The sequence below is a fragment of the Lepidochelys kempii genome, chromosome 8 (assembly GCF_965140285.1).
Source record: "Lepidochelys kempii isolate rLepKem1 chromosome 8, rLepKem1.hap1, whole genome shotgun sequence".
Classification (NCBI taxonomy): domain Eukaryota; kingdom Metazoa; phylum Chordata; order Testudines; family Cheloniidae; genus Lepidochelys; species Lepidochelys kempii.
This window is the reverse complement of record NC_136387.1, coordinates 15,680,630-15,785,911: the sequence shown is the minus strand read 5'-3', so window position 1 is coordinate 15,785,911 and position 105,282 is coordinate 15,680,630. Positions and strand designations below refer to the sequence as shown.

Here is a 105,282-nt window from a genome sequence, read left to right as displayed (position 1 = left end):
ACATGGTATTGGGAACACTAACTAGTGCCTGGGTAATTAATATCTAGGGTTTAAAAAATTTGTTTACTAAGAAGGTAGGCATGAACTAACTGAGTCACCATATAAACTTGTTGATGGAATTCTGGCCTGCCCGCACCCATCTATTTTATAGATTGCAAACTCTTCCCTGTTTGTTTTGCAAGGTGCTTAACACACCCTTGAGCATGGTCCAAATGAATTATAATAATGACACAGAGGCTTTGTCTTCACTGCAAAAATAAAGCATGTTTTTTACACTGAACCAGCTAATTCAATGTAAAATCCTACACAAGGCACAGGTAGCTTTTACCTAGATGTAGATAGTCAAGGACAACTCTATAGCCTCCATGTGGGGTGCTTTGTCTCCACTTGGATTTTACATCAAGACAGCTATGTTGATGTAAAAAACACATACACCCTTTTCCCTTTTTTTCATTGAAGATATAGGCACAGTTTGTTGTTCTAAGAAACTCTTACTGCAAGTATGCTTTTTATCTGCAGGAGAACATGAAAGGACACTTTCTCAAAAACAGTATAAAAGATTCCAATATAAAATATGAACATGGATTGAGCGTATCCATATTTTATCACTTAGCCTCAGAATGATAAAGGGCTGAGTCACTCAAGTGATAGTTTTCATGCATATAGCTACTGAATATTTTTACTAGCTAACGTGCCATTCCTTTGCAACATGTCTGCAATATCTCAGGCTTTGCAGTGTGCCCATTTGGGCTGAAGGAACAGAACGAGGTGTTTACTGTCAGGTGGTCTATAAGGAATTCTTAAGAAATTCATATAGGGTTATGCTGTATTCATTGCATGGGTTTTTCTTCTGGAGCAATGGGGGTTTGATTTGCATTTGCACTGTATCTATCATATTGATCATGTTGACACCATCAGCTACAGAACCAATTGGCTATTTTTTTTTTTACTCTACCAATGCCAAACATAGAAATCATGAGGCACTTGGTCATTAACATTTGCTTACCCACTTGATTAGCTCAATATATGAGCAGGGCCCATGCAAAACAATCCATTATCTTCTGAGATAAACCGGGCCAAAGCTGTCCCTGGAATCAAGAGTTCCACTTGGCATGAATGTGGCACACTCCATGTAGTATTTTTAACGAGGGGAACAAAAGAAGGTGGGGAGGAGAGTAAGATGCCTTTTCCAGTCGGCACTAGTAGTGCAGTATGGCTTGTGGAATGTTTCAACAAAGCCTGTTGTTATGCAGACAGAAAGAGGAAGTCTTGGGTTTAATTCAAGGCTGAAATCAAAACATTCCAAAAGTTACTGACTTGCAAAGAATTTCAGAGCATGCAAGTAGTGTGGCACTGCAGAAACTTGACCACCTAATGGGGATTTAACAAGCAGAGCAAACATAATTATACTATCAGCTTTGTCCTCCTATGGTTGAACTGTATGCTGGTTTTTAAATAGCTTCCACTTTTAAAGAGAAAATTATTGTGGTCCAGTGGACTGGTCACAGGAGTCAGATCTGGATTCTGTTCCTAACTCTGCCCCTTAACTCTCTCTGGCCTTAGGCAAGTCAGCTGACCTCACTGTGCTTGTTACACTCGGCCAGCTCCGCAGCTGGTATGACTCCACATCACTCCAAAGTAAATGGACCTAAGCCCATTTACACCTGAATATCTGCCCCTCCATTTAGAATATAGGATAATATCTACCTACTGTAGCAAAGAGCCTTGAGATCTGCTGAGGAAAAAGTACTACATAAATACAGGTTTCAGAGTAACAGCCGTGTTAGTCTGTATTCGCAAAAAGAAAAGGAGGACTTGTGGCACCTTAGAGACTAACACATTTATTTGAGCATGAGCTTTCGTGAGCTACAGCTCACTTCATCGGATGCATCCGATGAAGTGAGCTGTAGCTCACGAAAGCTCATGCTCAAATAAATTGGTTAGTCTCTAAGGTGCCACAAGTACTCCTTTTCTTTTTACATAAATACAAATCATCAAAGGGACTTAACAGAGGGGACTAACTGGTCCCTTTAGGTTCACCATAAACTTTGAAACTAAGTCAAAATGCATGATTGTATACACAGAACCAGACACATTAAGAAATTTTATTTAGGTTAGTTTTACTTTAACCAACTTTATTACACTCATTGGAAATATCACATGGCACTAAACACAAAATTCACATGCTCTTTGGAATTATATGTTGAACTGTGTGAACATCCAGACAGAAGGAAGAGACACAAGGGAAAAAAATGGTTTAGGTCATTGATTCACACTGTTCAGATATAAATTGTTTTAGTAGAGGTCATGCAGGCATTTTGTTATGAAATACCTAACATAATTAAACCTTGGTTTTATAACTCTTTATTGTAATTGGTTCAAACACAACACTTAACATTTATAGGACAAGCAACACAAAAATAGTCACCTAAACTTGTATTTCCAGTTGGCTATCCATATATAAAAATCTATAGTCTGAGGAAAATTTCCCGTAGTTAGTTTTTCACCTGAATGTCCCACTATCATACATTTTAAAAGTCTATTAGATTCTTTTAAAGGTGCATTTGTTAAATTACCATCACACTTAAAAGTTCACAGTACTATCAAAATAGCTAGTTGGTAACATTTGTTTTGTGGTCAGAAAGTTCTAAAAAAAAAATACTAAAGCCAACAATGGTAATCTAGCATTTAAATTGAGGTAGACAGGTTAGTGTTTCAATTGGTAGGGTTGCTTTTTCTCATTGCATAAATGGTTTTGTATTCTACACATAGTAAAATACATTAGACAACAATTAGAATAGTTGCTAGTTAGCATTTCTAGCAGAGAAGTTTGTTTTTAAAAAGTTAGAGCACTAAATAATCTTTTAAAAACAAACAGATTTTCCTTGTCACTATCTATTTGTTACCAAATTAATTGTAAATGTCATACAGAATTATCCATCTTCCTTATTATGTACCTTGTTATTTAAACGTTTAGGATAAAAAGCCATTTTAAAGTAGGTTTGATCTATCTTAAAATCAAGGTGTAAATAAAATGTGCAACAATCCCTTACCCTAGTCCTACTTTCCACCTCAAAGAATTACAAACTCACTGGAGGAATTTGTACATTAAGAAGATTGTATGTTAAGCCTTGTAACCTGTCCACACTGCTTTTTTTTTTTTTTTTTTTAACACTATTTCAGACATTAGGCATAGAGTTAGGAAGTCTTTGTGGATTAAATTAATGCATCAGTACATAGGTAGGTATGGCATTTTTAAGAGAATCTTGTTTTCTGTGGGCCTGATCAAGCTTTGTTGAAATCAATGGAAAGACTGCCATTGACTTCAATGAGCTTTGAATTCAGACCCTACACAGTGGACTGTTAAACACCTTTGGGGGGGGAGGGGGGGTAGAAGACACAGACTGCTTCTGTGAAAGAAGACCAGGGCCTAGATCCTCAAAGCTCTTTAGGCACCTAACTCTCTTTCATTTCTATGGGAGTTAGGAGCCTAAATATCCATGAGGATCTGGGCCCAAGAAAACTTCTATACATTATTTGCATTACTTTGATTTCAAGAAGACAGAGACTAGTGACTGAAGAACAGCTCAGAAACTGGTCTGTGTTTCACTGTGGCCTCCTCCTCCTGCTCTTCCTCCACGGCTTCGACAAGAGAAGAATAAGACGGGAAAGTCCCCCTAGTCTTAGGCTTCTTCCTTGAGCCTGCAGATGCATTAAGGAGCTTATTTAAGGAAGAAGTCTTCTTCAGACCCCTGCTTAGATCATAGAAGGACATGTCCTCAGATAAGACTCCAAGGAAGGTGCTGGTGGAGCTCAAGATGGAGGCACCAATTTTTGGATTTTTCTTGATTGGAAAGGCATGTCCAACACTGTTGTGAAGGTCAGGATCACCCAGCAGATGCCTGACTGCGTAAGAGGACCCTTCCTTTAAGTAGTGGTGTGGCTTTTTCCCACTGTAGTCTCTCAGATGAACCTTGACACGGTATGTCTTGACCAATGTGGTAATGACTTCTTCTTGGCCATGTATGGCAGCGATGTGGAGGGGCGTGTAACCTCCATAGGACTTGGCATTCACATCAATTTCAGTGCCACCTTTCTTGGCCACCTCAATGACCTTCCCCACCATGTCACAGTTCCCACTCTTAGCTGCCCAGTGCAGAGCTGTAAACCCAGACATGAAGTCCCTTTTCCCTGCTAGATTGGCATCGCTCAGCAAGAGGCCATGAAGCCGCTGGGACCACTGGCCGGCGGTGGCTTTCACCAGCCATTCATGCTCCAGAGACTCCAGGGGAACGGCAGCAATGCACCCAGTTTCTTCACTCACCTTCTGAGTCTTTGACACCCTTCGCAGGTGAGGCGACCTGGCACCCGCCTCATCCACTTGCCTCCTCTTCATGTGCGGGGATCTGGGAGAGGCGGGCTCAGGGAGGTCCAGCAGGGTCCCCACCTGCAGCCTGGCTCTGTGCCCAGGCTGCTCCTGCTGCCTTGGCAGCTCCTCAGCCCCTACGGCCGGCTGCGGGCAGCGCACTGGCAACATGGAGGGCTTCTGGGGGGCCCCTCTCCTGGGGGCCCCGGGCATCCCCGGGGGGGCCCCAGGCGTCTCCCCGTCCTGGCTCTGGAACAGCCCCCTCAGCTCGGACACAGGCTTCAGGGACGGGCTCTCGGCGGCTGCAGGGGGCGGCCCCTGCCCGCCTGCCCCGCTCTGCCCGGCGCCCTCCGGAGGCGCCTCGGGGGGCTGCGCTCCCTCGCCCGGCTCCCCCCCAGCCTGGGCTCGGAGCTTCTTCCGCAGCACCACGAACTTGACCCCGTCCAGCTCCTTCACCACGGCCACGCTGTTCACCAGCGCCGTGAAGCGCTCGCGGCGGGCGGCTCGCTCCCCGGGCTCGCCGGCCTCCAGCAGCGGCTTGAAGCGGCCCCGCAGCTCCGCGCTCCGCACCTGCCCGCCATGCTCCCGCAGGAAGCCCAGCAGGGCCGCCCGGCTCGGCTCCGGCTCCGGCTCCGGCTCGGCCATGCCCCGCACCGGGCTGGGAGCGCGGCTCCGCTCGGCAGTCGCTCCCCGCTGGGGTGGGAGCCGAGCCCGGCCGGGGGTGGCGAAGGGACCGCGAGCGGAGGTGTCTGGGATTTGTAGGCGAGACGCACCTGAGTGTGACCCCTGCGGCTTCCCAGGCAGGGCCCGCGGCGCCCCCTGTGCCTGCCCCGGGGCGCGCTGGCTCCGGCCGGCGGGAGGGCGGGTCCTGCCCGCTGTTCAAGCCGCGCAGCAGAGGCCACCAGCCGCAGGGCTTGGCGCGGTCCCCAGCCCCCAGCCCCCAGGGCTGCGCTTGGCAGCGGAAGGGTTTGGCCGCAGCATGAGCAGAGCGCGTCGCACCGTGTGGGTGGCACCTTGCGGGGCTTGTGCAAACCCGCATCCTGAGCGGAGACTCCCCTGGGAGCCCCTGCCCCCGGATCTGCTCGGCGTATGGTTAAATGCGCCCATCACCGTCGTCTTTGGGCACCGCCTAACTGCGGCCAATCAGCAGCCGGTGCCGAGGATCAACAGCTTGACAGACAGCAGCGAATTCAGCCTGGTGACTCCCGTCCCACACCCTGTAGTGTCCGAAAAATATTGTCACTATCTCCTAGGTAGGGAAATCCAGGCATAGAGTAGGTACTGAACACTGGCAGCTCCCATTGACTCCTCCAGGATCAAGCCCTGAGTGACTCACCTAAAAACCCACAGTTGGGGCCAGTTCTGCAAGTGGCTCCACAAGGGCAGAGCTGTGGGCTGTTACCAGCACAGGAGCTGGGCCTAGATTTTAACTCTCTGTTCTGGGTTGCTTGTCGCTGAAAAAAATGAATCCTTTTTGGGCTGCCTCTTTACCTGTAGGGCCTGAACCCCCAAAGGGGGAATGTATCCTATTTTGGAAATTCTGAGCAATCAGTTCAGCTGCTTGAGTTACCCACATGTGTGTGCATGTGGGGAGGAGGGCACAGCAGAGAACCACTTTTCAGTATTTTTTTAAAAAAATGCTTCATTCCCCAGGGAAATGCAGCTACCTGAGGAATACAGTCCCACCCATTGTTTTACCAGTGCCTGTACCAGCTAAACTACCTAACAGTTCAGATAAAATGTAGAGCTTTTAGGGCTTTGTCCTGAGAGATGCTGAGCAGCTGGAATTCCCACTGTCTAATCTGTGTAAACACCACTCCAATTTCACTCACTCCATTAACTTTGGAAGGTAATTGAGCAAAGTTGTGTCTCATAGAACATTAGTTCCAGCCATGTGGAGATTGCTTGGACTGAGTTAACGGTTTCATTGATTTACTTCTGCCCCTACTTGCTAAAATAATGATTTTTGTCTAAGTTATTATCAAATCAATGACACAGCTTTACATATAATTACTTTGCTTCATAAAGCCAGATGTTTATATTTCAGAAGAAGCTTCCATTCTTCCATTCTTCCACGGAAGAATCCAATGCACCGCTACAGACTAGGGACCGAATGGCTAGGCAGCAGTTCTGCAGAGAAGGACCTAGGGGTGACAGTGGACGAGAAGCTGGATATGAGTCAACAGTGTGCCCTTGTTGCCAAGAAGGCCAATGGCATTTTGGGGTGTATAAGTAGGGGCATTGCCAGCAGATCGAGGGATGTGATCGTTCCCCTCTATTCGACATTGGTGAGGCCTCATCTGGAGTACTGTGTCCAGTTTTGGGCCCCACACTACAAGAAGGATGCGGAAAAATTGGAGAGAGTCCAGCGAAGGGCAACAAAAATGATTAGGGGTCTGGAACACATGAGTTATGAGGAGAGGCTGAGGGAACTGAGATTGTTTAGTCTACGGAAGAGAAGAATGAGGGGGGATTTGATAGCTGCTTTTAACTACCTGAAAGGTGGATCCAAAGGGGATGGATCTAGACTATTCTCAGTGATAGCAGATGACAGGACAAGGAGAAATGGTCTCAAGTTGCAGTGGGGGAGATTTAGGTTGGATATTAGGAAAAACTTTTTCACTAGGAGGGTGGTGAAACACTGGAATGCGTTACCTAGGGAGGTGGTGGAATCCCCTTCCTTAGAAGTTTTTAAGGTCAAGCTTGACAAAGCCCTGGCTCAGATGATTTAGTTGGGGATTGGTCCTGCTCTGGGCAGGGGGTTGGACTAGATCACCTCCAGAGGTCTCTTCCAACTCTGATATTCTATGATTTGATTCTATGATATTTGAACATCTGATCAATTGTGATCCTTTTGAGTTATACACCCTCTTCTCTGCAAACAAGATAAGAAAAAACATATGAATTAAACTATATTGTATAGCTAAACAATCTCCGTAACCCACTTTCATTAGTATTTCAGAAGGAAGTTTTATAAATACATTGCCACATCTGTTATTTCTAATTGCATTTTTTTAATATCTAAAATTATTAATTTTTTGTAAGTGGTTCAGAAAACTTCAAGCAACTTTCCCCTGACATCACTGGGTGCAGGATTGGGCCCAAAGGCCTTTTTGTTAGAAAAGAGTAAATAACACCCATTCCTTAAGGCTTATTTTCTTTTGATCACTTTGTTCCCAACCAGCTCATGAAATGGATTCTTGAATGACCCACCAGTTTGACTGGAAAACAACAAAGGAGCCTGAACATAAAATAAATGGAGTCAGCATGTTGGGAAGGCAGAGAGATAAAAGTAACTGTCTGTGCAAGAATGAATGGGAAAGGGAAAATAAATGTGTTTAACTTCCAGTGTCTTAAACTTGGAAACTATGTAGTATAAACCATTTCTAAGCCCTGCATATTATTACCATTCATGGTCCAGCCTTCCTCATGGTCTTCATCTTTCTCTGCTCCCCATCCCTCTACTCATCTGGCACTGTCTTCCTTTCTCTTCCTCCACCCATATTACTGTTGGTTCAAGAGCCTTCTTCTGAAACTCCCACTGGCTGCATGAAATATCCTTTTTGTATCTCTTCACCTTATCTCTCTATCTCTTCAAATCTCATCTGAAAACATATTTCATCCCTTGACAACAGCTGGCACTTTTCCTCAAAGTGTCTGTGCTGTGCTGTACTGTACTAATGTTCTCTCACTTAATTCCATGTTATTCTTAGCAGAGCCTGTAGCTCTGTAATGTTCCTACATTGATTACTTCAAGCCTAACATTGCCTCACCATGCCTGTCCTATTGTTTGCACAGTAACCATATACTTTGCTGGTGTTGTCTCTTGTGTATGGTATTTTACTAATGCCACCCCTGCATTAGCAATGCCTTTTTGTTTATAGCAATCCCACGATGCTGGCTGGCTTACCGCAGAGATCTAATAATAAATAAGCATCCAAAACTAATTGCTATGACTTGCTTTAAAGGTTGGTTATTAGAATCTAATACAGATATATGAAAGCCTAAGAATTCATTCTGTATCCTTTGTGTTGCAAACCTTTCCTCTCGCCTTGTGCCTATCCTTCACTTCTTATGTTCTGTCTCACAGAGCATGAACAAGAGGAATATGCTAAGGGAGAAGAACTAAGGACGATAGGGTTTTTGGAACCACTTGCCTTATTTTACAAACATTTGTGGAGAATTTGGTGGCATTCCAAGGAGACACTGTTGGCACTGGTTAAAGTCAAGCAGGGTGCATCTGTGCTTAGGCTGCCTCTACACTGAGAACTCTGAAAATCAATGCAGTTCACGGGTGCTGACGACTGCGTGAGCACGCCTGTGGGCTGGCCTGCTGTCTGGACAGCTCCCATGAAAGTGACAGCAGGTTGGATCTCAAAAGCCATGGATACCTAGAGGGCCACATGGATGCTGTTGTATCTTTGCCCATTGCCTCTGCATTGTTCCCCTCACCCAGCAAGTTGTTGTCCCCTGACCACCAGAACCCCATCTGCAGTAGCTTATGAAGGTTTACTACTCAGTTTAGGGGGACTCCACATATAACCAGCACTCTAGTCTCATCCCAGCCCATCCTCTCTCCACACAGAGACCTGTAATCTTGTGGGATGGGGAAAATGTGCTACAGAGGCAATACCCCTCCTTTCCATGTTCCTCAGCTGGGATCAGTGGATGCGGTGTCCCCTTCACCCACCAAAGTGGAGGGGAGCATAGGGCCATATGATGATAATAAAAGCACTGGAAAAATGTGCGGAAATGTGTCTTGCATTGTGATGGCGCTGAATAGGTTTCCCCACTTTAACTACTCTGTCCCATAAACTCTTTCCACAAGTTACTCTCTTCTGCGCTGTGGCTTGTCTACACTTACAGTGCTGACGTAGTGCTTAATGAAGAAGCTACCTACGCCAACAGGCGAGTGTCTCCTGTCAGAGTATGTGGCTGTGTCGATAGGAGAAGCTCTCCTGTGTACACTGGAGGTCAGGCTGGTATTACTACATTGCTTGGGGAGGGTGGATTTTCCACACCTCTAGCAATGCATAATACCAACATAAGTCGGTAGTGTAGACCAAGCGTCAGTTACACATGCTCGTTCCCCTCCCACCCCGGTTATCATTATGTTAATAAGTGTGTTTCCCTTCACAAACTCTCATTTATTGAGTGTCTGTTAGAAGGTTGGTACTTATGCCTTGCACCAATTAAAACAAAATACAATATATCTGACTAACTAAGCTGTACCATTTCAGACCCATGCTCATTTGTTTGTATGTTGTGTCCCTAGCCCTCAGCCTTTGTCTGGTTGTGTGTTTAGAGTCTTTAGACTTTAAACTCTTCAAGGCAGGACTTGCTTCATTTCTGTATTTGTACGTTCCCCAAGCATAATGGGGCCCCCAGCCCACTTGGAGGCCTCTGGGTACTACTATAATATAAATATTTAATAATAATAATAATTAGTAATCCTGGGGTGATGGGAAATTGTGTAGTCATGTGGGGAATCCTCACTACACTATTTTTGGGTTCATGCAGCTACTTCCAGTTTTAATTGGATTAAAAAAAAGAATGTCCATTTGTGGCTCGCTGGGTGATCCTGGGCTAGTCACTGCACAGCTCAGTGCCTCAGTTTCCCCATTTATAAAAGGGAGACTGATCTCTTTTCCAAAGCATTCTGAGGCCTACAGATGAAAACCTCTATATAAGAGCTGGGCATCATTAATTAATATTGTAGAATGGCAAAATCTTGTTCATTGATAAGTGGTTCAGACCTGGTAAAGGTTATCCATTTATAGACAAGTCCCCTGGGCTTTTCTATCTGTATGGTGTTTAGTTTATTTCTCCATAACTGATTAAGAAGTAGATTGAGTTACAAAAATGATGCTGATTGATGATGTCTTTGAATACCACCATAAATATATTCCGGCAAAATCTTTTAATACAGAGAATAATCAGCTGGAACTGTATTGGTGTTGTGGTACTTAACTCCTTTGAAAATTCCAGCCTTAAGGGAAATTTTGCCTCCCTCTTTTTCCTTTTGCCAAAAACCTAAAAAGTACGTATTTTTGGATTGGTTATTTATGGAACACTGCAGGCTGCCTCTCAGATGATTTCGAGCCAACTGTCATAGAATCATAGACTTTAAGGTCAGAAGGGACCATTAAGATAGTCTCGTCTGACCTCCTGCACAACGCAACATCTTGGTGTTTCCAGTTTACCAGCTAGGACAAAAGAAAAGTACAGAAAACAGAAAAAAATATTTTAATTTTCTGCTATTTATATTTTAAACCAAACTTTGCAGCTTTCTAACTTTATATCACAAACATTAGGGGATTGTCCCTCTTTTAATGTATTTGACTGGGAAGTGTTTGTGAAACATCGCAGCCCTAGGGACCCATCAATATTGCCATGTTAGCAAACACACCTAACTGTGGGCATTTTGCCATTATCCTCAGTAGAAGGAGGATAGTATTGCATGGTTGCAACAATTCAAATGATGCAACACCGGAAAATGAAGTGGAATATCCAGCATCCATATCCAGGCTCTGCAATCACAGTACTGTCTGTTTAATCTTCAGGGTTAAGGTGGAAGCCTTGCCAGTCCAGTGCTCCTGCTCCTTGGCACAGGAACTGTAAAGCTGTGTAACAAAGAAGCCACGTGACTTTGCTCTGAACTGTAAGAAAGGTGAGGCATCATATTGCAATACAGACGAGAAGAGGAAGGAAAAATGCAAGGATGAATGGGCAGGGAAAATTCCAATCTTCTTCCAGCATAAGGAGTGTTGGACAGGAGAATCCTGCTTTAGAGAATATTGTGGATTTCCCTTTGGGCTGTATGGCACTGGGCACTGATGAAATTTGTACCTTCAGTGAGGAAAGGTAGATTTTTCTCCTATATGAAATCCAACAAGAATGACCAAAGCCACAATTTTCCAGTTTCCTTGTTGATATTTCCCTGTGAAACAAAGGGTGAGTTATGTGAAGGCAAAGAGCTCTTCCTTTGTTCCAGAGAGAAATGCAGTAACTTTCAATGAATACACAATCAAACAAAAGTCTGGGAAGGAGGGAAAACATCTAGAGATAAAAGGCATTATCCGATGAAGGAGTAAGGCTCAACTGCAACTCAAGGGCCAATTCAAAAGAACATTACTAAATGGACAAGAGTAGACAGCATTTACATGATATTTGCCAGATAATTACTGCCTGCTGTTCCACACAGATGAATCTCCTTGGGGCTGACTCTGCCCCCCGCTCCCATTCCCACAGTAAATAGCCCCTTAGTTCTGAGTTCGACCCATTGAAATGGTTGGGATTACTCACAGCATCAGCTTCAGTGAGGGTGGGAGAATGTGGCCCTTTATGATTAGGAGTCAGGGGATTGGGTTCTGTTCCCCGCTATGCTGGTTACATGCTTTCAGACCTTGGGCAATTTGCTGGGACTGCTCCAAGGAGTAAAATACAACTCAGGGTGTGTGAGGAGGGAAGAATGGGCCTGATTTTCAGAGGAGCTGAGCACCTGCACCTCCCACTGACTTTAACTGGAGTTATGAGCGCTCAGCACCGCTGAACAATCAGGCCGTATAAACACAAAGTATTATCATGATTACTAATGATATTCAAAGACGCTCAGCTCCTCAGCAGTCTTGAAGCTAAAGCTATGACTGTGAAGCCCTCCAGTTTAAGGCATGTTGCAGTAAAACAAAGGCAGAAGGAATCATTTAAGGTCCACAGAATGTTTACTTGTTTGGCCTGTGTTGAATGATGTGGAAGAAATCAAATCCAGCCCCCATCTCGGCCAGTGCAGATGACATAGGAAGATCAAGGGTTTTATCCAGCCCTGAAAAATAGGTGACCGTGTACAAAAGGGCTGCATGTGGCTTTGGTATGGCATAAATGGGAAAGCTAGGAAATTAGGGGCAGGACAGTCACTTGCTCAATGTGCCTGCACAGGGGAGTAAAAGGCCATACAGTGCCTCCTTTTCTCTCCTGCATGGGCTACCTGCATCCTAGGTCACAATGTGAGGGGGCCGGAGGAGAAAACTGTCCCTCTTACTCTCAATGCCTCTGCCAGCACATCTGATTGGGGCAAAGAGGAAAGCTGCACCAAGGAAAGGGCTGGTGCAGATTCCTTCCCCCTCTCCCAGGGCAAGGAAGGAACTAGGGACCCAAATGTGAATCTTTGGCTCACTAGTGGCTCACTGTTCTGTTCATGAGGTAGCTAAGCTTACTCAGGGCTTGTGGCAAATCCACAATCTAGCCCTAAGTAAGCATTATGTTCAGTAGGCAGAAATACTCCACCAGAGTTAGAGATCCTGGCAGGAACGCCCACCCAACTCAATAATAATATAAATTTAATTCCTGAGTGCTTAAGAACAATCTGCAGAATGATAGATGTCTTGAAGCCTAATGGGTCTGAATCTCCTGTCTGTTACACCAGTTCTGCATCAACATAAAGCCATTGAAATTAACAGAGTTGCACTGCTGTAGAGCTTGTATACAGGAATAGAGAATCAGGCTCCCTATCCTTAGGAACAATGTGTTCTCTGAAATAATAAGGTGTTAAAAATAAAATCCTCATGCTGTCTATCTGTCTCTCTAGGCATTTATCCTGTGCTGATCATGGGGCTAAGCACCTCTCAACGACACCCCTTTTGGTGCAGCCAAAGAAAATGAGAAGAGACATCAACCTCAGAAAGGGAAAATGTTTCAACAATCAGGCACCATCTTCACTACAAATACAATCAGGTCACAGGATGCAGCTACAATAGAGTGGTCTCTTGACCCAGTTACCATGTCTCTGGATTTTTCCCCTGCCTGCCTCTCCATCTTTACTCTCTTCGGGAGTGAGCCAAAGCCCATTGAAGTCAATAGAGTCTATCCACTGGCTTTAATGGGCCTTGGACCCATTGGGCAGTTTTCCCAGTGGCAGCAGCCCCACTGGGGCAGTTTTCTTTTTACTGGGGGGAAAGAATCTTGATTTATTTACTAAGTGCATCCCTATCCAGCAAAGCACTTATGTATGTGCTTAACTTTAAGCACAGACATTGGCTTCAGTGGGAATTAAGCGTATACTTAAAGTTAAGCAAGTACTTTAAATGCTTTGGTAAATTGGAGCCTTAAAGATCACCTGCAAAGAAAAGGAAAAAAAAGTTTGCGGGTTTTTAATTAATTTATTTTTGCTTCTTTATGATGTAATAAAGAAGGTCTGCAAGGTTTTCTTTGCCTTTTAAGAAATCTGCCTTTTGTGCACATTAGAAGTATCAGGTCCTGACTTCCCTGTTTTTCCCTGAGGATTCCTTGGAGGACTGGAGAACCTGTGGGAACGAGACAAGCGGAGATGACAACCTGAGATCTGCGAGAGGAGGGGACTTTTAGTGGGATTTTTGCTGGTTTGTTCTAACATCTATTTAACTCAAACTCCATACAAACAAATGGGAGGGGAAAGCTTTGTTGGTGAAGGACTCAGCAAGCCTATGCCATTGGTCAAGGGCTGAGAAAGTTTCCACTCCAATTCTCAAAGGCTCTAGCAACACAGGGAAGATAATACTTTGTATCCTTGTAAGTTCAAAGGTACTAAAATTATAGAACAGAACTTTTTTTTTTTTGGAGAGGGGACAGGGAGGGGAGAGAAAATAAACTAAGCAGGCCTACTTTATACAGCACAAAAGAAGCAAAAAAGGGCATGGGCTTACATTTTTTCAGCTTACATTTAAAAATACAAATGAAGGCCCTGATCCTGTATGCAAGCAATTTTGGACTTAATCCAACACCTACTGAAATCAGTGGAATAACTCCCATTGACTACATTGGATCAGGCCCACAGTTAGTCCCGTTAAAGTCAGTGGGACTACTGACAAGCATAAAGTTATGAACCTGGTTGAGGGTATTCAAGATCAGGCCATAAATGTGTTTGATAAACCCTAGATTCAGGAAAGAACCCATAAAGATGACATCTTGGCAGCCTTGCTGTCAGAGTGCAGATTAACACAGGAAACAGCTTGGAAGTGAATGTACAAAGGGGAGATGGGCTCAGGAAAGACAAAGCAATATATCTGCCAAAGAGCAGTGGGCTTATCATACTTCTTTGATGTAATCCACAGTGCAACTCACTCAAATGATACCTAATTAGAAAATACCTCCAAATTGCTGCAGGGAAAATACATCCTAGCACTTTCATCATAGGACCTGGTTTCTGTAATAGAGACTAGAATGCTTATTTCTAATGACCCTTGCCCCCCTCACTCCAGTTATCTCAGCTACCTCTGATATTCATATCCTGTGGTTTTATTCCTCCAGTCACATGCTTGTCTGATCTCCTGCAAAATGATTTAGGAACAATGTGACGAATAAAGGATCATATTGATTAACACAAGATTTTATACACCTATTGTACCACAGCAAACCGGCTCATTACTGTATAATCTAACACTACTTCATTATTATTATTTATATTGTGGTAGTACCCATAGGCCCCAGTGAGGGATCAGATAACACATGTAAAACACACATAACACAAAGATGGTCACTCTCCAAAGAGCATACAATCTAAGTATAAGATGAGAGGTAACAGGTGCATACAACAAACAGACTGGGGGAGTACAAGATAACCATGAGATGGACAGCGATGGAACCAACAGTGGTCTCAGTTTTAATTTGTTCATTGAGTGCGCAGCTCTGTGAAAGTTTCACTAGTGGTGATATTTACATACTTAACTGTGGGAGGTGGAGAGGTTTAATTCAATAATGTTCGTAAAGCATTTTAGATCCTCTTATGGGAGGCACTAAAAAAGCTATTATTGTTTTAGCTTCTTTTAAAAGACATTGCTAATAGCAGTCGGCTTTTGTGGGTACATAATTATTTATTCTCAAATACCCAAAAGCATGCTAGGCATGCCACAGAAACAGGTAACAAAATACATGAAACAGAATGTTTAAAAAAATTAGGCATCAGCTGGGGAGGGGGAGAACTGTCTGATCTCTGCCTCCTTTGAGGCAGCAAGTGGGAAGTGAATGAGGAATGAAAAAATTCAGCCTCAATGGTTAAAGTTTGGCAAAGTTATAAGCAACTGAAAACAGGGTCTTATAATGGGATGTGCTGGGCAATCTTAATAACAGGTTGTGCTGCTGTAACCCACACACCTCCTGGGTGTGGTGTTCTGTCCCATCTAGTGGCACCAAGGCCACTTAAAGAGAGAGATTAATGAGTTTGTTCTACAGCCTTAGTTAGCAGCCAGTTGGCTTTTAGCTCATGTGGTAGAGGCTCATGCACTAAGGTCCAGAGGCCCCAGATTTGATCCCGACAACCGGGGTCTGTCAGCATTACAAGTGGGGGCTCGTCCAGGATTTCATCTGGGAAGTCTCTGAAGCTCAGGATGTGCTTCCTCAACTAGGGGAAGTATGTAACCCACATACATCCTGGGTGTGGTGTTCTGTCCCATCCAGTGGCAATGAGACCATTAGAGAGAGAGTTAAGTGAGTTTGCTTTACAGCCTTAGCTAAGAGCCAGCTGGCTTTTGGCTCATTCACTCAGCTCCAGAGGTCCCCAGTTCGATCCCGCAGCTGACAACCGGGGTCTGTCGGCATTACACTACCAGTCCTGCTGATAATATTATAGACTAACCAATTTATTTGAGCATAAGCTTTCGTGAGCTACAGCTCACTTCATTGGATGCGTAAAGTGGAAAATACTTTATGCATCCGATGAAGTGAGCTGTAGCTCAGGAAAGCTTATGCTCAAATAAATTGGTTAGTCTCTAAGGTGCCACAAGTCCTCCTTTTCTTTTTGCGAATACAGACTAACAGGGCTGCTACTCTGAAACCTGATAATATTACAATGCATTATTTGTTAAGTCTTAGCCCTGCGCAAGTCACCACTCTCCATGCTCCAAACAATTTACAGTCTAGCAAGACAAGATGCAACGGGAGACCCCCGCAGAAAGTCTTACTCTAGCGCACTTCCCCTCTCTGTGATGTGACTAGACTCCTTCACCTCCGGGTTCCTCACCTGTTTGCTTCACTGTTACAGCTCAGTTGCCAGAACCTCCTTCGCGCCTCCTGTGGCAGGAGCACGTTCTCTCCTGGCATGCCCGGGGAGAGCCAACCCGGCCCGCGCATCCCAGCAAGGAGGGAGGCGGGCCGGGCTCCCTCAGTTCTACTCAGGCTCGCTGGGATTCTCCGGGGCTCCCCAGGGGAAGGTGGCTCTGGGCCCTCGGAGCTCGTGACACGGGTGCCCCTGGCTGCGCCCTGAACCAAAATCCATCTGTCTCTGGCACAGGGTCCGCAAAGGCGCGGGACTACAACTCCCAGCATCCCCCCACGGGGCGGCACAGCAGCGGCGACCACCGCCCGGGTGCCCCCCCCCCGGCCCCTTTTGCGGGGGAGCCTCAGGCTGAAGGGGTGCGGGGGAGGGTGTCTTTGCGGTGGCCCTGAGCCCCCCTCCCTCGCTGACTCCCTCCCCCCGCAGGCTGGGGGGGGGGGGCTGAGGGCGGCTCCCCGTGGCCTCTCCAGCCTGCAAAGGGGAGTTTCCAGGAAGTGGCCATATTGGATTCATTCAGCCGCATCGGTCCGGGGAGAAGAGCGGGGCTCCGGCAAGGCAGTTTCCCGGCCAGAGACCCCCCCCCCCGCTCCCGCCATGGCGGCCACGGACCTGGAGCGCTTCTGTGTGAGTGCGAAGCCCCGCTCGGCGCTGCCCCCGGGCGCGGGGGCTCCGGGCAGCGCGCCCCCAGCGCGGGCTGCAGGCGGGGCGGGAGATGATGTGTCAGTCGCCGCTTTGTGCCGGGGCGCCCGGGAAGTTTGGGGAAGACGCGCTGGAGGCAGCTTCCCCCCTGGGGCCGCGCCGGCGGGCGCTGCCCGCCTCTGGCTCTCGAGGAGGGGAGCGCAGCCCGGAGCCGGGCTCAGCCTCCCCTGCAGCGCGCGTGCGGCCGGGGGTCCCGGCTCTCCGCCAGCCCCGGACCTCCCCTCTCTCCCCGGGGCGCCCAGCCCAGCGCGCGGGGACGGTCCCGCTCTCCCCGTGCCCAGCAGCGGTTCTCCCAGCGAGCCCCGGCCCTGCGGGCTGGAGGGTTGAGCCCCAGTTTGGGTGTAAAGCCCGGGCTGGGCTCTGCTGCAGGAGGATGCTCTGGGGCTCGGGTTGCGGGAGGGACAAGGGGAGGGGGCGGTGACAGCGGGGCTCCCGGCGTTGCTAGTACGCGGGGGTCAGGAGCTGATCTCCCGTTGGGCTTTCGCTGGGAGTGGGGAATGGCGAGCTGGAAGAGATGATCGGGGCGGGGAGGTGATCAGTCGAATGCCTTCAAGAAGAGGGCCTGTGTCTGTGGAGAGCTGGGTATTTGCAGACGTGTTGCAATGTTTAACTCTACAAACCCGAAAGGTTTTTTCCTCTGTTACGTTGCGCAAGTTGTGACACAACAAAGGGACAGTCCCGCTGAATTTAGGTGGAGCGTCTCCATCCAGTAATGAAAGAGCCAGAACAGCAAGCAGGAGGCTAGAAAGGCAGTCAGATCATTCTGGGCCCGATCCTGCCCGTTTACCCGGCGCACTCTCATGCTCTGGGGGGGAGTCCCTCTGATACAATCTCACCGGGCTGGAGATAGATAAATATCCTTTGTTTCTGTTATTCCACTCATGGTGTAAAGTACTGCTTGGCATGATTAAGGGCGGCTGAATCATGCCCTATTTGAACTTGTCCTGGGGTAAAAGATTTGTAAGTACTATATTCTGTAATTCACATTAAGTACCACACTGCTTCTTGAGCAGTTCCATTTAAATCAACCTAAGGAAGACAAAATCTGGCCCTTAACTTGTGTTGTATATTGTAGTGCTGATTCATTCTTGCTCTGTGTTACTTTTCATTTATCCCTATAAAAAAACATGTTAAATCTCTGTTTCCCCTGCCCCATGAGATGCTTCTGTTTTGTACAGCTATACCTCCTATTCATTGTTTTCTACAACAAATAATTGTTTTCTTCAGAATAAAAGAAAAAGCTGATTGTTGAACTCCTGTGCATGTCATTATCTTATCTAGAATATAGCAAACGTTTGTTTAGTTGGCAGATGTGTTTGGCCCTTGCAAATCCTTAATTGTGTAAATGTTGGCAACTAAACAAGAAAGAAGCAAAGGATATTTCTATAGCCAATCTTGTGGGTGCTTCTGGATGATAAAATTAATTTACAGTTTGACCTGCACTTTTATAAACAAAATCAGCTATGATTTAGTGTGTGTCTTAATGTTACGTTGGAAGTTTTAGAGAAACATTGCAACATTTCTACAAATACCACCTCAGTGTTTTGATATGCTTGTTTTGAAAGAATAGATTACAGACCTGTAGGGAACAGGTGGGATGTTACATACATAAAATCACAATATAAAGTGTGGGCATAGGTTCAGAGCCAAATGGCAGATGCTGGTATTGAAGCTTCATTCGATAGATGCAGAAATATGCTTCCAGCAAACAAATGGTCACTCTGCAATGGATTTAAGGATACAACCACTTCCAGAAGAAAATTTCCATCCAGCCTATTGTATAGTTTCAATGTGTGGCTTGATGCATAAATGATTCATAAAGAAGTTTATAGTTTGTGAATACCATTGTGATGCCAAAAATGCTTGCAAAGGAAGTTGAATACTCATGTGTTCATAGGTATGCATTTATATAGGGATGAGAAAAATAAATAAAGTGAGTTAAGGCCTTGTTTACAATAATAATAATTGTTTGGATACCAGTTTTATGTCAATGTCTTGAAACACTGCCAAAGGCTTGCTCTCCATAGCTAACAGTATATATTACCATAAAGAGTAATTGGCACAAAGAAAAATTGGCCTTGTGTTTGAAGGTATTTTTTTAAAGAGTACTTATGTTTTATCTTTGTTCTTGAGTCAATGTACAAAGAATATTGAATAATAAATCTGAAGCATGATTTAGGTGAGGAATAGAAGGGTGGCAATACATGTTGGATAAGTGCTACCAGAAGTTGATCTGACAGAAATCTGTTGGCTTAAAGCTGTTTTTTGTCAGGCTTAAAATTGTGTTGGAAGGGTACTCTAAATAAACAGGCTGATGATGGATCTTTCTACCTTTTGAGAACGGAAAATGTCTTCACCACATTAAATAGCATAGTTCCTTAAACTCACCATTTTGCATTTTGATGTTGCTAAATAAATGGGGCTGGAAGCAACGGTCATTTGAATGATAGACGTGTCAGTTGTGCTAAAACAGATAAGTTCCTTCTATAATAAATCCTTTCTACCAAGAGTCTTCAGCTCTGCTTCATTGCTCTGCAACCTGGCATAACATTTCTCAGCTGGAGAGTGAATTTTTAAAAGTGATACTTGGGGCACAGGGAGAGAAATCCCCTGTCAATGTAATTGAAAAACTGTAAATTGTTTAAAGTTCACATAATGCAAGTACAGCTTTGTTTTTTAAAATTAGATGTTTCAAGACTTTTTTTGCGGGGATGGGGTAGAAGCAGAGAATGGAAACAGAATCATTTACATGGAAAGGGGATGTAATTTTTTCCCATTTGATATTTATGTAAGAATTTCTAGAATGTTAGCTTGCTGCATATGTGTGACATTAACGCTGACCTGGTTTAAAGCGAATCAATAATAATTGAAGATGGGATCAAGCTGGAACACCAGATGCAGCACTCACTGAACTTCTGAGAAAATAGGGTTCATTCCTGCATCCTGTGGACTGAGCCTTTCTTTAATAATAAATAGTTGACCTTTAGGTAGAGCCAGATTTTCAAAAGAACTCAGCTCCCATTTAGGCACCTACATGAAGTGGCTGGATTTTCAGAACAATCAGTGCCCAGCAGCTGCCATTGAAAATCTATTCATTTTCTTTAGGTGCCTGAATGGTAACTGACCTCTTTTGAAAATCTGGCCCTATCTAAAGGCCAGGGATGCCAGGTCAGGTGGTCTCAGTATTGCCCAAGTAGCAGGAGAGAACATTTTATACTTGAAAGAAACAGGGAGGGGAGAACTAAATATCTCACTGGTGCAGTTTCTAATTTATATAGGAAGAGCCCCAACCCATTTCCTCCCCATGTTGACAGTGGACCTGCCTAGATGCTCTGTTACATGAGACAGCACCTATGGAAGAAGGGCGATTGTGTGATTAAAGTGTTGTGTTGTGAGAGCTGAGTCCTACTCCCAGCTCTGCTACAGATGTTGTCATCTTGGTCAAGACACCTAACCTCTCTATGGCACACTTCCTCAACTGTAAAGTACAGATGATAATAGTTCCCTATTGTCAAGGAGCAGTGAGGCTAATTTCTTTCAAAATGACTGTGATGCTCTAAGCTCAGAATCCAGAGTCCTTATTTACACAATTAGCATGTTCTCATATATACTGTGAGGAACATCATGGAAAAACCCTATATATATAACTTTCCAAAAAAAAATCTGATTAAATAGTCCTAGTGATTGTATAGTCTAATGGTGTCATCAGTTAGTTGACACTGACACCTCACAATGTTATGATTCTTCAAATTAAGAATCTGTATTTAAAAACTCTCCAAGTGCATACTTCTCCAGTATAGTTCTCCACCATGTCTTCACAGACCGCTCCAACACAATGAAGTTCCTTTGAAGTAGTAATATTAGAAACAATCAACAAAAACAAGTGAAAGGAAAATTCACCCACAGAAAGCTGCATTTAAGACTGCATTCATTCTAGGCTGCAGAATCACACCATCAGTGCTCAAGAGTGCTTTTGTTCTTGTAAATATAGTGCTTGTAAGATATGTTGGTTTCACAGCCCTGGAAACTGTAGTCCTCTGTTGAGCCACACAACAGCTACAGCACAGACATTGGCAGCACTGGCTTTCCATCAGTGGGCTCCAGCCCTGACCCAGAAGGACCTGCTCTACATAGGGGAGGATAGTTCAGCCTCTGAGCCCATTGCTACCCTAGAGTGTCTATTGACATGGTCAACAAATAAAAACCACCCAGCTGGTTTGTGATGTGGATATCTCTCCCCTGGGAATTGGACGGAGACCAGCAGTTCGTTTCATATAAATTACTAAATATCCATCCAATGTTACTGAGCTGGGATGCACTTGAACCAACATCCTATACATGAAAGGTATTAATTTCATTATCAGTCCCCCAAGCCATCCTGTGCTTAAGAGGTGACATGTGTTTGATTGTGTGCTGCCACAGCCACTGGCAGTAGTAAAAGGATGTCAGTATATCTGCTGTGCTGTGCAACAGCCAATCACCATGGGCAGAAAATGCGAGGAGCAAAGCAGAAGGAGGATAACAACGACAGGGAAATGCAATGGGCCTGGAAAGAGTTTAAACAGATGGGAGGGGAAGAAGTGGGAGAGCAGGCACTGAAGAAGAGGAGTAGAGTAAATGGAGCTCAAAATGGGACAAAATGTGGAGACCCACAATTAAAAATAGTCCCACTTTTTTCAAGGCCTTTGTAAGCCAAAAAGCCTGGCAAATTTCATTTCAACAAGTAGCATAGTGAAGGGTCCGATTAACCCACTAATACATTAATTGATAGGTGCAAATGCAGTAAGTCACTTTGACCTTAATTCAGGCAGTCATGTGCCCTCAGAATGGCGCATTAGTATGAGTTAGAGCGCAGGTGTCAGGCCTGATATTCAGCCTTAACACTGGATGTTCGGGCATCTGTTGTTTTGTCAGTCCCCTAGGCCCTGGATTTTGAGAATGTCATCCCTAATCTACATGTGCAAATACTGTGACTGCACAGATTGGAGATTTCTGTATGTTGGAGACCAGTTGGAATAATAACTGGGCATTTGCGCATAGGTAGACCTGAGTTGTATATGCAGTTTAATGGTTGCACAATCGTCCTGAAACTAATGTAGCTAGATTTTTTTTTTTTTAATTTTTTTGGTGGTTTGTGTAGAAACCAGTAATATCCTTCTTTTAAAATCTTGCCAGAGAAACTGTTACTTTTAAAGAGGAAAATGGAGTGTCTTCCCCAATGGTGACAGGATGGTGGAATTTTTGCCGCTAACCTCATGTGCCTGTTCGATTTTGGCAGACATTTAAGAGAGTCCAGCGATTGTTGCCTGTTGGAAAAACTATGAGCTTTGTTGTATTGTTGTCACCTGTTCATTTGTGTAGCTAATGACCTTGAGAAACCACCAGGAAAAACCTTTAAAGTATCTGTAAGGTTTCACCAGAATTGGATGAGTCTTGCAAAACTTTCTACATTGCCTTCACTGCTGGTTTTGTTTAAACAGGAGTTTTCTCCTTAACAGCTGGTATCCTCCTGCCTATTGCATGTAGTCACTTCACAGTCTGGTGTTTGAGATATCATAGTTCTTCCCCATGAAAAGGATTCTGCTGGCAAACACTGGCTCGTGTGGCCTCACAGAATGATGTGGGCATGAGGAACAGACTGAGCATAGAAGGGAGAAAGCTGCATGTATCCAGTTTAGGACTGAACAATTGCCAATGAAAAGGCCACTGGTGGGGCAATGCAGGCCCCAAACTTAGGTTGGATATTTTTAAAAATAACATTTCAGAAATATTCCCATGACTTAAACAATTCCAGCGAAAATAGTTTTTATTTGGATTCAGACATTCTCCTGCAGATTTTATAACCCTGCCCATTGCAGCATTTTGCTAGGACTTGGGAGCCCTAGAGAGAAACAGACTAGTCTGTTCTTATTATCCAACTTGAGTGTTTACCTTTGACCTTGTGCTCAGTTTGGAAGAGATTATTTAAATAGGAACTTCAGAAAGAAGTGAGTTTTAAAATTGTTAACAGATCAGGGAGCAAGTGCAGCTGCAGATCTGCTACTCTGAATTGGAATGTGCAGCGTATTCCGTTCCATGTGCTGGCTAGATCTTCTAACTGGGGTATGTACCTGCCTGAGGAGTGAGGATGGGAAATGATCTTCCTCACTGTTCTCCTCCCAGTGGGGCTGGCACTGCTGGCTGCACTTCTGACCCACAGTCTGTCCCCAAGTGGCCTGCACAAGCTCATCCTTCTTTGACCCACAATCTGTCAGGTTACAAAGAAGAGTGTTTTAACTGTATGTGCGGAACAAATGTCTGCTGGAAAAGTATCAGCTTTTCCAAATGTATTGCTGTTTCTGTCAGTGCAAATCCAATGTGTCTCTTCCTCCTGTAATACAGAAACAATATGTTACTCCAAGTGGGAGTTGGGAGCATCTTTTTAAATACGTGTGATCCCTGCGAGCTCTGAGGCAGTGGGAGTAAGAACACACGAACTGGAGAATCCTAGAACCATCTGAACCCTGCATGCCCTCTGGAGAAGCAATAACATATGCAAACCTGAAGAACAACTCTCTCTTTCTGGGATGCAGTGAGATGACAGGGCCCCTTTTTTGGTTTGTGGCTGTGAGATGTCAGCGAATCTCCAGCACTGTGAGGAGCGGTAACGTTTTGGGAGCTACATTATCTCTGGGAAGATTATACCAATGTTATTTCCAGCTAAAATCAGGAAAACTGGCTCTCTGTCTTTTCCTCCCAGTGTACCTGCTGTTCCTGTTTCCTTCATCTCAAGGTTTGATATACCCCAGTGGGAACTATGGGTGCCTACCACCTCTGAGGATCAGGTCATTAGTGTCTGTGGAACTTTCTCCATCATGCCTGTTCTTGTGCTCTTGCAATATTTCTTCCTGATAATCTCCCTATCCCTTTCCCATATGCCTCTTTGCTTGGAGTGGGAGAGGAGGAAATGGAACACAGTATGTGAAAAACCAGATTTATTCCTTCCAATTGTGCAATACATTGAAGGAATCGAGTCTCATGAAACAGGGAGAATAGTGCCCCATTCATTCAGGGCCAGGATATCTGCACCATATCACTTCCAACTTCATCAAGTGTGTAAAGGGGGAGTGAGAGAGTTTTGATTTGGGGGCTTTTAATTTGGACATTGGTCAAAGACATTTGTATTGATTTTTGACTGATAAAATGTGTACATGCATCCAGAACTTGAGCTGGGCCGATCTTAAATAAAACCAATAAAGTCTGAGGCAAAAGGACCCTGAAACAATGGGATGTTGGATAACAGGAGCGCCCCATGCTAACTTGTAGAACTGCTTGAGAGCTGAGGAACTTGAGCAATTCTGTTCTCCTGAACCTTCTCCTCAAGTCTTGGGTCTAGGCCTTGAAGTCTCCCTTTCAGAAGCTTGCCAGCTGGCATACATAGCTGTGTAGGCTCTGAAACATGACAGATGTTTTTGGGGTGGAGCAAAGGGTGAAGGGGTGGCAAATGTTCTCTGAAATGATGTTATAGGGAAACATTATTTTCTGAAAAAAATCTGTGTGCAGGCCCATCCCACAATGGGATCTGTAAAGTTTCTGCCAAATATATTCCCCGTTGTGCTATGAACTCTTATAAACTCCCAAGCTAACTAGGATCCGGGGGCGGGCGGATTTGTCAGTACTTGGATGGGTGACTTTGTTTAGAAGTTGAAATTCCTTATTGTAGCCAAAAAGCATGTCTCTCACATACATGAAATTTCAGGGATGTCAAACAGCTACAGTAGAAGTTCCCATGAACTGTCGTGCCTTAGAACCAGAAACATCACACCCCTGCTGTCTCCCACCCATCCGGCTCTGCACTAACTTACTTGGGAGCAGTTGGAGACGCAGGGAAAGATGAGAGAGTTTGTACAGAAGGTGCTCCTAGGTGCGTGGGCCTGTTCCCATCCAGTCTTGAGTTCTGACTGAACTATTACTAAATGACATGCCACAATAAGCCCCTGCTCCATTACCTCTGCATTATCTGACCCAGGAAACTTTAAACTGTGGATTCGGTGTGACATGTTCCTTGCAACTGAATTTCATTTGCCCTAGGGTGTGCAAGGAACTCGTATGCTGCCTTCGAAGTTTGTACTCAAGCTGAACCATTTAATAGTAATAGAAGAGGTAGATCAAATCAGTCCCTAGAAAAAGGGCCCTTTTAGGCAGGTTGTTAAATGATGTGAATTCCAACAAAATGCCCTGGTGAATGAGGGCAGAAAATTGTTGGACTCTAATCCCACCCTTTCTCCCAGCTCACTTCAGTTAGTGTACAGCGGGGGTGGGCAAACCTTTTGGCCTGAGGGCCACATCTGGGTATGGAAATTGGGCCATGAATGCTCACAAAATTGGGGGTTGGGGTACGGGGGGTAAGGGCTCCAGCTGGGGGTGCAGGCTCTGGGGTGGGGCTGAGGATGAGGGGTTGGGTGTGCAGGAGGGTGCTCCGGGTGGGGACTGAGGGATTCAGAGGGCAGGAGGGGGATCAGGGCTGGGGCAGGGGGTTGAGGCAGGGGAGCGCTTACCTCAAGCAGCTCCCAGAAGCAGCGGCATGTCCCCCCGCTGGCTCCTACATGGAGGGTCAGCCAGGCATCTCTGTGCGCTGCCCCATCCGCGGGTGCCACCCCTGCAGCTCCCATTGATTGTGGTTCCCTGCCAATGGGAGCTGTGGGGGCGGTGCTTGGGGCGGGAGGCAGCATGTGGAGTGCCCTGACTGCCCCTATGAATAGGAGGGAGGACATGCCACTGCTTCCAGGAGCCACACAGAGCGGGGCAAACCCCAGACCCGGCTCTCCGGCAGGAGCTCCAGGGCCAGATTAAAACGTCTGGAGGGCCGGATGCGGTCCCCAGACCATAGTTTGCCCACCCCGCCTGGCGTACAGTATGGGTTCAGTGGGAGTTTTGCCTGAATAAGGACTGCAAAAATGGGCCCTGAGAGAACTATTTCTGCTTTCTGCATCTTCCATAGGCGTTGTAGCGTAAGGGTTTATTCTGCAGTATCATGGCTGAAGGACTATGTTGAATTTCTCTTCTTCTATTTCAGTTTTGCAGTTAGATGCTTTTTGAACTGTATTGACTCTTCAGATTAAAGGTATTTTGCAGCTTTCTAAAGGCCTCAGTTAATAGGATATGTAGTAGTCATCTTATTAGCCTGATGATTTTGAGGTAGCTCTTGGAGCCAAGTGGTTTTGGTGTATATGTATAGCCTTGCCTCCAAGATTAGGTTACTTGTTGTATTCCGGATATTTGCCATTAAGCACCAAAACACAGCATACAGTAGTGGTATTTGGACTGTCTGAGTTAGCAGTCAAAGAAAGAATAGCTTATCACCATAGAGAACAATTATATGAATTCAAAGAGATTTGGACCCGATTTCTCGATATGTTTGGGTATAAAATGTTGACATGGCTAAAACAGTTCTAGACTTCCATTCCATATAACCCCTCTGCTTTTTCTCTCCTCATTTCCCCCACCACAGCCACCTCCTTCCTTCTTCTGCCTATTCATGTATGTCTTCTCCTATTTTATCACTGTTAACTCCACCCTAACGTGTGACATCTATGTAGTATTGTCTGACTTTGTATTGTCTGGTCTCGCAGCTTTGATAAGCTGTAAAATTGCATAATTCTACTGGGATAGCATATGAAACATGAGGTATTTCGAAACATATACAAGCTGTAAGTCATTTACCTTTTTGTACTTTTCATTGTCTTTCTTTATGAAAATCGATAGAAAATTAATCTTGCTCACACTCACACACATAGAATTGTCCATTGGCTGGAAATGGAAATTTCTTGGAGATACTGTGCGTTGGATTGTTGTGTCATGAGAACTGGAAACTAAACCCAGCGATGGCTAGAATTAATTGGCTCTCTTAAGAGTAACCCCCTACCAAAATCCCTTTCTGCCTTGCCTAAAAAAGTATTGAATGATGGAATTCATTATAAACAGGCAAGGAATTCTGGAAACATATGCAGGAATTAGCCATGTTTATTTTAAATAGTAACTAAAACAAATAATCTTTGTGGCTAATATTCAGCATGCAGAATAGAGCAGCTGGATAATTACATAGTATGAATCAGAGTTATCTTCTCCTCTTTCGATGACACTTCCTTAAAAATGCCATTAACCTTTACCAAACCATTATGTGGTGTAGAATTGCCCACTAATATCTCTTTGAGGTTGTGGGCCAAACTTCTGCTTTCAGTTTGTCCAACAGTCATTCATGTTGCTCTGGGTGGAACTTGGCAGTGTGTCTCATTCACTTGCAGACCCATTGCTCAAAGTAAGGAGAGAGGATGGTTGGGAGGGAAATGTGGTCTAGTGGTTAGACCAGGGGACTACAAACCAGCACTGCCACTGCCCTGTTGTGTGACCTTGGGAAAGTCACTTACTGTGTCTAACTTGAGGGGGATGGGGTCGGCAGAAATAATGCTTATCCCCTTGCATAGGGCTGTGAGGGTTAATTAACTAAGGCGCCTAAGGAGCTGTGTAAATAATATCTGAAAGACAAAACTGAGGGTAATTTACTAGATGGCTTGGCATGGGTATTTTTTTAAATAAGGAACTGAGGAAGAGTGTCTGTTCTAACTTTTGCCTTCTCAGTCAGAGGTTAGTTTGTGAGAGAATGGAATTCTTATGCAGCTGAAGTGTTGAACTTTCTCATCCCTTCAAGGAAATGTCTTTCATTTTTGGTTCCATAGTTTCCTTCTGTTTCCACTGATGTTCTTCATTCTCAAAGGCAAAGTTTGTATTTGCAAAAGACTTTCTATGTGGAGCACCTGGCTTGCTCATACAGATCCTGAAAATATAGCTTATGGGTCCAAATATCAGATAAAACAAGAAAATACAGTGGTTTGTTTTAGTTTTGCTTTTAACATGAGAGAGGCATCTGAGCACAGCTCTATATGACACGATAGATATTGTATGCAGTGGTGGTTTAGCTGTGATGATTGCAGGATATTCGAGAGAGATGGTGGGTGAGGTAATATATTTGATTGGACCAAATTCTGTTGGTGAGAGAGACACGCTTTCGAGCTTACACAGAGCTCAAAAGTGTGTCTCTCTCACCAACAGAAATTAGTCCAATAAAAGATATTATCCACAAATATCTATCATGAGGTATCTTCTTTCTTCATATGTTTGATGTCTCTAATATATGGAGTTACAGGTGTACTTTGTGACCGAACCAAGTTTGTTGCGTCAATGGGCATCTTTCCACTGACTTCAGTAAGCTTTGAGTCAGGCCCTGTGTGGGGAGACAATATGTTCTGTGGTTCTTGCTTTCCTGATTTGGTGTTCTGGGGCTCTGGGCCTGCTTGTGCCCCCATTGAAGACCATTAGAATTCTGCCACTGACTTAGCAGAAATAGGATTGTGCCCATTATATGGGAAAGTTTAAACTAAAAACCAAAGCCCCCAGCTTTTGGATAATTATTTAGAAAATAAAAGAAGCCTTCATGAGAACATATCTATTCAGATGAGGTTTTTGTTTTTACCCCTGTACGTGAAGCTTGAGCTGACTGTATCCTATAGATTGTGTTGCTCTACGTGGTTTTGTCTTTAAATCTTAAACTGAATATTGTGGAGGAGTTTTTGTAGCGTGTTTAAATGTTGTGTTCCTGATACTGGATTTTCTTGCCACTTATAGTTGGTCCAATAAAAGATGAGAGAGGCATCTGAGCGCAGCTTTATATGTCATGGTAGATATCGTATGCAGTGTTGTAGCTGTGTCAGTCCCAGGATATTAGAGAGACACGGTGGGTGAGGTAATATCTTTTATTGGACCAACTTCTGTTCTTACCACCTTGTCTCCCTAGCATCACTGACAGGCAGCCCAGATATGGCATTTTTTTTCAAAGCTCATATGTAGGGCAATCTTCTGGGTGTTCAGTCGCAATGACAAAATGTACATCTAATCCTTGTTTAATTAACGTGATTTAGATCTTGCAAACATTGCAACTGAATGGCTAAGTAAGAGATTAGAAAGCAAATTGCCATACACTTTTTATCAGTTAAAGGATTTAAAGGGGAATATAAGACAGAGCTGGTCAGTTCATTTGTAGAAAGCTGAAGTAGTGTTGTATTTGTAGGTAGTGTTTGTTCTTAGATGGATGTACAGTATGTAAGCTGAGACGAGCAGCAGTGTATACCCTAGCTGAAGTTTACCTGACACAATAAATGTTGCTTATAAAAAAAATTTAACAACCCCGTCCTCCCCAAGACGATGTTGTAAAGCAAATAGCAATCCACATAATTCTGTGAAGAGCTGCTTTGGGGGTGAAAGGCTGATTAAACGCCGTGGGAACAGTTGTATATAATACAATTATAGGAGTTGTAGAACAATAGAAGAATAATACAAAGGTGTATATAATACAACAATAGAAGTGTGTGTATATAATACAACCGTTTACTTGCAAGAGCTGAGGAAAGCGCTCTGATGTGCAGGCATATATAGAAATCCAGGCTTCTAGATTGGTTCTGAGATTGCTCAGCTTTTGGTTTGCTATTTAAACATTGTTACAAAGTGGCGTAAGAAATCACACCACCATTTAGGCAAAGGGGAGCAATTTGGGAGTTTTGTTTGCGTAAGAAGTGTCAAATTAGAACGGAGTTCTGTTTGTTAAATGAGCCTGATAACAACACTTACATAGTTGGGTGACCCTAGAATTAAACATTCAGAAAACAGAGCACTTTATTCAGTTTATTTCCTGGGAGGAGCCTGTCTAGGGTAGTCCAGGATTAGGGACCTATGGTATAGGAAGGGCAGTGTGAAAAATAAACAACAATGGACTGATTTGCAAAGATGTTGAGCACCTGCAGCTCCCAATGACCTCTATGGGCTCTGGGGTTGCTATGAACCTCTGAAAATCAGCCCACAGACTTTCAGGGTGGGTGCAGTTTGTTTTCATCTTTTGCTAGTGTCACTTTATGGACAGAGGAGGATCCAAACTCTGACTTTTCTTGCCTGTGCAATTTTAAGTCACTGTGTTTAATTTTATTTAACATAGATTTTGTTGTTCTATGTTTGGTTTCTTTAATGACATTTGGTGCCAAGTCTGGGCATCTTGAAGCTGGGGGAGATATTGAATAATGGCGTGAGTGTTCTGTGAAAATTCTTGACATTCTTAAGAAAAGGGTTAAAGTGGAAGAGTGGGGCTGGGTAGGAATTGTTTTTCCTGTGTGTGATTTTTAATTCTGGAGAGTGCAGTGCAGGCCAGGAGCTTCATTGAAGACTTTGTTGTCATGAGTTCTGTGCAACGGGAATCAAGTGACTTACATGGTCTCCTTTGTACGAAGAAATACTGTGACTGTGATGTCAAAACTCAAATGTGAAATCTGCAGTGTTTATTTTGGAGCGTGCTTGTGGGCCTCAGTGGAGAAGGAAATGCAAATACGCAGTACCGTGCTGAGAATTTTGATGCAGGATAGTAATATCACCCGGGTAATAGCAACACTGAATTGGTAAGGAAGAGGTCTCACAGAGCTGCCTAGAGGATCCAGCTGTTAATATAGGGCCAGATCACCCCCTACCCTCCCTGAGTTTCTCCATGTGTGGTTCTGAACCCGTCTCTGTGGAAGGGAGGGGGGATCAGTACCTTCATGGCACCATTCCCTTGTCTCTCTTGTCTGGACCCTACAGAGGGCCCTTGTTGCAGTTGGGGGGCCTTGTGAGGGCAGAGGGACGTAGTCAGGGTGAGCAGAAGGGGGCAGAGTTTACATCCTCTCATCCAGAAGTGGATGGTATATGCCGGTTTCATACCTCTCGCCTTGCCAAGGCCATTTGTGAGAGAGGCCAGAAAGAAGTGGCACCAATAAATTATTAATGCAGGAAGCTTAAAATACAGCCAGATCCAGTCCTGTCGTGTAACGGGCTCTCTCCATGGCTTCTGTGTCATGATCATTCATTTCTGATGTCAATAATTTTCCACAATGAAAGTGAGGGGGTCACTCAATTTGTGTGGGCCTTGGGCAATTTGGAAGTGAAATGCGTGACATTCTGTCAAATAAGGTGCACTTGAGCGGTATGCCTCGTGTTGAGCAGCTCTTTCATAGCCACAGCCACATTGCACAAATAACCATGTTTAAACATTGTTGTGGGCCAGCTGCTTAAGAACATGGTTTCTGGCCTGTTTGGACCCCCCCCCCAAAAAAAAAAAAAAAAAAAAAGGAAGAAGGAAAAAGAAAAGTCCCTGTTAGGAAACTGTGTGTTAAACCTAGTAGAGTCTTTCTGCAGTGTACCAGCTCTGGTGATTTTATCATGTCCCATGATATTTGGTGGTGTTTCATAAATCTCCAGCTTCTGGAGTCAGATGATAAGGTGAGAATCTCTGTTTTTATATGAATGAAAAGTAAGCTTCTAACCTTCATGGTTCAGAAAAAAGCTTGAAAATGTGACCCCTTCAGGTTCAAAAGTCAGAAGACAAATCCAAGCAAGGAAACCAAAATTTATTATTGTCAGAACCTTATTATTTTAGCCAATGTCCTGATTTGTAGGGCCTGGCACCCGATTTTCATAGAATCATAGAATAACAGAGTTGGAAGGGACCTCTGGAGTCCATCTAGTCTAACCCTCTGCCCAGAGCAGGACCAATCCCAACTAAATCATCCCAGCCAGGGCTTTGTCAAGCCTGACCTTAAAAACTTCTAAGGAAGGGGATTCCACCACCTCCCTAGATAACGCATTCCAGTGTTTCACCACCCTCCTAGTGAAAAAGTTTTTCCAATTATCCAAACTAAACCTCCTCCACTGCAACTTGAGACCATTACTCCTTGTTCTGTCATCTGCTATCACTGAGAATAGTCTAGGTCCATCCCCTTTGGATCCACCTTTCAGGTAGTTAAAAGCAGCTATCAAATCCCCCCTCATTCTTCTCTTCCGTAGACTAAACAATCTCAGTTCCCTTAGCCTCTCCTCATAACTCATGTGTTCCAGTCCCCTAATCATTTTTGTTGCCCTTCGCTGGACTCTCTCCAATTTTTCCGCATCCTTCTTGTAGTGTGGGGCCCAAAACTGGACACAGTACTCCAGATGAGGCCTCACCAATGTCGAATAGAGGGGAACGATCACGTCCCTCGATCTGCTGGCAATGCCCCTACTTATACACCCCAAAATGCCATTGGCCTTCTTGGCAGCAAGGGCACACTGTTGACTCATATCCAGCTTCTCGTCCACTGTCACCCCTAGGTCCTTCTCTGCAGAACTGCTGCCTAGCCATTCGGTCCCTAGTCTGTAGTGGTGCATTGGATTCTTCCGTCCTAAGTGCAGGACTCTGCACTTGTCCTTGTTGAACCTCATCAGAAATCTTTTGGCCCAATCCTCCAATATGTCTAGGTCGGTCTTTATCCTATCCCTACCCTCCAGCGTATCTACCACTCCTCCCAGTTTAGTGTCATCCGCAAACTTGCTGAGGGTGCAATCTACACCATCCTCCAGATCATTAATGAAGATATTGAACAAAACTGGCCCCAGGACCGACCCTTGGGGCGCTCTGCTAGATACCGGCTGCCAACTAGACATGGAGCCATTGATCACTAACCGTTGAGCCCGACAATCTAGCCAACTTTCTACCCACCTTGTAGTGCATCTATCCAGCCCATATTTCTTTAACTTGCTGACAAGAATACTGTGGGAGACCGTGTCAAAAGCTTTGCTAAAGTCGAGGAATAACACGTCCACTGCTTTCCCTTCATCCACAGATCCAGTTATCTCATCATAGAAGGCAATTAGATTAGTCAGGCATGACTTTCCCTTGGTGAATCCATGCTGACTGTTCCTGATCACTTTCCTCTCGTCGAAGTGCTTCAGAATTGATTCAAACGTTTGTGGTTGGGGATACTGCTTACATGAGTAGTTCTGTTAATGAGGGCTCCCAGAATGAACCTGATGATGAGCTGATGATGCCTTGCCTTGGCTGAGGTCTTTCTGAATCCATAGGAACTCTAGAATACACTGTCAAGGTACATATTTTACCATCATGTCAATTAGATCTGTTCAGGGCTAGACAGCACAATTTATAAAACTCTGGGGGCCCATTTGTATGCTAGCACCTCCCCTGGTAGGAGAATGTCACTGATTCTTCAGCACAGAATAGCAGATACAAAGACATGCTTTCCTCTCTGCTAGCCATGTAATAAACCAGCAAACTCTGTGCTGAGGCAAAAGAGAGAAGCTCAAATGCAGCAGACTGTAATCATAATACAAATAATGAATACAAACCCCACGTTTAAATGCTTTTATTGATCCATCGGACTTTTGCCTTTGCTTTGAAATACCAGGCCCTGATTCAACAAAACACTTAACTGACTTCAGTGACTCTTCAGTGGGTGCTTAAGTGCTTTGCTGAATTGGGGCCCAGTTGAGACTTAGTATCACCTGCATGGCTATTAGACATAACAGCTTTTAGCATCACAAAGGTCAGGGAGTCTCATCTCTTCTGTCTAGCTTTGTACCATCAATCTCTCATCATATGGTGAATTTTAATGCTGAGAACTGTGCTTATCAGGCCACAGCTAACAGTACTATGATTATCAACTGCCTCTATAAGATTATGCATAGTTTACCTAAACCCTGCAATAGGTACTTGCTGTGCTGTCTGCCTCAGCACCTCTTAGCCATCATTAACCTATCCTGAGCTGTGATTTTACTACCTCTTTGATGCTATAATTTTCTAACCAGCGTTCTTACATATTGTCAAACTTGCTGGACAGAGCGGTAATATAATATTTTAATAGTGCTCAGCACATGGGTTCAGGGAAGGTAACGTTTTAATCTGTAAAAAAAATCCTGGGTCTGTTATGAATTTTAGTCTGAGCATTGCTAGTATCATAAACGTGCTCCTGAAAGGTCAGACAGTGGTTTCGCCATTACTCCTCCTAATCGGCCAGGCCAAGATAAAGAAGCTTTACTCCGTGAAAGTCGGAATTGGTTCCTGCTGCTCAGCCCCTGAAAAGTGTCAGGTGGTGGGTGGTCTCTTTAATAACATACGAGGGGATTTACAAAAGGAAAAGATGTAGGATCAGAAGGGTGGAAACTTGAAAGAAAATCATCTGGCATATTATTGATATACTAGCATTAACTTTGAAAGCCAAAGTTTGGAGCCAGGGGCTGGCGTCAGGAGACCTGACACTGATTCCCTGTGCAACCTTAGACAAATCACTTAACTGACTTGTGCCTCAGTTTCCCCATCTGTAAAGTGAGGATATTAACATCTCTCTCTCTGTAAAGCACTTGGAGATCATCAGAGGAAAGGACCCTATGTGACGATGGTCTGATCTGGTTGTGGGCTCTCAATGCCTCTCACGATCATGCCTTCCATATATGGTAGTATTGTTGTAGTTATATTAGGGTTAGTATCCAGTGTAGGTTGCAGCCATTAGAGGGCAACATGATCTCTTGCTCTTGCACAGATCTGACATCCAAACCAGCAGGGAGCTGTGTGGTCAAGATACGCATTGTGGGTGGTGGGAAGGACAGACAGACAAAGGTAAGGCGTTACAGAATGAGTAAGCCTCTGAGATTGCCTCACCCTGCCCACTTACCTGTCAAAAGGTTAGCCAAGTTATTCTGCGTAATCTTCCTCCCTCCCCCCCACTTAGTCATAATTAAGATTCTTTTGGAGGGGCCTGAATTACTGCAGAACTGCAGCAGGAATGAGTAATTTCCCTGTGCCATTCATTTTTCATTTGGGAGACAAGTGGATAGCATCTTAATCAATGCCATTGACTTTTGCATTAATCAGAGTGTTTGATGCATGTACCATTGTGTCAGGGAGTGGAGAATGAGAAGGTAAAGTCATTTGCTTTGTGATTAATAAGAGGCCTGATCCTGCCATCTGCTAAGCATCCTCTATTCCCAGCAAGGACCAATTGTGCTGAGGGTATTCAGAACCTCACAGGTTTGGGCCCAGAAACGGCATCTAAGGGATATTTTGTATATAAAAGTATAACTTCCCTCCTTCTTTTCATCTCACTTTTTTGAATAATTGAGGGCTGAGAACTGCAATCTGTCTCCTTAACATTAGTTTCTCCTTGTATCCCTGTTCACAGTGTAGTTTGGTTAAACTGTAAACTCTTTGCTCCATCTGTTCTGCCCCTCCCCCCCCCGGGTGCTACTGTAATACAAAAGAACAAACCTCATAATACATTTGATGTTATGGTGTACTGATGGGTGCTGGGCTAACAATGCCAATTTTATAGCATACCCAAGCTACAAAATTCAGCTCCTGGTGTGATGGTGTTTGAATCCAGGCTATTGTTCTTGGGCTGCTTCTTGCTCTAAGGGCCAAATTCTGCACTATGCACATGTAACTCTTAACTACTTCCCTAGAACCCAGGGCACTCTGTAAACAAAAATATATTCTGTCAATGAGAGTTTCCAAGCTGGAGAAGCCCTTCGGTGCGACGCACCATGCAGTGACTGTGTGGGGTTGGCTTCCAGTATTTTATTGAAGAAAGCAGTAAACAGGCTCAGAGATGCAAGCTTTAAACATGGCTGTCAGTGAAACTTGTCACAGTTTCCTGGCATTGAAACTAGAGGACTCTGTTCCAGACCAACCATTCGTTCTTCCAATTATCGGATTAGCTCTTGGAATGCTGCAACCTCAACTGTGTTCTAATTAGAGTTGCCAGCCCTCCAGGATTGGCCTGGAGTCTCCAGGAATTAAAGATTAATCTTTAATTAAAGATTATGTCATGGGGTTAAATCTCCAGGAATAAGGCCAACCAAAATGGGCAGCCCTAGTTCTAATTAGACACCTTGGCTGGAGTGAAGGCGGTCAGCGATTTTGTTCTGATTTTTATTCTTCCAAGCCATGACGACACTGCAGGGAGTGTTCCCAAGGGCTGGGCTCATTGGAGGTGAACCCTTTATCTATTAAATTTACAATTTGTGACTTTCTTAAAATAAAGCCATTTTTATTTATTATGAAAAAGAACCTTTTTTTTTTTTTTGCTATGTCTTTGCTGCTTTGCCTGGGAAAACTGCCTGCTATTTATCTTTGTTTCACATGTTTTAGTTTGCCATAGAAGGGGGGAGGGGAGGAGTTTAGAAACAAGAAAGTGCCACGTTTATATAATCCCTTAGGGTCCAAGCCCAACAGTTCTCACTCCTGTGGTGTTTTGCCCTAGTAACAGCTGCAGGATTTAAATATGAGGTCTTGATCCTCAAAACTTTACTTGCAAGTTGCTCGTGTGCTTAAGTGTTTGCCAGAGTTGGGTCTAAGATTTTAAAGAACATATTGGGCATCAGACTTAACCAAATAAATTGGGAATGTGGCACCTGCTTATTTTTTGCTTTGAGCTGCCGCGTTGAGAAGAAAACAAAATCATTAAAAAACATCAGGGCTGTTGCCTGTTAAAAACACAAGTGTCAGTTGTCAAACAGCCTTTCTCATTAAAATGAGGTTAAGATTAAAACTGGCAGTTGGCAAAGACCAGATTTTTAGGTCAAGTCAAGCAGGAGGACTTTTTCAGGTGAGTCTCTGCTGACAATCCCTTCTGAGTACTTACCTGCACACACTGCATTTCTGAGAACCCATAGGGGTCAGTCAGATCCATGGCAGGCATAAGACATCATGACTCCTTTCTTCACCAGTGGCCTGCTGGGGAAATGGTACACGCGAGAGACAGCAGAATTGGTTTGATGGTGGCACTCCTTATAAAGTGCACATGTTGCAGTGAAAAGAGGCTTTTGGGGAGTAGGGGCTGGAAAATGGGATGATGTAGTTTGAAATTGATGCTCATTTGGGGATGAAAACAGGAAGAGTTCAGAAGCAGGAAAACTACATCTGACTTCATTAAAGAACCACAACCAAACTGGCTGCTGCTGTTTTTTTCTCTCTGTTCCTTTATTACCTTTTCCTGCTAGCTGAAGCTTGTTAGTATGTAGAATGGCTGATGCCCACCCCTTCATTCAAAAGCTTCCTGGTTTGGTCCCTCTGACCTTTCTCTGCTGCAGCCTCTCCTTGGGCACTTTCTGTTTTGACGAAGAAGGACAAAATGTTCACCTTCCGTTAATGATATGGTTTCTGGCCAGCTGGTGACTGTAGAGAGCAGAGGCTACATCCTACAAAGTGCTGAAGGCTCTCAGCTCCTAAGATCGTAGTGGAAATCAACACCCACAGAATTTGACCCTACAGGCCTTGAAAATAGTCCTGCCCAGGTTGTTCCTTGAAGGCCATCTTCCTATGCTCCCTGCTGCTCCATAGGCCCCTCAGTGCAGCTGGCCACATGCATGCAGCTCACCTGTACAGAAGTGCAGACTCAGGTAGCTGCACATCAGCCCAATCTTGCATTTGCTTTGCTTCCATGATACTCCTCTCAGCGCAAGAGCGCATGCATCTCAGTCTGTGGAAGTTGCTGATGGATGCCTCGCTCCTCCTGAGAAGCAGGGAGATTTCAGGTGAGCAGGGGAAAGAGGAGGGAGAATGCAAAAATACATGAGGGGGAAAATAGAGGAATGGTTGGGTGGCGGGCAAAAGGAGAGATGGTGACAGCTGTCCAAGGAAATGGCATCCAGGACATGAGGAGGAAGAGGCTGTGACAGGAAAATGTGAGGAGCTACTGCCTTATAGCAATACCTGCTTTCTGTCATCAGTGGTTTGACCGTGGTTGGGACAAAGAAGGTATCCCTCCCTACTGTTCCTCCTGGGTGTAAAGAGCAAACTACACCACAAACATAACAGGAAGGAGCCACACAGGCAAAATGGGGTCCAAATAGCTGTGTCTGCTGACTATATACAGTGTTTAAGGCCTGACTACACATGCACACTGCCTCTCTGGTGGCTTCTGAGACATAGAAGACAGTGGGGACCAGTAGACAGCTTGCAAACTATTTAAGGGGATACAGCTGAATTCTGATACACTACACCTCCCCACACCCAACTGTATTTACTTAAGCGTGCAGTCTCTGTTTTGTAGTAAAATACTTAACACCTTTTCCACTCTATCCTTAATGAAATCTTAGCTCTTTTAGGGTATGTTTACACTGCGAAGTTGTCGACAAAACTTTTGTCTGTCACAGGTACTTTAAAAAGCCCCCCCCCGTACGAAAGACAAAAGTTTTGCTGACACAAGTGGCAGTGTGAATGCGGCTTTGTTGGCAGGAGCGCTCTCCTGCAGACAGAGCTAACGCCGCTTGCGGGGCTGGAAGCATTCTGTCAGCAAAAGTGCAGACAAAGTACCGACAAAGGGCGTTTACACACTCTGACTTTTGACACAGCCTTGTCGCTAAAAGCTGTGTGGTGTAGACCAGCCCTTAAAGACTGTTTAAATCCATAGGATTGAGGCTTTGATGTCTTGTTGGTGGGGCCGTGGATGCACTAAAAGTAGTAGGTTGAAAATGTGACTCTATTCCTCCTTCTTCCCTGGGTCCCTTTTTGTAGCCTTCAAAGTCAGTAGGTGGGATCTTCTAGCTGCTGCAGAGGATGTGTTATAATCAAGGCAAAGGTCTGAATGTCAGTTTGTATATGACCAGACCTGAAGAAGAGCTCTAGGGAGCTCAAAAGTGTGCCTCTCTCAGCAACAGAAGTTGGGCCAATAAAAGATATTCCCTCACCTGCATTGTGTATGTGAGGCATATAACTGCTCAGATGGCTAAGTGAGTGGATACTGGTTTGAAATGGTATGTTTCTTGGCCTGTCTTGATCAGTTATCCCTAGTGTTTTGCAAATTTATTGTTATTAATGGTTTTATTTATACTGCCAAAGTTTGCTCGGTACTTCACCTGTGGGGTCCCTGTCCTGGTGACCAAACAATCAAACCATAGGAAGAAATCCATTTCCTTGTGGGCAATGGTTGGTGTCATGAAGTTTCCTCTGGCATCCTCAGCCATAGTATCATGAAACTAATGCTGCCTGTTTGTGCAGTTTAAATGGTATGCTGTACAGCTCACTCAAGGATTCTCTGGCATGATTGGCTTAGTTAAAATATTTAAAGGACTTTGGAGCTGTTAATGAATTTGATCCCGATCTTCTGATAATTCTTTCGTTCCCCACCAAATCATAGGCTCTTAATACAAATAAGCCCTTATTGTCCCTGTTAAAACTCCAAAGAATATCTCAGGGCATAGACAATGAGGAGTCCTTGTGGCAACTTAGAGACGAACAAAAACAAGGCATAGAAAATCTTCAAAGAGCACGTTGGAAGGCTCTGAGTAAAATCCTGATGGCAGCCTGTCATTGGGGTACTGAGTGACTGGGAGGATGTTATTTAACACTGCAAGGTCTTTCATTGTGGGAATCTGTGTATCACAGAGCTATACTAAGTTAATAATTACCATGTTGCAAAGTTTACAAAAAAGTATTTTTTCTCATCTAAGAGGAACAGGCTAAAGCCTCAGAATTATTCACAGACCCACTGCAAGCTGATTGGGATGTGAATAAACTGGAGAAAGCATCTCCATAGCCCCTGGAAGGCCTGGCTTGTCAGAAGTGGGGAAGCTTATCTAGACCTCTCCCTGCACAGCCTCTTGCGTATATTTGTGAATTAAAGTAGTAATTCTCCTTAGCTGGTGTTGGTACCAAAGAACAGAAGCATTACAGAAGATGCAGCTGCTGTGGACTAGTCAAATGGGACTAATGATTTGAGGAAGAGCTGTAGGATCAGGGTCTGATTTCTTTCCTTGTGGGGTACACCATAGCTATTACAGTTTAAATATCTAACTTCACTCTTTCATACTGTCTATTTCCATTTTCCATTGCAGTGAAAACAGGCTAGTCAGTTTCATGTCCTGACTCTTCTGCATTAGCTCAATTCTGCATTGTCTGGGTTGCAGATTTGGCAGGGGGATCAAATAAAATACGGTTTCCACTGGATTTAAACAGGGCCAAAGAAACATTTTTATTAGTCTTTTTGGCTTCTGTAAAAGCCTTGTTGCCTCCTTACTCTTTGTCACCTCTATTAGTTGTCACACCTACAATTTAGACTGTAAACTCTTTGGGGTAGGAGTTGTGTATTTCTTCCGTGAAGCACCTAGACACCTTTGGGTACTGTTTGATCATCTGTGTCACTTTCAAGCTGATGGTACCCACCTTTATTGCTGTTAGAACTGCATTAATGTGTCACTGAGATAACCTGCTAGTGTGGTGAAAGCAGATGTGTTGAAGACTGTACATTTGAAATCTAGCCATCTTAAAAAAGAGATACAAATAGTTTCAGGTACTCTACCAGCTCTGCACTAGTTATGGTACTTTGATAATCAGTTTCCTATATTTTTTTTAAAAATGTCTTCCTCTCCTTTGTTGTTTATATGAAAGATCTATCCAAACAACAAGAGAAACGGACTATACAGGGAAACTGATTCTACACAAAGAGCTGTGAAGAGCACAAAGTCAGCGAACTGGAAAAAATAAAGAAAAATATTCCTTTTTCTCTAATCTCTGTCCTTTATATTAATTTTTGTTGGTACCTCTCTCTCTCTCTCTCTCTCTCACACACACACACACACACACACACACACACACACACACACACACACACACTCTTCAACTGAAGTGTGATTATTTTTTTTTAATTGGTGGTTGAGCTACCTTTCCAGTCAAAGCCACTAGAGGCTTGCCATAGAAATGGAACAAATCAACTGCCCTTGCCATACTGGTAATGCCTCCTAGATAGCTGCAGCAGTGCTAGGATAACAGCAATGCAATGTTTCAGATAGTAGCCGTGTTAGTCTGTACCAGCAATGCAATGGTAGTTTTCTTTCCACACATTAGTTCAGCTGACTTCTGCTTTGCCCTCAGTGGCAACAGGATCTTGGATTTGGATCAGATTATGTCACCATTGAAAAAAATAAAAAGAGAAAAACAACAACATCACAACAATACTGGACACATTTTTGCAATTCACTGAATTTTTAACCTCACCACCAGTTTAGAGGTTCAGTGTTTTAACAGGGTATGTGCAATGCAGCTCCTTTCTTGACAACTACTGCCCTGCAACTAAACATTGCAAAGAGAAGCAAAAGAAAGGCTGTTGGGGATTTGGCTTTTCTCCTTCCCTTTCCTCAGCATGTTTTAGTTTTTGATTTAGCTTGGCCTTGCTAGAGCCTGCTTTAAAATCAGTAATAGTGATGCCGGCTGTTGCCTAGGAACCTCTCTCAAGTCTTTTGGGGGCATTCTTATTCTAATCATAGCTCTCAGGCAGCCTTGTTTATTTCCTTTTCAGACAGTGGTGATTATGGAAAGCATCTTAAACTTCTGGTGTATGTTAGGCTTGATTGACCCCCCTCACCCCCCACGCACGACCATAACAGTCCATTTTCTGTGGAAGTAATGTGCTTTCCTGCCGCATTGTCTCTGCATCAGAATGACTTTACCTGACAATATCTTAACCTGTGTGACCAACTCGGGGGAGGATTCTCTCTGAGTGATGTGGGTAGGGGAAAAGGGAAGCCAGCCTTGAGAGGCTGGAGTGAATGTGGGCGGAAGCCTCAAGGAGTTCTTTACATGTCCAGATGGTGCTTTTGCTAGTCCCTGTTACAGTGTGTTCCTTGTAAGAAGCAAGAGGAAAAGAGACAGAGAAAACACTTGGACAAAACGTAAACAGCAATTTGAGGAAGGCGCAGAAAGGGGACAGGGGAGAGGAAATGTGTAATTTTTCTTGAAAAATTTTGTGCATTAATTTTTGCTTATGAAAATAGACCAAGAACAACTGGCCAAACACAGTGCAGGCAGGTGGTGGGCAAGCTCCCGACTCTCCATACATCCCATGCCTGGGAACAGAGGCCCCTGCCTGCCAATGCATTTCAGGTTTGCGGTGCCTGTCTAGCGCTTGGTCTATATTACAGAGTTAGGTCAACGTAAGGCAGACTCTGTAAGGGTCTACTTACAACGTTGTTCCCGCTGATATAAGTCGCCCACTACACCGACCTAATAACTCCACCTCCACGAGTGGCGTAGCGCTTAGGTTGACGTAGTTAGGGTGACGCAGTATCTATGTAGACACGACGTTACTTACAGCACCTGTTGGCTGTTACCCCTGCGCGAGGCTCAAAGCTGGAGACCCATTGCCCTTTGGCTGATGTCGTAGGGTAGACACTTACAGATTTAGGTCGACATAAGCTGCCTTATGTCGACCTAATTCCATAGTGTAGACCAGGCCTTAACAGGCAGCTCAGGCCTGAAATGCATTGGCAGGCAGGGGGTTCTCAGGTATGGGATGTATGCCCGCTATACCTTCTTTGGGCCAAGACTACAAATCATGCCGAAATGTGATGGGAGGTATGACAAAGTTCCTCCTCTGCCTTGGTGGGTCCTACGCTTATTGGCAGATTTGCTCACCTCAGAGATTCAAGGCAGCCCTCAGTTGGCCACTTTTGCAAGTGGCTCAAACCTGCTGTTCACTCAGCTAACCTCATCACTGGCCAGCATGGGGAAAAGGAAGGAGAACAATCCCTGCAGTCTCTGATGATCCACCTAGTGGGTCGGGAGACAGGCCAGGGACCTTCCCCTCTGGTGGGACCCACAGTCCAGGTCACTCCTCCTGTATCCAACAGGGAGTTGGAGGGATGGGGGGAACCCGGGCCCACCCTTTACTCTGGGTTCCCGCCCAGGGCCCTGTGGATCACAGCTGTCATGTAACACCTGTATCATGTAACTACCTGGCCTACTTCCCCATGGCCTCCTCCCAACACCTTCTTTATCCTCACCACAGGACCTTCCTCCTGATGCCAGATAGTGTTTGTACTCCTCAGTCCTACAGCAGCACACCCTCTCATTCTCAGCTTCTTGTGCTCCTCTCACTGACTGAAGTGAGGTCCTTTTTAAACCAGGTGCCCTGATTAGCCTGCCTGTCTTAATTGATTCTAGCAGCTCCTTAATTGGCTCTAGGTGTCCTAATTAGCCTGCCTGCCTGTCTTAATTGGTTCCAGCAAGTTCCTGATTGTTCTGGAACCTCCCCGTTACCTTACCCAGGGAAAAAGGACCTGCTTAATCTGGGGCTAATATATCTGCCTTCTATCACTCTCCTGTTACCCACGGGTTGGTGTGCTCTGGGTAAGATGCCCCATGTTATGTTACCCAGGGGTTGCTGTGCGCTGGATAAGGGGCCCCATGGTACGTTACCCAAGTGTCACTGTGCCCTGAGTAAGGCCCCCATGGTACATTAGTTGATAAACAATGGGAAATACTTCTGGTGTCTAAGCACTTGACCACATTTGAGCCTGAACAGACACCATCTCTCTCTAAGGGAGAGATGGTCAGATTGTCTTTCTGCTCCAGGGAGAGCATTGTGATAATTTTCGTCTGAAAGACAGTAACAAAAACAGATCTACACCCACAGAAAAGAAGGTTCAGTCTTATTTCAAATGTGGTAGCTGCCTCAGCTATTTAAAAGTTAAATTAAAAGTTAATTAAAAGTCTTTTTTAAATAAAGAGAATATTTATTTATTCTTCCCAAGGCAGAACTGAAGACAACTTTGACTTCAGATGAAATTAAACAAGTTAATTTTTTGTTTAGGAATCTTGCTCTCACAGAGAGAATGAATTTCAAGTTTCTCCTTTTGGAGCTTTCCCCTCCCCCATGGGAATATATTTTAAAACATGACAGCCTATTAACTTTATTCTAAGTGTATGGCTTCTGTAGTCTGGCTGTGTTACACACTGAACCATCAGGGCAGAGTAATGAGGGATGGGATGGGAACAGGCTCAGAAAAACCTGATCAGATAAGTAGACACTTATCTTTTCTACTCCGTGCTTGTAATTAAAAAAAAATGGCTGCATTTAAATATGTCACAACAGCAAACGTGTAATTCCACAAAGGAAATGTTAGGATGAAACTGAATAAGCAGTACCCTAAAATGCCATTTCTGGACATTTGCTTCTCCATTAGGTCTAACTGTATTTAGACGCAACTTGAAAATGAAAAGAAAAACCAGTGTGTAAATTCAGTGGTCTGCTCAGTTAGTTTTGGTAGTATTACTTGGCTGTGTGGAGAGAAGGTGAAAGTTGATTGTAAATCTAAACATATATACAACATAAACACTTTGCAACAGTTCTGTTCTGAATCATTTGAACTAAGGATACTGGATGCAATTTCCCTTGTCCATTGATTCCAGTGGAATCAATGTCCCATAGATTTTAAGGCCAGAAGGCACCATTAGATCATCTAGACCAGAGGTGGGCAAACTACGGCCCGTGGGCCCGTCCTGCCTGGCCCTTGAACTCCTGGCCACAGAGGCTAGCCCCTGGTCCCTCCCCTGCTGTCCCCCCGCCCCTGTGGTGTGCCACTGTGGGGCAGCATGGCTACGAGCTCCTGCTGTTCTGAGCTGCATGGTAAGAGGAGGGTGGGGTGGATAAGGGGCAAGAGGTCCTGGGGGGCAGTCAGGGAGCGGGGGACAGTTGGATGGGGTGGAGATTCGGGTGGGGGGTGATCAGGGGGTAGGGGGCAGTTGGATAGGCGTGGGAGTCCTGGGGGGGCCTGTCAGGGGGTGTGGGTGTGGATGGGATCGGGGCAGTCAGAGGACGGGGAATGGGGGGGTTGGATAGGGGATGAGGTCGGGGCGGGGGTGTAGATAAGGGTCATGGGGGGCGGGCAGGGAGCAGGGCGGGTTTGATAGGGGGTGGGGTCCTGTGGAGGGGCGGTTTGGGGCATGGGGTCCCGGGAGGGGGTGGTCAGGGGACAAGGAGCAGGGGGGGTTGGATGGGTCAGAGGTTCTGAAGGGGGCAGTCAGGGGGCAGCAAGTGGAGGGGGCGGATAGGGGGTGGGGCCAGGCTGTTTGGGGAGGCACAGCCTTCCCTACCCGGCCCTCCATACAGTTTCACACCCTGATGTGGCCCTCGGGCCAAAAGGTTTGCCCACCCCTGCTGTAGACTGACCTCCTGTGTAACACAGGGCACAGCACTGCACCCCTTTACTTCTGCATTGAGCCCAATAACTTGTCTGTTTATCCCAGGGCTGAGCTCAGCCTTTTTAGGTACTTTCGTAACTAGTAACAGTGGTTCTGGATTTTCAACTGAGCCAATTTTCTTTTTCCCTTTTCTCTGTGCAGTGGCAGGCAGTGTCTGTGTGAATTCTCTGTGTCCTGGTTATGCATTCCATTGGATGCCTTTGCCAGGCAGAGGTCAACTTTGCAAGGTGATTAGAACTGTAAGCATGTTTGTCAATTTCTGGGCCCAATAGACTAAAGCTACAAGGAAGAATAGTAATCCTGTGGAATCTCCGGGCCAAATTCAGCCCCTGTGTAAACAAATGTTAGTTTATTGAAGCCTGGAGCTGATTGGTTATGTCATCAGGAGTTTGGCCTGTGTCTTCTGCTGGGCTGATGACTTTCTTGCTTGTGTGTATTTACTCAGACCCCAGGGCACAGCAGAGTAAAATCCTGGTAGTAGAATGTGCACCCCTGCTGGAGCAGACTGAAGGCTTCATGCCTTTCTGTCTATCTGTGATTTATTAAGAGAGACATTTTATTACTCTGAGTTATTTCCTCCTGTGTTGATCCTATTTATTTATTTCTAAACCAAGCTTCCAGTAAAAGTGACCAGCTTCTTCTTCCACTTGGGGAGGAAGGAGACAGATGGGATTGCAAGGTGTGTGCATGGGGGGAGGATGGGAGAGACAGGAACAGCTGAAGAAGAAGAGGAACTGGTGTGGTCACAGATGGTGAGGTGAGAGGGTTCATTTGTCTTTCCTTGTAACATGTACCCCTGGAAGTGTGATTGAAAAAAGCTGCTTAAGGCAAAGCCAAAGGAAAAAGATCAAGGGCTCTGAAGGAGCTCCAGACTAGCTCTGACATAATTCAGTGCAGGTACCTCTCAGAACACAAAAGGGGGAGGGAAGTGATCAATAAAACATGGGAACATGGTTTTTTCCTGCTTTATTCTCCACAAGCTGGACGCAGCTGAATCTTGCCCCGACTTTTTCTTCCGGAGTGGTTCAGCAGTTCAGTTCAGACAGCTGCCTCTTTAAGAAAATTCCCTGTTAAGATTAGATTTTTTCTACTGATGCTTGGCTATAATTACCACTATGTCTGGAATGTGGATATCAAAACATAATAAACCTCTGTGCGGGTAGTGCTAGGATTACCTCAGTGACTCGGAAACACGCTCTGCCTTGAGTACAATGGTAACGTTTCTTGTGATTTTATTCCTTGGCCCTTGTGTTATTGACTCTCTTTTAATGCGCTCTTGCTCAATCGACTCTGTTTGCTTTAACAGAATGAAGAGAAGCGGAATCTTTCCCTGGGGGGCCACGTTGGATTTGATAGTCTCCCAGATCAGCTTGTCAGCAAATCTGTCACACAAGGATTCAGCTTCAACATCCTCTGTGTGGGTAAGCAGAGTTTACCATAAATTAGGGAAATTCTTAGTAATAGTAATACAATAAATAATAATCTAGTAGCACATCAGATCCATGGATGTCGGAGCACGTCACAAAGGCAGATAAGTACCGTTACTGGCATTTTACATCGAAAATGCTGAGAAGTTAAGGCCAAAGTTTGTTCAGTTCCCTGCTCTGTCACAAACTCACTGTGTGACCTGGAGCAAACCACATAGGCCTAAATTGTCATAAGCGCTAGTTTACTTTGTAGACCCAACTTTGGATGCCTCTGGTCTGCTTTTCATAAGCTCTGAGCTCCCTCAGCTGTGCTCAGTATCAGTTGGGGTTGTGGGTGTTCTGCCACTGGCCTGTCAGGCACTAGGCACTCAGAATTAGTGGGCACTTTTGGCAAGTTTTGTCCTTAAATGGCTTTCTGAAGGTGTAACAATGAGTCTGCAGTAGATCTGGGAACAGTGTAAACCACTTGTGAGTGTGTGTTACAGGTTCCCCTCGGAATAGATCTCCAGAGTTAAAGCTCTCTAGCTGGGGCTGTAATGGACTCTCATCCTCTTAAGCTGTTGTTGTAGCAACTCTGGAGATCCCTAATTCAGTCCCGAGTGTGCTGGCCAAGGTGGCAGCCATTGCAATAGCACTCAGAAGTCCAGACTGCCATTAACATAATGTCATATTTTATTGTTTCATGAGGGAAACAGTGTTCCTCTTTGTAAAGATAGTTGAAGGGGTTTTTTTTCTGTTGAAATATTCCACATATATAGTGCTGGGCAGGGATTATTATTATTTATTTGTTTGTTATTAATAATAATAATTTTATTTATTATTAAACTTTTTTGGTCAATAATGCCAGTTCATCTAACCTGCAACTTTTTGTGGGAAGGGTTTTGATGAATTTTACAACTTGAAACACTTTTTTCAAAAGTTCCAAAAATGTCAACATTTTTTCAATTTTGTTTTGAAATGTAAGCTAATTAGATTTTTAAAAGTGATTGAAATTGGAATGAAATATTTTTAAAAAATAAAAACACAATTTTTCAGTTGGCCAAAACTGGGTTTTTGTTTTTGGGGATTTTTTTGGATTGTTGGTCCACAAAAGTTTTTGATACTTTGACTTTTCAACCAAATTTGGGACAGGGAGATCTTTCAAATTCTCAAAAATGTTCAAAAGATGAAAAAAAAAATTTCCTGTCCATCCCTACTCATGGGTTGTTTTAGCTGCAGCCAGATCGTGATGGGAGGATAAACAGAATCAGCTTCTCTACCTGAGCTGATGTGGGACATATGAAGGGCCCTACTAGATTCACAGTCATGAAAAACGTGTCTTGGACCATGAAATCTGGTCTTTTGTGTGCTTTTACCCTATACCATACAGATTTCATGGAGGAGACCAGCATTTTTCAAACTGGGGGTCCTGACCCAAAAGGGGGTGGGGAGTCATAAGGTTATTTTAGGGGGTTCATGGTATTGCCACCCTTACTTCTGCGCTGCCTTCGGAGCTGGGTGGCCAGGGAGCGGTGGCTGTTGGCCAGGCACCCAGCTCTGAAGGCAGTGCCCCGCCAGCAGCAGGGCAGAAGTAAGGGTGGCAAAACCATACCATGCCACCCTTACCTCTGTGCTGCCGCCTTCAGAGCTGGGTGGCCGGAGAGTGGCGGCTGTTGACGGAGGGCCCAGCTCTGAAGGCAGCAGCGCAGAAGTAAGAGTGGCAATATCATACCATTGCATCCTTACTTCTGCACTGTTGCTGGGGGTGGCTCTGCCTTCAGAGCTGGGTTCTCGGCCAGCAGCCGCTGCTCTCCAGCTGCCCGGCTCTGAAGGCAGTGCCCGACCAGCAGCAGTGCAGAACTAAGGGTAGCAATACCACAACCCCCACTACAATAATCTTGTGATCCCCCACAACTCCTTTTTGGGTCAGGACCACTACAATTACACCACATGACATTTCACATTTAAATATCTGAAATAATAAAATTTATGATTTTCAAAATCCTATGACCATGAAATTGACCAAAATGGACCGTGAATTTGGTAGGGCCTTAGACATATGGATATGAGGATGGGGAAATGAAGTGGCTGATAGCAGGCTTAAGAATCACTAGCACTACAGCTAGAAATAGTAATGCTTTATAGCTGAGCTGGGTCCTGATTGGAACTTTCCCAGAATTTGAGGGTGGGCGAATCCAGGGTTTTGAATTGGACCCATTTCTGTCCCCAAAGAAGGATGGAATTTCCTGTTTGCCTTCAGCATAAAACATTTATCTCTAAGCATGCTGACCGGTTGCTAGAGAACAGACCTTACAATAATCTCATTATCATTTTGCTTTTTCTCTTTCAATTTGTGCATGATTTTAGTAGCTGATGCCACACAGACTGCTTGAAGCCAGTCCTTTCCGGTGATGCCTGGGGTGCTGGCTTGCAGATGATTTTTTTGTTTGTTTGCTTGGCATGCTTTTGTTTTAGGCTTAAAGTACTGCAACCTGCAATAACAGTTGAAATGCTTTTGGGGGCAGAGAATTCTTCCCAGCACTGGCTCTGGACCAGTGATCAAGGCAGGGGAAGTGATATTTTCAATATCTGGAATGTGTTCCAAGATCTCTTCCTGCCCAGACTGGATACAGCTTTACATAGAGTGGGCAGTGGAATACTTCCTTTATTCTGATCCTGACCCCTTTAGGAACTCCCTATCTACAACTTTTTTTTTTTCATATACAAAACCCAAGTAAACAGCATTGCTTGTACCCAGAGTTTAATGTCAAGCAAGGATGTTACCCTGAGTTTTGTAATGCCCTTCTTCAAAAGCAGTGTGTCAGCAGCAGAAGACCATGGATTTGTAATTGCCACATTTATTTTTTGAGGGGGGAAGAGGTCAGACTAGATGATTCAGTGGCCCCTTCTGGTCTTTAAATCTATGAAATATTGGGAGAGATCATCAATTTCCTATAGTTCCCTGGCAAAGGGAGAAGAACCAATTACAGCTGTTGACTGCCATTACAAATTCTTCCTCCCAGTCCTGACCCAACCTGGACAGGAGACTGCTGGGAGAAAGTCAGTGCTTCCTAACAGACTTTGGATAAGGTCAGCCCTGAGCTTTCCAAATGACTTCCCTGTCAGGTGGGCTTGGATCATCAGTTGGTTTCTGTCTCCTTCAGATGGCACTTAGCCATTGTTGGGGGATCCAATATTTGGCTCTCCACCATTCTATCTACAGTACAAATATTCCACGCAGTATTTGTTCTCCAAGGTTGGAACAGAAGGGTTTCAGAACCTGCTATGCCTAAAATAAAAACCTTGTATCAGGCTTAGGTACCTCTCTAGTCTAGCAGCTTGCCAGTTATCCTGTTCTCCCATAACCATGTCAGTTCAGCTCAACTGATTGGTGAACCTTAGACTCTCTTTATCGGTTCCAAAAGGTGATGGCCGGGAAGGGACATGCCTAGTAAAGTTAAAATGGTGGCCCGTCAATGCTGAAAATGTAGCACTATAATTTAGCCATTATATCTTGTACAGTTTGCCTTGGTGTGTGGGCAGTGCATGTGATCATTATTCATCTGGGGAAGCTGGCCTGGGAGAGACCCTCTGATCCAAAGGTTCTGTCCACGTGCCCAGTCAATAAGCCAAAAATGCAAAGCTACTTCACACCGTTTTGTTTGGTTTTTCTTTGCACCATTGGCCAACAGAATTCCATAGCCTTCTCGTTCATTAGAAATAGGGGCTTCTTGTAGGCTAATCTGGAGAGCATCGCAAACCCATTTACTTACAAAGAGTATCAGTTCAAAGCCTTGTCAGGCAGATTTTCAGGAGAGAATCTGGCTCTTGATCCGTTCTAGGTGTCTCTTGGTGCCTGTAGGTATATGGGGATCACAGACAAAAATTTTCCCCTCAACTTTCCTTTATTAATTTTCTTACTTTTATAGTCTTCTTCCCACTGAGCCTGTCTCTGGGATCCCCATTTGACTTCACATTCCATCCCTCTGCTTGTCTAAATTATTCAACTTGGCGGAGATTTCTTCTAGCTCTTCCTGCACAGATGATACATTTGGAGAGGGGGATGATTCTAAACCAACGGATCTCTGCTGCCTTGCTCCTGGGCAATGCTCTGCCAAGACAGTACAGCAATATGGCACTTGGTATGAGGCCTGCAAGACCAAAACATGTGACACTGGTTTAACTGTCCCCACTCCCAGCTCCAAACAAGTGCCTGTTTGTCTTGCTTTACCTTTGCCACAAACCATGCTGATGTGGATTGGAGCTTGTGCATAAGGGCAACAATGCAATGTTGGGGGAGGGGGAAATGACTAAGCTCTGCACATCAAGAGATCTATAGGAGGAAACCATCTCTACAGCTTAGGCATTCCACCCTCTCCGGATTCTATCACCAGATCTCTCCAGCCCGCTGAGGCTTTTGTTAACTCATATTTCAAAACATTCCAGCCCCTCTTTGCCTTTGAGCAGCTTATCGCTTGTTCAGAAGTTTGCCTGGGTGGCTTCAGATGGGTGCCTGAGGCAACGTTTCTTTTGCTTATCTCCTTGTGGTTCCACCTTGGCTGGTTCTGCTTGATGTGTGGCCTCGCAGCCACTCTCGCGCCATGCAGCACCATTTCCTGCTCTCTGTAACGGGCAGCCTGGGAATGTTTTTGGAAGATTTATTTATACCCAGCCAGATCTAAGGAGTGTTTTAAGCCATTTGAATGGGATTTGCATTGGTTCTTAAGAAATAAAACAGCCAAGCAGTGTTTCCCTTTTCCCTTGTTTCAATGCTGCATGCGTTTGCCTGCTTATCAGCACGTACTGATACCCTGTGCCTCAGACTGGGGCGTTTCCAGCATGTCTGTGAACTGTAGGGGTGTGGCTTGTGGGTAGCGTGTGCTCACATCCATGCTTCACATCCCTGAAGAAGAACTCATGGTGCCTCTAATCTTCACTCTCGAGATGGCTGGATGGGGGGCAGCAGCTGCTAGGAGATCAGAGCAGGGGGAGGGGCCATGTGGAGCAGCCGTCTGACAGGCAGTCTGGCTGGCCCAGGGCAGACCTGCAACCATAGACCAGCCGTGCACAACAGAGTAACAGGTGTGTTGGCTGGCAGGTTAAGCTGACTTAGCAGGTCCACTTCTGTGAAGGGAAGGGGGCTAAGGGTTTCTGTGCAGTGGGAGCCCAACGAACCTTTGACCCTTATTAATGGCACATTGGGGATGAAAGGATTAAGAGTATAGTTGAGGAACAAGCAGTTTTAAGGCCTCTGGGCATTTGTTAGGGTTGACCTGGCTTTGATTGGAGACTTAAAGAAAGGTTTTGCAGAGTGGTTGCATAGGAAGATTTCTTAATACTTCGCAAGCAGCATTTGCTAATGTAAAATGACCGGAAACCATCTCTAGTACTTACTAACAGGCCTGGTTTCCATACTTAGGGTATGTCTGCACTTGAGCTTCAGGTGTAAATTTCAGCTTTGGTAGACGTACATACACCAGCTTTGATCGAGCTAGTGTGCTAAAAAGACAGCTGTAGCTGCTGAGGCAGGAGGGGATAGTGGCCTAAATAAGTACCTAGGGTCCCAGGCAGGGTTATCCTCGGGGTGGCTGTCCTGTCCTGCCACTTGTGCTGCCACAGCTACACTTCTGTTTTTAGCACGTGAGCTGGATGAAAGCTAGCATGGGTACATCTACCTGAGTTGGAAATTACACCTCCATTGAATGTAGATATACCCACAGAAGCCTGAGCTCCAGGGTGCCTTCTTTGCACATGCTCACTGCATGCACATGTAGATCGGGGAGTTAGGCATGCATGTGGCAAGACAGTTGCTTAGTTGATTGTGCGCACTCACAAACTCTCCATTCCCACAGGCACGCTCAGGAAGTGCCCATTGACAAACAGGCAGCCCAGGACTAAATAAAAAGCAACTGAGGTTGCTCTAACCACTCCAGATTCTCAATCCTGGCCTCTTCCTCCCACATTCTGGGCCAGATTCACTATCTCATGCTTTTACTCTAGGGAGGGATTTTGCCCTATCTGCTAAAAAAATGATGTATTCTTCTTCGAGTAGTGTCCCTATGGGTGCTCCACTGTGGGTGCATGTGCGCCCCTGCACCTCTAACCGGAGATTCTTGGTAGCAGTGTCCCGTGCAAGTGCCCTCCCTCCTTCCCTCCCTCGTAGTCTGCCTTGAGGCTGTTTAGCACTGCAGGGGCGAACCCCCCTCACTTCCTTCTCCCTTTGGCCTCAGACGGAATGAGCTGTTGTCCCTTCCTTATCTGTGTCTATGCATCCGATGAAGTGAGCTGTAGCCCACAAAAGCTTATGCTCAAATAAATATGTTCGTGTCTAAGGTGCCACAAGCACTCCTCGTTCTTTTAGCATAAGTAGTGTTTGTTTTGTTACCTTTGTTCTCCTTAAAAGTAGTTAGGCTAGTGTTTCTTTATTTTATTTTATTTTATTTTATTTTATTTTATTTTATTTTATTCCTTTGGGAGTAGAGCGGCCACCTCGGTAGGACGACACCCGCAGCTCTGAAGCAGGGCACCGATGAGGGATAAGGGGCACCCTGCTGTGAGTTCTGTTGCGGCACCCTCCGCACCACAGCTCTGAAGCAGGCACCCGAGAAGGGGTCTCCTGCTGTCAGCTCTGCCCTGCTGTGAGCTCTACTGCCCCACCGTCCCCACAGCACCGAGGGGCTCCAGCAGTCAGGCTCTCAGGCAATGGTACCATCTCTAAAAGAGCGGCACAGAGAAACCCTTTGGTACCAGGTGCAACAAAACTCCCATCTAGGAGGTGTTCTGCACCTTCCCAACCATCGACACTGACAACATACTACAGACACTCCTCTGTGGTACCACGTGAGCCCATGGTAACGCACATGCTCTGGTACTCCGGAGACCTGTGGCCTCAGTACCCAGGGAGAGACAATTACCTTATCATCTCTAAAATAGTGGCACCAACAAACTTTCTGTACTGGGCACAACAAAACTCTCATTTAGGGAGTGCTCTGCCCAACTATCGGTACTGACAGCGTACCACAGACACTCCTCTGTGGTACCAAATGAACCCATGGTACTACATGAGCTCTGGTGCCCTGGAGACCTGATAATTGGGGAAGAACCGCAATCCCCAAACTTACTTACTTGGTACCAGGACCCCAGTATCAAGCACGTCCTGGCACCCAGAATCGCTCTTGGCACCGGGCTGTATACTGCCAATACCTTAGTCAGCGCCACCTTTACCCACTGAAGAATCTGACACTGGCCAGGAGGAGATCATTTCCCTGGCCCTCATCGTGGCCCATTGTCACACTACAAGGGTCCTTCCCAATCCCATCAAGCCAGCCTACAATCGCGGTACGGGCCCCCTGAGGTAAGCCCACTGCCCATGCCCACCTTCCTCCCTCACCCCCGCCAAGGTCATATTGTAATTCTTGGGCGACGTACACACACATGTCGCGACCATCCCCGGTGTCTGTCAGGGAGAGTCCACCAGATGGTTTGCTACAGCCTGGCTTTCCAGAGCATCTGAGTCAGTGCAGGAGGAAGCTTTTTCAGAACAGGAAAAAGAACCTGAAGAGGAAGCTACCCCTCCGGCACACTTCTCCTCATCGCTCCCAGACAAGGCTGTGCTGCTCACCCCTCATCACTAGGTGAAGATTTTAAGAACTTTCTGGATCTTACCAAGAGGGTGGCAGACAAGCTGCAGATTCCCCTACAGGAGGTGGCAGATACACATCACAAGTTGGTGGAAATTCTGCACACCGCCTTCTCATCTAGAATTGTCCTCCCAATTAATGAGGCGATTCTAGATCCTACCAAAGTCATCTGGCAGACACCAGCCTCCATCGCACCATCCAGCAACAGAGTGTAAAAAACAAAACAAAACAAAAAAACTCTCATTCCACTTCCTTAAGGTTCATCTCGCGGTGAAATCAGCTTCCCACTTGGTGTTTGCTCACCCACTAACGCATAGATTCTTTAAAGGCATTGGGAATCTCTTCCAACATTTGACACCACCTGCTCCAGCCTGGGACTTTTAACTTAGTTCTCAGGGCTTTGATTAGACCTCCCTCTGAGTCCCAGGGCAACTTGTTCTCTCTCACACCTGTCCATGAAGACACCATTACTAATTGCCATCACCTCAGCTAGGCCCATAGGAGAAATAGCGGCCCTGATAGCACATCTATCGTTCACAGCCCTTTTTTTTTTTTTTTTTTTAAAAGACAAAGTAACTCTAAGGCGATGTCCCAAGTTTCTCCCTAGTTTCTCTGCACTTTCCATATGAATCAACAGATCCGTCCCCCTGTTTTTTCCCAAAACCACATTATGACAACTGGGAGATAACTGTGCATATGCTAGATATTAGAAGGACATTAGCATTCTACTTGGACAAGACTAAGGACTTCAGGAAATCCCCCAAAACACTTCCTTTCATCCACAGAAAGATCCAAAAGCTCTGTGATATCGGCTCAAAGACTATCCAGATGGGTCTCTAGTTGCATTAATCACTTATCGAAGGTGCTACTTACTTCTATCCAGAGTCCATATGTACTCCAAGAGGTCAGTTTTTACCTCAGTCACATTCCGTAGGGATGCCCCTATCTCAGCAATCTATAGAGCAACGACTTGGGCCTCTGCCCATGCTTCCACAGAACATTGTGCAATCACTGAAGATTTGGCCACTCACACCATCTTCGACTCCACAGTACTCTCTGTAGTAAAAGACTCCACTCTGAAGTCCCAGCCTCCAGCAGTGGGTACTGCTCGGGAGTCACCTACAGTGGAGCACCCATAGGAACACTACTCGAAGAAGAAGAGGAAGTTACTCACCTTGTGCAGTAACAATGGTTCTTCGCGATGTGTGTCCCTATGGGTGCTCCACAACCCACCCTCCTCCTCTCTACTTCGGAGTTCCCTATAGGGCTCTGCGGTAGAGAAGGAAGTGAGGGGGGTTCGCCGGGGCAGTACTAAACAGCCTCAAGGCAGACAACGAGGGATGGAGGGCCCATGTGCAGGCTCAGTGGGACACTGCTACCAAAAATCTCCAATTAGAGGAGCACGGGCACCTACATACACCTACAGTGGAGCACCCATAGAGACACACATCTCGAAGAACCATCATTACTGCACAAGGTGAATAACTTCCTCTTCCTCTGTTTCATAAATGGTCAAAATCTGAAATCCTGGGAGGGTGGAAATAGTCTTTTGTCTCACAGAGGGAGAACACGCCTGCCCCGCTTGTGCAAATCCCCAAAGAGAGACAAGTGAAAAGGCCAAACAAAGGAAGCCAAAAGCCAAATACATTGGGCACTGCTAAAACACACACAAAAAACCTCACTATGAAAAAACCAGAATCCGAAGACTTAAGCAGACATTTCATGTAGTTCTGTCACAGACCCATGGAACGTAGACCACACTGCACTGACTTGCATTGTTAACTGTATTAAGTACATGGAGATGAAGTGAGCTGTAGCTCATGAAAGCTTATGCTCAAATAAATTGGTTAGTCTCTAAGGTGCCACAAGTACTCCTTTTCTTTTTGCGAATACAGACTAACACGGCTGTTACTCTGAAACCTTTCCTTATTGCTTTGTGAGTACATCATAAAAGGTATGCAAAAATTGAGCCAAATACACTGTAACATGTGAACAGAAGCATTTGAGTTGAAGAATCAGTCAGAACTGAACGTCCTGTAAGTTGTGTTGTGTTTTGTGTTGCGGGGAGAGATAGCTCAGTGATTTGAGCATTAGCCTGCTAAACCCAGAGTTGTGAGTTCAATCCTTGAGGGGGCCATTTGGGATCTGGGGCAAAAATTGGGGATTGGTCCTGCTTTGAGCAGGGGGTTGGACTAGACGACCTCCTGAGGTCCCTTCTAACCCTGGTATTCTATGATTCTCCCTAACTTCATCATTTTGGGCTCTAAATCTGGGTTGGAGGCAGCAGAGGGTTCTGGTTACGTTTGGTTTGATTTTGTTTGCATGTTCTTTGAGATATTCGGATGATACAGAAGCAATGTGCTGGATAAGATAAGAATTGGAGGCCTTTGGGAATAGGGCAGTAGGAACATCACAATGATTATGCCTCTCTGAACTTGGGGGAGTTGCAGTAATCTCTCTCAGTTTAATTTTTGTTGTGGTCTGTAATTAATTTACTCTGAAGTCCCTTTACGAATTCCACTCTGCAATAAACTGGTGACTCTTCCTTTCTAGGTGAAACAGGCATCGGGAAATCCACACTAATGAACACACTTTTCAATACCACCTTTGAGACGGAGGAGGCCAGTCACTACGAGAATGCAGTTCGCTTACGACCGCGTACCTATGACTTGCTGGAGAGCAACGTGCACCTAAAACTGACAATCGTGGATGCAGTGGGGTTTGGAGACCAGATTAATAAAGATGAAAGGCAGGTCACATGCCATCTAGTTGCCATTTCTGCACCAGCCTCTAGTGTTCTAACATGTAGCTATATGTGATTCTCCCTGCAGACGGAGCCTGTGAATGTAACAGAATGTTACAGACAGAGCCTCTGTTACTGGGTACCCAATTTTCCCATTTGGATTATGAGGAGTCTTGATTATGGCCGCATTAGACTGAAGAGGACAGGAATGAGCCGCTGTAATAAGTATGGGAGAATGCTAGAGGGAGTTTGGCTAAGAAGAGAGAGTGAGGTTAGTGAGGCAGGGAAAACTGTAACATGTTGTGAGTTGTCTTAAAGAATCCAGTGTAATCCTGCTGACTTGTTTGCTTAATTCAGTGAAACACACACCAACAGACCCAATGTCTGTAATCAACATGGCTGTCTTAGGACACCCGCTGAGGAGCAATTCTTACCTCCAGACTTGTTGAAGAAGCCGTAAACCTCTTCTTCTTTTGTAGCATTGGGCCAGATTCTGCCACCCTTACTCAGGCTGAGTAGTCTCCTACTCTATGAGGAATCCTGTTGTGTGCAAAATCTGTCCTTTTATTAGTGACGGTGGGGGGGTTTGTTGTGTTATCACTCCATCAATCCAAAACGTATTACCCAGGGGAGCTCACTCACATCATGAGTCAGAAAGAGGCTGGATTAGTGGGGAACATACAGAACTGCGTCTTAAATCAAAGATCTAGTTAACTCACTCAAAAACTTACTGAGCCAAATCCTGAGGGGTGCTGACCATCTGCAGCTCCTTTTGAAGTCAATGAGAATTGCAGATGCTCAGCACATCTTAGGTTTCGTCCCATTGTCTTTAGCAGGGAATAATAGTCTCTTCCCTTTCAGATGGCTTGGTTAGCTAACCTGTAAACTCTTACAAATCTAGTTAAAAAACCAAACCAACTGTGGAATAGTTGGAATTGCCCATTATAACAATGATCAGTTTGTGATATTGGTTCTTCTCACCCACTCCCATTTAACTGCCCATGCACCTTGTTTGGATCAAATGACCTTTGCAGGAGGTCAGACAAGGTGATCATGACGGTTCTTTCTGGCCTTAAAGTCTATGAGTCTAAGTCCCTGTAAGACGTCTTGTAATAATTTCAATTGGCCTCCTTTCAGAGTAGTTATAATCTGCCATGGCTATCCAGTGGTAAAGGCTCTTCAGGATTCCTGGATTCTCCTCTTTGTATTGCTATGCTACTATATCGAGATACTTTACACCTGAAATCTGGTCAAAGCTTGATGTATGGAAGTTGTCTGCTTTCCATAGTTCCACCACCATTAATCCCTTTTGTGCTGCAATACAGCCTCTGAAAATACAATACGCCTTTTGATTAGAAGTTGCGCCTGTGAACATAACATTCTACACGTTGCCAGTGGAGGGCTAAAATTGTTTATGCCTCTTTGTAGATGGTTTTAAAATAATGGGGCTGAGAGAATGCATGATAACTTTAAACTGTCAACTTCATTTAAACTGCAGCATTCTGGTTGCTAATGGCATCTGTTTTTAGTTACAGGCCAGTAGTTGATTACATTGACACGCAGTTTGAAAACTACTTGCAAGAAGAGCTGAAAATCCGTCGTTCTCTCTTTAATTATCATGACACAAGAATCCACGTCTGCCTTTACTTCATCACTCCAACTGGGCACTCGCTCAAATCCTTAGATCTGGTAACGATGAAGAAGCTGGATAGCAAGGTAAGGCGTTTAAGGCATGCATCCACTCTTCAAAAGTAATGTATGCTTTCAGTTAGATGTAAAGCAATATTAATGCATAGCATCTTCCATACATGGGTCTCAAACCACTTCACAGACATCAACTGATGAATTCTCATAACAGCTCTGAGAGCTAGGTTGGTTAAAGCATGGATCTGCCTGATCAGTGACTCCATATAGATGCTTTCATGGGGTTCTGTGTTCATTTCTTCTCAATGGCTTCCATATAAAATTTGCTCTTTTTGCAAGAAAAACTAGACATTAGTTTGAAAATAGTCTCTTTCAAGTTTTTCTGCTGCACCCATCGCTGTAATAACTTTGCTTGTGGTCTGAAAATCAAGCTGGGCTGTTTCTGGCTCATTATCTCTTGTGAAAACGAGAGAGTCTCCAGTTGAAGAGTTAACTATTGTTGGTTTTTGGGGGAGTGGGGAGAGAGGAGGTTTGCTGACATGCAAGCCAGGATAGGCTCCAGCTCGCTGTCCCACTACAGTGCTACCTGTATTGTCCTGTCAGTAGTGATAACTGGGGCAGAAAGCAGTAAAAATTGAGACTTCTTGCTAAAGGTAACAGATTTTGCCCTTGGATATACAGATGGAGCAATTGTTGAGGAAAAATGTTTTTACGTATGGACTTGACTTATCACGGCTGCACTTTTGAATTGTTGTCCCTATTTTCACATTGGAAAAGTAAGTCAAAGAGGATAAGTGACTTGCCCTAGATCAAACAACAGATCAAAGTCAGAGGCAGGAATAGAACCTACGTGTCTCAATGGTCTAACTCCTGTATCATACTGCCTTCTCAAAGTATTCTAAGGGCAATAACTTAGCAAGGTCATACGAATCCTAAAAAGTAGGTCTATTTATAGTCCAGCTAATGGTTACATCTCTATTTCGTTACATAGGTCCTCAGGCAGTCACTCCCTTAGGTGGCAAGTGGTCATGTGATTGGTTTCCATCATATACAGGGTTTACAGTTCAGTTCAATGGCTCTCAGCACGCCCACTGTACAAATTGTTCCAGCACCCCTGAGTTGCTGTTACATTAACATCACTGGGCATCTGAAAACTTTCCCCTAATAAACTCTGGCTCTTGGTGTGATGACAGCATTATGTGTTCTCTAGAGTATGTTTGCAAGAATGCCCATGTGTGATTTCCCTGGTGCCTTTGTGATGGTGGCGGTCCCACTAAGCTTTTACATTCCTTTCCTTGTGCATTCCCTTCCCTTAACATCTCCTGCTGCCTTTTTAAATTGGCCCTTATGTAAAGGGGCTGTTGGCCCCTTCCTGAAACTTAGTGCTTTTTTGGTTGGCCCTCTCCCAATACCAGGATAAAGGGGAAGGCCCAAAGAGGAGTCAGAATCCTGGGACTGACAGGTCCCCAGAGCCAATAGGGAGAGGCCAGCCCTCTACGTCAGCCAGCTGGCCACGTGGGCAGATCTTTATTTGTTTATAATTGCTGTTTAATAAATCGTATGTGGTTAAAACTCAATAGTAGTGATCACTGGGCAGAGAAGTGGACAGTGAGGAGAGAGTACCCCAGAGTGGAGCTACCCTAGGCTCTGTCCTGAATGACCCATGATAAAACTGGGGGTTAAGCCCCCCGCGGATCCTGGGCCCAGCGTTCTTGGGGTTAGAAGGACTCTGCTGCATGGGAGAGAGAAAGAGGAGGTCCGGCAGGCACCTGGGTAAAGGGAGTTGGGCCGGGGATTCTATCGGATTCCAGCGGGGTAGTATAGAAGCTAGGAAAAATTATAGTGAGACCATTCCCCTGCTTCCGCTAGGATCATACCAAAATTAATCATTTGTAATTGGGCGTATATGAGAAGTATTTTTTTCAAGGTGGCTAAGCCACTTGGCTAAACCACACTGACATGGTTCCATTGCATCCCCTCCTGAAGCCTTCCGACATTGATTGTATTGCATGGAATGATTACCTAGGCTTATGATGACTGGGAAAGGGGAGACTGGTGATCTTTCTTCTGTTGAATCCAAGCCTGTACAGATATTTTGCATTTCACTACCACCTTCCATCCAAGGATCCCAAAGTGCTTTACAAGCTTTCATTAATTTAGTCTCTCAACACTCTCCTGGTAGGCTGGTAAATGTTGTCATCTCCATTTTGCAGCTGAGGAATCAGGAAGACTAAGGCTATGCCTACACTATGCAGCTTTGAGTGACACGGCTGTGCTGCTCCTGCCGTGCTGCAAAAAGGCCCGCAGTGTAGCTGCTGTTTGTCGGCAAGAGAGAGCTCTCCTGCCAACAAAAAAATTCCACCCCCAACAAATAGCAGCAGCTTTGTCGGCAGGAGAGCGCTCCTGCTGACAAAGCGCTGTTCACACCGGTGCTTTTTATCAGTAAAACTTTTGTCGTTCGGGGTGTGTGGTTTTTTTTAATATCCCTGAACAACAAAAGTTTTGCCGACGAAGTTCCAGTGTAGACAAAGCCTAAGGGTTTAATCACAACAGGTGTTAATGTCAGTGAGATCTTCTGAGGATCAAGTTCAAGGTCAGAAGTCTATGGCAGAGCTAGGAATCAAAGCCCAGGTCTACTGAGTCCCAGTCCTGCCCCTTACCCACCAGACCATCCTCCTCTCTCTCATATGGTGTGGATCCTACTTTGGCTTGAGTTCTAAGACTTGTTTAGCAAGGGGCTTCGGTTTTTTGGGTAGGGATCTGATTGTTATACCTCTGCAGTACCATATCAGCAGCCTGAGGTCAGGTCTTGGGTATACAGTTTTGATTGATTGCCTATGTTAATTTTAATAATGTGTCTTGCTCTAAGTACTGAATTTTCAAGATTCCTCTAGGGCTAAGGCTTTTTTGCATGAAGTCTTCCATCGTGCCGTAATACCACATTTGTTCTGCAGCTGAGCTCATGGCCAGCTGTGGTCTGCTGTATCTAATTACTTCCAGGCAGCCAGAAACATCTTCAAAGCTGGATTTTAGGTAAATAATAAATGACTGGATGTCTATTAAACAAGAAGAGGCATATTTGAATTGAAATGTGTCTAGCTTTTCCCTTGGTGCGAGTAGGGAAATAAGAAAAGAACTTTAAAAAAAAAATCATCTCTCTGTGGCACAGATAAACATGCTGAGTTATTCATTTAAAGTGCTGTTCTGCCCTAGAAAGTGACTCTGTAAAACTGGCATCCTGGGGCTCCATGTTTATCATCTCTCCGTGATTTCCCAATCAGCATGCTCCATTTACAAGATAAAACTAACTGCTTGCCCTACCTGAGTTCGGAGATCCCAGATGGACTCTTTACTACTTGCACGTCATCACCAATCAGAGAGGTTCAATTTATGCCCTTAGTTGTTTCTGTGCATTCCTAGACTCTGCTTTCAGTGACACCTGGACAACTCCATTGCCTTCAGGTGTAACTGGAACTTAGGGAATGGTTTGATTGTTGGTGCACAAGCTAAAATAGAATCCAGCTGTGTTGACTCTAGGGTGCTAACAGGAGTGTGAAAAGAAGTAAAAATGTATTCACTTCTACTAATTTAGGAAAACATATTTTTATTGATTTACAGAATGGAGGAGTAAGAAGGTGCAGTTTTCCACAGTCCCTTTTCAGGGTGCAATGGCACTTTAATGAAAACTAAATTCAAAGGTGCAGGAGTTTTGCTCTCTGCAGAATGTGTTTGAAGCAACCCTCACTAGCCAGCCTTGTTCGGTGTCCTGGTAGTTTACTACTGCTTATTCAGCACTATATTTTATGGCCTAGGCCTTGGTTTTATTACACTGGAGCAACCCAGTGCTGTGGAAGGGCAAAGTGGGCGAGATCAGTCGGATGACCTCCTGGGTACAGAGTAACGTGAGATGCCATTGGAGCTGGGGAATATTCATCTCCCTATTTTTGTTGGGGGTGAGGACAGAGGCGACAATTACTGCTTCGCTCTGGGATCCTATTTGACCCAGGGCTGGCCCTCTAGTGCAATGTTTTTAAATGGAGTGCTTTATAGCCCTTTTATTCCAAAGCTTTAACACTGTAGAATGAGCCAATGACATCTGAGTGAAGGCTACATCCTTTTTAGGAATTCTGAACACACAGTGAATACCTGGATCACATCAGATAGGGGCATGAAGGGGGTTACCATTAGATCTCAGAAAGCTTTACTTCTGAGGCCTGGCAAGTAGGGGTTTGATCAGAACGAATCAGTAAGAGCTGCCCTTACATATAATCACTCCTTCTTACAGACTATGCGGAGGTTAGAGCAGCAGCGTGAGAACACAGATCCTATTCCCAGCTCTGCCAATGACTTCAGACACTTGTAACCTGATTTTACCAAGGTACTGAGCACCCATCGATTTTACTGGGAGCTAAAAACCAGATGGTAAACTCCTGTGCCTCAGTTTCTCTGTCTTTAAAATGGGAATAACACTTACCTACCCCATATGGGCTCTATGAGGCTCAATTATTGTTTGTAACTCACTGTGGAATCCTTGAATGAAAACCCTGTGTAAGTCCAAAGCATTATTAGCGTTGTGGTTTTAGGGTCTACTCAGGTAGTGGAAGGATAAACCTCTTTCTGTTTCAGCCGTGTTCGCTTTGTTGAGATGGGCTTGTGCTGGCTTTATAAACTTAGTCAGGAGTCAGATGAGACTTTGGCTCTGACTCCTAGCTAAACTGAATATCAGTTGATTGGGGCTGTGTCCTTCATATTGCAAATAGATACATGAAGGCCACTGTAAGAGGAATGATGTACATTGGTGGGTGGATCAAGTTCAACAGCACTTAAAACAAATGGAGTTTCGTTGTTCTTTTTGATTTATTAGACTTTTTCAATCTTTTTTTTTTTTTTTGTACAACAGACCAAACAAATTCTAGAAGCCACCGTATAAAGCAAGTACCAAAAAGAACTATCCATCAGAAAAGACCAAGATATTTTACATGGTCATGGATTCCTCTGTGCATTAACAGCAGTATTTCCGGCACAGGGATTCTTATGACACGCATCAAAACAAAAAAACAATAAAATGAAGGAAATCAAAGTCAAGAGGGAAAAGAGTAGGGGAAGAGAGTAATAGACAAAGAGGACAGGGGAGGGGGAGAGTGTGTGCGGGGGTTACCTCCTGCTTTTCATCCAGGCCTCCCATATAGATCATTAGTAGACAAGTTCTTGGAAAGTGAAACCCAGTTTGAAGGGGGTGACATAATCATTGTAACAGGATGCTTTCTGATACCTTCCTGATGCCCTTTTTTTTAAAAAACAGCTGTACATATTTTTGCCAGGTGTCAGGAAAAATTGGAATAATCCAAGACTAATTTAACTGAAATACCATTATCTTTTTGCTGTTAGCTAATTGCTGGCATTCATATTTGTATTGGCTGCTGATTGTTGGACGTGTCATCTATTTAAAAGCCTCTTGGATCTTAAATTGTGGAGCAGAGGATTCTCCTTGATTTGCCTTTTCAAGGCAAACAGAATCTGATCAGCGGGGATTAGAACCCAAATCCTAGGAGCCTTGGCTTTCACTTTATCTGAGCAGTGCAAGGGCCCCGGAAAATACCAGGGGAAACAGCTGTTAACACAATCTCTGCTTCCTCATCCCCACTGGAAGGGCATACCAAACTGTGTGGGGCCCTTTGCCTCCTGCATTGTTATAGGTAAAAGGCTGAGCCTAGCTAATGCTGTTAGAAGAGGAGGACCTGTTGTCTCTGATAGGGTGTCCCGACAGCAAGTGTGAAAAATCGGGACGGGGGTGGGGGGTAATAGGTGCATATATAAGAAAAAGGCCCCAAAATTGGGACTGTCCCTATAAAATCGGGACATCTGGTCACCCTAGTCTCTGACTATGTGGTCAGATTAGACTATTTAATACTAATAAAGAGAGCTGAGCCAAATTGATCCCTGGTTTGGGTTTCAATGTTTTAACCCTTCCTTAGCTGCTATGGGATGTATTGTCAGAGAGAGTCCCAGGTTCTGATCCTTTCCCTGGAGGATTTGGGTTGTTGAGAAGAGGGTATGTTGGGAAACAGGCTGATTAAACTGTCCAAAAATGGAATGACTAGAAAATGTTTCTGAAAGCACAAGCCCTGCTTAATTGTCAGCACAAACTGACAGAAATGCTGGAGGGTGCAAAACCTCATACAGTCTGCCCTGGGCTTTCCTCCCAAGGTCATTCTTTCTTCCACACAGGTAAATGGGCCTCATACCAGACCTGGAGAGACCACCACTGGGAGTCCTGGGTCTACTCAGTCCTTTCTCTCTCTGCTCAGATGGTTAACAAGATAGCCCGTTGTGTTGTTGTTTTTTTTCACAAGAAGGACATTTGGCCACTGGCAACGGGAACAAGACGGACAGACTGCTTTCCAGGCTGTCTGTCTGTCATAGGCCCCTGTTGCCATAGTGTCTGAATGATATGTTTATCCTTTCAACACTGCTGCAAAGTGGGGAAGTGTTATCCCATTCTATAGATGGGGCTCTGAGGCACAAAAAGAATAAGGGCTTGTCTATGCAAGGACATTCCGGAAAGTTAATCTTTATTAACTAATGGTATGAATTTAAAGTGGATTAGTTAAACCTTTGGAAATGAATTAAGCTCAGTTGAACTAAAGACACTCTAATTCTGAATCAGAGTGTCCCCCACAAGGGTTTAATGTGGTTTAACTAAACCACCTTGGCAGTTAACTCGGATTAACTTTCCTGCGGCTATGTCTTCGCTAGAAGTGCTGCAACTGCGCTGCGTAGTGCGGACGCTCACTACAGCGATGGGAGAGGTTCTCCTGTTGCTGTAGTTAATCCATCTCCTCAAAAGAATTCTTCTACCGACCTAGCGCTGTCTATACTGGGGTTTAGTTTGGCTTAACTACGTCATATCCCTGGGTGACGTAGCTGGATCAGCCTAAGTATTTAGTGAAGACCTGGCCTTGGTGTAGACAAGCCCTAAGTGACTTGCCCGTGGTCACGCAGGAAGTCTGTAGTAGAGCAGAGAATTGAACCTGATTCTCCCAAGTCCCAGGTTATCAGCCTAACCACTGGACTATCCTTCCTAACCTCTGGTTCTAGTCACGTGAAGCTTGGGACTGAGTAGCAAAGATCTCAGAGGACAGGACTGAGGTATGTGGTAGGAGCTGGGCAGGAGAATTTGCCAGAGTCCAGCTAGCGCTGTTTGTTGTTTACTTTCATGAGTAGAAACATCACTACAAAAGCCTAATATGGGAAAATATCATTATGGGGCAGCTAGCGAATAGGGTCACTTTTTTGATCCAATAAGTGGTCTCCTTTTCTACCAGCAAGTTAAGCAGGGGGATGACATGAAAGCTGTGGAAAGCCACCTAGCAAGCTACAAAGAGATTCAGAGCTGGGAGAGCAGCCTCGTTTATTTTAATGGCCGTCGATAGACAGACTAAGCGGCAGTTTTGAATTCCAACCTCTGTAGGTCAAAAATGTGGGAAGTAGAAAAACATTAGGTGACAGATCAGACTTTCCCTTAATTTGTCTGGAGTCTGGTGTTTCCCTGTTTGGAGTATGGAACCAGTGAAGAATTTTTCAGTGGTGGTTTGTAACATGGAATTTGGCATTTCTGGGCAGAGAGAAATTATTTAGAAGCACTTGCTGAAACGGGTCCCACTTCCAGGAAGCACTTGCCATTCACCACCAACAGCTGCCACCTCCTGTATCCCAGAGGACACAGACAGGTCTGTAAACTGATTTTCCCTACCCCCGCATCTCCAGCTGCCTTCAGACTCCGTGCGGTCTAGCATCAGACACATAGCACCTCCAAGGGTGGCCTATAAAAGCCCCAGACATCACAAATCATTCACAACTGGCTGCCTTTCCTTGTGCCAGGTCCCCCAGAGAGAAAGCAAAGCCTGTTTTCTCACTTCCCCCAATTCTCCCCTTCCTCCCCCTTAGTGCTCTCTCCTTCACCAACCCTCCAGAGGGAGAACATGAGAGGACTTTCCACCCTAACCCCAAACCTGCAGACTTCTGCACAGTGTTAGATGATAGTGAAATGGCTTCCTGCCTGAGAAATGTAAAAACGGCCCTAGGTTTTGCTAGACTGGGCTATACAGTGAATGTGAATGACTTTCTCTCCCTGTGGAGTTTAGCGCAGCTGTGGGAAATGGCTTTGCAGAACCCGGCGGGAGGTAACTGTACGGTGTTTGTTTTGGGTGTGAGCTGCTGATGTGAAAACACTGTTAAGTAACGCCAAGCGTAAGAACGCTGGCACTTCACAGCTGAGTGTCATTTCCCAGTCACTCACTTTATCTGCTGGAGACACACACAGTGTGGCACTCAAGGAGAGTTTTAGCAAGTGTTAAAATAAATTGCTGCAAAGATTCTGACAGCAAGTCCCTGCTCTTCCCCCATTGAATCACACTGTCTCATTTCACACTGTCTGTAACATTTCAGAGATGAAATGGCCTAAACAAGACAAGAGTGAAGCACAAAAGTATGAGCTTTATTGATCATGGCTACGCCTACGGGAACTACCAAAGTCCTGTCCCAGCACTCACTGGGCTAAGGCTAAAACCAGATAATGTCTTGTCTGATTTTTTGCTTGTTACAGAGGGTTTCATCTACTCGTCGTCCACATTAATCACAGGACATTTGTCCTTTAACTTCTCCAGGAGTTACTGTTGCAGAAAACATAGTTAGATGGTGGCATCCTACACCATCCAGTGCTTAGCTGTACTGGGGCTGCTGCCTATCTTATTACATGCAAAGTGTGTGGCATATTAAGAAATTTAAGGTGGCCGTCCAGGTGGCACAGCTATTGTTAAGAGGGTCAGTGCTATAGCGGCTCAAAACCCATCAATATGCTGCTCAGCTAGGAACAATGATTGGCTGCTGCTCTCAGATCTGCCCGATAATGGTTCCCCTGGTTTCTCCCCTACTCCCACTATAGGTGAATATTATCCCCATCATTGCCAAAGCAGACACCATTTCCAAGAGCGAGCTGCACAAGTTTAAGATAAAGATAATGAGCGAGCTGGTCAGTAACGGAGTGCAGATCTATCAGTTCCCCACCGATGACGAAGCTGTCGCAGAGATCAACTCCGTAATGAATGTGAGTAATGCTGCTTATTGCCTTTCCTCTGAATATTGTAACAAAGGAAACTGCTGGACAACGACACGTTTTAAAGTGGGTCTTCAAGGGGGTTGTGTGGATACTAGATCTGTTTTAAAGATGAGCAGTGCATCTGACAGAGGCCTAAGGCTACTGCTAAAGAGAGGAAGAGACTATTTTGTTTGTGCCTTTAAACCTCACTGTACAGGAATTTAATTAAAGTGTGACTGTTACTTAATCTCATACAGCTCTTATGAGAGGCCATGTTCTGCTCTAAAATAGATTGCATGCTGATATTTCAAGGCTGGGTTTGCAGCAAGTCAAAATATGCTTTTCAAATTTTTTTGGTTTTTAAATGTTTAGAAAAAATTAGAAATTTTCTGACTTTAGGGATGAGAAAAGAGAAAAGTGTTCAGTTTTTTGAAGTTTGGGAGTTTTTTCCATCCCTTTTTCAGAAGCAAAATGAAAAAAGGAGAAAATGAAGAAGAGTTGAAGGGAGAGGAGAAAAACTGAAATGTTTTTGAGTTTAAATGTTTTGTTGAAGACTCAGTAGATTTTGAAACAGAAACTTTGTGCCGAAATTGTTCATCTTTCTTTCTTTTTTTTTTTTTTTAAAAAAGGCCATTTTTCATGGTGGGGAGGGGAAGCTTTGAATTAAAAATTTCAACCAGCTCTAGTTTAGAGTCTCCTAAACCAAGGAAGCTAAATAGATTGAGTCCAACTTAAAAGAAAAATAGGGATGATTGTACTCTGCTCTGGTGTTGGTTTTTTTAAAGGCCAAATTCAGCCCTGGTTTAAGTGAGTGTGAGTCTTGCTAATTTCCATGAACTGGGCTATCTGAAATCTGAATTGCGCTTTTGAGTAGAGTTGGTTGAAATTTTTCATCTGAAATGATGTGTTTTGGATTTTTTTTTAACTAAAATTGGCTTTTTCCACAGTAAATTTCTATTTTTGATTTAAATGTTTTGGTCTCTCACCAAAAAAATAAAAATGGAAATTGGGTCGGGGGGTGGGTTCTGGCAACCCAAAACTGAAAAAATTGGGCACAAATTTGCAATAAAACAAAAATGTTTGCCCCATTGGTTGAAATATTTTGGGTTTTGGTTGCTGATTTTTATTATTTTTTTTTTTGACAAAAAACTGAAAAATGCAGAAAAATGTTGATGAAAATGAACATTCTTTTGCTTTCATCAAAGTTGTTCATGGGGAAAGGAAGAGGGAACATTTCCCCATGAGTTCTGCTTTTGAGTGTACTTCCTTCTAATAATTAAGGACCTCTGTTAGCCCCTCCCCTTTGAAATCCCTGGGAAGCGGACCAAGATTGCAGTACGTTTAACAATGTGGTGAACTCTGGATACTGGCTGTAACTGGGAGCATAATACCTACCTGCATCTGGTACTACAATAATACCTAGCTCCTAGTGTTTTCTGTGCTCCTTATTCCAGCAAAGCTCCCATTGACTACTGAGAGCTTTGCTGGCAGACCAGCAGGTAATCGAACCAGTCTTGTATCTATCACAGTAAAACCCTGCATGTGCTGGTGTTTGGGGAAGATCAGTTGTCTGGTGCTTAGGCAGGAGGGGGTGCAGTGTGTGGCTGGGTGGTCATTCTGTGCTGGTAAGTGCCATAACACTTATTGCAGCATGACTTTCCAGCTTCCAGCATCAGTACCACGACAGAGGAAAGAAGCGGTGATATGAGGAGAGTAGTGAGAATGTAACACATGTTCTCTAATTGATATTTGCCTTGGGATGGGACCGAGGCACTGAGTGTCTGTAGCTCTCTCTGTAAGGAGACATTCAGTCATTTGTGCTGGGAGAAGGGAAGATGGGAGCTACTCTGCGGGCTGTGTCCAACAAACACTGTCTGTGCTCAGCCAATGGCCTCCTTTACTGCGCTTACGAAGCTGATGATGTCGTCTTGATGCCATGTTCCCTAAACATGTTGTGATTTCCACCCCCACACACACACTCCTCGACACCATGTCTCTAATAACTAAGATGTGTGATGTGTCCTGCCAATGTCCCATCCTGTGCCTTCATGTGAGCTGCTGTGCAAATCGCCACTAACAAATGTCTTTGTTTTTATGTTCTTCAAAGAAGGCATTGTCCCACCCTCTGTGTGCGGATAGGGCTTAGCACACTGGGGTTGCTACAGCCATAAGAACAATCTGGCAGGGAGGGGCCTCTACTTGCTCGCCATGGAAGCCAGTGATGCTTTATATGTTGGGAACAGCTGTAGTTTGGAAGTAACTGTCCAGGGCATTAATAAAATCTCTAACTGACTCAGTGCCAAAGCCGGTACCCGAATCTGCTGTGCCATGCTCTGGCTCCAAGTCGCACTGCAGAGCTCCACGGCAAGCAGGTGTTGGGCACGCAGGGTGCCCTATGCCGTTTCAGAGTGGAGATTGTTTTCACTCTGAGTAACAAAGATTCTGCGCTCAAGAGAAATGATTTTGAAGCAGATTTTGTGCCTGAGCGAGAAGAGGCTCATGGCAGCTTTGTAAGACTGATGCTTGTGAGAGACTCGAGCGTGTGCACTGAATCCCTGGGCTGGTTCTGTTTCAGGCTCATCTGCCCTTTGCTGTTGTGGGCAGCACTGAGGAGGTGAAAGTTGGAAACAAGCTGGTGAGAGCTCGTCAGTACCCATGGGGGGTGGTGCAAGGTAAGAAAGTCAACAGCAGGGCATGTTTCAGAGCTGTGAAGCCCCTCAGTGTGTGTGTATGCTCACGCTCTCTCCTGCATGTCTCCCTCCTACCACCACGTCAGCGTGTTGGGCGCCAGGGCAAGAGACCTGAGGACTCTGTATCACCATTCAGGGCTCCTTTGTTGAATCAAGTTATCAGGTGCTTTAACCCTGCCTGAAGGTGCAGTGTGCTTATGGTTGGGTCATTACCGGCAGGTGCATTCATTTTGCTCCAACCAGGCTGGAGCAGGTTCTGAGTCTCTTTCATGAGCGGAGAGAACTAAGCTCTGGGTCAGAGAAGTTCCAGCAGGGAAAACCTTAGGAGCAGCCAATTTTAGGGCGAAAGCGTAGACTGAAGTTTATGTTGAGCTGTTGTTACCAATGAAACTCAAGCCTTGGAAGGAGGGTTGGCTTTATACAGTGTGTGGGAGCTCTTCTCAGAGCAGGATGGGAACTCCAGCTGCTCCTGAGGGTCTTTCTGCTTCTCTTGTTTCCAGTGCCCCTTCCAGCAATGGTGGCTGTGTGCTGAATGTCTAGGTGGGGGACTGTAACCCTCCCTAGCTTGTTCAGGCTGCTTCCAGAGGCGTTCACTCAGTGTTGTGCTGGGATGATTAGTGCAGTACAAGTGCCCTCCCTCGAGCGCTGCTCCTCCTTATGGAGTCCCTCTCAAAACACATGATGGGCAGTCTGGGCAGGATCGTTCACCTGAGCCCCGTGCTGCCAAATGTACAGCTCAGAACGGCAGATAGACCCAGGTTGAAGGGAAATGTATTTTTTCTGGATTTTATTTCCTGTTTTCCCTGAGTGGGGCAGAGTCTTGGTGACAGAACCACTCCCACCCACCTTTGTGCACATGCCCTAGCATCCTTCTGTGACACCCATTTCCATGACCAGCAGTGTATGCGAGGCACCAAGTCCCATAGGTCCTCCCATTGAACGGCCATTAATTCCTTTGTGCTCATGACCCTAGCTCTCGGAAATGCTGTCCTAGCCCTAGCTTGCACCATGGTAAGGAGCAGATTCCAGCCTACGCAGATTATTCCTAAACGGAAAGGCCCTGCTTCTGCAATGCTCTCCTGTTGGAAAGTTTCGCCCATTGCACCAGAGGTACACATTCCCTGAGAGAGGATCTCACTGGGGTTAAAATATCCTGCCCGTATCCTTGCAATCTTCCCCTCCGCTCAATCTCCCCCATGTTTGCTGAATTTCTTCCCTTCTGTTTAATCAGTCGAGAATGAAAGTCACTGTGACTTTGTGAAACTGCGAGAAATGCTGATTCGGGTCAACATGGAAGATCTTCGGGAACAGACTCACACCCGCCACTATGAGCTGTACAGACGGTGCAAGCTGGAGGAGATGGGGTTCAAGGACACAGATCCTGACAGCCAGCCATTCAGGTGAGTGACCTTCATCTTCCCAATCCACTTCCAGTAGCATTCCAGTAGTAATCCTGCAAACCTTCCATCCACTGGAATCCCCACAGGCAGAGAGCTTGCAACATCAGGCCACTAGACTGAGACCTGCTAACATTGATTTTGAACCTCTCGGCTGATTAAGATGTTTTTTCTCTTCTCCGTCCCCTCTGCCTTCAAGCAGTTGAGAAGGGCATAGCCTTGCTAGTCACTATTGAATAATACTGTAGTGTCGCATTTGCTTTTTATCCAGCCTTCAAGAAACATATGAGACCAAAAGAAAAGAGTTCCTTGGTGAACTGCAGAAGAAAGAGGAAGAAATGAGGCAAATGTTTGTTAACAAAGTCAAGGAGACTGAATCAGAACTGAAAGAGAAGGAAAGAGAGGTGGGTGTATCAGAGATCTGCGAGACGAGCCCAAACCACCCGTTCAGCTCTGAGGTCCAGATGTGGATGAAGTGTGAGCTCTTGAAAGCTGTGAGCTGAGCACAGCAATCAGAGTCACGTAACTCCCTGAGTAGCCTACACCAGCACCCGAGGGTGGGTCTCAAATATACGCAATGGTATCTAGCTAGATGCTTATGTGGGCCCCATCACCGTGGGATCTGGACAGCTCACAAACGTTAATGAATTTATTCCTGCAGTAGCCCGGCATGGTAGGGAATGATTCCCCTTGTACAGATCGGGGAGGGAGGCACAGAGGATGACATTTTGAAAACCACCTAAGGGTATGTCCACACAGCATTTTGAAGCAAGCGGGAGTGAGTGGGAGCTCAGGTTCTGAAACCTAGGGAGTAGGCCAGAGATTCTCAAACTGGGGGTCGCTCAGGGAGTCACAAGGTTATAATGTGAGGGTCCTGAGCTTTCAGCCTCTATCCACAAACACCGCTTCGCCTCCAGTATTTATAATAGTGTTAACTATTTAAAAATGTAGTTTTATTTGATAAGGGAGGTCGCACTCAGAGGCTTGTTGTGTGAAAGGGTCACCAGTAGAAAACTTTGAGAACTACTGGATTGGTGGACTTCAGAGCTCAAGCTCAAGCTGCAAAGTGCTGTATATACAACTAATTTTAGAACACTAGTGCAAGCCCGGCTAGCCGGAGCCTGTTGACCCAGGCCGGGGGGGGCTCACTCCAAAATGCTGTGTAGACATACCCTAAGTGACTTAGAAGCGTAAGTCCCATTGAATGTCAGTGAGGGCTTAGATTCTTCTGGAAATGTTATTCTCTGTGCCTCCCTCCTCCCCATTCTGTACAATGGGAATAGTTGCGTAGGTCCCATTGAGGATCAGTGAGGTCATAGGCTCCTAAGCCACTTCGATGCTTCTGAAAATTAAGGCTTCTCAGAGGAGCTGAGCACCCACAGCTCTGGTTGACGCCAGCAGGAGCTGTGAAAATCAAGCACTTACTGTCATGACTAAAATCACAGAGGAAGCCTGTGGTAGGACCTGGAACTGAACTTCTATCTTTTGAGTCCTAATCCAGTGCCCTGGCCCTAAGACGTCCTTTCCCTCTTGCTGTTATACATTATAATGAGTGGCTAGAGAGAGAGACTGAGACAGACAATGTTGAGGTTGTCATGTTGGCTTGCCCTTTACGTGCAAAGGCGAGTAATATGCAAAAAGCAGGTAGTTTAGGCCCCTGTCTTGCAGAGAGAGCAGCAATGTCAGACCCTGAGTCTTGTGTTGAAGCTCTATGACCTCAGTGGGACTCTGCACAGCAGTAAGAGTCTGTGATTGCTGCTCCGTGGTGAGAAGTGGGGCCTGGGGCAGTAGCCCAGCAGACGGTCGTGGAGGCAATGCTCATGGAGTCTGTCTTCTACCAGCTACACGAAAAGTTTGAGCATTTAAAGAGGATACATCAGGAAGAGAAGAGGAAGGTGGAGGAGAAGAGGAGGGAGCTGGAGGAGGAGATGAATGCCTTCAACAGGCGGAAATTAGCAGTCGAAACCCTGCAGTCTCAGTCCTTGCAAGCTACTTCACAGCAGCCACTGAAGAAGGATAAAGACAAGAAAAAGTAAGCTGTTTAATTTGAACCTTTTTCAGCCATTCAAAACATTTTATTCTTTCAACAACTTGGTCGTTTTAGACAGAAACAAACACAATAAAACACCACACAAATGAAGCTGTAAAGCTAGTAAATTAAAGGGGATTTTAAATCTTAAACCAGCATTCTTCCAATCCTCCTGAAAGGATCTGGTTATATCTGCCCCCTATAGAAGCCTTGGTGACTGGAGAGAAAATGGACCTGTCCCTTTTCAGGCCTGTTAAAAATGAGAATCAGGTGACATTTATGCCCACCTCCTTGATGGCCGGTTCAAGGGACTGGCTTAGCCTGTTTAGCCTCAGGGAAATGTGTTGTCTCTCTTTCACAGGAGAGGGAAGAGGAGGATTCCAGAAAAAACAAATAGTACAGTGTCCTTCAGGCCTGGCCTCAGGCAGTGCAATAACATTATTGTGAGCTGCAGGGTTTGGGACTGTGTCTGTAGGATGCTGAAGGGCTGTTGGCTTTGCTGGACAGTAAAGAGTTAAAAAAAGAAAAAAGGGCAGCTAAAAATGAAGGGACGGTATGAATGCATCGTGGCCTCTTGGGTCTCATTCCTGCCTATTTTGAATCACTGACCTTTAGATAGGAGGAAGATTTTTCTTCTACCCTATGGGCCAGACTCTGGTACCTCTGTGACTGGCCTCTTAGCATTCCCACTGAGGTCAGTGGTACTGCTTCTGGCATAAGGGTGCTCATCAGTCGGAATAACGGTTTTCAGAATATAGCCCAATGCGCATGACGGGGGAAAGAGAAAACAAGTGAAACAAATGGTCTGCTCCTGCTCCCATTGAAGTCTGTCTTCGGTGAGTGCAGGGTAGGGAACAAAATGGAAAAGGGGTCACCCTAAAAACTGCTATACTTCTCCGCTGTTCTAACATCTTACGCTGTTTTCTCCTGCAAGAGGAACTTAAATATTCTCTTTATGTTCCATCAGATCCAGAGCAAGCTGGTGGTAACAGTAACTGATAATTTTGATGATGGAAAGATAAAGAACAGGTGTAGCAATCATAATTCAAGTTTACTCTTGACAACAGGGCTTTCAGGTTTGAGATTGCCTAGGAAATATTGTGCTACAAGCGAATATATTATCTCTGTGATGCTAACTACAGTACAGTATGCAATAACACTTCAGTAGATAGTTTGTTTCCTCCCAGGGAAGACTGTTTCTATTATTTAATGTGTTTACTTTGGATTAACATTTTCCTGGTAAAAACCAATTCTGGTGCTGTCCTGCATGCTTTGTGCGCGTCCGACCTGCAGCTAGAATACAAGCACTGATTATAAAATATTATATTATAATGAAAGGATTGTCCATTCAAATGTAGTGCAAATTAAGGCCCACGTGCTTGTGCATCTCTGAGATATTTGGGCTAAATTTATTTCAAACCTTCAAATGTCAGCCATGATTTTGCATGAAAATGATTGAATAACGTCATGGGGCTTTTTAGACAAAAGACAAGGGGCCGAATTCTGTCCTCAGTTACACTTGTGTAAACTGAAACTGACGTAAGAAAGATCAGAATCTGGCCCCGTCCTTACAGTATAAAGAATCTTTAAGACCAGAATGACTTGATACTCTGCCCTTGGATATAGTGCGTATAGTCCATGGCTGAATAGCCGCCTTTGTTGCCGCTCTGAATGTTGCATAATGTTCTGTACATCTTGTGACTGGAGGATGCTACTAAATGTAGTTGAGGCCATCACAGCTTAGTGTGTTGATTTGATTACATAGCCTTCAGGACCTGGGAGTTATAATTAATCATCGTTAGCAGTACACAGTGTGGCCTTGTTGACCAGCTCTGCTCGAGAGCTGTATCGATACAGGAATAACATGTTGAGTTGCATCTTGTCCTGATTGTGTGAGTCAATGTAATAGAAGAGGATGCTGCAGATAAAGAGGGAGGTACCTTAAAGTATGAGGGGGAGTTTGCAGGCCTGCCTGCTGTTTAACGAGCACCCAAATTCATGCGTGCATTTAAAATAAACATTTAAATCCTGGGTGACTTAGCACTTGCTGCCTCAGCTTCTCTCTCTCATAATTTTGCAGTATTTATTATCTCATTAAAAAAAACACAAACATGCTAATTTACATATACTTTGACTTAATTTATTTGAATATGGGACATGAGCTAATTGCATTCCTCATCAGCAGTAGTGTTGGTGGCCATACTCTGGCCAGGCAGAAGCCAGATGGGTTCGCATCTCATTCATGATGCATTATCTAGCTCTCCATTTAGAAATAGATATCATATGCTTCATTATTTAGCAATCGATCTGAGATGTGATTTGAAATTCCCTCGTTATTAGCACATGACTGAATAGTCTGAGTTTTGCCACTGTCATTACAAGGTGGTTACAGTCAGAAATGGGACTGTGTAAAAATGACAACAGATTAACTGAGTAAGAATCTGACTGAATAAATTACAGACTATTTATTCTGGCTGACGTAAGTACTTCTGAACGCATGGGCGGGACACTGAGCTGGATTCTTTTGTGGTTTGTGCATCGAGAAGTTTGATAAAGAAGTTCTAGTTGTGGGGGCTCTAACCGTGACTAAAAAACCTGAAAGATTCTATCTTGAGTCTCAGATTCCAGGTTCAGTTTGGCATTTTGAAAAATATCACCTTTTTTTACTTGTACACCTGCTGCAGAAGTCATTGTGAGACAATGAATATGGGGGCAAGTTCCAGAATGCTGTTTGTACAGAATAGCAAAACGTTTTCTGCTCAATCAGGATTGCGTGGTACGGAACATAAGAATCTCCAGCTGGAAAAGGTTCCATTCACCATTGCTGCCAATGCTCTTACTTTTTAAATATTTTGTCTGGAATGGTATTTCCATCCTTTTTTTTTTTTGGTAATACCGTTATTGCATATCCATGTGGAGACAGGAGGGAGAGTGTGGAAGAGCATTAATGTAGCCTTATGTCTCAACCCATCCCACCCAGCTCTGCCCCTATGGGGACTGTTATAATTACAGCTGGCCAGCAATTTTTTGAGAAAAGAAAGGGTCGGTTTGATGAGTTTTCCGACTTAAAAAAATGTTGGAAAAAACATTCTGAAATTGTTGAAACATCCCCTTTCAACATTATTTAAACGAAAAGTTTTGTTTTTTTGGGTCAAAATGACTTTTCCTTTCAAAGTGTAACTTAATTTATGCTAAACTTTTTTTTTAAAAAAAAAGAGAACAAGTTGAAGTTGAAATGAAATGTTTTAATTAACTCAAATGTTTTTGATTGACCCCCCCCCCAAGAAACCATTTTTTAAAAAAATTTGTCCATGAAAATTTTGAGATTGATTTTTCATCCTGATTTGGGATGGGAAAATTTTTCAAAGTCTCCTGGAATGGAAAAACAGTTTCCTGCCCAGCCCAAGTTATAATATGCTTAGTAGTAAACATTTTTCAAGAGGACTAGGAGATTTAGCCACACAAGACCCACTGAAATTAACGGGAGCTGTGTGTTTAAATTCCTAATTATCCAGTGTCTTTAATTTGGGATGTTTCACCAAAAGCATAACTAGCAAAGTGCCGGAACCTTGATAGCTTTTACCTGTGCAAACAGCGACCTCTGGTGGATACTACTGAAAACCTGCTTCGATGCCTCTTCCTGATTGTGTTGTTGGGTTGTCACATATTTTAGTATGATTTTAGAGCAGTGCTTTTCATATTAACCTTGGGAAAGGGGTATGTGTGTGGAAAACTTCAGTCAGGCTGACACTCTATAAAGCTGAATCTGTAGTTAGTACAGAGCACTATCACACAAGAGACCTGGGTTGGATTTGCAGAGACGGGATTCCTGCTCCCTTAACTGACAAAGGCTGACGGTCCAGTTCTGTTATGCTGAACTTGTGCAGTCATTTACACCAGTGAAAGGAGAGAGTAAAATGCCACCAACTCATAATGGTAGTGTTCTACGCTCACTGACTACCCAAGGTGCAGGGATTGGGAAATCAGGACCCGAGAATGCCACAAAGGATGCTTCCTCAACCCATTTGGTGGATGTAGGAGTGGTGTCTGAACAGAGGACCATCCGCCTGTTCTTGAACAGATAGATCTTCTTTCGGCCTCTGGGAGCAGGAGATAAGTAAGCCCAGGGAGAAGGAATGGGGAGATAGAATAGGAATCCTTGGTGGAAATGCTTTATTAATTCTGTTTCATTGAAGTTCTTGTAAGATGGCTCATTAAATCTGACATTTGATTTTAAATTTCTATAGAGTTAATTTTTTTTCATAGCTTTGATTATTAAAATCAGGAATCGGGGATTAAGGATTGCAAATAATCAGATAAAATGTTTCAACAAGGAGGCTGGCTTTCACAAATGCAATTGTCAGCCAGATTATGCTTTGCACCACCTTTAGTTTAGGACGCAGTTAGCAAGTCCTGAAATGCCAGATCTGTGGTCTCTCTTCTTCATTGTATATGTTTTCTCTAGAGTTTGCTTTTGTTTAATTTCCATAACATTAATCCATGCTGTTTTTGTTTTATGTTTTGTTTCTTTCAGTTAATCGCACGCAGGCCAAGAGTGGACTTTGTACTTTCATGTGTTAAGTTGCGCGAGTTTCCTACCTTGTGTTACTTCTGTCATAACATTGTGTGAGTGGACCAAAGTGAAAGAGAAAATGAGCCTCTTCAGTGTTTACAGTGTAACAATGTATTGTTATCTGTACAGAATTTATGAATAGTTTTTAAGGAAGTAAATGTCATACTGTGTAAATTTTCTGACACAAAGTCAACTAATCCTGAAAATGAGCAGGCTTATTTTGTTTCAGACCTGATGGGCAAACATTCACTTGTAAAGTGACCATAATTGTTTTATCAGAACTAATATTACTAATTAATAGTTACTTTACAGATTACATTAATTTTTACTGCTTAATGGGGCTCCTGATTTGATTTTTTTTCTACATTTGTTATGAGTAGTGTGAAGAACACACTTTTATTTTTCTAACAAAAGTCACAACTTGAATAAGTTTAGAATTGAAAACAACACTTTGAATTTCCTAACAGGTCCCAAGTGCTCTAGGCTGAGTAACCTACTCTCAGGTAATTTTTTAAAAAAAACCTAATTTCTCTAAACACTTTGTGCCATGCATAATATAAAGAGAGTGGCAATACAAGTCCTGTGACAACGTTTTGATTTTTCTTTACTGCTAACATGGAACATTTAAATAGGAAATTTTTCCTTTCCTTAGGGTATGTTATATTATGTGGAACGATGGGATTTTTGTACCTCCACTTGTAACTTAACCAGTGTGTTTTGCTGTCAAGATGTTTGATCATTCATCTTGAACTTTTAAATTGTTTCCAGTGTAAAAAATATACCCATAAACAGATGTGTAATGAATACAAGCAGCCTGATTCTAAGCGGGGCTAAGTACTCCCAAGTCCCATTAGTCCCCTCCTCTCGCAAATTTTTCTCTTTAACACTATTTTGATATTTGGAAACCATTGTTTAGCCCACAGGGCTGTATAGGGAACAATACTATTTCAAGCAGTGGGCAATGGCCCACCCTTTGCATGATGTAGGCAAGGCAGTTGGTGACTGTGGGTGTGTTAGGTAGATTGTCCCTTTTTCATTTAGACACAGTTGTCTTAGCTAAAAATAGTTAGACTCAAAAATTCCTTCTGATAATGGGCTAAAAGAAAACAAATGTTTTATACTATCTCCCACTTAGTGCCTTTAGAGTTTTGGTTAACCGTTTCAGCAAACACTGGCTAATTAGGTGTTGATTGTGAGCATGTCCATTTTATTTAGCATTCATTTCTTCTAATCATTTTTTGAGATCTCTTAGTCTTTAAACAAATGTGCTGGCAAATTCCTTATTTGACTTTTAAAAAATGGTGTATAGCCTTGTAATCTGAGCCTTTAGCAGGTCTGTTCAGAGGTAGCATTTAGCTGTATTGTATACTGAGGTTCTTCAACTTGCATATCCTGATAAAGCAGCTTTTTTAATACATGCTCAGGTGTTGAAATATTTTCTTACAGATGTTGGCCTTTTATATGAATATATTGAAAATCATGTCACAGTATTACTTGATATTTGTAAGTAAGAACCTCATAAAAATTATACAGGTACTTTTAAAGACAGACCATTTTAAAAAGAAAGAGAGTTAAGAGAGAGTATTAACACTTATTCAGGACTTTGCTGAGATCTGACCATTTAATTTTAAGGCTGTGCCTCTTTAAACTAAATATATTGTAAAGAATAACTGTCAAATGTTGAGGGTTAATATGTTTTTTAGAATAGATGCTCAAAGAATATAGCATATTGTTACATACACGACAATCCTAGGACATGATTGGCTGAAAATAGTCATGTGGCAAATTAGTAGAAAATCATGGTATTCTTACTCATGTGAGAAGTTCCATAAAGATCAGTGGACTAATCACATGAGTAAAGTAATAGCTTCTGGTTTATATTATTTTACCTTCTCAAAGGCCAACATTACTGAGAGTTGGAATAAAGTTAACTAATTAGATCACACATGCAAATGAATGCATTATGATTGGCTTTTCAGACAGTAGTTTTCTCCTGATCTCATGCTGCAGCCAACAAGATCATCTATGCAAATATTTTCTTCCTGATTGGCTCATCAGCGATCAGAATACTTTTATTCCTAGAGCTGTAACTATTGTTTTCTTAGTATGTTAGTTAAAAAAAAAAATGATGATAAAAATAAAAACTTAATATCCATGGCCATAAGAGAGAGATTTCCAGATATTTCTGAAGACATTCAGAATGTATGTAATGATATATTAATTATTAATTATTATTATTATTATTATTATATATACATTGACTTCATGTTGTGGTAAACATCATTGTCCTTTTAGTTAAATACTGACCTCAACTTTCCCTTGGTCATTATTAACCTTTTGAATTGATAGACCATAATATTCTCCCCCAACAGAAGTCAATATATGCTTCTTCTTTTGTTAGTACTTGATTTTTCATTTTTGCCTGAGACCAAATTTAAATGTTTGGTGCATTAAGGTAGTTATGTACTTGCTTTTTATTTAACAAGTTATCAATATAATGTGACACTAATCTCACTCCAGGCTGAAGATTTACCTCTTGTGTTGTAGGCTAGAAGAAAATAACGATTGCTTCAGAAATTATACCCAAAATGAGCAATCCAATTAGAATATTTTTTCTGGTTATTTTTTTAACATACATCTGTAAAATGCTGGCATTAATGGAAAAGTTATCCATTTCCTATCATTTAAACACCCATTACCATGTATTTTTTCTGCTTTTTAAGTTAAAATGTATTTTGGATGTCTCTTAATTTTATAAACGTTTTATGTGTGCATGGAGCAGGTTCCACACAGAAGTGGGTGCTGGGTTTTTTTGTTTTTAATTTGGCAAAAATATGGAGAAATTTGTGGAACTGCTCTTTTGGAAAGTTAACATGCTTCTCAGAAAGTGTTGCATTCATTCACTTTGTCATTCGTACTGTTTTTTGACTTTCAATTATTTCTGTTCACTTTGTACTTATTTCTTTTATTAAATCTCACATTTATTTTGAGTTTTGTGGTGTCGTTTATTTGACAGTACTTTTCTAAAACTTCCATCTGCTAATAGCATCCTAATGAAATAATAGTGTAATGATTGCACGCTTATCCAGATACAGTATTTGTTTTCTGTTATGGCTTTGAATTGGGCTCTCGATGAAATAAAAATAGCTAACTAGTAAATGTATCATATGGTGTACAAAAAGAGATGCTTTTCTATCTTGGGGAAAATTCTTAAGTACCAACTTATGTTTCTCTCCTATTGGGCAAATGCTGCTTTTTCAAGATGCTTATAAACAGTCTTCCACTGTGTAATTCTCTAAGAATAGATCTATCAGATGTTTCTCTGATGTAAAGTTGGCCAAACTGTCACTATAGGATCTCCATGAAAAGGTGGGGAATCTGGTCTTCTACTGACACTTCCTTTCAGTGTTAATGGAAGCAACATTCATTTATGCAGGGGCACAATGTGCCCTTAGTTTACTCAGCAAACCTAGGAAACAAATACACAAAATTATTTTGGAGAGACTTGCTAATTAAAAATCTAACTGGAGTCCTTTTCTGAATGTATCTTCCATGGGGCCCTGCTAACTCTTAAATCAAGTATAACTTGAGGAATTAGTGTCTCAATCTGTTTGTCCTAAGCTACTGGACTCAGAAATTACGGTTGCGCTTAAGAAGTAACAACCTTAATTCCAGCCTCAGGCAGACTTTGACTTAACATGTGACACTAGCTCTGGTTGTGTTTTTGGCCAAAGCTGTCCTGAAACCCAGAGCTTTAAAAATAAAAAGTGTTCCATAATAGCTGGTGTTTTGGGGATTTGAATGGATATGGATGAAAGAAGGAAGGCATGTGCTGTGTTCTGATGACCATTGACCAACCTTTGATGGCCTTGATGGTACTATTGCCATCCAGCCTGGGAGCCCAGTCTGGATCACAGAGTTAGGAATTGTTAAGTGTTGGAGTTATTAGAATTAGATGAGTACACTTCCCACAGAATCCCAAGCAGATGGAAGTTGCAGCAAATGTGACTTAACCACATCCTGAACTGGAAATTAAGAAACTTTGGCCTATAAGGTCTATGTGTAAAGGGAGTGAAGGAAGAGGGTACATAGTTCTCTAGTAGCTGCATTGGTAATAATTAATGGTGAACACTTTGTGACCTGGTAAAATATTTCTCAGGGTGGCTTCTCTCTCCCACAGAAGTAACCTTTATAATAATATTTTGCATTTCTGTACCACCTTCCAAGGATCTCAAAGCTTTTTTTACAGACAATGGTGAATGTTAAGCCTCACTACACCCAGATGAGGTAGGTATTATCTGCAGTTTATAGATTGGGAAAGATAAAAAACAAGAGATCAAACAACTGGTACCTAGGTCACACAGCAAACCTATATGTGGCTCTGCAGCAAAACCCAGGTTTCTTGCCTCCCACTTCTGTGGTATTTAAGAGGGAGGAGTGTGTAGTGGTTAAGTGTATAAAGTCTCTAAGGCACAGACTGGTTTGGCCTCTTGGTACTTAATCTTAGAAAATTGTTTTTTCATTGAACTAGCTAATCTCCAGAGGTCCTCAGTTATGGCTAAACTTGTGTACAAGGGAGACGGGCTCCACTTTCCTTCTGTCTCTGTGGAATATCTTTATTTTGGATGATTTCTCCAGCATTACCAGTTGATTTAAAAATCCCAGTTCCAACATGAAATCTTCCGCAAATATGTCCCCGTTCAAGTCAGGGGTGCCTCGTGCATGCCTAGCGCTGCATGTTACCAGCCTATGTGCAACTTTAGGTTTTGTGCTACTTTGACCTTTTGTGCTCTCTACACTTGATGCAATTTACCTGCAACTTAAATATTGACTCTCTCTTGTTCTTTCTGTAGCTTTTTTAGTCTTCCCAGTGCCTGCTCCATAACATCAGGAAGACATGTTAATTAGAAGATTTATTAAGGCCAAAACATCTCATGCAGAAGAAATTAACTGGTGCTTTCACCTTTATGCTTGCAGTATATTGCACAGAAGAGAGTATATAGCAAGAACTAAGACATACTGTATCTTTTGATTTGGACAAGTTCTTTTGAAACAGGTTTCTTGATAAATGAAATCTAAGATACTCACTAAAAGATAAATTGCTAATTACGGCTAATGCATGACAAGCACTAAAACCAGATACTAATCATCTCTGGGGTTAAGAACCCATACAAAGTAGTCATAAGCATTTACACTGTTAAAGTTTCCAAGTAGCAGAGGAACCATCTTGGTGTGTTAGCATGAATCAGATTTTCAGCTTGCTGCTTAAGCTGCCATTGTACAGTAATGGGAGTTTGATTTGTTCCTCTTAATTTGATTTTTGGATTGTAATTAGAGAAGTTTCTAATGTCCTTAACACATCAGATGGATTCTAATATTTCTTAGCAATAACTATTTTGTATAGTTTTTTAAATGTAGATTATCAGTGAAAACTTTTATAGCCAAAAGAATCCCTTTATTTGTTCAATTTTCCCAATGATAACACATATGCCTCATGTTTAAAAATCCTCTCCTAAAACTTCTGTTGTCCCCAATTTCTGTGTTTGCACCTGATTCTTCAGTTCCAGGTAATATTGGATTGCAATTCCAGAATCCTTCTCTATCTGCAAATAATCTGTTGATGCGTTGAGTGATAGTGGAACCATTTTAAAGGACAACTAAATGTAATTAGTTCATGACAGGGTTAAGTTTTATGCACTAGGGCCTAAAGCTAGAAATCTGAAAAATGTAGAGTTCATGGTTGTAGGTTATATGTTTATGCCAGAGGGCCACTTCCCCTAAAAGCAAATACTGGTAAAAGGCTGCACTTTCTCTGCACCAAACCAAAAGTATAGAAATATACAGAAGCCCATTTTTCATTTTTGTTTAAACACTTGCATAAACTAGTTACAGGAATAATCTTCATTGCACCAAAGGTAGGTTTAATAAAAAGATGAATTGTGAAATGAATATATACTTTAGAAGTGTACTTTATAGTAAACCTAAATATGTTCAGTGAAAAAATGAAGCCATGTGTCCCAATTCATAACCTTAGGCATAAATCTAGTTTGCTTTACCCTGTTTGTCTCCTTTAAAATAGATAAGAATAAAAACCTGATAGAAACAGAGTGGGGCTACTGGGGAGCTGGTTACAGCTCCCTGATTTTCTCTCTCTGGGGTGCAGGTTTACAGCAACATTGGTGCTGCTCTCAACTTTCCTAGCTATACACCAGATGGAGATAGCCAGAGCACATCCTGTTCTGGCCACTTTCCCTGCCCCAACACATGCCCTGCAATAGGGCTGTGAGTGGGCAGGGGCAGGAGCTAGCTATGCTGGCCCTGTGCCTGCTGGGGGCTCCCTTCATCTGAGGGCAGTCCCTGGCAGGTGTCTCGAGGAAGGTTTCCACTCCCTTTGTAGCGCTTGAATGGTGCAAAGAGCCAAGTGGAGCCAGTGAGCTGGGCCACAGAATGGAAAGAAACGTAGCTTTCTGTGATCTCCACAATGTGCCAGATCTTGGAGTCTGTGGCGAAGTGCCCATTGAACAGAATGGGTCCAGAATTTGGATTAATGAGCAAACGACTGTGTGCATCTTGAGACAGGGATAGTGCATGTATGCCGCCTGCTCCAGAGAGGGCCCAGAGTTCTCATTGTCATGAACGCTCCCATCACCAGAGCATTGGGGTGCCTTTTACATACACTCAATACAGAGATACATTTACTGAAAGTCACAGGCACATACCCTGCGATCCCCAGCAATGACCAAAGCAAACTCCCCAAGGTAGCAGATTAAACTGATGTAGAAGGAAACATTTTATATAAAGTATAATTAACGTGTGGAACGTGCTGTTGTAGGCTATTAAGACAAAAGAGCATAGTAGGATTCAAACAAGGATTAGGCGTTGATATGATATTGTCAGTTACGCTAAGGAGGGTAAAATTTGTAAGTAAAATATCAACCTCCCATGCTTCAAAACATAAGCCAACCACTAACTTTTTCCACAGGCACATTGCTGCATAATTTTCTATTTTGAGGTTTTTCACCTTCTCTTGAAGCATTGGTATTGGTCAGTTGTAAACAGGATATGGGACTAAATGTTATGACTGTTCTTATGTTACTGTTATTAAAGGGAGAAAATATTAGCCCATTGCAGCCATGTACTTTTGCTTCAAGTTTCAGCACCTCTGTTTTTTTCAGAAACCTGTGTAAGGGCAAATGAATTTTGAATCTCAAATCCTTCTTCATTGCTCTGCTTCTGGATCTCTTCTTTGTCTGACCACAGGAGTTTCCTAATACGTGTAATTGTAAATTACCTTCTCTTTTAGATTAACTGCACGACGTATGCAGCAAGTAGTGATCAAAGGTTGGAATATTATTTGAAATGCCCTGATGCTACATTTAGATCTGATTGTTTGTAATATGCTTTATTAACTGTGGTATATAGCCAATCTCTGTGGCACACATTTAATGAAGGAGAAACATGACCACATTGATGGGAAACTATTTCACTCTGTATGCATGTGCTTCTATGTTCAGTTCACGTTCATGTTTTGATTCTGATTCAGAATCTCAAACTGCTTGGAAGACAACAGTATCTGAAGGATTTATCAGGAAACTGCTTACAGGCTAACCAGTCCCACAAATTACTTATAGTAGATGATTTCCTATGTTATGGCACGTCTGTGTAAAAGGTACTTGTTACTTTGTGTTTCGGTGTGCGGGAGGTCTGACCAGGGTGAGGCAAGAGGCAAAAAAGATCCCATCTTTGATAGTTGATGTTGATTATCCAGGATTTTAATTAACCACCGGGCTGCCTTGGCATAGGTCCTGCCCATATCCGTCACTGTGGAGCTCACTTAGAACTGTCCAGATGCACTTTGGACTGTTTTGTTTTTGACTGGTGTGGAGGTGTGCATATTTGAATATTTTAGTATTAAAAAAACCTTGTCTCTAAAAGCTGTGTAGTGTAGACACGCCCTTAGTGTGTCATTAAATGTTGTTTCACACCAGGAAAAATTGCTTGCTAAATACACCATTCAAAAGAAGAGGGTGTGTCCACACGACTGAAAAACTCCATTCAGGGTGAGAGCGGACCCAAGCCTTTTCACCTTACCAGACAAGGTGCTCTGTCTTGCTGAGCTACTGTTGCTCTTTGGGAATATTCTATAATTAGCCGGTGGTATTTCTTTACAAGGACTGTTGATGTGGAAACCCAGGCTAGGCCATCCATACAGACCATCAGCAAGGGGATCCAGAATCAACCATGGTACAACTCACCCTCCCCACTCCACAAATTCTCCCTGTTTCCCTAATTACAGAAATAGGTGGTAATAACACGCCTAAGGGCTCAGAAAGAGTTTTTTCCACCACTAAAACTTCACCTTGTATTAAAATATAGAGATAATACCCCTGAAGCCAGGTTCTGCTCTCAGTTATACCAGTGTAAATCAGGAGTAACTCTGCTGAAGTCAATAGAGCTGCAGTGGTGTAGGAGAGAAGAAAACCAGACGCTTCTCTCGTACGGTATGTTGCAATAATATTTTGCATCCAGATCTTTCCTGGTGTGACACGTTGGCATAGGAGAACATTCCACTAAAGAACAACCCACTCCCTCCACAAATGAGTGTCATTAATTATGACTCTCACAGTGCTCCATGAGACAGAGAAATCAGTATTTTATCCCAAATAAAATAAGGAAACAGACACAAAAGTTCAGTAACTTTCCCAAGATCACATGGTCAGTCAGTAGCAGAGCCAGGATTAGACATGAGGCATTCCTGATTGTCTGTCCTATGCTCAGTCTTAAAGCCCAAGCTGCTTCTCTGCTAGAAACATACATTACTGGCTGTTTTTGGTTAGCAGAAGCTTTGATAGTCTTGAGTAAGCACCACTGAATATACATTTACTCCTAGGTATAAATATGTACATGCCAAGCCTCTGGCAAATAGTGGTCCTGCCAAAATCAGCTCTAACCACACCAGACCTTCACAAGCCAGTGCAAAGCTGGCTGAATCGGTACAATTCTGCCCAGGGTATAACCTCTATAATGGCAGGTATAACCTCTATAATAAAGTGGTTATTTAATATGATAATGATACACAACAGTTTAGCCATAGCTGCTATTGCCACAATGATTTGGCTAATTAACGGAATACACTGATGTCCTTTATAATACTGTGAAGAGAGACCAGTGCAAATCTTGCTTGGAATGAGTGTAATCTGTGATTGATGTGGACTTGTACCAAAAAAAAGAGGGGAAGGGGGGTGGCAAAAGGAAAATACTGATCCATGAAATCGAACTTGGCAACATGATTCTAAATTCTGGTATTACTGATCCTTAGGACGCTTGACTAAACAGTATACACAGCCTTCCCATGCTGATTAGTTGCTCAGTCAATAAGGGAAGAGGTGCTAACAAGCCCAGACGGTATTCCCTTACAGGTGTGAAAATTTACATGCACCGCATACACCCAAGATAATACTGTCTTCCTTATAGCTCGGGTCAGACCATTGCAGTAGCTCTTCTGTCCTTAAAAGAACAGCAAGTATGTCTGAGCGATATACCATGGAGTCTTATAAGTTCTAATGGATGATCTTTATGTAGATAACATAGCCATGGCTAATGACATTTTGTTTGTCTGTTGAGGAAGTGCAGAAGTCTAACGAGTACATTTATGATACAGCTGTAACATTAGAATATGTGTTTGGGAGGTGATGCATGCTCCCAAAGGTACAGAGCTGCCAGAATACCTTTGTTGCAATGGGCACTCTGTAGATTTTGCTGTTCACTTTTAGTGTCAAGTCATGTTCCTGATTTGGGAAATGGTGACACCTCTGAATAGGCTTTTCAGTGTGAGTGTGCCTTTTAGAATGAAGAAACCGTATACAAAGTGGGATAAGTGCCGTGGACCAGAATACAGAAAGGTTAAAATTTGGCTTTGTTAAATAGTGTAGGATGAATTGTCCAGCTGAGGGGCAGGAAACTACCCACAAGCTCAAAGCTAGACAGGAAGGAAGATGTGCAATGTGTCTGAGTGTTTTAGGTCAGTTACAGCTATGCTACTGAGGGTGCATAAGAAACAGCATACAAAATGAAACAGCCCTGGGACCAAATTGTCCCTTGACAAACACCCCCTCAACCCTGTTACCTTCAAGGGATTGCATGGAGTGGCATCAGGGCAGATTGTGACCCTATTCCAATTTTATTACATTCTTAACCTTAAGGAACACACTTAGAAAGCCAGAATTTAGATTACAGTTTATTTAATGAAAACTACAAAAGATAACTTGCCTCTTTAAAAGTCAGGCAGTCAAGTCACAGTTTGTGATAGAAAAGGAAGGCGTTGCTTTTTTTTTTTTTCTTCTTCTTCTTGGCTTTTTTTCGGGGGGTCCTACCACAAAATGAAAACGTTCCTTATGCGACTTTGGCAGGATTAATAAATAACATTCCAAGTCCCTCCAGAAACTAGCCCTCGAGATGCGTAGAAAGGCTTGTAAACAGTTTTCTCTTCTGGTACAGTGCATCCTTTTTTAATTCCAATTTGAAAACTTATTTACTACATCCTTGCAAAGAGACAGACTGGCAAACCACCCTGTTCAACCTGTACGGAGAGCTGTGGTTTAAACTAGTATAAAGCGCAACATTCACAGTTTGTGATAGCCCTGCCTTGCTGTATGACTCCATCCTGGGTTCCAGTGGTTGTCCAAATGCACTCATACACACATCTCTCGCTTGCATTAATTCATCACCCTGCGATAACAACTGTTTGGTACATTTAGCACATATTTTTGCAGTTTAAAAGAAATTTGGCTTACACACCCGCGCATGTGCACGCATGCACAAAGCTGACCGTACCACGGTGCTTACGCTGTCAACATTTTACCAGAACATTTCTAAAACTAAATCTGTTAATTCAGCCACTAACAGTTTTGAGCCCGCACAGCGTAGCTGTGGGAGATGCTTCACATAAGCACAAGGTAAAAAGAGATGAGCAGGACAAGGATTGCCAGGAAACCTCATCCTTCATTAAGGAGAATGCTGCTGCATAGCTAGAGTGAGGCTTGGGTAAACCCTCTAGTAGCATTAGGACGACACTTACATTCAGGTCTCTGCTTAGCCCCACCCCATGTTCACCCATGCGCAACTGAGAGTGAATGGGCCGGGGCCCTCACTCTGATGAGTTATGCCTGAAGCCCCTTACCTGCACTCATACAAAGGCACGTAACTAGCTTTCATACTGGGCCACAACTTGCAGGATCAAGGCCTAATCTGTTTTCCCTACAGTATTATTCTGATTACACTTTCAAATTAGTATACAAACAAAAAATTAACTTAAAAGTGCTGGCCCCCGTTTTAAATAAAAAAGTAACAATCACTCTTTCAGGACTCATCCTTTAAAACATTTGCCAGGCTGCTTTAAAACTGTTACAAACTACAGAAGTCAGTTTAACTGCCTCACTGTGGAAATTAGTAGTTAAGGCAAAGAACCAAATGTTTTTAAAAATATATACATTGTAAAAGAAAAGGTGGTTTTTTTTTTAAAAAAAAAAGAGAGAGACAGTTCGCATGCTACAATATGAACAAAATTCAATTGCACCACATAATCTGTGAAGGTCTGATGCAAAGCCCACTGGGGTCTTTCCATTGGTTGCAATGGATCAGTCCTAAAAGCTTGATTCTGAAAGGTGCCAGAGCACTCAGAGCATCTTTTGAGTTCAAGATCAGCCCTTAAGTAAAACTGGAATTTCCTACACTGTGGCTTAGTCTGTTCTCATGACACATTTTTGTTCACTGTTAAATCAGAAGTTTGGTCCCACCTAGGAATATTTCAATAGACCTAATCGTCCATGCCATGGGAGCTCCCTTCCCCACAAGGCAACTCACCTACAGCTGTTCAAATTATGGAAACAGCTGGTAGAAGAGAACAATGTTATAGCCTGGAAGGGCTGAAGTCACAATGCATGCTGGGAGAGAGCCTAAATAATAGCTGCCCAAGGAATGTAGTTTCATCAGTTCCTCCGAGTGCAGTGTGAAGCCCCATCTGCTGAATTTAGATCCCTGAGTTGTATGACCTCAGCTATCCATAGCTGTTGAGGTTTTAACCCAGCTTTATGCTCCGATCATACAAAAATGGTGGGGAAGTAGCAAACATTGTTTTAGGACACACTTAAAAGGCGGCAAGTTAACGTTTTTGGCATTGCTCTATCCAAAACAAGGAATGCTTTCATTTGACAGCATCTAGCATTCCATTCATCTGACCTATTGGCAACCGCATTTGCTAGTTCCTACACAATTATGGCCTCCCCTAGTTAATTTCAGGTGGCTGTAATGGAGGACAAGGGGAACTACTTTCTCCTTGCCTCAGATTATTGCATGAGCCAGCGATGCTGACCCTTCCACCTTCTGGGACACCATCCTCGTTGTATAGGTGCCTGAATCCATCATAGAACTCATCTGTCTCCATGCTGTCTTCATGAATTTTGACGGAAGTAGGTGTGAAAGTTGCTGGAACTGGCTGACTCACAGTGACCCTTGAACTAATTTGACTTGAATTCTTCCATTCAGAATAACAGTAGGGTAACTTTTCCTCTGGATGGGCTTGGATGGCTTGGTTGGCAGGATTAAAGATATAAACAGCATTGGATGGTTGTAAATGCATTAGCTGCTGATCCACAAGCTCTTTACAATGGATGAATTTGACGCTACTAACCTGCAATGAAAGATACAGAACCATTTTTCTCCAGTTTGTTAAATTATTCTGTCCTCTGGTGAAAGCTTTAATTGACGTGCAATTCTAAGTAAGCTCAGTGAAAGGAAAAAACCAATATCAAATTTTCCAGTATTCAAGGCTTATAATAATAGCTTAGCATTTATAGAGCTTCTCATCAGTAGATCTCCAGAATTTTACAAAAGGTGGGTGAAAATCATTATCCTAATGTTACTGACGAGGAAACTAGGATGTAGGGGGTTCAGTCACTGACGAGCCCAAGGTCACATGATGAGCAAATGGCAAAGTTAAGAACAGATTCTAGGTTTTTTGACTCCCAGACTACCTCCATACTCACTGCACATGTTCTTAATGAGCACATGTGTTCTGTAAATAAGAGAAAATGTCTCCATTTCAAGACAAACAGAAATGCCCAGGAGGTAGGGTGTGGCCTTCATCTATCCATATGTTCAACAGACTGTTTTTAGCTGAAGTAAATGCACTGAAAGATCCTGGCATTCCTAAATCATATAAACGAGCAGATTTTCAATCCTGCTCAGCACCCAGCAGTTCCCACTGAGAACAATGAAGAACCTCCTCCTCTTTGAGAGCAAATGAGCACTGAAATGTCTCGAAAATTGGGTCTAATGTGATTGACCCACCTTTCACAATAAAAGACCCCTGTAACGAAATGCAGTGCCCTCTTTCCTCCAGGAGTACCTAACTCCTATTAACACTAAGGGGGTTGGTATCAAAGGGAGAACAGACCCTGACATATACATGCACTCCTGAGAAGTACATTAAAAACGTGCAATGTTGGTTGTAAATACGCCGCAAGCTTTATTCATTTATCTGTGCGCTGGCCTCAAATTTGTGGTTTGAGGCCATTTTGACTCCTACCTGTGCTTTTTTTAGCAGATCAGTAATAACAGGAAACCAGTCAGGAGTCAGCCTCTCCAACTCTAAGGTGATGATCACCAAAGCCAATGTGGAGCCCTTAAACTGCAATAGTTGGTGGCATGCCATACAGTGCTGTAGCTGTTTGGTCAAGAACGCAACATGGCGGGAAGGATTCATCTGAGGCAGCCCATTTAGTAGATGGGGCCAGTTGGACATCACCATGGCATGGAACTGGAGAGAAGATAAATATATACATACATATATATATAAAAAAAGCAGAGGTCAACAGTGAACTTTGTACGTTTCATATGTTATTGACCAGAAGTGCAAACTAATTTCAATCCACATCAGGAAGTGTAGAAATATTTTCCCTGTTACCATGTGTTACTTGGTTTGTGTTGTACTTGCCAACCATCACACTGTTTTAAAGCTTATAATGAATGTAAAAGGTCTGTGTTTTCTAACAAATTCTGAAGTCACTGCATTATCCTGATTGCCAACAAAAGACAAGTGGTATTCAGGCCAGCAGATAGGAGTAAATTCAGTTGTAATGCTTCTGTTTCCTCAGTAAATTCATAGTCCAAGCACCTGGCTATGATAGGTGGTTTTCAAACAATCAGCAGCTTAATATGGTTTAAATATCCATCCATTACCATAAAAAGAGAGCCCAGGGTATGTTCATAACATGTGATTTTTGCCTTATAAACACATGATCATTTATTTAAGAAAAGTGTAATTGTTTCTATGAAGTGTTTAGCAAATAATGTGACTAAGTGCCAGATCCGTATGGTCTAATTGCCCAAAACTGTGGTCAAGTTTCAGTGGGGGGCAAAAGATGGTTTGAGAGGACCTGTGTGTGAAATGTAGCAAAAATTCTGACAGCTTTGTATGTACAGTATTAATAGAATGGAAATAGTTAGAAATATTTTTGCAGTGTGTATTTAAAAAAATAGAAATAAAAATGGAGTACAGTTGTGCAGTACAGGAATCTTTTTAAAGTCCATTTTAGTTGTCCTTTAAAAATGGGGGTCTGGTTGAATAATTTTTAAACAAAAATTAAAGGTTTTGACTAGCAGTGTTTAAAAGAAATCGACATTTTGCACTGTAACATTCTTCAAAAGACTTGCAGATAGCTAAGAATGTGTGGCTTAAAAGTCACTGTGGAGGGGGGTGGTGAGCGCACGTGCATCTGTGTTTTCTAGTCTTATTTGGTAAAAGAGCTGTTTCCTTAAACGAGAAACAAAACTGGTTTAGACTTTTGCAAAATTCTTAGTGCTTACAATGTTTAAGAAATCCATAGGTGTAGCTGTGTAAAGATCCCAGTGAAGCTTATCTAGTATAATTCTTTCCATTCTCAAAATCTCAGCTGGAGAGCATTTACAACCACTCTGCACTGCAAGCTTCTTCACTGATGGTATTACCTGTGAAAATTGAAAAGAATAATAATAATAAAGAAGCCACCTTACTACACAACGTTGTGCGCGACCTTTTGTTGTCTGTGCATGCAAAGGGATCTGATTAACACATGGGTGCCTTGAGGAGCCAAGAATTGTTTAAATTCAGGTTACCCGATTTCTAAATACCTCCTGACAACACCAAGAGGGAATGTGACCCTGTTTAATATGAAATTCGAGATTCAAGAGCGCTGCTTCCCCAGCCTTATTATTTTGCTGTTGTGACGGTCTCCCTGAAGCCTCCTGCTAGCCTGTTTCTCTGTGCTTTTTCTTTATTTGTGGTTATCTTATTTCCTGTGGCCAATGATTCAACTTCTCCTGTACACTGGGAAAATATTGCAAAGCACAACCTTACGGTATGTATTGTGTGAAGGCTTATGAGCATCTCTGCAGAGCATTTCAAGGATGTTGACATGTTCAAGGAGAAACACAATTCTGACTCCAGCATTTACAATACCAAGTTCTTCTACTTCATGACCTTTAAAAAGGTCTTGAGCCCAGAGCTCTTCTCCTTTCATTACAGTTTGAAAAATAAAAGCTTTGGCCACATTTAGATAACGAAGAGGAGAGGATGCAGTCTATGCTCTTGGAAGGCAATTTTGAGCTATTATTACAAGCCTTTGATTTTTTTTTTTAATCTCCAAATTTGAAATGGAACTAGTCCAAAACGGTTTACATGATTTTTGAGGTGTGCTTTCAAAATGCTGCAAGAGGTTTTAGCCACATGATTATAACTGGGTAATTATCTCACAGAGATTATCTCTTTTCAGGTAAGCAGTTGCTGATTTAAGTGTTTAATGAATGGACTGGGAACCAACCCATGTTTGAGTTATCTTCTCCAAACTTAATTGGATAGAAGTCAAGCCACATCTTCTACCTTCAGGAAAATACATACCTTCTAACCTTCCTTTGAAGAACTATTACCCTGTCTTGGCTTCCTTAATCTCCCAATTTCCCACCACTGCAGCACAAGTGAAGGACAGAGCTTTAATAATATACATCTTTCATTCAAGGGACTCATTACACTTTCCAAATGATGGTTAAGTAATATCAAGACAAGACAAGTGTTATTGTTCCCACTTTACAGGTTAGCTAACCAAAGGACAAAGAGGATAAATTGGTAAAAGCCTGGAAACATGAATGACTTCCAAGAATGACCAGAAGTTGATTTACTGTATTTAAATAAAACATACAGACCTCATCTTCTTCATTGGTTTTTGCTGCAAGGACGAGGCAGGTAACTGCTATGCACCGAAGGTATTTTACTTGTGCCTGCAGGGGAAAGAGCAAAACACTGAGCACAGAAGACAACGTTCTAGATGAAAATAAACAATGGTCATTCAGACAGAGAGGCCCAAGTCTTCACCTTTAGTTTGCATTAAAACTACTTTCACCTCAATTGAAGTTCCTATTAATAAAGGAATGCTCAAACAAAGCAAAGACATGAAAAATTACAATGGAAGGAATCCCCTCCTGAGTGCAGGTATCACGGCATTCCGTTTTTAGATCATGCAATACAGTCAGCCCTAACCTGCAGTGCTACCAGTCAGAAAGTGATGATTCCATTTATTTATTGTAAATTGGTGGGTACTGTATACTAGACTTGAACCTTTGCCTGATGCCGATTATGACTCTGAGTAATAATACATAAGATAGGGTCCTGTCCTGTTGACACCAAAGCCAATGAGAAATTTTGCCACTGATTCCAAAGGCAGAACCATCAGGCCCGTAGTTTGTGTAAAATAGTGGTGAAACGTAGTTGCACGAACACAAAGTCTTCATGTTTATAACTACATTTGAACTATAATTCAGGTGGAATCCCTATTTAGGACAGCACTCAAGTATGTGCTTAAATTAAGCTCCTACTTATGTCCTACTGACTTAAAGTTTAACACATGCCAGGGCCTTGATTGCTATCTGAGTTCTGTGCTTTCTAGAGGTTCACTATCGGAGTGATTCTGAAATACCTACAGTCCAGCTAGATTTGTGTACAAACTGAATCCTAATTAAATATTCGCGGCAGCCCTGGTTAATAATAAAATCATAAAAGAAAGCTTCCAAAGAGAATCTCTACCTTTACTGATGCCAAAAACCGGTTAAGAATGTTGATAGCCAAGGCAAACGTTTCAGAGTAAAATTGGAACTGGGAGCTCAATTCTGCAATCCAGAGAACTGCTTTCTCATAATGTGATGGAGAGAGATCTGTCCCCTGAGATGGAGGAAGAAAGTTAAAACACAATTGGTGGTTTGTTAAACACCACACTTACTTTGGAGGAATAGAATTTAAAACCCCATCTGTTTAAATGCTCTAATCAACAGCTCAGTTATACTCTTAGTCCAACAGTAGAGATCATCTTGAGGGCTTGAGCTGATTTGTACATCTACAGGTTCTTTGTGCAGCTCCTTGTCTCTCAAATTTGCTCTATCCCTGGACTGGATAGAAGCCAAGTTTGCTACCATAGAGGACATGCCGCAAAACCTATCTACCTACAGAGGCTTTTCTTCTGAGGACATGTTCCGAGGAGAGGACAGACTAAAATAAGTCTTGTTGACATTGTATTATTGTAAGTGATTTATGGTATGCATTTAAATGTTAATATAAAAGCAACCAGAGCTGTGTCATAGGCACAAAGTATAAATTAGGGGATGATTCAGATAACAATGTCCACCATTAACTTGTATTATATTGATCTCAAATTATCCATTCAGATGATAGAGCCCGGTTGATTAATAAAATAAATACTAATACCTTGCACTTATCTAGCACTTCCATTAGATTGTGAAGAGAAGGGACATAGTCTGAAATGCTTTTCAAGGGCAATTTTGCACTTTGATTTCAAAGCACTTTACAAATGTGGTAAGCATTATTATCCCCATATGACAAACAGAAAAACTGAGCGAAGTTAAGTGGCTTCCCTAGGTAACAGAGTGAGCCAACGGCAGAGCCAGGAACACAATTTAGTTTCCTGACTCCTAATCATTAGATCGCAGAGCATCCTCTCTTACTCTCATCTCAGTGAAATTGGAGGGTGCGGAATAAAAAGTGATCAAGCAGTGTAGATTTTAGGACTACTTACGTATATGACCTATTTAACACCAAATAAACACAATCCCCTGTCATCTGATTGCGACTCCCAGGTTCTCATTTATGCAAGGATATTCTCTAAATTTTATTTTGGATCAACTGTGTTTTCGATATTGTGCATCTTGTTATACTAAATTGAAATCTGGACAGACACAGATCCCAATCCTGGTATCTAGTCCATATGCGATGTGGACATGTGGATCGGATAGCAGAATTGGGGCTGTATTTTGCAGAAAACCTTCTGGAATCCTAATGCATTTCCATAGAGAACAGAAAAAAATACCTTCAGTGTGAAATTCCAAAAAACTGGCACCTTCCAATTCCTGGCCTCTCTTGTTAGGGCATCCTCTAGTAGGAAGGGAAGTCTCTGACACTCAGAAGATCTGGTACACTTCATGGCAACGAGTGGATGGGCCAGTTTCCCAGGCAGGCACAGCTATCTAAACCAAGGAAAACTGAAGCATTATAAAACATTATCACAACTCCTTAAAACTATATGAGGATTTTTTTCATAGTGGCTTCTTCAACTTTAAAATGTTGAGAACTAGCTAAAGAATGTCCCTGCTACTTGTCTATTGGCCAAAGATGTTAAGAGGTAGGACCCAATCTTGCTTTCATGCCAGTTCACGACAATTTTGCCATTAACTTCCACGGAAGCAGAAGCAGATCCATGATGAAAGAACCTCAGATAACTGAACAACTATGCAGCCGAAGGGCTTTTCTTCATAGACTTCATAAATGCTTGCAGTAGCCTTCTGATGGAAGACTACCTACTACTGAGCTCACGCACTCTATAAATGAAATGAGGTTCCCAACTAGCTTTAAAAAAAAAAAACCCTATTAACTGCTACATTAAATGTTTTGGAAAACAGAGGTCTAAAGTTTTAATTTAAGGTAAACAGGTTCAACATCCTTTTTTGCTTTGTTTTCACACAAAACCTAAGAACAAAATTGTTTTCAATGGGTTTTATAATTCCAGGGGAAAGAGTTTTGCTTAAAACGAGATAAAACTTTGATTGCAGTGTTTGGAATCTAAACTTTACAGTCTAGTGCTAGTGACTGAGAACCTGAAATGAAACTGGTGAGTCTGTTTCCGTTAGTCAAGCAGAAAGCAATGCAAAGATGCTAAATGAAAGCTACTGAAAAATAAACTAGATTTTAAAAATTCTGTTTGTTGTTTTAATCTTGGCTGTTACTGGTAACACAGGTAAGGAAATTTGATTTTTAAAAACAAAATTTTAAACAGCATTGCTTTAGAAAAATCACCACCTCTAACCAGTCAAAACAGTTAGACTTGGGTATTAAGAAATGTCAACTTCATTGTCAAGGTGAAATTAAAGATTCAGTGCCACATGAGTAGCTGAAAGGAAAGAGCATGAGCACTGGACATAGTGTTTCACCTGTGAAACTGGACCCAAGGTTGATTTTTACTAATATTAAATTCTCGATTTCTTTTCTCTATAAAGACCTGTGGACCCTGGCTTCCTCATCTTTGCTTCCCAGAAGCTCTTATCACTATTTTCAGCAGCTCAGTTAAGTATTCAAAGCCTCCATGAATCTTCTGGAAACTACTCTACATTTCCAAAGCTGAAACTCCATGACATGTTTTTCCCCTCCCCTGCTAAAGGCAAAAATAATGCACATGACTTTGGCTTTAATTAGCACTGGGTGTAAAAGAGCATCAGAACTGAAAGCCGTAACATTTAACCAAAGGGAGAGTTTGAAACAAGAACTGAAGCCAATTTAACCAAAAGGAGAGTTCGAAACAAGAACTGTCAGGCCACTTTCTGATACACACTTACATATCCCTGCTCCTGGTTTAAAAAAAAATTAATAACAATTAAAATTAAACAGAAGCAATTCTTAATACAGAAAAATGAATAGTGGCAATATAAGTAACTATACTTCCCAAAATACTGTATGTGCAAACTTGGCACTCCAAGTGATTAACAGAAAGGATCTCTCACATTTTACATTTACAAATGATTCTTATCAAAATCCATTTGCAATCTTCTGCCTTTCCTGAAGCACCACATTATTTAAAATGACATGTTACAGAGTAATCCTGCCACAGCAGGGGAATGGATCAAATGATTCAACAGTTCATTTCCTTCTCTTGTCTTTGCCTCCTTTGTTTCCACAAAGAGGTGCAGCTGGCAGCATTTACCCAAATGGCGCATGAGAATAAGAGACCTACATTTCAGACACACCATCCTCTGCACAGGGCTGACAGCAGGATGACGAGGATGGGCCTGGGTAGGCCATATAGGTCAGGAATCCCTGGCCATAACTCTGGATCCCCAGTCACACTGATGAGGCAGAGCCAATCACAGGGACATGCTGTCACACAGGGTACCCCATTCCCTGAGTGGGCTAAACCTTGGATCTGGAAGCAGCAGCAATAAGGTAAGCTTGACTATTTTTTTTTTAAAACAGAAAGAAGATGGAAGCAGTGGGAGATTGACATGGTTGGGGGAAAGGTGGGTGAGAGGGGTGAGGATTGAAGAAATTAGCACCCCCTAGGAAATTCTCACCTCTCTAAACACTTGTGAGCCTAGCCAGGGTGTGGAGAGAGAGATCTCCATAATCCTATCAGTCTCCAGCTGCGGGCCTCACGTTGTGTTGCCATGGCTAGCAGCCACTGCCTGTACTGTGCCATCCGCTCCCTCCGAAAACAGTCAGAGCAGGGATAGCTTTAGAGCAGCATTAACAACCCCCCACCCCATTTTAACTTGGATATCAGGCCCTGGGAAGGGTGGGAGTATCTTGTACTTTTCCCCCTTCGTCACACATTGGCCCAAAGCCCCCTTTATATGACAACCCACTCAGGGGGGCTGGTTGTCTCAGGGTGTTAAGATGTAGGGTGGAGGGGGGTCTCCTTGTAACTGGGCGAACCCCGTGGACTGTCCATGATTTTGATCTGGTGCCAGGGATGCCCTTAGGACCTTTTGGCACTTGACTTCTCATTGTGCTCTATCTCCCTTGTAGAGCTGATGGGGGCAAAAAATCCTGGGTCCCTGGAGTTGTCTGTTTCTCTCTCGCTCTAGTTTTTTTTTTAATGCTGAAAAGGCACCAGAAGGAAGGGGAGGGGAGTGGAATTTGACTGTTGGATCTTAGTGTGAACACATCTGGGCCAGGGTTTCCTCTCCCACTCCGTTCCTAGGCCCTTATGTTGGGAGCACAATCTGAGCCCGCCCTGGGGGGTAACTTCTGTCTGGACGCTGCACTCAGCACCCACAAAATAACCAGGCTGAGGGGCAGAGGGCAGGAGCAAGGCAGGCAGCGACTCCACCATCCCTCTTTCGTTTTCATTTCGGAAACAAAAGGGAGGGCGATCATGTGATGGGCTGGCAACTAACTACACAAGTAACCACATCACCGGCCCTGGGAGCCGGGGAGCGGCTGCCCCAAGTCAGGAATCTCGGGGAACGCGGTGGGGGCTGGGATCAGAGTCAGGGTACCAGCACTGGGTACCAGGGGGGCCGGTGGCGGGGGAGGGGGGCAGTCCCGCCGAGAGCTACACCCGTGCCCGTCCCTTCCCCGGGGCTCACCTCCCTGGATCGGCCGCTGCGGGTCTCCTGGGCCGCGCGGGCAGGGCATTGGGGAGCCGCCTGCACGGTGGGGTTCAGCCCTTCACTCCGCCGCTTCCCCCCCCATTGTGTCCAGCCCCAGCTCCGGCTGCGGCAGCCTCAGCTCCAGGAAATGGCTCCGCCTGTGCAGGCAGAGGGGTCTCCCCGGATCATGCTAGAAGGGGGCTGCTGGCCCCCGCCCAGCCCGCGGGGAAGACAGCCCTGCCCTGCCCCGGAGGACGAGCCGCTGGCAGGGATACCCAGCGGGGAGAACCGCTCTGTTGACAGGCTCCGGAGCCTGCGCAGCCTTTGGGGCTGGCTCTGATCGCGCCAGGCTCCGCCTCTCCCCTGCCGGGAGCTGGGCTCGCACAGATCGCCCTCCCCTGCCGGGTCCCGGGGGTGCCCAGCCCAGCAGCAGGAGGACAGCTCCCCCTCCCGGGGGCTACGTGAGCCTCCGCATGGAGCAGGCAGCTCGCCGCCCGCCCGCCCGCAACTCCTCCTGCCCTGCGGCCCTGGGAACAAGCCCGCCCGGCTGGAGGCGGGATCCGGTGTCAGCCTGGCAGCCGCCTCTGCTTCTCGGACTGTCCCAGCCTCCCTGGGTACCCTGGGGGCTTTCAGCACCCGCTGTATCCAGGCCAGCGTGGCCGTCGGCCACTCACCGGCCTTTGTTTGGGCTCTCGAGAGTTGCCGTGGCAGGGATTCCGCTGCTGACGCCCGGGTCCACACTTCCGAAAACATAGCGGGCACGACTAGCAAAAAGCAAACGCGTCTGCAGGAACCAATGCGCAGTCTGGAGAGTGATGCGAGTCGTGCCACTGATGCTCAGGGTAATAAAAACGAAGCACATGTGGAAGTGTTTGCCGGATTGGGGACCTAAGTGAGTGTCTATATTTAATGTTATGTGTCACACCTTTAATAACTGTTAGTCTGTTACTGACCATACCTTCTGTTATATTAAACTGGGAACACATTTTAAACACGGCATTTGATTCTCACTGTTTATGGTCTTTTTGTTTTGTGTTTTACTCAGTCTGGAAAATAAAAACAGACTCCTCAATTCCACTTCTGTTAATAGTTTCTGGGTCTCAATTTCATTCACTAGCATAGCAGGCTCTAGCCTCTCTCTGCATCTCAGAACTCCATTCAGGTGCAGATGTCTTTCTTGACAAATAAGAGTTATATGTTGGTAGGTCTTTTGTTTTAAACCTGGTGGCTATTTAGGGTATAAAGAAAAGGAGTACTTGTGGCACCTTAGAGACTAACCAATTTATTTGAGCATGAGCTTTCGTGAGCTACAGCTCACTTCATCAGATGTTTACCGTGGTTGCAGTTTCCACGGTAAACATCTGATGAAGTGAGCTGTAGCTCACGAAAGCTCATGCTCAAATAAATTGGTTAGTCTCTAAGGTGCCACAAGTACTCCTTTTCTTTTTGCGAATACAGACTAACACGGCTGTTCCTCTGAAACCTATTTAGGGTATGTAATTCCTTAACTTGGTTATACCATATATATCCACAGACGAAGACAAAACCATGTTGTAGCTGTTCACAACTTGAGTTATCCAGTGTTGCAGCCAGGGTCCTGCTCCAATCACTAGGACAATCCACTTCAATATATAGCCACCAAAAGAGCTGAGTAAAGGTTGTGATATGAACTGTATTATCTAGGGCAGCTTGACAGATGGAGCATGAGAACTCTGCCTCTGTTGGTTCACTACCACTCATATGTATGTATTTCTTTCTGCCTCCTTCTACCTGTTTCAAATTGTCATTGTTTTTCCTAGGGCAGCCACCAGATTGTGTTCACAGCTGATCCGGGAGTCACATGACACTTTAAAGAGTTTACAGGGAAGAGGAGCCTACACAGGGGCTTGATCCAATTCCCACTGAAGTCAAAGGCCTTGTCTACACTTGTGGCAGTGTGTAGGGTACACACAGCGTCCACACTCACTGTGATGTGTAGCTACATGCTGCAGGGAAAGGCTCTGTTAGAGAAGAAGCAGCCGGGAAAGACGCCTTTCCCTGGTGCCTTCCTCCTGCAAGAACCTTTCTCTGCTGTCAGAGTCTTTCACTGCATCGAGGAAAGGCTCTGGCAGTGGAGGGACAGCGGGATACTACACTGCTAAAAGCAGCAGTGTAGATGGGGGATGCACTGGCTGGGCATTTAGAGAGCCGTGCAGGGTACATTGTACCCATGGGTTCTGGCATGTCTACTCACCTAAGGACTGCCTCACTCTCGACACTGCTATTTATACCCATGCTAGCTGGACATGCAAAGTCCATACTCTACAACTGCCGCGAGTGTAGACCGACCCAAAGGGAAGCTTTCTTTTGACTTCAGTGGGCTTTGGATCAGGCCCCATAAAGAGTGTCAGGCACTTGTAGAATATCACAGCTCAAGTATCATTGTGCTGCAACACCTTCAAAATTGGAACACTTCTTTGATACGATCATAATCATAGACACCTGGCCTGGAACATTTGGCCTCAGCCACTACCCTGAGATCGATTCTCAAACACACACAGAATTAACAAAATCAGAGCCAAAACCTGCTTCCATTGAAGCCAATGGAAGTCTTGATATTAACTTCAAAAGGCTAGGATTTGACTGGTTGGGCCAAACAACTCATGGATTTAATAGGAATTGGGCAAAAATTGGCCCACACTAAGTTCACCTGAGCTGTTGTACAAAGAACTTCATTAAGCAAGTTTTGTTAATGACATTTTATTATGAAAATATAATAGTATCAATTTAAATACCCTTCTGAATGCACTGCAAGGCTGCCTGTTTTCCCAGGCTTTTAAGAAAGGGGAAGGATTATGGGGGTGCAGATTGGTTCAAGGGAGGTGAAGAGCTAGCTATTGTTTTTTTGTTAGATTTGAAATTAGGCGAATGTTTCTAACCAACAGCCTTCCAAGGGGAGCAGTGGGAGCAAAAAATCTAACTGGTTTCCAAGACTGAGCTTGATACGTTTATGGAGGGGATGGTATGATGGAACTGCCGACAGTGTCATGTAACTCATTGGTGAGTGCCAGTAGCAAAAATCTCCAAGAGCTGGACATGGAACATTAGATGGGGAGGGCTCTGAGTTACTACAGAGAATTCTTTCTCAGGTATCTCTGCCTGGAGGATCTTGCCCACATGCTCAGGGTCTAACAGATAGCCATATTTGGGGTTAGGAAGGAATTTTCCCCCAGGTCAGATTGGCAAAGGCCATGGATTTTCTTTTCCTTCCTCTACTGCATGGGACACAGGTCATTTGCAGGTTTAAACTAGTGTAAATGATGAATTCTCTGTAACTTGTCTTTAAACCATGATTTGAAGACTTCAGTAACTTAGCCAGAGGTTAGGGGTCTATTTCAGGAGTGGGTGGGTGAAGTTCTGTGGCCTGCAATGTGCAGGAGGTCAATCTAGATGATCATGATGGTCCCTTCTGACCTTAAAGTCTATGAGTCATTCTCAATGTACATGCAGCCCAAGCCTTGGATGGCCATATGTTAGAAATCACTCCCGAAACAAATTCCAGTAAACTCACGGTGTAGACCAATGGTTTTCAACCTTTTTTCATTTGCGGATCCCTAAACATTTTCTGATGGAGGTGCGGACCCCTTTGGAAATCTTAGTCTGCAAATCCTCAGTGGTCCGCGGACCACAAGTTGAAAATCACTATGACAACATTTCACGTACCCCTTAGACACAGTCTTAAAACCCCCATGGGCCCGTGATTGAAAACTATTGTGGTAGTGACTAAAATGTTGTGTTATACGAATGGAAAATATGTTCAGCAAAAAAGAAAGAAAAGCTAAGACCTATATCATAATAAATATTTTAAATTAATTCCCACACATTCAGGGCCAAATTGTGTCACTTTTACTTGAATTGGGTGGTACCTCATTCCACAAGTAGGCCAGCTGATTTCAAAGTTCCACTCAGTATGAGTAAGGGTGGCTGAATCTGTCCATTAGCTACCATAGGGCCAAATCTTGCTTTCACTGTAGTCAGTTCAAGTTTTGGCAGAGGAAAAAATACAAGACTGGGCTACAGTTCCTACCTTTTCTTCCTTTAGAATATCTCCAGAATCTGTCCCTTCCTCTTTCCTTTCCTTGCATTGACTACTGCCTTGACCACAACAACTTCCTTCAGAGTCCTTCTCTGGTGTACCCCTGTGCAATTTCTTCTGTAGCTCCAGCCAAAATGCGGTTGCTTGGAGCAGTTTCCCTACCTGCTACTCAAGGATTGTAGGAATTGGATCTTTGCCCTGGCTTCTCAGAAGACAATCCAAGTGTCTCTTCTTCACTCTCATAGCTCTATATAACTGCTTTTGCCTTTCTCTCCTCCCTCTGGCTCCTTTTGTTCCACCCAAGGTTCTCCCCTGACTGCTTCCCTTGTCTTTTTCCTCCATGCCTAATTTTGGATTCTTTTATGCAGCACTTTCATATGGAGTAGACCCCCAGCTAATATATGCCATGCCCTTTCAAAGCCTCAGCTGCTCTCTGGAGACATCCACACACCATTCTGTCTGTTTACTGTATTTGAATCTCTTCTTGCTTTTAAGTTATAAACTCTTGGAGGGGAGGGCTAAATGTCTCCATTAGGATTCTTTGCACACTGTCAAGTGCTATATACCATTGTGGCACTATATACATAATGAAAAATAGCTGTGAAGAGATTATGTTTTACTTACTTATTCTCACCTTTTTGACTCACTTTTGACAGCACCTATAGGTCTGAGGAAATGGTACACACTCCTGTAATTATGTGCAAGTTCCCATGCATATGCCACAGGATAAGTGCTAGTTGTATAATACTATATTAGGTGTCTAACCCATCCTCTTATAAAAACTTAGTCTGGACCCCTGCCATATTTCCACTTTCTCATATAACCTGAGGGCAAATGTGCACAGTTGCTAAATGTTACAGACCTCACCTTTCTTCTGATATTGATGTTTTTTGTAGATGTATAAAATCAGAGGCTGAGTTGCCCCATATGTACTTCTTCCCCTCTCCTTGGCTGCCCACTATAACTGTAAATGGTGGTCCCTCTAGTTACACCTGTGCAGCTACTCTGCAGGTGGTACAGGACTCCAAGACAGTACACAGGAGATTTGCTTTGCAGGCAACGTGGGGGAAAACTCCTTATGGATTTTGGGGGAAGGATGGGAAGAGACTGGAAAAGAATCAGATCCATTTCTTTATGTGGAATTAGGATCTGTGGGGTAAAACCACAGCAGGGTTTTGCTGTTTTACAGTTACTGTGCAGCCTATGAGGGAATTGTTTCTTCCCAGTCCCCAGTACTCAGGATGTATGCTAAAACCAGGATTTGGTCCTCAGTATAAAAATACTGTGTTCTCATTTTTCACAATGGCTCCCTTAAGAGAAAATTGGTCTCAATGTTTGCTCACCTTACTCATGTGAGTAAGCCCCAC

General features: G+C 43.7%; 3 protein-coding genes across 10 annotated transcripts; 1 reads left to right on the top strand and 2 right to left on the bottom strand.

The window, feature by feature from the left end:
- Window positions 1-2,100: 2,100 nt before the first annotated feature.
- Window positions 2,101-5,549, bottom strand: SOWAHA (sosondowah ankyrin repeat domain family member A). The gene is given in 3 exon segments (XM_073358152.2): window positions 2,101-5,085; window positions 5,088-5,307; window positions 5,309-5,549. Coding segments are annotated over 3 exon segments (1,902 nt in total). The 5' UTR covers window positions 5,474-5,549; the 3' UTR covers window positions 2,101-3,568.
- Window positions 5,550-16,691: 11,142 nt separating this feature from the next.
- SEPTIN8 (septin 8) lies at window positions 16,692-94,393 on the top strand. Of its 8 annotated transcripts, none has more exons than XM_073355670.2 (11): window positions 16,692-17,012; window positions 45,085-45,170; window positions 46,250-46,364; window positions 56,543-56,738; window positions 58,268-58,448; window positions 67,321-67,482; window positions 70,049-70,145; window positions 71,395-71,563; window positions 71,832-71,964; window positions 73,402-73,592; window positions 91,763-93,220. In XM_073355670.2, the coding sequence occupies exons 2-11, from the start codon at window positions 45,138-45,140 to the stop codon at window positions 91,926-91,928; spliced, it is 1,443 nt and encodes a 480-aa protein (XP_073211771.1). In that variant the 5' UTR covers window positions 16,692-17,012; window positions 45,085-45,137; the 3' UTR covers window positions 91,929-93,220. The 8 variants fall into 8 exon arrangements, with proteins under 8 accessions (XP_073211771.1, XP_073211770.1, XP_073211768.1 ...); XM_073355669.2 differs by having other exon boundaries at window positions 16,693-17,012; window positions 58,262-58,448; window positions 91,766-93,220; XM_073355667.2 differs by having other exon boundaries at window positions 16,695-17,012; window positions 58,262-58,448.
- CCNI2 (cyclin I family member 2) lies at window positions 91,886-100,262 on the bottom strand. Its single transcript, XM_073355675.2, has 5 exons — window positions 99,838-100,262; window positions 96,570-96,726; window positions 95,276-95,410; window positions 94,399-94,473; window positions 91,886-93,168 (listed from the first exon to the last, which is right to left on the bottom strand). Exons 2-5 carry the CDS (start codon window positions 96,681-96,683, stop codon window positions 92,998-93,000), a joined length of 495 nt encoding a protein of 164 aa, XP_073211776.1. The 5' UTR covers window positions 96,684-96,726; window positions 99,838-100,262; the 3' UTR covers window positions 91,886-92,997.
- Between the last annotated feature and the right edge of the window lie 5,020 nt (window positions 100,263-105,282).

What these genes read in the sequence shown, in the direction of transcription:
- SEPTIN8 (XM_073355667.2), top strand. Translation starts at nt 45,138, where the DNA reads ATGCCTTTGCCAGGCAGAGGTCAACTTTGCAAG. An exon ending in GCAGAGGTCAACTTTGCAAG is followed by an intron (nt 45,171 to 46,249) that starts GTGATTAGAACT and finishes TTGCTTTAACAG; the next exon opens with AATGAAGAGAAGCGGAATCT. An exon ending in TGAAAGAGAAGGAAAGAGAG is followed by an intron (nt 71,965 to 73,401) that starts GTGGGTGTATCA and finishes GTCTTCTACCAG; the next exon opens with CTACACGAAAAGTTTGAGCA.
- CCNI2 (XM_073355675.2), bottom strand. Translation starts at nt 96,683, where the DNA reads ATGAAGTGTACCAGATCTTCTGAGTGTCAGAGACTTCCCTTCCTACTA. An exon ending in GGTTTTTGGCATCAGTAAAG is followed by an intron (nt 94,474 to 95,275) that starts GTAGAGATTCTC and finishes TTTCCCCTGCAG; the next exon opens with GCACAAGTAAAATACCTTCG. An exon ending in AAACCAATGAAGAAGATGAG is followed by an intron (nt 93,169 to 94,398) that starts GTCTGTATGTTT and finishes CAATTTTCACAG; the next exon opens with GTAATACCATCAGTGAAGAA.